The sequence below is a fragment of the Takifugu rubripes genome, chromosome 9 (assembly GCF_901000725.2).
Source record: "Takifugu rubripes chromosome 9, fTakRub1.2, whole genome shotgun sequence".
Classification (NCBI taxonomy): Eukaryota; Metazoa; Chordata; class Actinopteri; order Tetraodontiformes; family Tetraodontidae; genus Takifugu; species Takifugu rubripes.
In genome coordinates, this window is record NC_042293.1 from 7,931,696 (window position 1) to 8,051,094 (window position 119,399).

The 119,399-nt window shown below is 45.7% G+C and overlaps 6 protein-coding genes across 12 annotated transcripts; 4 read left to right on the forward strand and 2 right to left on the reverse strand.

The window, feature by feature from the left end:
- Positions 1–10,914: 10,914 nt before the first annotated feature.
- Positions 10,915–17,441, forward strand: ehf (ets homologous factor). Of its 4 annotated transcripts, XM_011607284.2 has the most exons (10): positions 10,915–11,150; positions 11,350–11,508; positions 12,644–12,775; positions 13,097–13,354; positions 14,291–14,335; positions 14,431–14,475; positions 14,576–14,632; positions 14,715–14,759; positions 14,854–15,049; positions 16,900–17,441. In XM_011607284.2, the coding sequence occupies exons 3-10, from the start codon at positions 12,700–12,702 to the stop codon at positions 16,997–16,999; spliced, it is 822 nt and encodes a 273-aa protein (XP_011605586.2). In that variant the 5' UTR covers positions 10,915–11,150; positions 11,350–11,508; positions 12,644–12,699; the 3' UTR covers positions 17,000–17,441. The 4 variants fall into 4 exon arrangements, with proteins under 4 accessions (XP_011605586.2, XP_003967459.3, XP_011605587.1 ...); XM_003967410.3 differs by lacking the exon at positions 11,350–11,508 and having other exon boundaries at positions 10,916–11,150; XM_029842331.1 differs by lacking the exons at positions 10,915–11,150; positions 11,350–11,508 and adding an exon at positions 11,541–12,101.
- Positions 17,442–20,299: 2,858 nt separating this feature from the next.
- On the forward strand, positions 20,300–36,681 carry pdhx (pyruvate dehydrogenase complex component X). Its single transcript, XM_011607283.2, has 11 exons — positions 20,300–20,478; positions 23,848–23,931; positions 25,568–25,668; positions 27,753–27,961; positions 29,336–29,434; positions 32,100–32,256; positions 32,393–32,540; positions 33,294–33,352; positions 33,478–33,636; positions 35,200–35,264; positions 35,935–36,681. Exons 1-11 carry the CDS (start codon positions 20,343–20,345, stop codon positions 36,188–36,190), a joined length of 1,473 nt encoding a protein of 490 aa, XP_011605585.2. The 5' UTR covers positions 20,300–20,342; the 3' UTR covers positions 36,191–36,681.
- Positions 36,682–41,742: 5,061 nt separating this feature from the next.
- Positions 41,743–50,499, forward strand: cd44b (CD44 molecule (IN blood group) b). Of its 2 annotated transcripts, none has more exons than XM_003967408.3 (9): positions 41,743–41,891; positions 42,010–42,196; positions 47,046–47,211; positions 47,472–47,614; positions 47,707–47,763; positions 47,882–48,148; positions 48,557–48,637; positions 48,728–48,806; positions 48,968–50,499. In XM_003967408.3, the coding sequence occupies exons 2-9, from the start codon at positions 42,130–42,132 to the stop codon at positions 49,179–49,181; spliced, it is 1,074 nt and encodes a 357-aa protein (XP_003967457.2). In that variant the 5' UTR covers positions 41,743–41,891; positions 42,010–42,129; the 3' UTR covers positions 49,182–50,499. The 2 variants fall into 2 exon arrangements, with proteins under 2 accessions (XP_003967457.2, XP_029697206.1); XM_029841346.1 differs by having other exon boundaries at positions 41,772–41,891; positions 42,015–42,196.
- Positions 50,500–52,738: 2,239 nt separating this feature from the next.
- Positions 52,739–74,026, reverse strand: slc1a2b (solute carrier family 1 member 2b). Of its 3 annotated transcripts, none has more exons than XM_029841345.1 (11): positions 62,458–62,703; positions 60,382–60,521; positions 58,825–58,977; positions 58,335–58,585; positions 57,878–58,022; positions 57,204–57,330; positions 56,791–57,024; positions 56,508–56,702; positions 55,941–56,075; positions 55,512–55,700; positions 52,739–54,115 (listed from the first exon to the last, which is right to left on the reverse strand). In XM_029841345.1, exons 1-11 carry the CDS (start codon positions 62,493–62,495, stop codon positions 54,112–54,114), a joined length of 1,611 nt encoding a protein of 536 aa, XP_029697205.1. In that variant the 5' UTR covers positions 62,496–62,703; the 3' UTR covers positions 52,739–54,111. The 3 variants fall into 3 exon arrangements, with proteins under 3 accessions (XP_029697205.1, XP_029697202.1, XP_029697204.1); XM_029841342.1 differs by having other exon boundaries at positions 52,757–54,115; positions 55,439–55,700; positions 62,458–62,705; XM_029841344.1 differs by lacking the exon at positions 62,458–62,703 and adding an exon at positions 73,832–74,026 and having other exon boundaries at positions 54,044–54,115; positions 55,439–55,700.
- A 3,480-nt stretch (positions 74,027–77,506) lies between these two features.
- On the reverse strand, positions 77,507–92,894 carry pamr1b (peptidase domain containing associated with muscle regeneration 1b). Its single transcript, XM_029841984.1, has 14 exons — positions 92,625–92,894; positions 88,043–88,219; positions 87,504–87,629; positions 86,929–87,043; positions 84,319–84,536; positions 83,698–83,805; positions 81,799–81,969; positions 81,537–81,728; positions 80,524–81,369; positions 80,269–80,445; positions 80,043–80,109; positions 79,732–79,961; positions 78,565–78,923; positions 77,507–78,493 (listed from the first exon to the last, which is right to left on the reverse strand). The coding sequence occupies exons 1-14, from the start codon at positions 92,782–92,784 to the stop codon at positions 77,924–77,926; spliced, it is 3,516 nt and encodes a 1,171-aa protein (XP_029697844.1). The 5' UTR covers positions 92,785–92,894; the 3' UTR covers positions 77,507–77,923.
- Positions 92,895–103,921: 11,027 nt separating this feature from the next.
- Positions 103,922–106,184, forward strand: fjx1 (four-jointed box kinase 1). The gene has a single exon (XM_003967367.3). The coding sequence runs from the start codon at positions 104,310–104,312 to the stop codon at positions 105,591–105,593; it is 1,284 nt and encodes a 427-aa protein (XP_003967416.1). The 5' UTR covers positions 103,922–104,309; the 3' UTR covers positions 105,594–106,184.
- Positions 106,185–119,399: the final 13,215 nt, after the last annotated feature.

Consider the following 119,399-nt stretch of genomic DNA (forward strand, 5'->3'; position numbering starts at 1 on the left):
AAATTACAGCATTTTTCTGTATCACTTGAGGTGAGCATTTCCCATAAATATACCCTGGTTCCTCTCAGGATCGGGCCACTGCTTATCGGCCCGAGCTCAAAAATATGAGTAAAAACACAACTAGGCAGTTAGAAATGATGAGGACTCGCCCAGTCCACCGCAGGGAGATGGTGGAAATCAATACAACAAGTGCATACGGTGCGAATTAGAGGGAAGAGGAATGAAAGCAGGTTTGGTGGCGGTGAAAAGAATCCTAAAATAAGAATATCTCCAAGGTACACAAGCAAGCAATTTCTTTCAAACTTCAGAGGATTAAAGCGGAGAACTGTCAAGCTTTTTTTTTTTTTTTAACCAATGAACACATTAATTTTGCATTTACCTGAACCAAAATCAATGGAAAATGTAGAGAAAGGAGCTGTGCAGAGAGTCTAGTTCATTCCTATCTGATACCTTCATTGATTTATTGAAATGACTTTATTTTTACACAGGAAATAAATGACATATCAATGATAGTGGGCAAGCTTGGATGGCAAATGTCGGATCAGCCTCTGGTAAATCCACTCTGACAGCTCCAAAGTCTTCCTCAGCACAGTCGGCGCGTTAGACCAGGGTCTGGGGTTCTAGCACTGATTCTGTGTGGGGACTTTTATGTTCTCCCCCAGGTAGATTTTTCTTAAACAGTTTCATTTAAAACCTCATTATCAGAAAAGAAAACATGTGCATACATTACAGCCTGTGAAGTTAAAGATGATGCTGGCCGGCCGTCCACCACTCCTCAGGGATGACTTAAATGCAACGGTGAATTTCACACTGAATTGCACCCTAAATACTTTGGCTGCTGTTATAGTAACTATTTTTGGATATCTTAACTAACATGGGAATGTCAAATGAAGGCAGTGACTGCTCAGTGAGAAACAAAACACGTATATTGCATCGTCTCTGCTTTCCCTCTGCGTTTTCTCGGGCAGTCAGCAGATTTGGGATGAATTAAATGGGGATTTGTGGGTGTGTTAAAAGGGAATAATTTAATTCAGCTTAATCATCTCTTCACTAGATTTTAAAAGATCAGAGGACATTTAATGTAGCACCAGTTTAAATCTGTGGGATGGGAGTGTTTCCTTTTCAGGGGCAAAACTCGCCAAATCAAAGCAATGAGCTGAGGACAAACATAAAGGAAATGTCCCCGTCACCCGTTCTCAGCTCATCCAGGTTGAAAACATACATCTGTGGCCTGGAGAGGAAGTTTAGTGGATCTGATTATCTGAAAGAATGCCATTAAGCATGGAATCCTTCCCTCATCCAGGCTTGCTACACGCTCTCCGTGCTGCACAGCCTGGGAGTCACAGAGAGGTAAACATGCCTCCCTGCCACACAGCTCAGCCAGACGCAACAAATGGATGCAGGATGTGCTAAATACCAGACAGCCTCTGTCCTCTGTCACATGTTTAGTTTTCTTTCATTTTCATCGACAGACAGAGGAGGCGAACACCTCTATATTTAACCGATTTTTCCCACCCCCCCCACCTTCCCTCCCAAAAAATGCACATGAACTGGTTGATCATGGATGGAAAAACACGCGTCACCGCCTTTTAGGTTCAGGCCTGCTGATGCAACCAAAACACTGGCTTGTTGCATGCATGCATGCATGCAGCCTCTGGGTCGGGTTGTACCCAGCAGTAACAGCTTGTCCAAATGTCACAGGAACATGTAGTGTGTGATGAGACATTCATCAACGCCCCCATGACCCTGGTGTTATTTGGTACACAACTGCTGGGCTGTTCTTATAGGAGCCCATCAGTGAGTAAATATGTGGCTTTCCCAGGGAAGGAACCATAATCCCTGTGTTTGGCGCTCAAGAGCCCTGATTACTTTCCTTGCGGTGCGGATTTGCTGTAAGAACGCTGGTTCTGAGTCGTCCCCCTGGAGACAGGTGAGGGACGTCAGCACGTGCGGCGCCTGTCGCCATCCCTTTCGCCCGTCATCGGTGATGGGATCGGGGATAATGCCTCACGCGGGGACGCTTCGAAGGAAGATGGTCGTTACCCAGATATGGCGGCGGAGCAGCGGAGTCAGCCGTCCACGGGACGGTTAACAACAGGCGTAAGGGACACAAGCTTCGGGTGCTGCGGCGCATCATTTCCGCGCCCTCTCGCCTTCAGCGTGGCTATTACGCGCTGCGGAGAACAAAGAGCTGAATGGAGGAATAACCACATTAGTCACTTCTCCTCACAAGACACACAACCCATAGCTCATTAAATCCCAATGTCATCACTTTTACAACATTTGTGTCTTCCATAAATCAGCAGGAGCGCTCTGTCTAGCAGCTAGGAGTCTATACAGGAGTGTTGGAAGGCGAGTGAAGGGCCGGAGGAGAAGAAAAGCGCACATCAATAAGACACATATGGTTCTTGACCGTTCTTCCTCCGAGGAAAGGCTTTAGTCCGACTCTCCTCAGGAAAGAGAAGAGGCATCATTATTTTCTAGACTGTTAAACTGTGGAAATTGGCGGGAGAGGAGAGAGGGAGGGGCCGCCGCTCCATGGTTATGACCAGGAACCCTCTGATTAGGGCCGACACAATCATTCAGTGGTGTGTCATCTCCAATGTGGAGACACATTTGACTTGATTCACTTCAGCGTTCATTCCCATTGTCGAGTCTTTTTAAATGCCCATAAATCACTTAAATAAGGTGTTTTGATGTTGTACTGGACAAAAAAAAAAAAAAAAACTGTATGTCGGAGGCATTGCTGTGACATTAATGCAGATTAAATGCTTCAACTCTTAATTTTATACAGGCTCCCATTATTTCTCACCTCACCCTTCTTCTTCTCCTCCCTCCCTTCCTCTGATGTCCGGTGGCACGCAGCGGGCGGCGTGCTGCTTCTGCTGATCAAAAGTTGAGCCACAAGCACGGCAGTGCCACTTATGCTCAGGTTTATAGTCTTGGTTTTATTATACACCTCCCCATAAGGCGGCCTTAGGAGACGACGGCACCCTAGACACCTATTGGAAGTGCTTGGTTAGCTGCAGATGAGAGCGCCCGGGCCAGTGGCAGGTTGTCATCTGCAGGCCTTGTTGCTGTTTATGGGCTGTTAGAGTGTTTGAACCGCGGGGTCAGTCCTGCTGCGGAGGCACCGTAATATGCGGCAGACCACAAAGTGAACAAAAATAAAATCCTAATGAACCTTTTAAGCCCTCTCGTCCGTCCAGGGGCTGGAGACACCGCGTGCGGGGAGATAATGCAAAGGGACAGGGGGAGAAGTGCTCAGCCGGCAGGGAACCGATGAGCGCGGGGCTGCCATTGCTTTGTAAATCTAGCTGACGATTCTCTGAGGTGACAGATGCTGAAGAGGTGATGTTGCACTGATACACGCACCACAGCGTTGTTTTCCTGAGCTGGATTGTGTGGGTGAGTGCTTTGAATTCAGCAGTAATCGTAGCTGTTAGTCCAAAGCCTTCAATGTGCGCATAGCTTGCAATGGAACACGGATGACAAAGGCATGAATAGACTTTTCTGCTCAAGCCTCAGTTCAGGGAATAGCTGAGTGACGCCTGCTCGTTTATTTCCCAGCTGCCACCGCTGCACCCTGGACGTCAGCTGTCCATCTAGCGGCTCTTTCCATCTCAGCACAGATGGACCCGCACTAATAAAAACCAAACAGATAACCTTTTATTCGAGAATTTCGGTCTAGATCAGGTGTTAAACTGAAATCTTTAAACCGAATGGAATTTTCGGATTGAACTGCCACCATCCGGACAACAAAGGGGAACATATATGGTATTGATTAAAGCTGAATCCGTCCGTGTTGCCACCTCCATTCCTTTTCATCGTATTAGAGAATTATTTCATCACCCTTGTGACACAGGAGTGCATCAGCTGCACCTCAGTTCCACCCCCGCCACCATTATGCCCCATCCACCTTCATCCCGTCGCCCCTATCACAGAACACGCGGACAGCGCTTCAGCCGAAGACGCTGGAGAGGAGCGGCAGGCTGAGGAGGAAGGTAATTTCTGCTGTTTCACCTCAGCGCTTTCCTCATTCCACTGTTATTAGCTCCAATAATGTATCTCAGACTTTTCAGCTGCTGAGGAGGATGGTGGCTGAAAGGAGACGTGCAGGAGGCACAAGAAGGTTGAGAATTTGCCCCCCCCCCCCCTGCACAGCTCTTCGCACCATTAATCTTTCTCTCCACTGTGTTGGCTTGAGAGGTTATGTTGACTTAATTGCATTTAAGGAAATCATCTTTAGTGTGCATACCATTAACGGATATGTCAAACTTTGCTAATTCACATTAGTTCCATTTCTATGGTGATAGAAAGCTTTTTTCCTTTTTTTGCATCAGAAGAAATTATTTTAAGAAAGGTTACAACCTATTATAACGTTCTTCCAGGTGCTTAAATCTCAGCTCCTGGCGTTAATAAACACGAGCTGCAGTTCATTAAATTGCTTGATTTTGGTTCATAAAAATGCGCAGGGTAACCTTGAAGGAGATTGGCCACACATTCCTCTCATTTAGAACATTACGAGCTAATTCCACCCTCTGTTGTGCCTTTCACACTGTTAATGACTTTGTAAAACTACAAGAATGAATAAACAGACACAGCTTTCTGAAATGTTACAAGCCGGTGCATCAGCATGCTTACGCCAGTGAAACCCATGATTCTTTCCACTCTATTATCCCCCGCATCATCTTCCTTAGTTGTTCAGATCAGTATATCAGATTTTGCTTGACTGTTTTTTTAGGTCAATTTTTCCAAATGCGATTTTGAGTCACACATGTCATATTTGTGTCATTCTCAACACAAAAAAAACAAGCCGTTGTGTCAAAATTGGTGACTGTGACATGCAGCCGTAATCTTTTTGCCTCCTAAAATCAGAAATCCGTCTATTGTTTTCCAATTCCGACAGTGTCTCCCTCCTCCTAATGAGCACCGTATCGAGTTGCATCTAGACCTCATCCATTGCTTAGGTTTTTTTTTACAGCAGAGATCTGCATTGGGACTCAATAGGGTGCTTGTTAAAACAAGATAATGCTTCTGCGCTGTTCTCAAAACATACATGGCTATACCTGCATCATCACCACGGCAACCATGTAAATTGGTCGGCTATAGAATTGATAGTGAGGACCGTCGAGCTTCTATTCACCGACGTTTCACTGATGAAGAAGACAATGGGAAGTGCAAATGCTCTGATTTGGGTTGTTGTCTGATTTGGGAAAGATGAAGTGAATTGCCCATGAGCTGCTTCACATGTGATTTAAGCCATTTCCCATTACAAAGTCCACGTCTGTTCAGCTATACACAATGATCTCCTCGCTGGAGCGCGGAAGAAGAAGGCTCTCGGCAAAGACTTCACATGGCACCAGCTGTGCCGGCACAGGTTTCAGATTCAGGGTGCAGATCGCCACGTCACCCCAGAACCTGGAGCGCACCTGCTGCAAAGGAAGGACTATTTTCAGGGAGGCAGGCATCACCTGTTGCCATCTGCTATGCTAACTCCTGCTGTCTCCTCCCCCAGTCTTCATTTTCCTGTCTTCAGTGTTGTAGCATGCCTAATCCTCATCATTAGAGCAATCACATTTCCAGGTATCAAAACACACTAACGCCAAACCTTTTTGCTTTGGAAATGGAGTTATGCGCATCTGCCTTTTCTCAAGCTTTTTCTGGACTAATCTAATTTTTCATTATTAGCGCGTGTAGCGATGCGTGCCGTCTCCTGCCCTCTGTGGAGACAGAAGAAAAGTGGGAGTGAGGTTGTGTGCTGTGTTGTGGGTTTTAAAAACCCTAACACACACTTTCACAGTGGCCACATGACTTGATTCCATTAGCCACGGCACAAAGCTATGAGCAGCTCTTTTTTGGCATGGACACAATGATCTTATATTCAAGCTGTTCCATTTTCTGTCCAACCAGATCAAAATAAGCGCCTGCTTCTTTGCTAGCTCAGTCCTGGCAGTTGTAGCGTACACAAACATGAGCAGACAATTCAAACTCTGCCGTCCCTTCAATGGCTCCAATCAGTCTGTGTTTGAAAATAGAATCTTGTATTATGGATATAGAAAAGTGTCTTGGGAACTTAAATTTAGATTTATATGTACATCTCCACATCCATCTTTTTTAGGTACCCAGGAAAAATTTCCAGGTTGGATTACCTGGGTGACCCCTGAGGCATTGAGACTCCAGACTGACAGAGCTGGTTTGGTGGAGGAGACTGTTGCCATACTGATGTGGGGGCAGGGAGAGGAGGCAGGGTCGCGGTGTTTGGTGAAACTGGGCTTGGATGACATTATTTTGCTAAACATAGCTTTGATTTCAGTATTAAAACACTGGGAGAAAACTGTCAATAATAATTAGCGAGGTGAAATCTGCACGGGCGTCTTGAGCCTTTTAATGTATGGAATGCTCATCCTGAAGCAACAAAGGGACTGATGTAAATGTGCCTGGTCCATTATGGGCGTACAAAAGAATTCAACAGTCTCTCAGCAAAGGCAGACCATGTGGAAATAAAGTACATGCAACATGCATAATGTCTGCAGGATACTCAGCGGCCATCAAGTGCCGTCTCTTTTTCTCTGCTATGAAAAAAAAAGGGAAAAAAAGCGTGCGACATGTTCATTAAGCAGCAGGGATCCCATTACTGCACTCAACAGCCCCTGTCACAATGCTCACACATAGTTGCTTGAACATGCAGCCTCGGGACTGGTAGGCTAATTGTCACTCTCTCCTCATGTAGTCATGGAGTTCTTTTATTCCAGTTTCTTGAATCAGTCAGCTTTCTACTTGTTTGTTCTCAACAGGTGGCACACGTGTTGTGTGTCATTTTTAGGGTTCCAGCTAAAAGCTTGCAAACTACTTTTACAAGTTCCCCATCAAGGACCTAATAAGACACAGACATATACAAACATACAGCGTTTTCGGAGACAACACTAAGCTGTGATTACAGTACAGGTGATACACACTCAAGAATGGCCACTTGTTGCTATGTATTTCTACAAAACATGCTTATAGTAAAACTTAACAATGACATTTAATACATATGTGTATATACTATACTACTACCATTTAGGATTTAAGTAGTAAAGCCTCAAAATATAGAAAAATCTATATAATCTATTGGGATTTGACCCAAACTATTCCTGGGATTTTTGACGCACAGATTGATTAAGATTGGATATTATTGACGTCTTTGAGACCACTTCACCTGTGGCATTTCAAGAAATATTCAAGAACTCCTGCAGTTTTCTATTCTCTCCTCCTAGAGTAGATAGAGTAGTTGTCTCTTCCTCATACACTGGAACATTACCTTAAATGATGAACATCTGGTTTCCTGGGAAAGTCATGCTACTTGAATTTTTTTCCTTTTTTTTAACTTTATGTTCAGCTGCTGTTGAGCTGTAGGTTTTTATGCACTGATTCTTTTTTCTCATTTTTTACAATTGTAATTCATCATTTGGATGGGGTTTGTGGAGTTTCTGGTGCTTTTCGCTGCACGAAACGCTGGTAAAACACTGAGAGCCAGCTCTGTAAAACCAGTATTGTGGTGTTAACTTCAACCTAAATAGCATGCCCCAACAGTGGCAAGGCATGTATATAAGATCCCAGCAGCTCTAAGCTTCAGACATATTTAGAACAGCGATGTACATCCATCAAAGAGTGGATCCGCTCATAAATTATTGTCGACGTGGCCACTGCGTGCTTGACATTCATGCTGGAGGTTGCAGCTTCACTCTGTGTTACACCAGTTTGCTTTAATAAGCCATTCAGGTGATGTATTGTACCTGCCACAGTTGGAACACAGAAAAAACTATTTGCGCGTAAAGGAACTGGTATGGATTGTCAAAACAAAGTAGAGCTGTTCTCTTTGGACTCTGAAGGGTCTTTGGACACACCTCCTCTCTTCTGCTTCTCGTCCCTCTCGTGCCACTATGATATTTCCCCCAGGAGTGTGGAGAAAGTGCGTGCAGGTTATTGTAACCTATATGAGTGGCACCATCCATAAGGATTGTCGTCGGGCGAGATCCGTGTTTCATCACTTTCCCATTATCAGTCGGTGCCTGCAACGGTTCAGCGCTCAGCAGACTGTGGGGCAACAGCGCCCCCTAAAGCCAGGAGAGGGATTTGCACTGTCAGCCGTGGAAGTGGAAAGAGTGTCTGCAACATCTACAACAAGTTTTTTGACCTTTCTGCGCCTTTCTGAGCCGAACCGAGCATTTATTTTAGGAAAAGACAAGATGTGCATTCAGGCTGTGAAACTGACGAGGAAAAGAAGAAAGAGGTTTGTGAGTAGTTCTTTTTCTACTCTTTTGCATCTCTAATTCCCATTACTGTAATTACATAGCCGCTTGTCCTCTGAAGAGGAAGAAATATAAAATTTCGAATGAGGCAGCAAGATTGCCATTTGTAGCAGTAATTGACAGTAATAGAATGATGCGTTTTACCCCCACCCCTCCCCCCCACCCCCGGATCATATGCCTATCAAAATGTGAAGTATTAAAGAAGACACGGACGGGTGTGATAAGCAGCTAATGAAAGAGGGGAGCCAAGCGGGACAGTAATAGACATTCTCCCTCTAATAAGTTCCTGCTCATTAGAGCGGGCAACCCCCCCCACACATGCACCTCACCCATCCTGTCTGTTTCACAGGACTGACAGCTATGACAGCCTCTCCTGTCAAATGGGAACTTTTGACCTCAATAAAGGTATTAATGTTTCACAGAAATATTAAGCAGGTTCTAAACCTCTTTTGTGAAGGGGGGGATGAGGGGTTGGGTCAGTAGCATTCTGTTACGGGAGGATGACATGAGCCTTTACTCATCTATTTAAAAATAAATGACACATTCTGTAATGGCAGCATTTTGACGACATCCTCTTGTGTCTGGGAGGATGTCTTCGCTGTCTCTTGTGATGACGGAAGACTGATTCACAGACTGGAGTTTGTGTGACAGACTTTGATCTCCCCCTCTCTGTCTCTCCCGTTTGCTCGCACCCCCCCACCCCCCAGTGGACTTTTGCATAGGCCGACCCAGATCCACCCTGGAAAAGCGGAACGAAGATCCATGAAATGAGATGCCGAAAGCTGCTCTCCCCACGACACACAGAGAAAATGTGGCAGACAAAGAACAGGAAAAGAATCGGGCCGAACCATTCGGCGTAATGAGAATTGTTTGACTTTACTTCACTGCTGATGGGCATATTAATCTTCCGGCAACACAGTGTGGTCACGCGTTCCCGCCAAATTCGGCTTAGGTCCCAAATTACACCCCAGGGGCCCTTTACCCTTTAAAGATGGAGAGGAGTGTGTTGAGGAAAGGTGCAGAAGAAAATAGCACCTGTGTTAAAAATAGGCTGCCGATGGGATGCAGGGAGGGCCTGAGGCAACACATCTCTAATCCACAGTGGAGAGGAGGGGGTCAGGGAGACAAGGAATGGCAGGTTTTATCATCAGGGCTGTACGTCGATCTGCCCTGTATGGAGAGATGTTAGGAACTGTCAGGAATAGTGGCGCTAACAAAGAATTACCTTTGAGGATGAGCAGAAAATAAAAAGACACACACAAACTAGTACTTCCATCTGTGAAAGGACTTTCATAAGCATCGGACATTCCCCAGCCCCTTATCCTAAACATAGCCCCATCTCGACCCTAAATCTCACTTAAACCCAATTCTAACTTTCAACCTTAAAAGCCAAGTATTATCCCTTCAACAACCAAATTTTCCAAACTTCCTCAATGTCCTCACTTGGAAAGTAAATTTCCTACTTTGGTCCCAACTATGTACAAAAACAGGAACACCCCCCCCACACACACACACACACACACACACACACACATGAATGCAACCACAGCACTGTAACAGTTAACTGGAGTTTGAAGACAATAAGTCACTACTTAATCTTATTTGTTCAGCTCTGCCTCTCGTCTCTCTCCGCGGAAACCTCTGAACCACTTTGAGAGAAACCTGACATACTTTCTGACAGTCATCTGCCTCCCTCAGCTATTATACAGTTCAGCCCTGCTCAGTCTCCGCAGTTATCAGCGTGATGCTGTTAGTGCCTCTGGTCTCCTGAGGTATTTCAGTGGCACAAGGCTACAGATCAGATAAAGCTCTCGGATCGATAATGTTACATTATGCCCGAGACTTAATTGGCATCAAGCAAAAATAGACTATAACTCCCTGTATTTGCCATTTGGGACTTGTAAAAACAGAGAATTGCTAAAACTGCTTTGAATACATTTACTCCTTCCTTTATATTGCTTTAATCAGTGCGGTGTTGTTTGGTTCTGATTTTGATGGGCATGTTCTGTTCAGACACACTGTGTTCTGTGAATGTCACAGAATCCACGATACCTGACAGGAAAATAACTCGGCATCTACAGGACCGTCAAAGAAGTCACAAATCATAAAGTCGCTCTTGATTCCCTTATGTTCTGTTGTGCTATGCTCACTGGGATTTGTGGGATGCATAACGAAATGCCAGTCGCCTGTCGCTCTCGAGTCCCCCCCACGAGCCGGCATTTGAAGAGCCAATCAAAGTTAAGGAGGATTGTGACAGGACGTGGTCGTTCGTGGAACCCACGTATCTGGGGCTGATTTAAGCTTGGCCTAAATTGTGATCAGAAGTGCTCCAATTTTCTCCGATTCCCAAAAAGACAACTAAAGCGAGCTTCTCTGATGTGTCTGACCTCAGATCATTGCTCGTCTCGATGAACTACAGAAAATTACGTAATCTCACAGCACGTTTGATCCCTCATTTGTGTCTCTTCACCACTGCATGTTTCTGTGCTTGAGCTGGCAAGTGTGTGTGTATGTGTGTGTGTGCGTAAAGAGAAAGAGAGAGGGAAGAGTGCCAAAGGGGAATCCAAAAGTTGTGTTTGGTAGTGTGGGTGTGTATTATGCAAATGCATACCTAGTATAACTCTGGTAGGCGATCGCAGCAGGTTCAGGAAGTTGGCAGGATAAAATAGTCCCTGGGAGACAAGAGAACCTATTGTGCATGTGGGTTTGCTGTAGTTGCCGGTTTTCTTTTTTATGGGGAGGGCTGTTAGGTGACAGATTTTGGATAAAGGGACTCATCTCGCAATAGAGAAAAGAGTGCTGGGATGATCTTTGCTGGTTCAATCTGCTCTGATTGGACACCCTTCTCCTGACCTGGTAGGTGCCATACTGGTCACGAGCACCCAAACTCAAGTAAACTCAGTCGGACTCAATTATATCGTAGTTTAGCTTCTCGAGTTTCGAGCATTGTTTTAGCTTGTTGAAAATATCAAAGTATTTTATGATATTTCCTGAAAATTACACAACGGCATTGATGAATATAATGATAACGTGTTTATGACTGTAACATGCCCAGGCAGCAAGGGTGTCCTGTGTCAGAGAGTCAGTGAACACCAGGGGTTGGAATGTGTTCTTCTAGTTTCGGTTAACTCATGTGGGAGACGCTAAGGTGTATAAAAGCCATTAATCTACCAAGAAGAGTCAAGCCTAACTATTAGCTACGGGACATGCAATTGTAAGTGTCTGGTTTTCTTCTTGCACAACTATTTGCAGTATTGTGAATTGAAAACCTGCTTGGGAGCAAGTGTAGTAGAAACATCTGTCCCAAAATCTCATTCAGGGCTTCCAGGTGGTAAATGGGCCATTCTGCCGATCTTGAAGTAGATAAGACAGCCTGCCTCCATGTAGCAGACATGTTTGCATGGCAGCATGGTATTCGCTGTTTAAGTAAGCATGGGTCTGATCTCATACTTGTTTATAACTCACCACAAAGGTGTTGCTAGAATATCTTCTAATGAACAAGTGAAGTTATGAGTTAGTAGGTTGGTAGAAACACCCCATGAAAACGTTTTCTTTTCTTCTATTTTTAAATTACTGGATTTAATAGCAAAATGCTTTATTTTATATTCAGACAAAAAGTGCACTGTGAAAACGGTATCGGCTAGTACAAATATAGCGTTTCTGCGTGGTTGACTTGAGAGGAGCTGCTGAAATTCTAAACATTTACATTTACATGGGAGGCAAATTTCCCTACGTCTGAACTCTGTGTTCATTTCCACCTCGAGCACAAGCTGGAATTATGGAGCATGAGAGGAAGTGACCTCTGAAGTAAGTGACTGTAGCTATGAAAATCATTTGGGGCGATAACATCATGAAACATCACAGAAATTCAAACAACGGCCAAACGTACACGTCTGCTGCTCAGAATAAAGCTCCAGCTACTTCAACAAATCTGATCACTCAAAGGGCAAATGGATTAAATGGAAATTTAACAGCACACGGAATGTAAAAAAGCCTGACCCATGTACAGCCCATAATCACTGCACGATCTCTTTGTGCTCCTGAGGTTTGCGACACTAAGGTGTAAGAAAAAAAACCTAAATTTGGTAGTTTAGAATACAAAAGGGAAACAAATCAACTCTTTTTCACTAAATGTTATACATCTGTGCATGTTCTTGACTGTTCAATGATCCAGCTTGTCCCAAATTTTATGACCACAGAAATGCCTTTATTAGGAGTAATAACATAGCGATATGAATTATTTTCTATCATAATGTTATGTTAATAGTACAGAGTAGCAATGCAAGTTGTTTTATATGTTGTGTGGAACCACTCACGTTCATTTTGGCCTTTTTAAATCATCCATGCAGCTCATCGTGCCTCTCTTGGCCCTGGGCCATGGTATAGCAGAGAATAAAGCCACAGTATGAGCGTAACTCCATTCAGCACCCTGGACAACCCACTGACTGCTGCTTGGGGACCCCCCAATACATACTCCGATGGTGAGCCGACCTTTTCTATGCCACCCTGACATCAGGGGCTTTTTTTTCTGGGGGGAAAAAAAAATCTGTTGATTTATTTGACTCATAGCTCATAGGCCTCAGGAAATTCAGGAAAATCTTTTTTTTTGGATTGATTTTTTTTCTTAGTTAATAACCACAACCACAGTGAATGGCTTTTAAACTCCTGATTGAAAGAGAGCTCCGAGGCTCTCAAAGTCAATTTATGTGGAGGAATTATTTGACAAATAGCTTGACAGAGGCAATTTATATGGCTGCATATTTATGGTTTAAACAAATGTTCTCACGCACAATGTTGCACAGGTCCAATGGTGATGTCCGGATATTCCAGCCACCTGTGGTCTTGTGAATCCCAGCCACAGTTCTGGACAAAATTCCAGGTGTGGGATTGGGTGCAGCAGGTTCTGGACATGCACCAGATCGACACCTCCAGCTTTCCCTTCCAAAGCTTTGACATGGACGGCCATCAGCTCTGCAACCTGAGTCACCAGGACTTTGTCCGTGCTGCCGGCAGCGTGGGGTCCATCCTCTTCCAGAGTCTCACCGAGCTCAAGTGGGGCGGTGGGTTTTAATTTCTGCTCACGGGGGGGTATTTATTCCAAATAAAAGATATACTAAAAGGTTCGACTTTGTTGTTGCTGAAGTGTTGAAAGGACTCGCTGATCTGTGGAGGAGCAGAGGGAGATGATGGATATGTTATTTGAATTTGCTTGAGTGGTTCTCTTGACAATGCCCAGAGGAGGAACAAAGCTGTGAATCAAGCTGCAGAAGGGCTAAAACACTTGAAATTAGTTTGAGAGTTGAAGCATACGGGGTTTAGAAGACCATGGCTACACCTTATCAGCTTCCAGCTAAGGCTGTTAAACAGCTCCAGCATGCCGAAAAAATAAAATGCTTTAAATTCTTGTGCAGCACGATTCTGAAGCAATAGTGGCACGGGTTCACTGCCTTTAACCTCTGTTCCACACTAATTGTGTAAATCCAACTAGAGCACAATGCTGTTGTTGTTCATAAGCAGTTCTGCTGAGACAAACGATCAGCTTCACGCCGCATGCTCCCCCTAACTGCGATACATGGGTTTACAATACGCGGCAATTACGACAAAACCGAAGGAGGTAAAACTGTCAGAGCTGTTTGTGACAGTGGGGATGGGCTCTGTGATTACATTTCCACAGTTTGAATGCTATTCCAGCATGCCAACATCAACAAAAACAAGGCGCCATCCTGTTTCCCAATGCTGTAAAACCTCATCTGCGTGTGCCATAAAGCAACGCGAAAAGAGTCCCTGCGTGGTCTGTAGCAAATCTCCGCCGGCATTAGAGTGTTAAAAAAGATTCTTGAACCCAGAGAGAAGGTTGAGAGAGTCAGGATCTGGTTAGGTAACTTTTGGGTTTTTACACTTGAAAGCGAAACGCTACAAGCGGCGAATATTAAAATATGCTGAAATATTCTCTGAATCGTACTGATATTCAAAGCTCTTTTCTCATTTACGCGCAGGGCAGTACCATGTGGAAGTAGGACAACTGGAGGTCAAATCAGAATGTAAGAGGAAGGGAACTTTTCTTGGCAGTTGGTGGAATAATCTGCATGTCCCGTTGAAATCTGCCCCTACTTATCTTCATTTCTTTGCCTTCTAGTGGACTTCACTTGTCCTTTCCCCGATGTCAGCTATCCACTTGGAGGTACCGAAAAAGCTGCGTAATCAAATGCTTTATTTCCGCGAGTGTTTTGTTTGGTCATGGATCACATTTTAATCAATTAAATGCTAATGTTTTATTTTAGAAATCTTTGATCCCTTAATTAATCCGATTGGACCGTCTCCAACCACGCCCAGTGCCGGTGAGGAATCAACAATTCATTTTGTTTCTTGATGTAAATATGTATATTTTACAAGTGTAGCTAATTACTTTGTCTCGTTTAGATGAAAAAAGGCCCACACGTCATTCTGTTCAGGTCAAAAAACAAAGTAAGTAGTGTTAAAAAAAAAACTGTTTTAATATTGTGATCCCTGTTCAGATTTCCATATACCATCTTGTAAATCCTCCCTCTCCCTGCTGCAGATCAAAGGGGGACCCACTTGTGGGAATTCATTAGAGACATTCTGCTGAATCCAGAGCGAAATCCGGGGCTGATCAAGTGGGAGGATCGGACAGAGGGGGTTTTCCGCTTCCTCAAATCCGAAGCGGTGGCACAGCTATGGGGCAAGAAGAAGAATAACAGCAGCATGACGTACGAGAAACTCAGCCGGGCCATGAGGTACAGACTTGCCAGTCCCACCATCAACACAGGATGGATTTGTTGTCTTTATTTCAGTGGAGACGCTCTTAAAGGTGTCGTTGATGTAAACACTTCACATTTTATTCAGTAGAGACTTCAGCCATTAAAGGCTATTATGTCCAATTTTACTGCTCCATGCTGACGTCTCAATGTGAAACAAATGTACAGAAAGTTTCTATAGGAGTGCCTGGTAATTGCCAGCTATGTCTCCCAAGAGGCTGGAGCAGATAAACCTAGTTTTGTTGGTGGTCAGATGAAGAAGCTGCGGTTAGAATCTGAAATACACCAGAAGAAGCACAACTAAAGGAGAAGAGATAGTTTGAGGTTAAAATGGTGCATTATGGTCAATGATATTCTTAATCTACAGAAAAAGCATGTCCTTTTGGGTAATTAACTGGATCAGAATCCCAAAGCCCTACACATTAGCCCCACACAGAAAGGTGTTCAAAAGGAACTTTTTTTTTCTTTTACCTAGGATTTTAAAATATTCCATTGAAAGTACCCAAAAACAAAACTGTTCAAATGTCCCCTTAAAGAGCACCTAGTGAAAGGTAGGACTTTTCAGGTTCCTGGATTTTTTTGAGGGTTTTCAAGAACTTTCAGACGCTGTTGTAATGCAAACGCCACAGATTACCATGACTTGTTTTTTACACAGGTAAATAAAGTCCTGGGAATAAAAGCGTTGGTGGAAAAGGGGTTTACAACTGGCAGGGCTTAAGGGTCAATCACACGTTCTCTCATCCAGGATTTGTAGTGAGTCCTGACGTTGCCCTTCCTTTATCCTGAGATGAAGCAACTCCAGGAGTTCATCTTTTAGCTGCGCCCACACTAGGGTCTGCTGGCAGGTAAACAAGGAAGCGTGAGAAGGTGCTACATTCTCTCGGATGTCCTCGTGGCCATAAAACTGTAATAACAAAGACTTTCATGCTAGATTGTTGCTAATCCACCTCCAGATACTTCCCCACAACATCACAGAGAGTAACACGCTGAAACCAAACCGGCTGATCTCACCTTTCATGTTAATCAACTGAGGCGACCTGCTCCTCAGACGCTCCTCAGACGCTCCGCTCTCAAAGAGCTAATCTAATGAGCTTAATTTCATTGTCAAGGGAGCCTGTGGAAACCACGCGACGCGCCTGCGGTTGTTTTTTTTTTGTTTTTTTTCGTTTTGCTGCTCTAACTCCGGAGGATTTGCAGCATGATGGCAGCACCAGACGGATCTGCCTCCGCTGACAGCAACAACAAAAGCAGAGGGATGTCAAAACTCTTTGACAAAGTTTTATTCCTTGCCATCACTTTCGAACCCAGCCGATTAGATAAATGTGTTTTGAAGATGCCAAAGGAGAGATTCAAGTCCTGCTATATTCATTTTGCCTTCATTGTAATTTTAAATTTGATAGATCTCTCAGCACTCCACTGCCTTCGGGGACTGTGTTTTTTGTTGGTTTTTTTCAATGTTGAGTTTTGACAGTTGAGAAAACGGCTCCTGGCCAGACAAACTGGTTATTCAATAGCGCCCACATTTTGCGTGTGCATGCCTTGCTTGTGTCATGGGCTGCAGGCACTGATGCAGAATAAAAAGAGGAAAATCACCACATCTGATATTCCAAAACAGAAGTATGGTCAAGGCTAGTTTGGGCTTATCGAATGAACAAATGATTTGGCCGCCTTGTGCAAGTTATAGAATTAGCAGCCAGGCCTTGATCAAACCAGATTTGGTGTGGATTCAATCAGAAGTGTGTGATTGTGCTGAAACCCAATAACTGGGTCTTGGGTGAGGTCACAAAGTGAGGTCACGAGGTCACATTCCAGTCTTCCTTCTATTCCAGATATTACTACAAGCGAGAAATCCTGGAGCGAGTAGATGGACGCAGACTCGTTTACAAGTTTGGACGCAATGCAAGAGGATGGAGGGAGTCCGAGAAGTGACAGTTTTGAAGAGTTCATCCTTTTATTGTTGACGATTTAGTATGCGTTTGATATTTTTTACCACTGTGATGTTTTTGTGGTGTCTCAGGAACCATTTATTTGAATGTTATTTCTTTTTTCCTTTAAATTCTCCATTTTGCTGTGACACTGCCCCTAGACGTTTTGTTAAAATGGTGTTTATTATTGCAGTCTGAGAGTCTGGAAAAAAAATAATGTTTTTTTGCTTAAGATTCAAATGAAGAACCTTTAAAGATGGTCAAGTGCTAATGTGAACCGCTTTTAATCAAATGCTTTTGAAGTTGGTGAACGTGTCAGGGACATTCTAAAGAATTATACATGTATTCAGTGTGTGTTGAGTGTGTGTTATTTATACTGTGAAAGAATGGAATGGTGATCGATTGCTGCAGGAAAGAAAATGAAAATAAAACGTTCTATGCTGAAACCCAGGATTCCACTGCTATTTGTAACAACATAATGATGTTATTCTTGGGTTCGTGGTTCCTTACTGAATTTTCACTGGCTTTGGTTTTGGAAAGCAGTCGCTTTTTTATTTAGTTATTTCTTTTATCCTGGCGCGATGTAATGTCACTCTCTGAAGCGTTTGCCAGTGCGCGCCATAGTTGCCACACTGGTACCTGCAGGCAGCAGATAGAACCTGGAGATGGCCAGCGAGATAAAAGCTGTGTCAGTAAAGGGATCCTTTCTGTGACCTATTCAAATAAGCAAATCCACACTCGCTCTTTCCTTTATCTGCCTTTTGGAGCGTTTCTTTGAATATCCGAGCTTTGATTGAGGCGTTATGCCCTTCTCATCATTGACTGCCGACTTTAAAAATGTTCTCCCACCGTACGTTTTCCGGCCCGTCCCCGCAATGACGCCGGAGGAAATGGCATCTTAAAGCGCTCCATCAAGAACAATCTGCAGGAGCCGATTTGATGGTATTTGTGAATGATTAGCAGCGTTTCTTCCTGGTGGCAGGAAACCATTTCGCTGCACTTGTGCATTTCATTTCAGATGATGTAGCCAACAGTGACAGCCGCTGATTGGACTGGGATAATAGCATCTGATTGCAATGCATTAAAGAGTAAAGAAAGGAGGCGGTGCAATTAAACTTCAACAGCCATCAGGTTCTATTGTTTCGTTGAGGTGACGTGGCGCTGTAGTGTTCATATGGAGTAATCAATGTTTACTCCAAAGCAGCACTTGTTGTGACCCTTTTAATTTGTCAAATTCAGATGAGTTTGATGTTGACCTCTTTGAGATCTAAAAAAGGCTACCCTGACCTCTCGGGTGTATCTCAACAGCGCTAATATGCTATATTAGTATAGCAATGCATCACAGTCTGCTCTGCCACCGCCAGGACAGTCGTTACCCCTGTCACTGTCTCCAAAGCCATTAGCCCAATCTCACACAGCTGTTCCCCAGTTATACCCCCCAGCATTACACACACTCTCTGCCACATTATTAGTTCCCTCATGTCTGACTTTCCAGCACTCATTTTCAGATGTTTTTCCTGTTATCTGACTCAAATGCACCTTCCCAGCCCTGGTAATGTAACTCTCCTTCTGGCTGGCTATATCTCAGTCTGCTACCTGCTTCGCTCCTGTCTGCCTGATTCCCCTTACTTGGGACTGTTTATCCTTTTGTGTATGACGCAAAGATTATGTTCTTGCATTACTTTATATGTGAACTGTTTTGCTGCCACCTGTGTGCCGCCAAACTGTCTAACGTCCATCCTGCTGTCCAACAGCTTCTCCTCTGTTTGTGTGCTGCTGCCGGGTCCAATTTCAACCCTTTACCAGATCCTACAAGAATCCCAAATAAATGATGACATTTAATATTGCATAGAAAAGATGAATTGATGACTGTAGTTATCCCAAATACAGAACAATATGGCCAAATGTTTACGAATCCTGTGCTATCATGAGGACAGTTACGCAAATATTTTATCTGCAACACAAATAGATGCACCCTTATTTTCCTAACAGACCACTGGCCTGTACACGCATATCAAGGCTTTACACACCCTTGGCGTGTGAGGATCCACAGCAGGATTCAAAAACAAGTGTTTTAATGAGATCACTGTGTGTGACGCAAAAAGTGACTTGTGATGGATTTCTGACGATCACTTGCACAAGTGTATTGTTCTCACTAATTTTGGAAAGCACCATTAAACCAGCATAACGAGTGTTTGGCAAGACTGTCAGGCACCTGCATGTGCCAGTGATGGCATACAAGGAAACATGTGCCCAAACCAGTTGTAATTAGATGATACAGAAAGCAAGAAACACGAAGGTGTAACTGAAATATCGCATCAATAAGCTTAACTTTGTGGCTAATGGAAGGCAGAGGTTGGGCTGGAATTACGAAAGCACCTGGTCACACAATAGTTACTTTTGTTCTGCAAAAACAAAAGGGGATGTCAGTCCACACAAGTGTCTTTATCTCCTGGTATCAGAAAGCGTTTCTCACATTTAAATAAGCCCCGCATGAGCTGTTTCTTTATTTGCATAGAGTGCAAAAATACATTCAGATACTGAAGGAAGAAGGGAGGAAATGATCGGCCACACAGCCAGCTGGGATTTTGTTCATGTGTGCCGGCTCAGTGGGTTCATTGTGTAAAACGTCATCTTATCAGGCCATCCTATCTTAGGCTCTTACAGTCAAATGGTCCTGGCAGCATTTCAACCATGACTGTGAGTTGGACCAGTAAGAACCACAGCAAGTTCATTCTTTTTTTTTTCCCACTGACTGGTCATAAAACATGTGAATGCATGAATCCCATGAATGGACATAATTGTAGAGTCCTGATTCCTGTGTAATCTCTTGTGTAATCGATTAACTGTAATTTGGGACTGAGATATAGAACAAAAGGCATGATTTGTTGAGATTTTCGGTGTAACTTTAACCAAAGAAATATCAAAGCAATTGTGTGTTTGCTTTGGTATATTTAAAGCATGAAAACCTCAGTTACACATTCTTATGAAGAGTACAAATATCCCGAATGCGCTTAATTACATTTAAAAAGAAAAAGATACATTAAAAAGTTCGAATTTATCAGAACAGTTTATTCTGCATTCCCAACGACAGGGGGCAGTATCTCTCATATCAGTCATTTTTGGAAGAGAAGAATAATGACGTAAAAAGAGCTTACTCTTTGAAAGCCTGAACGTTAATCATAGATACGTTAAAATAAAATACAATACATTACGATACAATAGATTTTAAAAATCAATTGTCGTGGAACAACACTTTGACTCCGATTCGTGTGTTTAATTAGTTCTACTTTAATCTTGTAGTCAGGCATCTGTTTTGACGACACCGACCGACCCAGGACGAAAACATGGCTGCCTCCTTGCGTCTCGGTCGTCAAGGGGTTTTATTTGGCTTCAAACTATCTAAATTCAATAAATGTTTATGGTCCACATACCCCTGGAAAGAACACGCTCGATTTCTTTTCCAGTCACCATGGTCTCTCGGTGAGTGCTGTCAATTCTTTATTAGGACGTGTTTTTTGCCCTTGGTATGCTGACACCCGATCAGTAACGCCTTGTTTTTATTTAGGAAACATTTTCCATGTATTCCAACACGATTGGCAGCTCACTAGCTAGAGGTAGTGTTGCTGAATATATGGGGTCGTTTGCATGGTTTCAGAACTTCTTATTTAGTTTGTAAATTATCTGTTTGGGCGGTCTGTTATTTTAAAATACGAGTGCAACCTGGAGAAAAATCTCCCAGAGAAGACATTTGCCATTTCATGATTTTAAATACATTGTGCCATCAAGTCTATGTATGTACTCGAGTAAGAACTAATCAAACAGCAAACAGTCATGTGATATTAGCAAGGTGTTAATGTTAGCGTCAACAGTTGCTCTGGGGTCAATGACAATAGCCATTTTACCATGCTGCTGCACACAATTATACATCTCGAATTCATCTGGAGGTAGAAGATTCAGTTGGTACCATTCTAATCCAAAGAGATCCTGTCCAGTTTGGCCAGTTTGTTGTAAAGATGCAGGGATCTGTAGGTCACTGACACAATGATTTATTGACATAAAATTATTTTGGTAGTTGAATCATAGCAGCTGGACTGTTTGAGTTCCATGAAGATGTATCACCTCCCTTCCAAGAGGCTTCATCAGTTCTGACATTTGGGGAGTTCCAGATACTTATACTCTTCAGGAGCCATTAACACATTTGGAGTTTGGTCCTTCATCAAATCTTCTAGAAAACCCAGAGGAGAAAGAGAAGAATCAACCATAAGCAGAACAACATTGTCTGGCCATATGTTGCAGAGCTTTCTGAGAAGCTCAGGAGGATTCTCAATAAACACATCATCACATGCACTTCAAGCCTTCCAACATCCTGAGGCAGAAGCTCGTCCACCTAAAGGACAAACCACAGAGACACAGACAGAGTAACATAGCGTATGCAGTCCAGTGCAGCGAGGAATGCCCAGACCTGTACATTGGGGATACAAAACAGCTGCTTCACAAGCACATGGCCCAACATAGAAGAGCCAACTTCTCAGGCCAGGACTCAGCAGTTCACCTGCATCTGAAGGACAAAGGACACTCGTTTGAGGACAGTGATGTACCGGTTTAGGCCTGGGAAGATAGATGGTTCGAGTGAAGAGTGAAAGAAGCCATCTATGTCAAACTGGAAAGATCATCATTAAACAGAGTTGGGGGTCCGAGACAGTATTGAAAAACTTTCCCGGGAGGAGAAGAGGCCATTCACACGTGACCACTAACGAACCCCATTGTGTCAGGGGAAGTTTCAATGACCAGCATAATGAGGGTGGAGCAACCCACAACCAGGTGACTGAAGCTCCAAATGTGTTAATAGTCCTTAAGAGTATCTGGAACTCTTTTTCAGTCTGAACTGATGAAGCGACTTGGATGAGAGATGAAATGTCTTCATGGAACTCAAACAGTCCAGTTGCCATGATTCAACTACGAGGATTACCATGACCTGGATGACAGACCCTTCAAATAGACATAAAATTATCATCAGCAGCAGAACAACAAAGGGGGAAAATTACATTTCTGGTCTTAAAATATACTCCCATGAATTGTAATTTATGATGAGCATATATACAGTGCTGCAAGGTCCAAGGAAAGCTGTTAGATTTTGTAAATTATGCGTTGTGCGCTTGCGGTAGGTGATCATTTATTGTATTTCTTCAAGTGGCTAACATGATGGTCTCAGCTGTCACTCTATCAGTGACTTACCTGTGCAGTACCAGCAGACAGAAACGAATTGCGGAAGATGACAATGACAATCAGCCTCCAATCTTGACACATGCCACGGCTGCAGGGGCAATCATGTTAAGCAAATGTTGCGATATTTCAATAGCCCAGCGAGAAGTAAAATCAAGATTTGCATGGTTGGAGAATATCTTGACATATTTCCTCCTTTTCACCACTTCACAGCATCACTAAGGTCAGTATACATAAAGCTTTGAGCACTTGTGTATATTGCCTCAATTTCTTTTTTAAATCTGATGTCATACCACAAATTAAATACCTTTTTAAAATTTTGATTTTTATTTATTTTCAAATACTCACCCCAAACTCGAAATCACTGTATAATCAACCCTGACTAAATGATGCAGAAGAATACTTGAGTTTATATGTTAATTGCTGTTAAATCTGTATTGAGTTCAAGTTTAGATATATGGCACATTTAAAAACAACCTTCATCGACCAAAGTTCTCAACAGCAAGGCATGGTGATAACTTGTATTACAAGTTAATGAATAAAAGTTTGCCTTAAGCAAACTTTCAGTTGTGCCAGCAGTTCTTTTTCAAATCTATTCAAGAGATTAGGAGCAGCAATTGGAAACCAATTCTATTTTTTTATCGACCAGAATCTGAACAGAAGCATGAAGGGGTGAACGTTCTGATAAATAAGGATTCTTCAATCAATGTCGGGCCTTAAATTGAGTCTATAATTGACTGAAAGTCAGTGAAGCGGAATGATGCCCTCATATTTAGTAGACTGATATGTGTTGGACGAAATTCAAGAATTTCAATATCCTGCTATCCTCTATTCCTTATACACGCATTGCCTTGTAATATTGCGATACATCCAGCAGATGGCAGCAGCACCCACGATGCCCCACAGAATCAGGACCGCGTGTGAATGTGCAGACATCTAAAGTGGCTGGTGGATTACAAGTGGTCAAAATGGTAGTGCTGAGAAGATCAATAAATACCTAATATTGAAATATATATGTAGATGTTTTTAGGGATGGATAGTTCTACATGGTCCAACAGATTTAGGTGTTCATCAGCGAGATGGGCTGTGGAAAGAAACTGTTCTTGTCATATATAGTCTCTTGTAGCGGCTTCCAGAGGGAAGCATTGAAAACCAGGTGGTGTCAAGGGTGCGACCGGTCAGCAGTGATGTTTGCTGCAGGTTTCCTGGCTCTGGAGAATTGTAGGTTCTGTTTGGTGGCTGAGACACACCCGACAAACAGAGGCAGAACTCTGTCCGGGATTCATTAAATGCCTCCGTTGAGATAGAATAAACCATGTTTATCCTTATCTGATGCCATGATTGTAAGAGAAAATGTAATTTTTTTTTATTATTATTTGTCCATCAATATTAAATACTTGTATTTCAAGCATAATTTGGAAACTGGCATCTAAGTTCAAACTAGTGTTTTCTCTAGTGTTGTTCTATCTGTTTGTTGTTTTTTTGGCACTTTTTTCTGTTTCTATGCTCAGTGATTACTTGTTTGGAATAGCATTCTAACCAGACTCATGTTTGCCAAATCCTATCAATGTTCTAATCCCAACTCAAATTTTGTCATGTAAATTCTATTCTGTTTCTATCCTGTAGGTGTCGCTCCAGTCAAAATCCAAATGCCTGCTCTGTCCCCCACAATGGAGGAAGGAAACATAGTAAAATGGCTTAAGAAGGAAGGTAAGAGAACCCAATGTTGTCTCTCTTCATTAGACTGTTGAACTGGAACTCTTGTAATCATTCTGCTACATCTACTATGAGGTCATTACTTTATTTTTAGATGAGTGAACATATGAACACGATTTACATTAGCCAATTTTAAAACAGAGCGCTCATTGTATCTATTTTCCCCACAACATGGCCCAAGGGGCGTGCAGCCATTTACTGCATAACGTCACTTTTCTTTGAGGGCCCCTGCATTGGAGCACCTGAGGGCCTCTGGTGGCTAATTGGCTCCCGGAAACACAGCCGTCACCATTCATCAATGCTTAGCAACTCTGCTCAGCCAGCCGCCTCAGCCACACGTTCATTTATCAGGCAGCAGCACGCTGAAATCTGATTGGCCGCCTCGCCGTGTTGCCATGTGCTTGTGTGACTCGGGGTGTGATATGTACATATGTGCAGATACCAGGGAGATAAATTCTCTGTGACACGAAAAGCACATCTGGGTGCTACTTTATTCTTCATGGGAGCTTGCTGCTAAAGCATTTCACTTTTGCAGTGGAATCTTGCATCTTTTTTACCACAATCAAATAGTATAAAATGAGATTTCCAAATTAGGTCAAATTAGGTTCCTCAAAGGAAGTGAAGCACTCTCTGCCTAAGTGTTAATGGATCTATTTTTATGGATGTATGTGACGTCGGTCCCTGCATCTATGTTGTTATTTTTGCCGCCTGTCCGGCGGCGCAGAGGTGAAAAGGCTCGAGGTCGCCTGTTTAATCTTTAATATTGCACATCACACGTAACCCCGGGGGTCACAGCATGTTAAAGCCTCATACAAATCCAATCTTGCCTCCACTGCTGCTCGTTCTCAGGGGCTTTCAACATCAATACCTCTGCACTTTCAACCTTCCCCTCACCCATTCTCATCTTTCCTTAAACCCACCCTATTCTCTTTTTTTCCCTTCCTGCACAAACAGATTTTACTTTACTTTTTACTGCAACGTCACAACTGCCTCAGTTTTTTCTATTTGTGAATTTGTGTTTTTATTTGAAGTGTTCTTGTATTTGCTGTAAAAGGTCCTCCCTACCTCTATGATGGAGGCATGAACTTCAGAGGAACCTTTCCCCTTTACCTTCTTCTTCTTTGCGTCTAAAGACAAGAAGGCATGGCCCAAAGATCACAAAATCATTCATCCTCTACTAAATACGGCTGAAAAAGTTTAAGATTTGAATCCTACAGTAGTGTATTTTTTCTTGTTAATACTACAAAGTAACCTGTGGTTTCAGAAACTAAAAGCGGACGTACAGAGATGTTCAGACCAGCAACCACTAATATCCTTCCTCTTTCTTTGCTAAGCAGATGTTAATATATTCCAGCCTTCTCATGTAGTAGATCAGTAGGAACCTCCTGGGCTTCTAAGGATGCAAAAACCTTCCCTTCTGTCACAGACAGTGCATTTGTGTAACTCACATCTCTGAAACAATAATTACAGTCGTCATTAGATGTGCTGGTTATAGTTTCTTGCACATACATGTTGTTTCTTCATGAAAATTCTTCATTTTTATTGCTGCAAATGGACTGTTGATGCAGGAATTGTAAATCCATTTAGACATATATGCCATGTTCTTAAATGGGTCCCAAATTCTTTCCAGGAGAGGCAGTTGCAGCGGGCGATGCCCTGTGCGAGATCGAGACTGACAAGGCTGTTGTTACCATGGAATCTAACGACGATGGCGTCATGGCAAAGATATTGGTGAGTAGGAGCGCGCACGTCTGCGCAAGGAAAAGTCCAACTTCTGTCTGTTCTTTGCCAGCTCGGCGCTGATGGTCTTCAGTGAGCAAGCTTTCACTTATGTCTACAGCCCAGGGACTGAGTACTCGGTCGGCTGTCGTCCATTAGTGTCCCACAAGATTCCTTCCCTTTCTCTCATTAACTGATGAATGCATTAAATACGTTCTTTTCTTCTCTTACTGCAGAACCTAAGGTATTAGGACGCAGTATTTGGTGGGTTAGCAGAAGCCATTATTTCTTCGCATGGAAGCTTGAATTGATCTATTTCATTTTCTAAACTAAGGGGTGAATGTGAGGATTTTGCCCTTTTTTTGTCAGCTCATAATGCAGCATCTTCTTTTTGAGACATGCTTGATAAAGCAATAACTTGTATTACATCATGTGTTTGTGCAACAGCACCACAAGTAAACAATAAGGCAATGCTGATCTCAATTGCACATGCAGATTTGGAACATTAGTGATGAAAATCCATCTCTTTCCCACAAACAAAAAGCAGAAATGGTTGAACGAATCTGTTGAATATCAGATTGAACGTTTGTTATACAGCTCTGCCTTGCTTCCATTTTTCCACATTCCCTTACTCCATCCTTGTCTTTATTACTGCGGGGCTGATGCAGTTTCCATAGCAACTGGCCAGGAATTGGGGGTAGGGGCTGAAGATGGCAGAGAAAGAGAAAGATTGTCTGCATTCTATAAGCCCCCCTCAGTCCTCCCTCCCTCCTTCCTTCTGTTTGTGTTACACAGAGTGTGTGTACAGTTAATGGAAAACAGCAGCTAGTGGCAATATTTTAGAGATTTTTCTGCTTCTCTAATAGGGCATCAGGGGCATGGCATTCACTGTAGGGTTCATGGTCCCTACTCCTGTAATTGTGGCTCTCCAGGTTGCCCAGCGGGTTTCTAATTTAGAGGTTACCATAATTGCCCGCCTGTGGCCGAATGCCTGGACAGGCTGCAGTTAGACAGGAGGCTGCCTCTGGATCACAGGATTATTTATAGGGGTCAAGTTCTCTTATAGCCCTCATCCAGAGGGGTGAGGAAATGGAGAGCTGGACGTTGGGGGAGGTAGCAGCACCAGCACCATGAACCCAGCTTACTGGGGTGTCGTCATATTCATACTACCGTACATTGTCCTGTCCTCACCGCAGGGCTGCTGTTTATAAATGGATGGGATCAGTCATAGACCAGAGAACGCAGTAAACATTTGTACGTGCATAATCCAGAAGCGCGGAGCCCCCCTGGGTTCAGATGGAGGTATGTTGGGATGAATGATGTCCAGATTTAAACTGCGCTGGAAGGCCATGGGGTCGCCATGGAGTCGCTGAGTGATATATAGATTTCTGTGCAATAACTGTTAAAAAGATGTATGAACTGGTCAATAATTGAATGAATACACACGACATGTTCTGCCACACTAACTGCTCAGTTTCCTGTTTGCCGTTTCACTTTCTGCTCTTTCACGTCCTGCACCAAGGGATCGATTTAGCGGTTGTTAATAGATGTGCGGCTACAGCCTGTAGCACAGCCATTGTAAGTTGATTTAGCTCCTGCCTCCAATCCTTTGTTAACTGTTGACTCTTAAGAGATCCTAAAGTGGCACCTTCTCAGATCTTTGTGTCTGTTTACTCTGGAGATGCTGTGGGCGGAAAAACTCGGGGGCGTATTTTTATTAAGCCGCTCTAAATTAGTATTAAAACATTCGAACATGTGTAATCATCTATATGCTTCCCATGGGTTGAATTGAGTGTAACAGCATGATTACCATTGGATGGCAGTGTTGCACCCACCCACTCCCAACATTTCAGTCTTTGTACGCATGTTTATGATGATGTCTTGGGTAGACAGCAAATGTGATTCACGGATTCACAGCTGCCTTTCTGGTGTGACTGCTAATGTGGTGAAAATGAGGGGAGTCTTGGGCTTACTGGTGCATTCAGTGTGTCAAGGAGTACCCACAACTCAGCCTGTGTTACTGTTTTCTGTAATTAGAGTCACTCTTCCTACAGTCTGCACTGTCATCATTAAATATTTCAACCCATTTTCGGCAGATGGAGGAGGGCAGTCGCAGCGTGCGCCTGGGCACCCTCATCGCCCTGATGGTGGAAGAAGGGCAGGACTGGAAGCAGGTCGAGATCCCGCCTCCTGAGGTAGTGGCCCCGCCTCCTGAGGCTGTGGCCCCGCCTCCTGCACCTGCCGCCCCTGCCCCGGTCACGCCTCCTGCTGCAGCCCCTCCACCGAGACCAGCCACATCAGGACCGTGAGTGTTTCTGCTCCTCCTTTCTGCACTTCAGATAATCTCTTAACAGATTAAATCCCTGGATTTACCGTAACCTCTAGGGCGGTACAGGACTGGCCACCGGCCCCTGTTTACAAAGTATTGTCACATGATTTGGTACCGTCTGTTTATGGATATTGGTCTTCTCTCTGATATAGGGTCTTTTTTTTATTCTCTCAGTCTACCTCCTTTTGTCTATTTTCATGTTTTCCACCAATAGGCCATGACATTAGTTAGCGATGAAGGTATTTAGCTCGTGACCTGTTAGCTGTGGAACCTTTGATCTCCCTCTTCACCCAGCCAGTTATTATCATTAGTTATTATAATCAATGGCACAATAAGAACTGCATGTACTGAATTTGCGATTTGTGCTGCTCCAGCCATCAAAAATAAAGTATTGTGAGGAGGGGAGACTGTGGAGTCCCCCATCCCAGATGCTGATGCGGTCATTTTTTCTGATGATCGCAGCTTCACTCGTCATTATAGTTTGAACAAATCAGTTTCTCAGTCAGTCAGTCTCCAAACACACATCTGTGTTTCACTCTCTGCTCATATAGTGAGGCGTTTGTTGCCTTATCAGCACAGATTTAAAGCTAACCAGTCACGGCTGCTGCATGTGATCGTTTCTCATTTAATCATCAGTCTCAGTTAAGTTGAGTCAGTTAAGGACTTATTTAATATTTTATCTCTTCAATATTTTCATGCTTGAAAAGAATTTACATAGAAATGGGCATCTCCAATAGTTTATGTAATATTAAGAATGCAAATCCTGTGACTCATTTGGTAGATCGGTCGAGAGATCGGTCGATAAAAAGATCACAAGATGTCGGCAACGAGTTGAACGATTGAAAACATTCAATTCTTTAACCTTGTAATGAAATTTAGTTACGTAATTGATTACAAAAGCTCTTTTACAATAACACTACTTATTTCAAGTGTTTTCTTTTTTTTTTGCCAGCGCCTAACTCGCTCACCGAGACCATTTTCTTTCTTCCACTTCAGAAATGTGTGAGACTCCACCGGCTTCTGTTTACACAGTAAATACTCTTGAGGCTGAGAGAAGCGCTGCCTCAGAACGAACAGGGCTTCTTTGTTATGCCAACATTTTATGCTGAGTCCGTCCATATATTTAGTCTTCAACCTGTGCTACAGTTTGAAAGCATGGAAGGCGGAACTGGACGTCCTGTCCAGCAGGCACCATTGTTAATTAAACCCGCCAGACTCTATGAGCCTTACACCGTGACCATTTGTGTCGATAACCCAAAGATGGATCTCTATTTCAATTTTATTTCTAACATTCTTATTAAAGTTTTAATGGCATCTAAGTTCAAACTAACTTCCCACTTCCTTGTCCAGGTTACGTCTAAGTCCAGCTGCAAGACATATACTGGAAACTCACGGTTTAGACCCCAAGCTGGCCACGCCCACTGGACCGAGAGGGCTCATCACCAAGGAGTGAGTGGGGGGTCATTGGGGTACAACTTCATATCACTCAAAACCTGAATACAAGTCTTACCACTGACTCAAATCCGTACAGAGTGTTCTTTTCCAACATAATTCATTGACCGGGAAGACAGGTGTAGGGAAGTCAGCTCTAAACAAATTATAAAAGTCAGGCTACAGGCGTATATGGAGAGGCAACCAGAGGCTAGGGAGATAAATGGGAGCATTGTGTTCTTATACTGTATTATAAGTTGTTTTGTTTAGATGGAAAACCTCCTTCGTTTGATAGACACGTATCAAACATGGCTGCAGTTTAACTGGGTGATAAATGAAACTTGAAAATAGGGGCTTTAATCCCGAGTGGAGGCTTTTTACTTTATTTTCTTTCATGGGAAATGATGTCTTGGGATGGTCTTGGAGGACGGGTCGTCTTGGTGCAACAGATCAGAGACCAGCACAGGTCGCAGCCGCCGCGTAGGCAGCGTGTGGCGGTTATGCTTTCCAGCTCTTTATTTCCGTTTTTGTGGTGAATTCACACTGCAAAAAGCTGCAATCTTTCTCAACCTCACACCCCCCACACACTTGCATATGCAGCTGTAATGGCCACCTGCTGTCAGAAGAGACACCAGTGAATGTCCTCGTTACCCACCTAACACTCTACTGGGGAATCTCATTAAGCAACTTCTGTAACTATAGCAACTCAGTCTCCAGGACCAAGTGGTGACCATAGAAACCCAAGCTGCATTTTTCACAGAGAAGAAAGGGAACTTCCTCATTGTGGCTTGTGGAAAAAGGGATCCGACTGCTACCTTTCAGCAAGGGGTTACTAATCTGAACCAGTGGTGCCTGTAGACCAACATCTTGAGAAGCAGCGCGTTTATGCACTCTGGACTTTTGAATTGAGGACAAAACTCCATTTCTTTCCGAGCTCTTTAGATGAGACTGAAACCTGCACACTCTGTATACAGCCCCCTTCCTTCGTTCCTGCCGGGGCCCCTCTGCAGTGCTCATTAACAACAGGCCTTGTAATGAAGAGGTGACATCATAGCAAGTTATGTAATCCCTGGGCAACATTAATTGGTTAAGAGGAAATCATGTTTTGCCCTTTTTATGCATTTCGATTTCAGGATTCTTATTCTTCATTTCATTCTACTCATTATATCATTTTGAATAAGTACTTTTGTTTGTACTTTGTTGTTGAAAGTTAATTATGATTGGACCTCCTCTTCAGGATATACAGGGTGACACTGGACAGTTGATCAGTCAGCAAATCTTGGGTTGTAGTTTGTTGTTTGGGCTTGTTTATTGTTGTTTCTCCTCCACTGTACCTTCTCCTAGGTGGCAGTAGAAGCTCATCCGTCCATGTTGGTGTTCGGGGATGTTTTTGTGGGACCTACCCTGCTTTTTAAAATTCTGATCACTCTCTCCGGCTTCTTTCAGAAGCTCCTTTGCTTTGGTTGTCAGAAGTATATAAAGAGTCGGCCTGAGTAAAACACCATCTAGCCACAAAAGCTGGTTCTGACATCACGGCCACCGTGAGGTTACATTATCTAATGGGTAATGAGAGTTGGGATTTTTTTGGTTTGTTTTTGACCAGCTAGAATGTTTTCGTTGCATGGTTTTAACAGATGTCCCGTTATGTTTTTATGTGATAGATCAACCTTGTGCTGTTTTTTTTTTGCCTGGTTATTTGAGGGAATTTCCAAATAGCCTCAGACCTCCCATAAATAAACTCTTGTATCAGTGACAGACAAGGAGGAGCTTTTGTATTCCAGAAAATACCAAGATGACGCTCACAGAGAGCCAAGAATGGAATGGCTGTAGGGCCCGGGCTGCTCTGGAATATGTAGCGTGGCAGCTGGTCTAGACAAAAGACGTGATATGGGTGGGTAGGTGGGTATCAGAGCACTGAACTGGAACTAGAGCTTGGAGCAGGCGCACCTGATACCTGCCCCGCCTGCAGCCTCTCTGCTAACATCAAAATGATCTGTCTCTGCCAGAGAATGAACCATCCTATTTCTCTTGGAGAAGGAAGATGAAGCAGTAGAGAGGTTTTAATAGCACCGGTCAGAATAATATATGACCCTGATTGGGTCGCGACACGGATAACTCTCATGACGGTAACATGCGGCTACAGGGGTGCAGCAAATAAAAGCAAGATGCCCGACTGATACTGGTGCTCCACCCCTCCCAGCTGGGAGCGCTGCGGTGAATAAAACATTGTTGTGTGCCTTTCGAGAAAGAGCCGAGTTATTCCCCCGTAAAATATTAGATCGCCATTTTAAAAAGGGAACAAAACCATGATTAACAAGCGGATTATTAATTACAATTAATAATTTAGCTGAGAGCTGGGATCAATCACTGTGGAAAACGGTGACAGTGACAATCTTTCAAGACCACCCGCATTAAAAATGAACCACCCAGCGCAGCTCAAGACGGTTTGATTCGATTTGGGTGTATTGAATTGCCTTCTTCACAGCCGCCATTCATTCTAAAAGATGCATCAAAGTGTGGAAGATGCAGCTGTTGAAGATGTTTAAAAGAAAAACAATTCTGTAGAAGTGAATGATTAATTCCATTTAATCTCACAGCTAACCCAGCTACCGGTTAGCCTTGTCCCCCTCAGGGGAAGCAAGAACATTAATACTGAAACCAGCTTTTCTTGTGTTTTAAACAGAGATGCACTCAACCTCTTGAAGACATCTCCTGTCCCCAAAACTACCCCAGCCCCGCCTCCCCCGAGCCCACTTCAGCCAAAGGCGGCTGCCCCCCCAGCCCCCGGCAGCAGACCCAACATCCCTCCTCTGTCTACACCAGGCAAACCAGGAGCACCAGTGAGCATCTCTGACCCCTCACCTCACGATTTGTCTGTTTTCTGGGACTCTCAAACTTTATCTCGATCTTTTGGGGCCGAGTCCTGACGTGAAAGTCTTGATTTGTTGAGTGACTCGATGTCCGTGGCTTCCTCAGGGCACTTTCACAGAAATCCCAGCTTCCAACATCCGCCGCGTGATCGCTCAACGGCTGACGCAGTCGAAGACCACCATCCCCCATGCTTACGCCTCCGTGGACTGTGACATGGCGGCCGTCATGAGCCTGCGTAAAACCTTGGCCAAAGGTAAAAAACACTCACGTGCAGGCGAAAGATGCTTCTGTGAATGTGTAACTGTGACGTCTGGAAGGAGACGATGTCCATGAAGACGTGGGTCTCGGGGTTCTCACATGACTGTTGTATGAGAAAGAGGACGGTCACGCTAAGTTTCTAAACAGTCGTGTACGTCACGCTCAGTCAACCCGCTACACCGACTCCAAAGCTGATCCATCTGTAAGGAAATAAACCAAATCAGTCACTGTCAACCTCCAATTTAGTAAACCAGCAACACAAAAGAGAGCGTAGATGAGAAGAAAATCCAAATATGCTCCGTTCAGCGCGTTTAAATAAGAGGACTTCATCAGTGACTTATTTTTAAACGTTTCGCTCATCGCGCTGTCACGTCGTTGGCTCTGTTTAGCTTAACTCGCCGAGCTTCCAAACAAACGGTAAATCCCTTCAGTCCCGTCTCTGTGATGGAGGAAACGGAGCGGCCATTCCTGACCCATTAGAGAGGTGGTGTGTGTACCGAGGGATTCTCTCTCCCCGGTTGTTTTTGCGGACCCTCATTGTTCAGGGGCGGAATGATTTCACAGTTAGGTCATGAATAATCCCGATCGCTGCGTTCATAACGGTCTGGTACTGCATTAATGGACGCTAGGAAACGCTGGCAGCAGCGGCCGACAGCACTGAATCATCCAGATCCTGATCAGATGGATCCAGATCAGTAGGTCTGATGTATGTTTTCAGAAATCACTTGTTCCTTCTTTCTCTTTTCAGAAGAAATCAAAGTGTCGGTCAATGATTTCATTATCAAGGCAGCTGCTGTCACACTTAAAGTAAGTGCAGTTCACAATCGGTTTTGATGATTTTTTCAAAATTTTTGAATGATTCAGTTGTATCGGTTTCTATATGAGATCAATGTGGCACTTTTCCTTCTTTGTTTGCTACAATCTGAAACCAGGAAATGCCCGAAGTGAATGTAACCTGGTCGGACAACGGCCCCCGTCCTCTGGATTCAATCCATATTGCGATCGCAGTGGCGACAGACAAGGGCCTCATCACACCCATCATCAAAGACGCTGCCAACAAGGGGGTCCAGGAGATCTCGGCCAACGCCAAGGTACCGTAAAATAATAAATGACTCTCGTTAGCAGCAGCTCGAGGTGACTCTGAGTCAACCACCTGAAAAAAACGGCTGCTGTTGCTATGCACATGCTAGGTAATGTTACCCCTCTGTGACTTCCTTAGTAACAGTCATATGGGTCGTTATGAGGACACGGTCGGGAAATTCCACTACGGCTTTGGGTTTTTATTGTATGAAATGATCGCATTATTTCAATGTAATGGGTTTTTTTTCAGTGATTTGGCCTGTGGTGTGCTGCTTGAGGTGACTTATTAGTCTCTTATTATATTATAGGTTCTCTTATTAGTCATATTTCTCTGGGATAGAAAATACATGTTGAAATTTCAGTGCGGCTGAGTTGTACAAGAGACAAGATAAACATAAAGCTGGTGTAAAATGTGGCTTGTTGTAATCAGCTCACTGAGAACAGACATTTTCAGGTCAGATACTCGGGTCTGAAGATAACTAACGATAGCCGCGGCAAGCTGAACCTGGGTGTTTCAGGTCTCAGCTGTCACCGGCCGCAGATGGTGATCAAAGCCGCAGTGATCGGATGTTCCTCCCACTCGCGGTCTGCAGCTGCGCGCAGGCAGTTATGAGCAGTCCTTCTCTGGTTAAATATATAGCGACGACTCCATACATGCCAGGCATACAGATACGCTGGACACGCAGGATCAGTAGCTCACGCCGTGATACGCAACATGTGGCGCAGCACGTCATCAACATTTGTGCCATCGGAGAACGGCCGATCGTCACTGAATACATCCGGAGCTTGTCCCAACCCTGTAAACGTCACTTGATGGTTATTACCCAGCAGAACTTTGTGCTGGTTCACATTTAATCCCGATGCATACGCTAATTACAGACACTCTGAACATTGGAAATGTTCTGTCCCACCCAGCGCTCCTCAGAAGCTCCAGGAGCCCTGGGTTACATCTGCAGCTGCATTGCTGGTCTCAAATTAACATGCATGTGGTTGCACACCGGTTGCTACTGGCTGTTGTGTTTATGGAGTCCGAAATCACAGAGCTCGTGTATCCTGGGATCACGAATGCGCTCTCAAATAATCCTGTTAGTCACTCTGCACTTTGTCTGATTGCTTCAGCATTTGCTGCATTTGCATTTAAATACAGCTGAAGAATAAAAACCCTCCAGTGAGGTCAGTTTATCATCACAGGTCTTTTTTACAGGGTGGTCTCTGCTGCGTCGTACGCTGTAAATAAACATATGGTTGTAGTTATATCAGCGTCACCGCTGTTGATGTCGGAAAAGCAGATTTAGGGAATGACGGGTGCATTTTTCACGCTCGAGACTCAGGACATACTTGGATCTGTAAGAGAGACGCTGTGTTCTGCTTGAGTTTATCACATGGTGATAGAAGATTCACAGATTGCCCCCATCTTCCCAAATCCCTGCTTCATTCATCCACGGAACAGTAAAGTGTGTACGTTTGGTGTCAGAAAAATGAATAAGTGTAAAGAAAATGAAAAGAAGGATATGACGTCTCGCTTTTTTTAATGTTAAGCCTGAGAATTTCTCTGAATCGCTGTGGTTTGACAGGCACTGGCCCAGAAGGCTCGAGATGGCAAGCTCCTACCTGAGGAGTATCAGGGAGGCTCATTCAGGTAACCACGAAACACGCAGACGCAACACAAGTCCCATTTTAAAAACATGGTCTGTGAGCAGCAGTGAATCCATTTTTGAACACGTATTTAATATTTTAGCGCTTCAACAGTAAAATGGGATAAATTAGCAGCTTTCTGGCAGATCAAAAACACCCCATGCCAGTCTGAATCGGTCGGGCTGGTCTAGGCTGGGAGCGCCTTAGAATTAATGATGTCATTTGGACACAAATGAGGTTTCTGTGCCAGGCAAGAGTGATCATTTCCAGTAGAGATGCAGCTCTCCTGAGAATGGATTTTACGTCCTCTCATCCTCTATTCATTTGATCCCCCTGCACGCAGATTCTCATTAAGGTAAACTGCAAAGTGTCCTCAGGTCAGACCAGTTTCCCATAAACAACAATAATGGAGCTGCTGCTGTACTGAGATTTGCTTTACTGAGTTATAATATTTGATGCTAATTAGCCAATTATATTTATACAGTTAAAAGAGCCAGCTTGTTATTCAACTCCCTCTTAGCGGTAATGTGCTGTGTTGTCACAAAGGAGGCGGTTTGAGAAGCATCGTTGCGTCGGCTTAGTTAATTTTATGTATTTTTCCCCAGCTGAGCTTGGATAATGATGTTTAATGCCTTCTTTCCTCTCCCACTCACTCCCCGCGGTCCCGGCTGCAGCATATCTAACCTGGGGATGTTCGGCATCAGCGGCTTCAGCGCCGTCATCAACCCTCCTCAGTCGTGCATCCTGGCCGTGGGGACCTCCAGGTCGGAGCTGCGGCTGCACGAGGACGACCAGACCCTGCGCACCCAGCAGCTGATGACCGTCACGCTGTCCAGCGACGGGCGCCTGGTCGACGACGAACTGGCCTCGCGGTTCCTGGATAAGTTCCGCGCCAACCTGGAGCAACCGCAGCGAATGATCCTGGTCTGAAAAAAAACTCTAGAACTAAAGCTGCGCTCGGTTTCTGGCTTCCAGGAAATCATCCAGGATTTCTGATAGATGATGGGATGTGAAAACCGGGCCCACGAGGACTCTGTTGTCTGTACTGATTTCTTGCTCTGGGCTAAATCCAACACGCTGTCTCGCTTCTGGGCTGCGGGAGGAGTGGTTGAACTGGTCCCAGTTCGTCTGTGTTTGAATTCTGTAAAAACAGCCTATTTTTTTCAGACGAGTATATTTATTCCCGCACTTTTGTTTCTTTTCCACTTCCCGTTGTTACAAAGGCCCCAGAGCTCGACTACAAACCTGTGATATTACCCGTTAACTTATTTAAGACTCGCCCGTCTAAAGAGTTTTCTTCTAAATCGCCGTTTGAAAGAAGGGAAAAAACCATCTAGTCCTAATTTTTCTGTCACGCCAGACAACGGCGTCATCAACCTTGAAAATCTTTAAACCTCATTAAAGCTTCTCTCTCCACCGTGCGCACGTGCATTTGTGTGTTTCTGTTTAATTAGGATCTACAGAGGTTCTATAATAATAATTGCATAGAAGCCAATTAAGATAATTTGCCAGGGTGAGCATACAGGTCATTCTCTGCTGCCAGATGTTTATCTTCGCCGTGAGCGCCGCGAACAGCTGTTTTCATACGCGTCCGCGCCGTTTGAGCAGAGTTTCTCCCAGATATGGGAGGCGTTGGCAGCGTAGATGAAGAGCAATTAAATGACTGATTTCACTGTTCGACAATAATCTGCAGCCACTGAGGACAGTTTGGTTGTTGTGATGTAACACCTGAACATGAAGGCGGACCTTTAGCACACTCCAGCCGCCTGTAACGCGTCTAATGATCATCTAAGAGGTTGTTCCCGGTTGCCAGGGTAACTCAATACATTGGGGGTGTGGATGTGGTCAAGACAACTTGCTGAAGTTCAAAGCAGCAGAATGGGGAAGAAAGAGAAGTTAAGGGAATCTGGACGTGGCCCGTTTGTCGGTGCCTGATGAGTAGCAGGGATTTTCACACACGCGACCATCTCTGGGGTTTACAGAGAAGGGTCCAAGAACAAACTGCGCTTCAGTGCCATGGACCCAAAATGCCTCGATGTGAGAGGTCGCGTGGGCTCACCAAAGAGTAGGAAGAAGATTGGGGCGACGTCAGCTGGTCTGAGGCGTCTCCGTAGCGACTGTATGATGCCGTCACGTCAATATGGAGCGAAACTCTCAGGAATGTTTCCATCACCTCGTTAAAAGTGGGCCACGACCCATTAAGGCAGGTCTGAAGGCGAAATGGGGTCCCACCTTTTACTGGGAAGGTGTCCCCAATAGTGGCTGGTGAGTGTCAATATCACGATTTGTTGGGTTTATTTGTTCCATGGACTTAAAAACAGTAATAAATCATGTCACACACATACGTGCATGTATGAAATTGAGTTTGGGAAAGAAGAAGAACGTCTTCTTCAAATGCAGGAAAGTAAAAATAAAAAGCTGCAGCTCCTGGTTTCCTGTCAGCTGTGACCTTTGCGACCTTGTAGTGAGGAGCAGCACTAGTTTGGCAGGTGATGCTCTGATTTTTGGCTGGTAAAAATCTGGCAAAAGCAAACTGAATTCCTCTTTGATTTATCAAGAATCCAAATATAGTTGCCGGTGATCCGAGCGCTCCCTTTTCAAATATCAGCTGAGCCACTCTGACATTTCTCCGGCTTTCCAGTGGCAGCCTGATATTTGCTCCCACGACTGGCCTGGATGAACGCGCAGACAGACTCACTCTGATGGAGGTCTGGAGCGCGGGGGGCTTAGAGATGGAGACGGAGCTCTGGAGGGTGCTAAGGTCAGACACATGGGCGCACAGCGTGGCGCAGAATGATGGAGGCAGTTACCATAGTGACCAAAGTGTGGTATTTTGGGTGCCCTTGAGAGGCGGCATGTGACTGAGGGAAGGGCAGAACTGGTCTGAAGGACAGCGTTTCATACCTCTTCCCCGCGCCAATCTTCCCCCAACAGAGAGAAGCAGTTCTTTATTTTCCAGAATCGGATTGAAATCATACGTCCAAATCAAGTGGATGCTGCCAAACGCTCTTTAGAGAGATGGGGAGCCATGTCGTTCTCCGCCCCAGGCTTCTCCGTGTGGTCGTTCCCATCGACATTATCTCACGCTCAAGTTCGCTCGGTCATTGTTGCCAGGATTTCCCCCAGTCTCCAGCTTTCCCCTCAGCCTCGGCACTTCACCATTCGCCTCAGGTCCCGTCTTCTGCGTCCACACCTTTAATTGCTTCCTGTTCCGGTTTGACAGGAAGTGGACCGAAGTGAGCGGCCAGTGGCGCCCGGGCTCACTCCACCTGTGCCGTTGCCTGCCGCTCCTCACTCCGCTGCAGACCTCAGGGAATGACGCAGGCGTCAGGCATTCCTGGCGACCAGACCGAACCCATGTGACAGACGCTGTGCAAACACGCCCACTCTGCTCACCCAGCACCAAACACAAGCTTTGTTGTCACTGCACAAAGCTCCCATGAGGCCTGGGCGAGCGGAGACGGGGGTGCTCCGCGTCGGCCTCCCTCCTCGTCCCGCCACATCTGTGCAAACACTCAGCTGCAGACCGTAGAGTTGTTTTAGCCCGTTCATCCTGGACCGACTGTATATGGAAATGTTACGGTCGTTCCCAGTCACATTCCAGCGATTGCTCTGGTCACAGGGAAGTAAAAGCACATTGGACAGGAATGCCGACAATCTGCCGTTCGTCAGCGACCACAAGGACTCCCAGCCGCAAGGACGTCTGACAGGCGTCTACATAGGCACTCTTTGTTCTTGGAGCTTTTTCTTCCTGTTTTATTTTAACCCGTGTCGTCACCACAAGATATTGACCTGGGGAATCAGTTATGCAAAGTTAACTTGCTGTTGCTATTGGTTACGTTGGTGTTCCCTGTATTATATTGGCGTCAAATGTTGACTTGGATCTTGTTCACTCATCAACAACAGAAAGTGTTGTCTTAAGGAGGGGGCCGTATTTAAAGTCTGGGTCAGTGTTTCACCAGATAAAACTGGTTCAGGTCTCTGCAGAGGAAGCAGATGGAAAAGTAATAAATGATTTGGATTCCAACAACAGGGAGAAGAAGATTTATGTCAAATAAAAAGTGTTCACAGGGAAGATGGAGCAAAATATGTGCTGTCAAAGAAATTCTGCAATTCTTGAGCAACATGCACGCCCACGTGCGCGATTAGAATCAAGCCTGATTCTGCTGTGTTTGCCTCAGATGAACCAACATGAGTTGGTTTGGATTCGACATTTAAATATAAAATGAAACCTCTGCCCGGAGGTTGCACTCTCAGACACTCACTATTTCTGTTTTTCCTTTTCCTCCAAAGATCACCCCTCTGTTCGCCGTGACCATTCGTTTGATTGTTCCCTTTGTTTGGGTTTTTGGGGATTTTTTATTTAGCATTGTTGCTAATTTAGCTCATTATTTTCCTTTTCCCTTTCCTGTTCTGCCTTTTGTTCAGTCCTATGCGAGTATTTTTAGTGTTTGATTGTTTTGGCGTTTCAGACTGAACAACGGATCCAATGTCTGCCGATGGAAACGATCCAACAGACGTCTCCAATTGAACAATTGAAGCCTCATATTAGATCTCTTGACTGTGAAGACCCACAGTGAAAGCATTTCTTGATCTTATCTCAGATTTGCTATTTGGTAGACTAATATAAGCTTTCAAAACTCTCTGAGAATTAACTCATATGCTGACGATCTTCCTTTTTTTTAATCAAAAACAGCAAAATAACGAAAGAGAGATGTACTTTATTCCTGAAAATCTTCTGTGTGTCACCTCAGATGGAATTCCTGATGCTAAATAGCATGTTAACCTCCTTAAAAGTGCATTTTTATAAAATATATGCCAGCAGATGTTACATATGATGTCTGCCAACATTAGCACTCATAGCTCATTAGCACTCAGGATGCACATCCTGTGCATTCAAATGTGGCAGTCAGCTTAAATACTCACAGGAAGAGAAGAAAATAAAGCTCTCTCTCTAGATACCAACTGTGTGGTCACAATCTAAACATAGTTCAGGGGTTGGACTAACTGTTTGGCCAGAGGACGCTGGCAAAAGTCAATTTGTTTATTTAATGATATCTTGCACTTCTCACAAATTGCACAAAAAAGCCTTGTTTCTCCTGGCATGAAAAAGGCAGTGTAGCTCTGGAAATGCAGTTATTAAAACTTCGTGCCTGTTTTGGTTTTCAGCTTTGTTGATGTGGTGAGTTACACAGAGGTTACCCTGACAACAGTCTCTTGAGACAGCTTTTTTTTAAAAAAGTATTTATTTAAAGCTTGGTCGCGTCTTCTGCTCATGCCCTCCACGTGTTAAATATTTGCAAGCAATCTGCAGAAAACTGCCGTTGTCTTTTTGGCCGGAAACATCCGCGATGCTTTGCACCACGCCTGACGCGTGACCAGCTCTGCACCCGCCCAACATCCCAAAGACAAACCCCACCCCAGCATGCTCAGCCCCAGGCTGCCAAAAGACCCAGCACCATTGTCACAGGCCCAGGCGGAAGCTTCGGTCCTCAAGCTGTGAGACTCAGCCTCTCAAAGCTTATCATACGTCTGTCCTGGTTCCCGTCTCGTCCCGGCTTGTAGGCTGAACGAGCTCCAGCGTGGAGTTTAATGAGCCCGTGGAAAAAGAAAACGCTCCTTCTGTGACTGCAGATTTACTGCTCCCGCTGAGTAATTACACATTCACTGCTGGGCTGGAAAGGACGTCACAAACCAGTCATGCAGTCGGTCTTGTCACAGATTGACTTTATTTGGGATTTTGCACGGTAAACAGCATCCTGTTGCCGGGGAGATTCCAGAAACCCGAGATGACCTCGTTCCTCATCTGGCAAAGTGAAATATTAAACCAGAGGCAAGAACGGACACGAGTTTCTCTGACACAAGTGGAAAGTTTGGAGGCTGTTGAATGGATTTGGCAGCGAACAGTGAGTGGTAAAACACTGGTGTAACTGGGACAGATTCTCCACCGTCCATCTTTGACCACGTTGCTGCCTCCTCTGCTCTGAACTAGCACACGTTGGGCATTTGCAATTCCAACTTTTGCTAACAATCCCAGTCTGGGTCCAGATGTTGATTTTGCGTAGGTGTCAGTCCAAACAAAGACCATCTGAGCACAGCTTATTTGATTCATTGTCTGGGATCTCTGGAAAGATGAAAATGAAATACATCTGTGGATGTTACCAGGATCCCACTGAGACACACAGCGAACGGGAAAGAAAGAGACGGCAAAATGGGATGAATTGGAAACCTGGAGGAGGGGGGGGGAGAATAAAAGACCAGATGGGCTCTCAAAAAGTGTTGCCGTCAGGAACGTGAAAGGGGGAAGGAGGGAGGGGAAGGGGGGATGCGGGGAAGGAGGAATGGGAGGCAGCCAAACAGCAGGAAATAGGACCGTCGTATCGGTTGCAAAAGTGTGGCGGCAGGAAGTGGGAAGAGAAAGAGCAAGAGAGGCGAGACGACAGTCAGTTGATGTGGGGTGGGTGGGGGAGGTGGGGCAAGTGTGGGAGAGGCGGGAGGGCGTGTCCTCGCCCCGCTCTTCCTCCTCTGTGTCTGTGGCACATGAGCCTCTGCCTCTTTTCGGCGAGCAGAAAAAAGTTGTGGTAAAGTCTGAGTCAGCTCCAGCCGCCTGACATCGACTCCCTCCTCACAGGCAGGTTTCCTCTTCTCCTCTCTCCCCCTCTCTCTCTCCCACTCTCTCTCTCTCTCTCTGTCTCTGTCTCTCCCTCCGTGTCCTCACTACTCTCTCGCCCATTCATTCTCTCTCTTAGCACAGACAGACAGACAGACGGACAGGCAGACAGACCGCCACGCTCTTGGCAGGTTGACGACAGGAGAGCCCTCACACACCTTGACTCCCAGCCTTCGCCCAGCCGTCAGCAGGACCCAGGATGTGGACGCTTCTCCTGGGGGTCACCTTTGGATTACTGGCCTCCTCCAGGTCAGAGCAGCTGAAAGGTGAGGGGGGCTGTGGCTTCGCCCAGCACACGTTTTTTTCTCCATCGTCTCCATTATAAATGACTGTCTGGCTTCTTTGTTGCCGGTTTGATGGTCAGACTGGTAGTTTGTTGTTTGCCCCCCCTCCCCCTACCTTCCTCCTGTTGAGCCTCACTAAGATTTTCTGTAAAGGCAGAATAGTGAAAAAGAGAGGAGGCGGTTCGCTGCCGGCACCGCCGCGTGCGTGGCTGGAGTGGATGCCGGCGTGAGCGCGACACCGGCACAGACTGGCTTACGTCTGGCGGTCTGAAGCTGCTGACAGACACAAAGGAGACGAGCACGCTCGCTCAGCCACACGCACCTTCACGGATGTAAGCCTCTTTTTTATGGGGGCTTTGCTCCTTTCCTCAGGTAGCAAGGCGGTTTCCACGGGTTACCGGAGAGTCCACGAGCCCCTCTCCAAGCTCCGTGTTTTATTCTCTGACACAAAGGACGTTAAGCACACGCTCGTGCCCCCCGCCGACCCCACGCCGTCTCCTTCTCCTCTCTTTGTCTCTCACGCGTGGTTTCGTTGCTCAGGGTGACAGAGATTCTGGGCTCTGGCTGAAGTCAGCGCCGCTCGTTTGTGTCAAAGGTTTCAACTTTTTCACTGCTCTCCGGTCTGGGTGTAATTGTGGCTGAAGCTTTGAACTTCTGAACTTGTGGTGATCTTTCTCCAGAAGAGCACAGCTCAACCCCTGATGTGTCTGCCCCCACCCAATAATTCTGATGAGTGCTGATATTTCGAATGATTCATTGGATCGTGGGCCTATCTGATACTCTATAATGTTCCGTTTCTGGGTTTCGGTCGCACCCTGATCTCTCTGTTCCCTTATATGCAATCGTGTTCTATTTTCTGAGGCTCCTAAAGGTCTGCCTACGTCAGTAAAGGAGGGACCATGATTTTGATTTTTGCCTCTTTGCTTCTGTTCCTCGAACCACTCTGAGCTCTTTACTTCCCCTTAACATTGCCCATGTTTGTCCTTTCGGTCTAACAGCTTCTCCTCAGCGCAACCTTGACAACGGGGGCCTGTGTTTGTGCCATTTCCTGGTGCCTGACACCCACACGTGTTCCTTCACTGCCAGAGCACCTTTCTCACAAATCACCCATCCTGAAGCCGAAGGCTTCGTACATATTCGTCATCTCCTTCTTTTTTCTGCCGATTTTATGCTCCAAGACACAAAAATGTCCACGTTGTAAAGAGAAGAACAGGCTCATTGTCATGCCACAATTTCTAAAAAGGGGAAATGTAGTTTCAAGTAGCTTTAGCCTTGAGCAAGAAGCCTGGTTAGACAAGTTATCAGTGTTGTCTTCAACAGACGACATTTAAAATTTAGAAAGGACGTCAAAGATAACAGGCAGATCCAAGTAACTGTTCCAAAAGAAAAATTGTTTTATCCATTTTATCTAGACGACACAAGTTCCTACAAGAAAGTCAACCAGTCAGAAGACATTTCCAGAAAATACTTGTTCTGTTCCAACTTGGATGGGTTGATGGGCGGATGTCAAAGGTCAAGAGATTCATTCAACACGTGATTTTTTTTTTTTTGTGTCAGTGAGTTTTCTGAACAAGGACTCAGCTTCGGACCCGAAATGAACAAAAAGGTGTCGAAAGAAACAGTGAAGAGAAAAACAGGTGGTGAGAGTCCTTGGTGTGACCTCCAGTCTAGATTGTGTGTGTGTGTGTGTGTGTGTACGACACAAACATATTTTTACTGACTCTCACGTTTCACCTGTCACTCCGGCCCGCCGGACCCAGGCGCAGTTACGCACTGACCCTGCTGACTGAGCAGCTTCGTTTGAGTGTGATCGTGCAGAGCGGCACGGCGAGATGCTGGTCACAACATCTCCCCAAACCAGCTGACGAACTGTGACCAAAGAGACGCTGGGCCGCTCACAGAGGCTCCTCTGTTCACACATCGGCTCTGCACATGTGATGCCTTCACATCCTCTTTAAGAAGAATGTTAAGACAGGAAGTCCAGAAGCCCTATCGCTCCTTCCAGGACATGACGTCAACACTTTCTGACCATTTGCGACTGAGCTGTGACGGAGTTGTTGTGTTTGTTGCGCTTTCCGGTCCGTCATTTGCCTTTCGAGTGTGCGCACCTGCGCGCTGTGTGGCGCCAACATGGCGCACAGACGACAAACAGGGATGAAGGGGTGAAAACAAGGGAGAAGGGGATTCATACGGTATTGAGAGGGAAACTCTGTGGTTTGTCATGGAGCAGCTAGAAAGGGTTTTCGAGACATTGTGTTTGAAGCCCCGTCCCTCTCAGCCTCTGTACACACAGCTTTCATCCGTTTCCTTGGTTTCAGCTCCGTTAGGTGAGTGTTTAGACAATCAGAACCCTGGGACAGTGTGCTACTCCACTGTGTAAAAACAGGCCAAACTGTCCGCTCTGCATACTGATTAACGCCCTCAATTCAGCCCCCCCCCAACCCCGTTCTGCTCGCAGATGGTGAGTTCCGATCCCCCTGGGAGGTCGCGCGGGGCCTCCTGGCTTTCAGATGCAGTGTGGCGGCCTGAGCTGAGACGCTAACAGGTGTTTGTGCTGCGTTCTGGTTGGTGTGCTTGACAGTGAAGCAAAGAAGTTGTATTGGCAACCCAGCAGTTTCAGCAGTTTCAAGTGGCCGTCTTGCTGCAGAAAGCCCAGCTTTCTGGCGGGCTGCTGCCACGGCAGCTGTGAGGAGGGGGGCGGGGGGGTTAGCCAATCCAGTCTCTGTATATAAGGTTCATAGATACCAGTAGTTCAAACTCAGTCATTTCTAGGCTGCTGGTGAAAAATGAGATTATAACCTTTTAATTCTGAATGTTTGATCTCTTTTTTTCCACTTTTTTTTAATATTAAGAATATCTTTTGATACCAGTTGTGGGGCCAAGACACCATTAAGTGAAATATCCCCTCCGTCAACGGACACGTCGCGTTTCTTCATATGTGCCCTTTTCCTTCCCCCGAATCGTCACCGTATCTGCGCATCTTTGAGGTTTCAGTGATGTCATCATCACCAGCGCTTCCATCCTGTTCACCGCACTTTCACATTTTGTGCAACCGTCACCATGGAAACACACTAAAGCAAACACCAAACACCAAACAAATCGAGTATGTGTGTGTGTGTGTGTGTGTGTGTGCGTGCGTGCTTCCTCTGTGCTGGCAGAGTTTCATACTGAACATGTGTTTGCAAAGAAACGTCCCATTCTTGCTTTCACCACTTTTTTGGCACAAGTCGTCATGTGTCTCCAACTATTCTGATGATGGATTTCACATGACGGACATTTCATGCTTCCCCGAGGAGGTTGCTCTGGGTGAGGGCGGCTCCCAAAGATCACAGGGGGGGGCTTTTTGCACTGTTGGGGAGTGACCTCCACAGGCAAACATGCATGTGGGTCAGGGCTCTCTTGTCTTTCCATTTTCCCGAATTCTCCGCCTTCGCTTTAGCAAATGCTAAATGCGGCGTCCTGCTTGTGCAGGACGGATTTGACTGGATTCCCGTTCACTGATCAGAAGATATTGATTTCCCTCTGACACCACGTAGCTTTTGGGGATTAACGGCCAAATCCTGTAAAGTCTCAGGATCCTCTTGTCTCTTCGCGGTTGAATGTTTTTCTGAATACAACAGTGAAACTTTGGGTCCTCTGCTCACGCCGAGCGCATAAAGAACCAGATGAACACGGCAAAGTTAGCCGAACCTCTCTGCTTCTGTCAGCTCAAGTGTGATTAAGCACGGGGAAACTTTTCGTTCCATTATTCATTCAGCAGGTCAGAGTAATGGCGGTTTACGACGCAGACGGCCTCAGACAAAGCCAACAGCTAACTATGAGAAGGAAAAACACAGTCCCATGATTCATCTGTGCTCCCCTGCCAGATGTATGAACCAGTTAGTCCATGACTCAAGACTTAGTTAGTCTATTATTACTGCTGTGGATGCGTTAGCATACAGATTCACAAGGTTTTAGGGTCCAAGTGAAGCTTCCAAATGGCTGAAGTGATGCAGTGAGGAAGGATGTGGTCTGGATTATTATGGCTGGAGTTGAAACAATAAGAGTTCCTTCCAGATGCCTTCAGCTTTGCCTCATCGTTCCACCAAATGCCAAAAACAAAGAGAGAAAAATGGTTTGGTTACAGCAACTTTCTAAATGCAGCACGTAATGACACCCAAAACCGCCTTTCCCCCTCTCCCTCCCTCTGTGTGTGCTTATGTGTGTCTTTCTCTCTTCCCTCTTCCCTCTGCTTCTCCATCTCTCTCTGTCCCTCTATTTCTGTCTTCTCTCTGTCTCTATCTGTCTCTCCCTCGCTGTCCATCTGCCATTCGCTTCATCCCTCTGTGTGTCTCTCTTTCTCTCTCTCTGTCCTGTGTGCATCCCTGTCTCTGCCCCGTCTCTCTCTCTGTCCCCCTGTCTCTCTCTGTCCCCCTGTCTCTCTCTGTCCCTCTGTCTCACTCTGCCCCCTTGTCTCTCTCTGTCCCCCTGTCTCTCTCTGTCCCCCTGTCTCTCTCTGCCCCCCTGTTTCACTCTGCCCCCCTTTCTCTCTCTGTCCCCCTGTCTCTCTCTGTCCCCGTCTCTCTCTGCCCCCCTGTTTCACTCTGTCTCTCTCTGCCCCCTGTCTCTCTCTGTCCCCCTGTTTCACTCTGCCCTCCTGTCTCTCTCTGTCCCCCTGTTTCACTCTGTCTCTCTCTGCCCCCCTGTCTCTCTCTGTCCCCCTGTTTCACTCTGCCCTCCTGTCTCTCTCTGTCCCCCTGTTTCACTCTGTCCCCCTGTCTCTCTCTGTCCCCCTGTTTCACTCTGTCCCCCTGTCTCTCTGTCCCCTGTCTCTCTCTCTCTGTCTCTGCAGTGAATGCCCGCAGCTGCAGCTATGCCAGGGTGTTTCTGGTGGAGGGGGAGAGCCGTCATTCCCTCAACTTTGACATGGCCCAGACGGTGTGCGAGCAGCTGAACGCCACCTTGGCGAGTGCAGAACAAGCCGAGGAGGCCTTCACCGCCGACATGGAGACATGCAGGTAAACCTCCAGGCTGTCATGTTGAAAAGCTTTGTTCTGTTCCACCTATAGAGAGATTGCCTATAGAGGATACATGCAAGGGTCTGTCAACACATGCGTTGTGGCGAGTATGACTCATGAGGGAACCATCAAAAAGAGGAACTGCTTTTTCGGTCTGAGAACAGATTCACTTCTGCCCGGTTCAGGAAGAAAATTCTCAAAGAAAAAAAAACAGCCGACTCTCACTGCTGTACAATCTCAGAACCTCTCTGTCCTCGCAGGTATGGCTGGATCAACAACATTAGCATCGCCATCCTCAGACACACCCCCCACCAAAACTGTGCCAAGAACATGACCGGCTTCATCATCCTGTCCCACGTGAAGGCCGAGGAAAAGTTCGACGCGCTTTGCTACGACGAGAATGGTAACGGTGCCCTGGCGAGATGAGAAAAGTCCGATAAAAATGGTTTTGCTTGTAAATAACACCCACCTTCTCTCTGCTCCCCCCAATGCTAGTTGGGCCTGAGAAGAATTGTGCTGAAGCTTTTCAAAACGCATCCTTAGAGCCATCAGGTCAGTATAACTCACGCTGGTTTATGGCGAATAGACGGAAGAAAACATCGAACAATTATTCTGGACTGTAATTCATCGCTCATTCATGGTTGTCACTGGTATCTTTGCAAATATCCAGATCAGGACAGTGATGACGAGCTGACACCGACGCTGTCGGCCACGTCTCCTCCGACGGACCCAGACGCCACCAATGACAACATCACCCAGCGCGTCCCGCTCATTGACTTTGATCAGTCCCCCGGTTCAGGGATGCTGCCCTTTCCTGAGGAGGCGGAGGCGGATCCGACGCCCCCTGTTGGAGACCCAGTCGAAGTACAGCCCACAGCAAAGAATGACTCCCAAAGCGAGCCCCCGGCGCCTAAAGGAAGCGATGTGACTCCTGAACGTAAGAAAAACACCCGGAGGGGCTTCTGCTGACAGGATAATAAATATCTGGATCATAAAAAATAGCTTCTTATTCAACAGGAACACACTCTCAAAACCTGGAGGCCTTTAAGATTTCTGGTGTCCATTAAAAATGAGGATTTACTTCTAAATTGCACTGATACAGTGTCAAATGACAATTTGCCAAGTGCACACGCAACAGGTTTTGGGAGGATTGGAGTAACTTTACACACAGATGACGCCCTCTTGTGTTGGCCTCGGTTATTTTTGTCTCTGAGTCCCCTCAATTTGGGCCTCTTCAACAAAATAACACAAGGGAAATGCAAAACTCAATGAACAGGCGACAAAGTTAACGATTAGACACGATTTTACCAGTGGAATCTAAGGGTTTTCTGCTTCCCCTCTGCAGCTCCCATACCACGAGACCCTAAAGGCAATGTCCAGGGTCCGGATGGGCCTGAGCCCAAAAAACAAGAGGACAGCAGCACGAGTAAGCCACTAAACTAATAGTCCAATCTCGCTGGGACGCTACTGTCCTATCTGGATGATCAATGTTGTTTTTCTGCTTTTCTCCCTACAGACTGGCTGGTGATCACTCTTACCATTCTAGCCGTTCTCGCTATTCTCCTTGTGTGTGTTGCTGTTGCAAAAAGAAAAAGGTGTGGCCCCCTTTCAAAGCCCCGACACCCCCTCAGAACAGCATGTATAATGATTTAGATTAGAAGATATCTCCTGGCTGACGGTAGCCTGTAGTCAGTCCATCTTTCGCATAAACCTGAAGGAAAGGTGAAAATAATCCAATCTGCTGTTGCTCTTTCAGGTGGTGCGGCAAAAGTCAGACCCTGATGATCACGTCAAAGGATGGTGGCGAGGGGAACGGAGCCACGGCGTTGGCATCCAGTTCCCAGGCCCAGGAGAGGGAACAGGAAATGGTGACACTCATGAACAAGGAGAAGATCCAGGAGAACGGCAACACGGAGGAGTTCACTGTCATCAAGCTGGAGGAGACGGCAGACAAAGACCAGCTAGCATGAGGGAAGACGCAATGGTGGGCGGGAAGGCGTGGGTGAGGAGCGCAGGGGCAGAGTGAGACGGTTAGGAGATTGTATGGGTGGGGGTGGGGCTCTGAAGACAAGGAGGTTAATATATATATAAAACTGCTTTGGTAGCCAGCACTGAATGGACACTGAGTGTGGCACTGAGTGTGTTTGACTGAGGTCCAGGGTCTCCTTTCTGCCCGTGTAGGGCGCCCTGTCAGGCGACCGGACGCATAGTGGCGTTACGCACGTACCATGCTAATGTATCATGTGAATATGTCCTGTGCCAGTTCTTTGCATGCTATAGCTCTGTGGAGGCGAGGGCCGCAGAAATGTGCTGGGTTTTAAATCACAAGCTCCTTTAGCCCTAAATGAAAAATAATCAATCAGTAGCGAGAAGTGGCTCGTTTTACCAGAGGGGAGGACTTACCCCCCCTCTATTCCAATGGGTTTTTTTTGTTTTGTTTTGTTCTTTTTGGCTTACATGCTAGCCTTGTGTATATTTCAGACATTTCACCTGTGGTGTGCAAACTTAATTTATGCAGCATTCATTGTTTTGTTTCTTTTTGTTCCTGGGTTTTCTGTATATAAAGTATGTGTCTATGGAAACGCCTTAGTGTTAGCTAAGTGCTTCGGTGGTGCTAGTGGTAGAAAGAGATATCCCGTTTTCAATAAAGGAATATTATTGGGTTTGGGCTTTTCTTTTTTTTTAGCTATTTGATTAAAGCCGAATCTTTGAAGTACACCACTGGATTTTGCAGTAGTCAGAGTAGAATGGATCTTATTGTGTAAATCGAGTTATTATATTGTGTCCAAAACTACATGACGGATGAATTATTGTAGGTGGTTAATTAGTTCTAGACTTGAAAATGTGGTTTATCCTGCTGAAGATAAGCAGGAGTTTTAATGCTAAATTAGGTTACATATGTCATATTAGGAGGGGGGAAAACACATGGTCCTGTGAAAAAATTGCTTAAGGGGGAGGGTGCTGATGAATGGAACTTTTTAGCCTCTGTCCCCGTGTCCCTGTTCTTCTATATTCATTCATGTTAACAAAGAAAAGATGTTTTTCTACTGAGCTAAATGCATAATTCCGTGTGATAGCTAGACGTCTTTAATGTAGCATTGAAATCTGCACATCAATTACAGGCCAACTTTTGTCTCTGACTGCTCCCCCCCCCCATCCGCCACTTTGCTTCCATAATTTCTTTTCAGTGTTACGTGTGTAGGCCGGTTCTTTCACGGCAGATGAACCCAACGCATCACTGACAAGATTTGTACGACACAAACGACAATAAATGTGTACAGAATTTGCCTTTGATGTGCTCATTATTTTGCACGTGGGAGGAAAATGGATTTATAAAGAATTCCCATTCGACGTGAAAAAGAAGCGGTTGCCATGGCGCCAAGGATGTGGTGAAAGAATGTGTCAACACAAGAAGAGAAGGCGGAGAGGCAGAGACTTCAGTTTTTTTTAATAGTGCCAATTGACATGAATCATTTGGTCCTCTGACAAATGACAATAATTATTTAGCGTTGGGGAGTCAATGAACACGATGGAGGAGAGAAGTAGGCGAAAGCTTGGCAAAGTCTGGCTGTATACCTGAATATCCTCTATTTTTTGCAGTTTTGTTCCTCAAATGAGAAGAGCTTTTAAAAAATGATGGCTGTACAAATACGTCCCAACTTAGCAACAGCTTCTGTACGAGTAACAAAACAATCAGTATGAGACCATATTTAGTTATGAATCAACATTTATTAGTTATATTTGTATATGTACACCAAAGGTAAAACACTTACTGATATGTAGAAACAGCAACTTTATGCATACCATAGACCCCGGAAAGAATTCTTGTCCTTTTTTTCTTCTTTTTTTTAGTTTGATAGTATCTCTCCCACACGTACGCTCTGCCTTCACATCAGAATCACAACAGCTTTACAAAGAGGGAAGGTGCCGAAAAGTAAAAGTCGGAGTGACCCTCTGCTCCACCATCTACTGGGATCTCCCAATCAGTCGCATCCGTTTTATTGGTTTGGCTCAGTGCGTGTCTGTGCGCGTTGTTTCTTGGTAGCCAACATAAAGGCAAGTTTGTATTAAGGTAGTTTGCTGGGCAGGAGGTCGGCGCCCGAAGGTTTGAAGTGGCGTCATGTAAAACAGATGTAGATGCACCGCGTGCACGGAGAGGCCTGAGACTAACGCCAGAGCTGTCTGGTGACGAGACAAAATGGCGGCCAGCGGGTCACCTGAGGGGATCCGCCCTTGTGCTCCAGCTGTCTCACGTTGTCCTTCCCCCTAAGATGAACCCTGTGCTCGCTCTGCACCCCCCACCCCCCACAGGCCACACCTGACCTTTGCACTCACCTTGTTATTCACCTTGTCATCCTGCCTGCTCAAGTCACTCCCTTCCCTCTCTTTCCCTCCCTCCCTTCACTCACTCCCTTCCTCTCTCGTCGTCATGCTAACGGCCATGTTACCGGAAAATAATTTTGCATCGCCACTGAACAGAACAATTATATATTTATGTATGTACAATTAAAATGAATGCACACTTCTTATATCTTCATGGAACGAACATTCAGTTTACATTAGATTGAACAAAAAAAAGAAGAGAGATTTATATGTTGGTGTGTGACAGGTCAGTAGAACAACTAGTTACAACTATTAGAGAATAAAAAAAAAACAAGCAGACACATTTTCCTCTATACGTTTTTTTTTCTTCCTCTAACCTTATTTTGCTCAGCACATAGATGATATCGTTCTAGCGAATTACATTTAAAATGTCACAGCAATGAAATCTACACTTCTAACGACCCAAAGCGCCCCCCCCCACCCCACCCTTCCCTCCCCTCCCCCCTCCCAACCCAAATAAAAGAGCAAATGAAAAACAAAACAGAAAAAAACTCTGTTACCTACAATATATACACAAAGTGCAAGGAGGCACTTCATAATATCATGCTTTTTTTTTCAAAGATAGTGGTGCAAAGAAAAAAAAAATATATATCGTATTCATGCTTCTACAACTGTGTTTGAAGAAAATAGTGGTCCCACACTGTGGTTTGCATCTCTGCTCTGAGATCTCTTTCATTATGTGTGTGTTTTTAATGTTTATTACTTCACAGGTTGAGGAGACAGACGAGGCCGGTTAGTGTGTCAGTGCTGCGACACTACTCTAACGTGTGGCGGCCTCTGAGCTTTAAGAGTGCATGATTGGCCTGTGAGGTGGAAGGTGGAGGTGGGCGAGTCTACGTGCGAACTCCGTGTCGATGCTTCGGTGTGTGTAGCAGGAAGTAAAGGGCAGTGCTGTGGCTGAACGAGGTTATTTTCACAGTTTTCTTGCCATTAGCCTGACGTTTTCCTTTTGTTGTGCGCATGGCCGCAGGTGTCTTGCTTTCTAAGACAGAAATATAGATGCGTTCTGGCTCAATTTTCCGATCATGTCCCAACTGCAGCATTGAGGGTTTATGTGAACAGTCTTGAGCTCTGGAGGCTAAAATGTCTGTCTGACATGGCTGATCTGTGTGTGCTGGTTGTGCATCTGTCTTTATCTCTGTGGCAACATCCGCCAGGAGTGTTGTCAGTTTCTGTGCTCTTCTCCCCCCCCCCCCTGTCTGTGCTCAATTGATAAATTAGTAAACAGCTCTTTTTTTTTAATAAGCAAATTTAGCTGCTTTGCAGATAATATAATTTTCACTTGAAACAGTTGTGCTCAGGGTTTTCTTTCCGTGTTGAAGACTAAACATTCAAGGCTGAATGTGGTTCCCTTTCTGTGCATTAAAAAGTTGTGAAGGATCATTCAGATCGGGCCGCTGATTCAAAGGGATCCTGGCTGGTGTTTTGGTTCCGTTTGTGCTCCGGTACTCAGTTTGTGCTCAAGCCTTTTTTGTGCTTTATTTGATTACATCTTGCTTGTTTTTTCCATATTTGGGCACCAAATAGGGCTGGCCGAATAGGATTTTTCACATTTAGGGCAGCGGTTCTGCTTTTGAGGCCTTTTGATCGACATCAGTGAGGAAGCCGGCGAGCACGCGCTGCGTCAGAAGGCAGCTCAAAGTCTTCTTGATTGATTTCTTGATTGATTTTCTGCCTGTTTGGTCCCTTTCATTGCCTTGGTCATGTTCCTAACCTGATTCTCTCCCTCCTGCTCTTTCTCTGTCACATGCACACATGCATACGCGCAAGTATCTCTTAGCAGGCGACACAAATGAAAAGTCCCTTTCTTTTGAATATAAAAGAAGAATAAAGGTGGCGAGGACAGAGGAGGGCTTCCACAACGACCGTGCTTTACCTTCCGCCGCTTTGCTGCGCGGTCAGAGGGCAACGTTGGACAAATGTGATCAGGGTTCTGATGCGTACTTGCAGACTGACAGGAAACAGACAGCACAGTACTTACAGCGACTCAAAGGCTCCCATTTAAATTCTGGTGCCGTAACAACGGAGCACTTGGGTTTACGTGTGCATGAAATGTGAGCGACGCCGCCGCTCGCGTCACAAGAGTCAAGAGATATATTGCTGTGAGTATCTGGTGAACTTTCCTCCCTCCCTTCCCCGAGCCTCGGAGTATGTTGTGCAAGTACATGCTATTAAAGAATATTGTGCTCTAACAGGTAAAGGTAAACCTCCGTTATCATTTCACAGTTAGGTGAATTAGTATCATCTCATATCAGTCAGACAACTGCAAAAAAATAAAAATAAAATAATAATAGAGGCAATAAAAATTAAAAGGGACTAATTAAAAAACTAAACTACATAAAAAAACAATTAGTAGTTCTGTTCATGTGACTTTTTTTTCTCATTCACTCTCTTATCATGAGATAGGAAAGCTGGTAGAGCCCAGGTGCAGGGGATCTCTGTGCCGCCATTATTCGCGTTTCCACGGCTCCTCCTCAACAAGCGTGCACTCTGCGGCAGAGCCGGTGGTGCCTGAGGTTACCTGCAAGCAGTTACACAGTTGGTCCATGCCTCGGAGACAATCAGGAAACCACTTAAGGCATTCTGGGGTTTTTTGGCATTCAAAAAAAAAGGGGGGGGGGGGGTAATCAAAGCAGTTAAGCAACATGCGAAAAAAAATGTGTGGAAACACAAAAACATCAGAACGGGAACGTGCATGACAACACTGAAAACCGTATTTCTTGCGTTTATTAATTTGCGTACATTAATGAACAAGCTCCAGATGCTACAGGCACACACACACACACACAACAGGATAAATGCTTTGTTATCGCACTAAAACTACAGTGACAGCTCTACAGAGCAAGTAGAAAAAAGAAGCCAAAATATTTAATTGTGAGCTTTATTATTTTCGGAGCGACAAGCCACAAAACAACAGAAGAGCATTAGCCGCAGTGGAAAGAGCAAAAACTTTGTGTCGTTTTTAAGTTTAAATATCCGAAATGCGCTGCTAATTTAACCTTCTACCGGAGGTGCGATTTGCCAGCGTTGCTAGGCAACATTTATCATCCCTCAATAGATGAATGGGCTCATTAGGAGACCTTTTTCCTGCCCGTGCCAATGTGCACACGCATGCCTGAGTGCCAGGGAACATGCTCTGCCAACTCCTCTTAATATTATTTTAAATATATATACATTTAACATTTACAGAGCTATAGATTCATTTACAGCGTTTGATTTCACAAATACACCAAGTAAATGAATAAAGTGATGAGTCATGGCAGCCATGTCAGAGATAGACGGAGCCCTAATTAGCAGTGACACTTCCTGTCCTGCCTGCAGTCGATGCTAAAGGTTGGACGTTTCATTAGAGGGCAGCAACCTTTTCAATCACGGGGCTGCACATTTCCCTTTCACAAGAATAAAGCAAGAAAAAATGGCTTTGCCGAAAAAAAAACTTACATACTGACATCTGATGAACCAAAATGGAATGAACCAAAATGGAAGTTTTAATGCACCACAGGGCTGCTAAATAATTCCTGGCTCACGCTGAGGTTTATCTGGCTTTGGCGTCTGAGTCGGCTCCAATCCCCAACAGGTATGCAGCTATCAGATGAAGCTAACCACAAAGCACTGATCTTTAACGTGTTTTGTCCTTTCAGAAAGTGCACTTTAAATGTGTAACCGACACAAAGCTGCTCTTCCACATGGCTAAAATACACACATGCGTTTCAGTTCTAAAAAAAAAATCGTTATCGTTTAGATGCAAAGAACAGATCATGCGTTAAAGAAGCATGTGCAGGGTGAGCATGCAGCAGAAGAGGGGTTACATAGAAGTCTCTATGTCCGTGAGCGTTAATGGTACCTTGCATTCATCTACTACGACAGAATTGTTAGCAGCAGTGGTGGAGGTTGTGGCGGAGGCGGTTACGACGCACTGGTTGGAATTGTTCTCGTGGTGGTTCTTCATGTCGTCATAGTAAGACTGGGTCTTCGTCATCATTTCGATGTCGTCCGATTTGGCTGCTTGCGCATCCAGCTCCTCCAGCTCCGCCTTGGACAAGTGGTACACGATGCCCGCACCGTAGGAGTCACCCACCACGTTGACAGAAGTCCTGAATCGATCCCTAATCAGCGAGAGAGGGCATAATAAAGGTTGAAATTCTATTGATTGAATATGGTAATAGTGTATCTTTGGTTGTGGTTTGGATGATGGATCCACCTATGGTTACAAAATGGTGAAACTGGAAACCATTTATCAGGCTACAACCCTCGAAAATTGGACCTACCATACCCTTCAATGAGAGCGAACCTCCTCTGGAGCTTTAAGAGCGTTTCCACCACATTTCTGTCTTGTTTAAACTTACAGCAGCCAGTCAACAGCGACCAGCAGGCTGATGTCTTGGGTTGGAAGCCCCACAGCAGTCAGGATCAAGAGCATCGTCACCAGGCCAGCACTGGGGATACTGGCTGCTCCGACACTGGCCAGGGTGGCGGTCATACTGGATAAAAACACAGTGACAAACCACTCAATCACATTCACAGCCGTCCCAACCACATCCTCCACAACCATCTGACCACTGATTGAATATAATGAGGAGGTTCTTGTATGAGGAAGGTGCTTGTATGAGGAAGAGTGGCTGAAGAGCTCTAGAGTCTCTCCAGTGAAAAAGAATAGAGGGGAGAGAATGTGAGGGATGGGATGGATGAGAGGGTTAAGTTGAGGGTCAGCTCGTCCATTTAAACTCTCTTGCCCGAATGTTACGACAGACGTTTTTATTCAAATAAAAGAGCTTCACATTAATGTGGGTATTTCCCATAAATCCGCTGGGTTAAAAGGCCACAGGCATAAATCAAAAGACACAAGGAAACAGAAGAAGCTTGGACTAAATGGACTTCCTGGTTGGGGGTTCAAATAAGAAGTGTATCCTAACCTGACGGTTACAATCTGACCAGCATCAAGTGCGATGCCGTTCATCTGGGCGATGAAGATGGCGGCGACGGCCTCGTACAGAGCTGTTCCGTCCATGTTGATGGTGGCACCGACCGGGAGCACGAAACGGGTGACCCTCTTGTCGATACCCAGGTTCTCCTCCAGGCAACGGAAAGTGACGGGAAGGGTACCGGCGCTGAAGGGCGGAGAGAAGAGGACAAGCTGGGGTCACGTTGTGCACGAAATGTGTCAACCACGGCTTACTGTCCAATCGTTTGAGTGACCTGGAGGCCGTGCCCAGGGCGGTGATCCAGGCCTGGAAGATGCCGAGGAAGAAGGAGAAGGGGTTTTTCCTGACAATAACGAAGTAGATGCTGGGCAGGAAGATGGCTCCATGGATGATGAGCCCGATGATCACGGTCACCATATACATGCCCAGCTGCCTGGCTACCACCTCCAGGTCCTTAATGGAGATGATCTTACCACAGATGAGACAGGCGATACCAAATGGAGAGTACCTGTTCAGGCGCAAAAGCTGCAGTCATTTCTTTACATTCAGCTCAGCGGGGCACAATCTCTGCTCACTGTAAGCGTTTAAAGTGGCATGGCTGAAGAAATAACTCCCGGGAGTTATTTCGGCTCAAAGAAATCGATGAGGTTCAGAATGAGTCAATGAGATTTCCCAAGTGATACTGACCACATGATCATGATGACTAGTTTCATCACAATCTCATTGAGGATGTTGAAGAACTCAATCATGAGCCTGGCCTTTTCACCCATCTTCCCCATGCAGATGCCAAATGCAATAAAGAACCCAATCAGACCTGTGGCAGAAAATCAAAAGCGTATCACACTTTGGATCGCGCTACAGCCCAGCGAGATCGCCACATCTCGATGAGAGCCTTTACATTTACAGTCAAACATCTGGTCTTGCATCTGGTCTTGCCACATGTTGAAAATCCTGTAAATGTAATACTGTCAGCAAATATCCTGTTTGGAGCCATGCAAGTTTAGGCCAGCAGATGAAAATGCCAGTCCATTCTCACTAAAATACACTAGTAATTATAGCAGATGAAATCCATGAAATATGACTTTCATGGTCCCCAGGGGATGAATTTGAATGATTTTTTGCCCCCTTTTTGTCACCAACAGCTCTGGCTTTCATTTAATCTTCCACATTCTAATATTTCTGCAACACTAATGGTATTCCACATAGTATCAGCTGAGCTCTCCGTTGGATGCTAATGCCACTTAACAGTACATGCTGATTTTTAGTATTTAGCTCAAAAGAACAGCTGTATGCCTTCATGATGCATCAACCATGGTGGCAGCATTGATGTTAGGCTTCACTTCTCACGAGCTGTTACATACCCAGAACATTCATGCCACTTTTAAACTGCAGGGACTTTTTAATGATGTATTGAGGCTCCTTGGTAATGTTAGCCACCAGGCCCTCCATCGCAGTGGTGTTGACATCCTCAACGACCACCTCTACCTTCTTTGTGACTGTCTGGATCTGAGTTAAGAGAAAAACAGAGACTATTTATCCCAGTAATATGTTCCTTAGCAACTGTTCGTTTTTTATTTAAATATGGTTTCTTAATCAAAATTAAATTGCAATTTTAAGCTATTACAAGTTAGCTTGTTGTGTATAATGTATAAAGTAAGTTAAAATTGGATCATGTATGTACACAGTCTAACCAGTAGGGGTGCTGCTGTAGCTAGCCAGGACAAAATAAATATTTGGTTCAATATGTGTGGTTGTATTTGTTGCAAAATTATTTAGCTATGCAAACTTCAATTTGCATATTACTGCAGCCTCCCATACCTGCTGGAAACAAGCCTGCACCAGGTTCTCCGGGAACAGGTTTCTTATCAAGTCAAAGAAGGCGTCCAAGCTGGAGACATCATCATTTTTCTCGCCCTCGCCGAGGTTTTCTTTCAGTTTGGGGTTTCCGGGGTGGATGACTAACACCAGGATGACCCCCAAGATAGCAGCAATGATGGTGGTGGACATGTAATAGATCATAGCTCTGGTGCCCAGACGACCGCTGGATTTGGCATCCAAACCAGCCAGACCTGTGATGATATGGTATTCAATTGGCAATTACTTGGATTTATCCAGTGGAAATAAGACTCACAGGCCAGAAAACCTGGACAAAAGCTAAAATCAAGGGATTACAAAATGATGTCTTGTCATCTGCTTAATTCACATGTTAAATAGAATCCTGTCATGGATTTTACATTCAGGATGGCAGCATGACGAGGTCATGACGAGGTCAGTGATGTAGCTGGACACAATACACCAGTGTGAGCACCTGTGATTAAACTGGAGATGATGAGTGGCAGGATCAACATCTTCAGCATCCTCATCAGGATGTCTCCGGGAAAAGCAATCACCATGACAATATCAGGATGGATCGGAGAGGCGACGCGGAGCAACATCCCAGCTACAGCTCCCAAGATCACTCCTAAAGATGGGAATGGGCACAAATGAGCAAAAGGGGTTAAATTAAAAGGACGTCTGGGGTGAATGCAAAAAATATAGAATATTAAAGCAAACAATGCCATCCATTTTCTCATAGATAGTTAGGCTCATGGGGTGCTGGAGCAAATCCCAGCTGAACTCTGTTCTAAGACATAAAAATGAGATGTGATTTTCTGGTTAAAGACTTCTAAGAACTCAACAGTGCCACATAAATCCCATTTTTGCGAATTGCTAACAGGCATTTTACTTGAAGATGAGAAACCTACTACGAGAGAGTAACGCTGCAGGGAGGATTTAGAACAGATCTTTGAAACAGCAGGGAATAGATAAAATGTCAGGCTGTCTCGCGGTGCTGTAATCCGTGCAAACCTGGAGTGTTTTCAAGGATTTTTCACTTGGGGACAATCAAAATTAGACGTGCCAGTGTTCAACATAAGGCCTAAATATTCCATCTAAAAGTGGTCACCTTCAATCCCCCAATCCCTTCTTTAGTTTTACTTACCCTCCAACCCATATTTGCTATCCAGAAGCCTAAGAAAGATCATACCCTTCCTCTTAAAAGACAGGTGACCTTTGGCAGCTCAGATGTTTCCATCAGATCTGTTTTTGGTCCCTTCCTCCCTCCCTCTGACTGAACTTCCTCTGTGGTTGAAGATTGTGCAAACCAAGATGGCATTTAATAACACAGACCAATTAAAAAGCTTCCAGCTTATTGAGTGTTTAAAGCAAGCTGTCCTCGGTGCCTCAAACTCTCCTTCACCCTGGCAGCGTCCTGTGGATTCTGCCAGACAGAGGACCGTTGTTGGTCCTTGCCTTCCCCTGCCTTCTCCTTGGCCCATGTGCAAGCTCCCATTCAGGCTCTTATCTGCCGAGTGACAGATGATCAATGAAATGGCCAATGAGCTGGCCAACATGACTCTGCCAAGTGGGGGGAGATGTGCACGTGACTCATGTTCCCATCGAGACAGACACGCACACGGCAGATACATGTGAAATGAATTAATGCATCTTTATCTGCTTGACTGGTTTTAAAAAGGTTTGAAGGGACCATGAAGCTGCCAGACACAGCTGACATTAAAAGGCAATGCAATTCAGATCCAGGGTCAGATTTAATAAGGCTTCACTATCATGATGCCGTTGTCTCGTCCCTGTGGTGCAATTAGCTGCTGCTATAATGATGACGTCGTTTAATAAAGCAGCCGAGGCTGCGTGATGGCGCCGAGATCTTTAGATAGCGGCAGGTGGTGCAGAACTGTGGAAGGTCATGACGCATTTAAATCATACTTCCTGGTAGAACCGAACAATCACTGGTGGCATCCAGCACTCATATAATATAGCCAGAATCAGCTTTTCACTTTAATAAAGAGCTTGTGATGAGTTCTCTTACCCAAGACAGTGAGCGTGAGCAGAAGGTTTTTGAACAACTTGGACCAGATTTTGGCACATTTGGACTGAGGCCTGGCCTCGATGGGCTCCAGGTGGCTCTCGTGCATCCTCACCTCAACTTGTTTAGGCATACTGTTGGCACTGGGGGGAGAGAAAAGAGGAGAGAGGTGAATGCAGAAGCTGATGAAAAGCTCAGAAAATGCAGATTGCATCTCTGTACTGTGAATACTCTGAACATTGAAAAGCCTAAAAATGCAAATATGAAGCGAGGGAATGTCTGAAAGAGATAGTATCATTCAAGCAATAAAGGCTGTTACCAAGCTGTCACTCCAACAGTTCAGCAAAAGCCTCTGCCAGATGGAAGCGAGTTTAAAATGACACTTCAGACTTTTTTCTGGCTTGACAGGAATTTATAGAATATAAACTTGACTGGAGGAGCTGCCTAAGATTTTACACAACCATCGTGAATAATGCGTGATTGCCTACAGAATAATGATGCATTTATCAGAGGATCCATACAGTTAGTTGACTTTGCAATGCTCCAATGCAAGAATCCGCTCCGTCAAACATCATTATTTGAGTGTAAAAGGCGGTGAAATTAAAAAAAGAAATTCCAATGTGTGTATTAACTGCCAAGAAGTGTCGTAACCATTGTGAATCATTATGCATGCACCAATATGCTTCCTTTCTCTGTCACTCTCCGTCTCTCTCTCTCAATTATGATTGTTGGACACTAAAATTAGAGACACTCAAAATCTCAAATACAATTGTGGGAAGAGAGGACCTCAGACATGCAGCCTAATTAATTGAAGAAGTGATTTTCCATTACAGACAACACAGCTGTTTCCTGGGGCCCTGTCAGGGCCAGAATCAGGCTGTCATTGAGAATAAGAAGTACTTGAGTCGGAGTAAAGAGGTGCCTCTGTTCAGCTTGATTGTCCTTGCGAAAATAAAACCATCCCTGCTTGGGTTTTCTTGACACCACACCAAAGACAATTGTGGTGAATAAGGACAGAACAAGTGAAAATAATCTGAGCTTTCACCTCACCCCTCAGGGGTTAAAACTCACAAATCTTGATCTTGAGAACTTTTTTCAGAACTACACAAACCGTGATGCCAGAAAACTGTACACATATTAATCATGTGGGCTGTTAGATGTGTGTGTGTGTGTCCCCTCCTATATTTCCACATGAGCACACACACATAGAGACCCACACATTTGCGTACACCCCCCATTTTGGTATTGCTGGGGCCGTAGGTAGCTTCCGGTCAAGGACACATGAACACCCTTCCGCCCTTTCTTATCAAATAAAGTGGATAATGCAGAGAATACCCACTTCCGTAAGAGTGAATGAATAATACTCTAGGCATGATTCCGTGGAAAATTTGTCAACGCTGTGTAATCTCATTCGGTAAAAGCGACGAGTCCCGCTAATTCAATTTTCACTCCTTTCTCTCACTTTCATTATTTTTAGCACCGAGGGGCTGGGGGAGCGGAAGCAGATGTCGGCCATCACCGGCATCGGAAATTAGAGTTTGAGGCATACGGGGAAGTGTGCAGGTATGATGAATGACTTCGGAAACTATGGTGAAAAGCAGTTAATTGTGATTTTAAAGTAATGGGAAACAGGAAAATTTTCAAGCTGTGTTTTTGTCTAGTATATGAAGAAATTCTCTCTAATGGAAAAAAAATTGCATTAAATAGCAATGATAAAAATCTGTGACTGCATATGACAACAAACCTAAGATAATAATGTGGAAATTGCAATCTGCAGAGCCAGAACAGCCTCCAAACAAGCAGTCACACACTCTGCAGCCTCTGCTGAGGTCATATTATGAACCATTTCATCTTGGCTGATGATCGTGAAGCCATGAAGAAAGAAGGAATGCTTCATTAAAACATTTGACAGCTTTGCCAAATTACCAATTATTCAAAAGACGTGTAATATTTCATCTATGATGCACTTTTATACTTTTGAATGAACGTTTAATGAAAGTATTAGTAGTAAATGTATAACCAAAAGCAAATATATAGAAGAAACACTTGCTGCTCAGGACTGTTGACAACTGTACTCACTTCATTTCTGTTGACGGCGAGGGAAGTGCAATATACATTGACCGCTGTCAAACTTTCAGCCTTTGGTATTTAAGAGCAATTAGCAGAAGTTTTACAGAGGATCCTTAGTGCTCCATCCACTAATATTACCGGGCGTCTACAGATAGGTTCCCAGGTACAGCCAAGAGCTGGAAAACACTCCTCTCAGCTGTCCACCAACTCTTCCGAAGCATCCAGAGCAGACGGAGCCCAGATCACACTCACAGTCCACACAACCTGAATTGCCCCATCTTGATGTCAGCATACCCCCTTCAGCCCCCACCCCCTGACTCCACCACCACCAACCACAATCAGCTTCCCAGCAGGAATCGCACACACGATGTAGATGCATTTCGAATAAAACCTGGAAATACACAGATAATTCAAACAGAAGAGGGAGGAGTCAGTTATCTGAGCTTAACTGTCAAATCCCTCATGGACCCTTTATTCCCTGGGTGCTCTAATCCCTGCAGAGAGCATGCTCCTAGACTCATCCAACTAGGATGTTATAGTGAGGCAAAGGCCGGGATGAGACGATGACCGCTAATGGCACGGTGTAGACAGCGGCGCTTTGTACTGCGCAACAGCTAAGTGATCATCGTACGATAGAAACAGAAGATTTGATAGTCATAATGTTGCAGGGGCGACCTAGGGGGTATTAGGTTCATCCTGGCGGAGCTCAGAGGAGAGGTTAATGTTTAATGCTGCTCTCTGATCATACTGAGCAACACATTTCTTTGGTATGTGATGTAAATTTTTCTCTATAAATAATTTTAACACCATTTGTGGGTCTGCCTTGAAAGATGATGTTGACCGCATTTAAATTTATGGCTCTATGATATTAGCATAAAACTCCAAAGAAGCGAACTCTGAAGGGAAAAATGACGTGACATGATTTATTAGAGGACGAAGTCACACTGATTTCGCCCCAGTATCCCAGCAGCATGGGACTTCACATTGCACTGGGCAGTATCACATTATTCTAATTAGGGAAATGTGTTGGAAAGCTATTTCCTCTTCAGACAAATGACCAAGCGCACAACAAAAGCCGGAGGAATCCCATCTCTGTTGGCAAAGGTTGTGTCATGAGAAATCACTCATCCTAAATCCCTCGACATGTCATCTACATCAAATAGGCTCTCAGGGAAGCGAGCAGTTTCAGGATGGGAGTTGGAGAGCAGAGAAGAAGGGGTTACTGCAGGGGAGTGTGAGGGACACTAGGAGAGAAGGGGGTATGGGGGTCACACCAGCACTTTTCAGGCAGAAGAGGGGCCTTTGAAGGGGTAGGCAGAGGCAACCATCCCTGCTCTTGGCTGATACCATGTGAAGCTCTCCGCTTCCTCTCTTTTTCTTCAGAGGGGCTTTGTTTCACATGCAAACAGTGGCAGTGGCCCCAACTTGCCTGGCCAAGCGCTGCATCCAAACTGGCAGAGCCGAGAAAGGAAAAAGAAGGGGGGGGGTAGAATAGGCTAGGGTAGAAGGGTAGAACTGGGGGGAGTGTGTATGTCCAGAATGCCCGTTCTTTCAGGCCACTGATGTCATGCCTGTGCCCACCGTGGGAGAGCTGTGGAGGGACCAAGGCACCCCCTTTTTTTTCTTTCCCCCTACACAGTCTCTTTTTCCAGGATGAATGAATCTTTCAGAAGCTGCTTCCCATTGTGTCCCATAATCGACTGCGATTATCCCAATTTTATGCTGCCTTCCTAGTGCGAGGAGGTTCCCTGAGTGTCGGCATTGAGGACTGCTGCGATGCAGTAAAGACCATGAGGGGTTGTCGTAGCAACACACTGTGGCCTTGGGAGAAAGGGATGAAGAGAGAAAGAGGAAGCTCAAACACACTCGCAGCATACAAACACCTAAACCCCCTCTCATAGCAAACAAGATGGAGCAGAGCACTTTGAAAAATTAGCGAAGGAAAGGACACAAGACAGTTTACTCAACCAATACTGCTCACTTCCTAGACAGCCTCCTCATACAGCATTCAGAGTACATTTAATAAGAGACTTTTTGGACCCATTGTGTCGATATGCAATCTCAGCTCATGTAGTATTGAATGCCGTTAGTCCGAATTCTCAGACTCCGATCGCCGCCATCTATCCATCTGATGAACACATGATGAAGATCTAAATGAAAGTGAAAGTTTCCCACTGAGCTGCAGTGGGGCCCGATGCCCGTTCTCATGACTGGATCATCACAATATAGTGTGAGGTAAAGACAACTGGAGCTGGGCCAAGCTCCGGATATATCAGTCCCCTCTGGGCCTCACAGCCACTTGCCATGCAGTGGGAAGAAATGGACTCACACATACTGGCTGCCTAGGAGCTGAAACCACCACCGCCACCTTATAATTCGACAAACACTCTAAGCTGTGCTGTGCATAGGAAGTGGGAAATAAATTCCAATGCCTGAAGAAAGGCAACCCTTGTCACTCTACACCTCTAAATTATCTATCCTTAGCTGGTTGTCCACACATCAGTGCGTGTTCTGAATGCATTCAGCCATGGTGAGACACAGCGATGTGTGGACTATCATACAAATCTGTACTACACAGACACACACACACACACATACACAAAACTGGTAGAACAAGAGGAAACTCCAGGAGTGCAGATCAATAAAAAAACAATGTGTTTTTATTAGAAGGGGTACCGCAACTGAAGGTTTCCCATGGACCTCACTGTGAAATTTAGCACTGCGCAAGAGACACATACAAGCGCTGGAAACACACAAATGTAACCCGATTAAGGTTCTTAACTATCTTTGACTGTCTAGAAAGTTGAAAAATATGCAGTTTGGTAAATGTGTGTGACTGTTCCGAAAGTGTGAACCTTTTGTCTGTGATGCATCACCATCCCGGCAGGTGCTGATGGAGCCATACTGTACGTGCATGTGCATCAGCATTCTGGAAGATTTCCCTTTGTTTGGCACAACTCTTTGTGTCCGTAATGAGGTGGTCATTAGAGGGACGATCTGGGATTCCTGAAGCTAGTGCTGCAGTCTGCAAAGGTCTCTCAGATGTGACCAATCCCTCTATAATTACGCACTAACAACCTATTATGTCATAGAGTGCCTTTTGCAGAAAATTAATCCCATTCATCTGGATGTTTTTTGGATTAATAGCATTAAATCCAAACCCCTTTTTTCCCAGTCAGATATAATTCACATATAATTAAACATTGGTTGGAATGTCTTGTTCCCTGCTATAAATATGGCCTGGATGACTGAGAATCTACATAGACTTCCCTGCTGCCTCTTCTCTTCTCTTTTTGGAAGTTTACACCTCCAAAGAAGCACATCTGGGATATTTCATGCCTCTGGTTCTGGAACCATCTGTCAGCAATGCTATAGTGATGGTTTCTGGCATGTCTTGCAAAGCCCCAATCCCTGTCCACTATCCCTGTCTCCATCTTTTCCTCAAAGCTGCACAAATGAAAGATCAGCACGGGAGAGATATTAATCCAGTTCCTGCAAACCCCCTTCAATCAGATAGTGGATCACATGGGCTTTTTGCTCATTGCTCTTGTCGTTCTTCCAGTAGCCTCTCCTGCCTTCGACACATGAAGCGAGAGCACAGTCGTTAGTAAAGATGTGTTAAACCTAGTGGGCTGTATAGCAGAACGCCACTTTTGACAGCGTCTGTCCGATCCCCATAGGAGCTCATTAAAATCTGCCAGCAAGACAGGACCACCCATCCCCCACCACAAGCGCCAATATGGTATACCCACTGCATTGCTGAGGGGGGTGACAGAGACATAGGCAAAAAAGATAGAGGGAATGATGAGGATGGACTACATGAATACCATATAAAGGTATGTGGGTAACAATGTATGGGGGGAGGGTAAAAGAAATAAAAAGAAGGTGTGGCTGAGGTGAGGATGGCGGCTAAAGGAATGTAATGGCAAACAGATGAGGAGATAAATGGAGAAGGAGAGGTACAGTGTGATGAAGGAGCGCCACGTATACAGTATGCAAGTGTTGCATCCTGGCATATATGTCTGTGGATAAATTCACGGCTGACATCTGTGTCGGACAGCTGGCTGGCTAAAATGGGATTAGTGCACAAATCATGTTTCATACATCACTAGACTCACCTGCCACACAGTTAAAAATATATGGAAATCGGTTGTCTCTTTTGTCTCACCACATTTGAATTAAAACAAACAAGCACAACCACACATACACACAAACGCAAACGCACACCTCAGTTGGTCCAGTCCTGTGGTATGGGGGGAGTTACAGACTTACTCAGGATTTGCCAATAAGAGGACTAAGGAGAAGAATAGATGTTCTCTCACTAATTAAACACTGGAGTCTGTAGGGACTGAGCATAGCCTGCAGCAACGGTCGAGTTCTGCTCCGCTCACACCACCTCACGGTGTTGACAAAAAAGGCATTCCTACACACGCACATACACACGCACACAATTGCTTCACACCACTGTGAATTTTAAGAATGTGTAATAACACGACTCATGGAAACCATTTACATATTTAAACTTAAATAGGAGTTTTTTTTTAAAAATCCTTAATGCTGCAGAGTTCAGATGTTAGTTTTTAGTGTCTTTTTTCTCTTCGCTTTTATCTCCTTGAACTTGAACCATTGTCTACTCTCCAATTACTGAACTGGACATTGGAGCCAGCATTTGTCAGATTATGTGGAGGGATGACAGATCTTTGCCCTCCCCCACACACAAATTTACACGCACAAACTTTATTCGCATTGATTTACTCTTGGATTGTACGCTTAGATTCTCAATCTCTTTCATATCAATAGTGGCGGTGAAACAGCTTCCAATAACGGATAACCAATGGCAGTTTGACGCCTGAAATAATGTGTTTTCTGAATGTTTTTAAGCACTTGGAAGTGGTGACACAAAATTGCCGTAAAACATTCAATGAGTTGCGCTTGTGTGAAACATTTCAGCAGTCAGAAGAATGCCGAAAGTTACGTAACTGTCATGTCACAGAAACAATAACGGAATTCACTCACAAATTCTTGTAACTACAACCGTGAAGTTCCGGATGCTTTGACCTTTGACTCTCAGAATACAATGAGGTCACATTTGGTTTGACATTATGTTGGATCTCTGCCTTAAACCTGGTAAATGTGCACACTTTTGCTTCATAACTAAGGAGACTGTGTCTTTTGTCATGTCTAGACAGTAAAAATCTTCATAGAACTCTTCTCACAGAGCACAGACATAGCGCCTCATCTGCAACGCAACGTCGCAAACTGTGTGTATTTCTCCGTGCTTCAGACTCTGCCAGGCTGCTTTCCATTCAGGACCACGTCAGTGGTACTGTTCTTTCAGAACCACATCTCCACGCACTGACTGTGACTTGTTTTCCCAAATCCATCAGAAGCTGTGTCAGTGAGAGCTAGAAAAACGTGCTACTGCTTGCCGCTACTACGCGCGAGATGCCACAGAGGAGTGCCTGCTCGCCTGCTGCTGCTGCTTCTCGCTCAGCTCAGTGTTTTTCATTCCACCTCATTACTTGCCGCATACTTTGTCAAACTATGTAAATATTTCTTCAGTCACATGCCACCATGGAATGCCACAGAGAGCCCATTTGGCTTTTTCCACTGCTTAATTATGACAGTCCGCCTAAAGTCCCGATCAGTCATTGTCTGACTCCCTAGGCAAAAAAAACAACATTTCTGGCACATTTCTACCGTTTGATCGCAGCCAAATCCCTCGACGGCAGGCGTCGTGGGATGTAAAGAGGATGATAAACCTCCTTCAGTCACATTTCAAGGCATAGAACACAAATTCCTCCAAAATCCCGGATCACTCTAATCCTTGTACAATGAACGCTTGGGAATCCCGTTGATGTCAGGATCTGTCTGAACAGAACAAGGTTCAGAGTCCAAATACTGCAGTTAATTTAATATAACAAAATACTGACTTTTATTTCATTTGACACTTTACATGATGCAAGGCCTGGTCATTCACAATACCAGCTGAAACTCCTTAGAAAAAGACAACGGACAGACAGACAGACAGACAGACAGATAGACAGATAGACAGATAGATAGATAGATAGATAGATAGATAGATAGATAGATAGATAGATAGATAGATAGATAGATAGACAGACAGTTCCTAATTAACCAGCGAATGATGTTCTGGGCCAAAAGCCCCAAACAAAACTCTCTCTGTGTTCAGTAGCCATTCAGGCAAGCTGCTCTTGGAACACGCCACCCCTACTAGAATAATGGGGCACTTTACAGGCCTCCAAGTTAGTTCACAGATTCTGGAGCTGGGAAACCGCTAGCACAGGGTTCATAGAGAGGAGGGGCATGTAATTGTTTCCTTGGATTTTTTTTTTTGTTTTTGTAACCCCCCTCCACTTCTCTGTGACTCTCTCTTCTGCTCTCTCTCCTTTTATATGTGGAAAAAAATGGGACTGACAAACATGCAATGAAGGGGATTGTTGTGTGTTCCTGGACAAGTGGGTGAGATAAACAGATCCAGACTGTGGGGTCTAGCGACTGTGCTCTTCCGGATGGGAGGACCATTGGGGTACAACACACACTCGTGGGGGAGTGTGCGATGGTAGGAGGGTAGGGGGCTAAAAAGTCCCAAGGGTGAGAGAGCAAAAAAAGGTCCATTCCGGAAGAAGCGCAAGGTTGACATGGGTGTTACAGTTCCTCCTCTGAGAGAAGACATTGTGCTTGGTGGTGAGGTTTTAATGCATGTCCTGTTTTACCTCCCTAAAACATCTGAAACTCTCCGCGATTAAGCACACAAGTGGCAGCTCCGCTCGGCGCTCCCACAGCACAGGCTATTTACATACTGAAGAGGGACATTAATGCGGGCCGAACCCCCGGAGCTGAACAAAGACGCTCACAAACCTGCCTCAGAGGCCCATTACGCACTTAATTGAGGATTTGTGGAATAGTAAAGAGGGTGCAAAAAGAGGAGGAAGGCGGGTGGTAAGAGAGGGGGGGTAGTGGCTTTCATTCAATTTCAGTGTATTGGAATTTTTAGCTGTTATTACTTCAGGGTTTTGATCTTTTGTCTGTCAACAAACACATTTAAGTTTGCCAGTGGGATTATGGAGATACAGGGATCTGAAATTGTATACAGTCCAGTAACTAAAGTCTAGCACTGGTTCTGGGGTCCCCTTTATGTGCCTGAAGAAAATTACCAATTCACAATTCAACTTTATATCACAATAGAATCCACTTCACAGCCTTGCTAACAACACCAGGTTTAAGCATATAAACGATGTGTAACTACATCTTTTTCACCATATGGAAACTGGTGGCATCGTAAAATCCTTTGTTTTCCAGTCGACCGCTTCCTCTTTACTCCCCCTGATCCTCCCATTATCCTCATTATGAAACTGTTATGAAAGCTTTCCTGAGGATAAAAGCAGCCCAAGAAGTCTGTAGCGGGCAAAGCCGGGGAGAAATCAAGCCAAGGCTACCCAAACTTCAAGTAAATTTGCATAAAATTGCCTCACATTTACATAGAATTTATCCGCGAAACAAGGAGTAAACCATCATTTAACCATCATTCTTGTTGACAATTGTTTAACTCTTCAATTTGTTTTGAACAAATCCGGTAATGTGCTTTAATTATGATTCCTTTGTCGCATCACAATGGACCGACTGTTCTCCGTGGCATGGTGTTTGGTGCCAAGACCAAAAACAAAACGGGACTCCCCCTGTCCACTCAGGCTTCCAGTCACCAATCCCTCATGGGGCAGTTTTTCTGACTCCTCCTGCTGGCCTGAATTCCAGCATAGCGGGTACCGATGGGACAGAGAGGGAGAGAGGGGCAGAGTAATGGTGAAGGGGTTGGGAGGGGGGGGGTTCACTACACCGCAGTAAACAGTAGCTCATTTCGTTCTGGGGCCTCTCTAGTGTCTTTAATAAGCACAACTTTAGGGTGTGAACCATAGATTGAACTGGTAAACTGCTCAAACTGTGACAAAAAAATCTTTATGGTGCCTGAAATCTGACCAATTGCAAACCGGAACAACAACTCACAACATGGACATGAGTAGCTTCTAATAGTTGCTTATTTTCAGTTTCACATTGACTGTGTTACCAAAAGATTCCCTCCCTTCGTTCTCCTAAAAGTGCACGCACACAGATTTGCAATATTTTGTAAGACCATGGCTGGTCTGACCTGAAAATCCTTAGGTAATCTCAAAGCGGTCATGGAGCTGCGAGGAGTGTCGAGGCAGCTCTTTGATATATGTATGGATAAAGTTGTTGCAACCTGTCAAAGTGTTATCCATTCTTTACCCAGTAACAATTGCTGCACCGTGCCTGAACCACAGCCAGATCCATCATTTCTCCACCGGCAGCAGACCTGCAAGCGAATGCCTCACTTTCTGTTCCTGTGGAGTCACGAAGGGAAGTCATAAAGGGAGCCGAGCTCTTTGTTCCGACGGCCCATGGGAAAATGGGAATTTACAGCAAAGCAATTACAAAAAAATGAAACGGTAGATGTATTAGTCAATGAAAGGGAGAGGACGAGAGGTAGGCGGGAATGTTTGTGTCAGGATATATGTGTTTGAGGGGAAGTCCCGGAAAGACCTTACGCCGGGAGAGAACTGGAACATATGAAAGTAATTAAGAAGGAATGTAAAGAAGAGGGCATCTCAAAGAAGTGACACGGGAGTATGGGAAAGAGAGAAAAAAAGGACAGCAGCGGAAGAGCAAGAGGCTGGTAAAAGGAGGAGCTGGAGGGCACTTTGGCAGCTTTGGAGTATTCCCAGGAGGATTACCAGAGCTGTAGATGCCACTAACTGCCAGCAAGAAGCTTCTTCATTGGAGGTACATGGCAGGAACACAGGTACACCTCGTGGACACATGAGGGCTTTTAGCCAACTGTACCCTCCATTCCTTTCTACCCTACCCTGATTAGAAATCCTTCTGAAGGTTATTTTGGGGCAGAGTCCGCAATATAGAGAAACGAGTATAAAGGAGGAAGAAAAAGTCAGAGTTCCTTGTGTCAGCACGCCCTACCCTTCGACTCTTTATTCAGTGAGAGAGTTATCGCTGATCTCTAGCTGTTCCTAATCTTTTTCTATATCTGACTTTATCCAACACTTTTGGCAACATTTTTTTTCCCATTTCTTTGGTAGAACCTGAAATGAATCATTGTTCTTGGGTGGCAACATATTTTTCCTGAGCATTCAGCGCTGAAATGAGTGCACATTCTAAAGGTGCGTGAAGTGCCCACTGCCACCGTACCTAACATCACCAACAGAAGCCGGATTTCCTTTCTCACGTCAGTTTGGCTTCACTTGTTTCCTCAGCGCACAAGAGTGCTTTAATCAGTGGCCCGAATTCAATTCCCACAGAAAAGCAAGTGTCAATAAAGATGCTATCAGGTCATCAGAGTCTGGAAGTTTTTAAAAACCACTATGCTGTTACCTCCTTCCTTTCCTTATTATTCACCGCTCAGTTCCCCACAGCTACCGCCTTTTGTGTGTGTGTTTGTGCGTGTGTGCCAAATTGCTGCTGGTGTGACCAGCTAGTCTTTGTCTAGGTGCTCTGAGCGATGTGCTCCTTCATTAGAGGCACGTCTCAGACAGATGGTTATGTTAACTGGGAAAAATTATTGTTTGGACTCGTTTCTTTTCCAGCAGGAGCTGGCCAATGCCTCGGGGATTTGTTTGAGCTCTGCTGTACGTGCAAGATGCGTAATTTGTTGGACGAGTTGGGCGGAGAGGGTTGGACGCTTCAAAATAACAACTGCAATAAAAAAAACTATCTTACACTGTTACACCTTTAGGACCGTGTAACGCTTCTGTTATTTGGTCGAGTCTTTTCAGTGATCTCGATATTTCTAAATTTATTATCTGCATGAGAGTAAAGGGGAAAAGGTGTTCATTTCCCAGATGGCATGTCTTAAACACACAAGAATTTTTTTTCGTCTGTCACCCAATCGCAAGTAAAATGAGTCAAAGGAGGTTTTCCCTTTTTCTTTTCACGTACAAAGAATAAACGCGCTTGTGCTTAAATGCCAAATGGTAATGGACCAAACGGGTTGCTGTCAATCATCTCCATTTACAGTTTCTGCATTCACAGCCCATTAAGTTCTTCGACAAACATGGGGGTGAATGGAATTGAGGGCATGAAATTATAAATGACTCATTGGGCCTCGTCGCATGTGTCGGCTCGCTGGGTACCATGTGCAATAATGCAGCAAATGACTGAAGAGCAGCCTCCGGGAAAAGGAAAACACGTCAACAAACGCGCCTCTGTGCAGAGTCTCCCTGCCATCAAATGAAAGGCCTCCTCAGACCCAGAGCACCAGGGTTCAGCCAGTTCCTGTCACAGGCACCAGTGGAACAATAACCCACCATTAAAACCTCAAAAAGACACAGCCCACCTGGCTCCCACCTCTCATGACTGTGAGGGAGGGGATCAAAACACTCCTGTTGTCATGTGACAAGTCAGGTGCGATGCCAAAGGCGATCGGGAGATTCGGTTTCCATGGCGACATTGATGGTGCTCCTGGAAAACCACCTTATCAGTGCGTGTGAGCCCAGAAGCGTTCTAACATGAACGCGGCGGAGGACCGCAATGATTGGCTCAAAAGGTGGGTGGCGTTAGTGAAGCAATTGGAGCGGCTCCGCTGCTTCTCCAAGCTGATGCTTTTCATTTGGCCGACACAAAACCAATACACAAGAGCTTTCCACTGTACATCATCAAAATCACCGCTGTGCAATTAGGAGTGGCGTCACAATTCAATTAAAATCGACTGCTATGGTCTCTTAACGACGCAAATTATGGCCAAAAATCATTTTAATTTCATTCCTTCGCATCGATTGAAGCCCAATTCAACACAGGGCAGCCCAAGATTAGGAAAAAGAAAAGTTTTTAGCCGAGGCTTCTGCCGCAGAAGGTGGCTGGTGGCTTTTGATGGCTCCTTTTGATGCCCCTCCGCGTAAATGTTCACTCAGATCACTCGTCGACAGCACACTGGTGCGACTTCTATTGGAATCCATTCGCGCTCGAGCCGTGACAGAAAGCATCGTGAGCGACAGAGGGAGCTCCTTTGTTCACACATTAAATATCAGGTGAGGAGCGCGGTGGTTGTTGGTGACGCCGTGCGCTCCGGGACCTTCAGCGACCGCTGTCACCTGGCTCCATATGCAATTGCGCGCAGTGCAATTCATAAAAACACAATTAGAACATCCACAAGCTGCTTTCTGTTGGAATGGAAATGGAGTGGAGTGCTTGCAGATGTCTTTCAATCAAAGTAATAAAACTTGCAAATGAGAGTGACACTGGAAATTATTTAAGCGGGTCACAGTGCTAGGCGAACAACAACAACAACAATAATAATAATAATAATAATAATAATAATAATGGACTTCCCACTCACCTTTTTTAACAACCAGGGGGAGAAAAGTTTTTGGTTTTGTCCCTTTGCGGGGTTTTGCCGCATCCGCTTCAGAGAGGCTCCAGGACAGACGCTCCACAGACCAAACGGGGGATTTTCTGCCAGTAAAATCCGTGGTGCTCCGCAGCTCCGCGATTCCAGTGAATGAGCTCTGCCTCACCTCGCTCCTCGGCGCTTTACTCCCCCACCAACCCCGCCCGTTTCCCCCCGTCTTTGTCTTGTGCATGGGAATGCCAACTCCTCGTTGGTCGACGGTGGGCTATAGCTCCTAGCGCACTCACAATTCACCCTGCACGTCTCCTCTCGCCCACCCGGATCTGAGCTGCTGAGAATCTTCATCCTGTAAAGACGAATCTTCAACATTTGGCGCAAAGAAGCCTCAACCTTTGTAATTCCATCATTACCGACCCTCCTTGCTGATCAGTTTCTGTGCTTCATATGTTTTTTATTAAGCTCCAGAGAACTAATAAAAGGGGCCAAGTAAAACACATGATTTGTATTTAATACATTTTATTTAATGTGGTGGAAATGCTGCATGCCTCAATATGCAGCTGATGGTCAGAATCATGGAGGGAAATGTTTGACACACTGCCGCCATAGTTTAATCCACTAAAAGTTGCCTTTTAATCCACTAAAAGTTGCCTTCTAAAAGTTAATTCTAATACTATTACCTGTGTATTTAAAGGGTTGTTTTCACTAAAATCACTGCAGGGGTTCTCTGCAGTGACTTTAGTGAAGCTGTGAAAATCTTTACTGACCATGCAGGACACTAGAAAAACAGGTCTATCAGCAAAGCACACAAAGAAAAAAAACCAACTCTGCAGTATAGCCTGTCAAAAATTCTACAAATTGTCAAACCTGGCGGGAACAACACAAAACCCATTTCCTTTGATGTGGGGCGACAGAGCAAGATAACAAGCCACCAGGACAGCATGCCTGAGAGGTCCACACTATGTTGATAACATTTATTCATGCATAAGCTACAAAACCAGCTGATTAATTATTCGGATTATCCTTCAGAGGGGGATCGAACCCCAGGTCTATCCTGGGTAAAGTGTACCTTACATCAGTTAACCAACGAGAAAAGGTGTGCCATTGTGGGTCCAAAGGTGGTTGAAAGGTCGCTGAAATATGGTAGCTGTGAGTCACTCAAGGCAAAACTGGAGAGCAACAAAAAGAATAATGCGGAAGTTCAGATGATCAGAAATGTGGCGAATGGAGAAAATACCAACAACTGAGCCTGAAATTTTAAAAAAAATGAGTAAAAAAAAAAATGTTCAAAAGAGGCAATCATTAGATTCCAAAGATAATAAAAAGCAAACTACCTCTGAAGATTCAGCATATGACAGGAGGATCTCAGATACCACCATAAATTGTTGCATAATACGCACCACCGCTGTGCCACTCCCAAAGAAAAGTGTCAATGTGAAACTGATTATTTTAAAATCCCGCAGGCAATGACAAATGAACCCAAATGGAGTGCAGGGTTCATTCCAATCTAAAATCTAACAGGGCTTTGAAAATAAATAAGGGCAGGAAAATCAAAGATGTGCACATATAAGCTAAATGTCCCACCGTCGCCGGGGTGAGTCCTGCAGAAAACATGAAGCAGGCCGGAGAATGCAAAGGCTTTTAGCTTGTCTGGTTCCGACATGTTTGTCATGCAATGCAACATCGGAGTGTGCGTAAAGACCTGCATGTTGCAGCGGGCTAGAGGCACGTGTGCTTTCACATAATTCCCTGATTCCTTGTCTCCTAAACATTGGTGATACCATCTCTTCCTTTAGCACCACTGGTATGGCCGCTGTTGCAGTCGTGATAGGTTTCAACGCCACTCCCGGCACTGTTTAGGTTCACGTCAACTCTTCATCAATTCAGCCCAAGGGCTTCGTGTTGAGACAGATGATTGGTTTCCAGTCTGTTATCATGAGCAACGCGCGACCATCATGGTTGGAGTAATGTTCTGCACAGTTTAGGTTTATCCTGGGAATCGTGGCCAGATGACACAGTTCTATGCTGAAAGCATCCATTGTGTCTTTTTGTATACCCAGCATGTTTAGACAATTATCTTGAGTAAGTTATCTTGCATAGGTTAGCTGTTGAAACATGTCTGGTATGCAGAAACAAACTGCCTCTGTGTCTGGAACAATTAAGGTAAAAAGTAAACTTATGGCACGGTTCCGCTTGAACAGCACAGCTAACCACAAATGATCGTTTTTCTAGTAGAATCTGTAATTTCTGTTTAATTTTAATTTAATTTAAATTTTAATTTCCGTTTAACAGACCTAAACTATCACTGCACTGAGAATGAATGAAAATGCAGGAAGTTGTGCCAGTGTCGGAGCAGGATCGTGTCCCCGCAGCTGCTTTTGGATCCAGAATGACTCAGAAAGGGTTCTGTTCTCCACACTGGGAATGGGGAAAGAGCGGCGTAAAGGGGGGAACTGGAGCCCAACCTAAAGATTTTTGCGTAAGTCTCATGTGGAGTGTTTCGGCCCTCTGCATCGGCGTCAGCGGCACGGTTCTCATGACAGTGTCTGATCGTCGGCATTATTCCGATCCTCTCGCTCGTGGGTTCGTCTCAGTTCCCAGGATGGTCGGACCAGTTAAGCGTTGCCACCGTCTCAATGGGAGATGCCCTGCGAGCAAACCGGGGGCCTGTGAACAGACCGTCTCCCAGCCTGAGTGGACACGACTTTCCTCTGGGAATCTCAGGGCTGCACAAGGTGGCTGTGATGAAAGTGTCGTGCACGTGATTTTGGGCATTGTAGACCCTAAAGCTGACCGGAATTACAATCTGCGGTGAATGAGGCTTTAAACAGAACAAGCCAAATACCCAGAATGCACTTTATCCTACATACCACTGACAATTATTTCAGTATCACAAATGTTTTTACTCCATATTAGGCTTGTTTTAATTAAACTGGATTTGTTCATCCTGCACAGAATATTTTTAACGATAACATTCCTATCAAAGCTGTGTTGTTACACATAAGTTACATATGGGCCTTAGTGTAGCATTCCTTATTTAAAAATAAGCAAATATGACAGTTTTACTGCTTCATAGAAATTTGCATTCTATTATGTTTTATATATATATATATATATATATATATATATATATATATATCAAAGACATGGTCAGGACTGATTAAATGTAATAACGGATGTGTTATTGAAACTCTGAAACTGATAAATGTGATTTAAGAGACCTTTGGTAATGAAAAACAAGATTTTTAAAGTGATCTTTTATATCCAGGAGACACCACCATCCTGGTGGCTTTACTTCCTGTCCTTCTCACGCACGCACAGCTTTCCAACAGCTTTCCCATCTATCGAAAAAGAGCAAATGGGGAATAATGATCGGCCCCTGTAGGAAGTGGGGCTGCTGTTCTCCTGCCTGTATGTATGAGTCTAAGGAGAGGACGGTCAGAAAGGAAGCGATTGATTTAATCGGACCAGAGGAGACCAATTGATCTGTGAACAACACAGTGTGTTTATGGAGGTGAGCATGTTGCCACTCTGACCTGGATTTATTTGCGTCAGGGCGCAACAGCCATCATATCCTTCATGCGGCAAATTAAGAGATTTCCTTTCACGTTGTTAGAAATTTCAATATATCGACAGTAGCTCTGTGATGAATAATACACAAGGGCAAGCATTAGCATGTTTTCTTTAATCAACAAGGCACAATGACTCATAATTTCCTGCATTAATAAATTATGTACAACTCTTTCCTCAAATAATTTGATAGAATCATTCATATTACAATATATATATATATATACATTCTAATGGGTACAATACAAACCATCATCAGCCAGAGGCTTGAAATGGCTTCTTGGTCGTTTTCAAGTCTTAAACCTGACAATTACGGACCTGAGCGCTGGTGGAAGCAAAAAAAAAAGTAGAGTTTTGCACGTCTGATGTGTTAGCGCCCTCTTCGGTTAGAGCACCATCTTTCCCAGTGTTTCCAGTGCCACTGCCATGAGGAGAAGCATGCCCTTGTGCACACCATCAAGACGAAGGATGAAGCGGTTAGCGTGTAAAAAGCGCTGAAAGGTCGGGGATGTTTTATTTCATAATGCTTTCTACCCAGTCCTTGAAGTTGGCTACGTGTGTGTAGACGGTGTAAAGGTCGGGATCACACTCGCCTTGATCGTAGCCAAAGCTCACTAGGCCCAGGAGCCTCCACCGACCTTTGTCCTCGCCCTTTACCTGTGAGGGTCCGTGGTAGCTGCTGGTGCTGCTGTCAGCGAGGGGAGGGAGGACGAGGATCCCCCCGGTGTCAGAGGGACAGATGTTTGACCCATAGTCAGGCTTTTGGCTGCCGCACAGCATATTGTCTGTAACGCTGACCGCTACGCCGTTGCGAGCGTACTGCTGCTCGCAGGGGACAACGTGGGCGAGGTGAACCAGCCCGACCCTCGCCTTCTCCTCGGGACCTAAACTGGAGTCAGGTAAAGGAGACCAGCCCATCACAAGCCCTTGTCCCGAGGATGTCTCCGGATCCTCCTGACTGTCTGAGAGACAGAGGGGCACGACCTTCTCCCCGACCTTCGCCTTATCGAGCAGCGTGATCACGGCCACATCAGAGTCGAGGATATGGGGGTCGTAGTTTTCATGAACAGCAATAGAATCCACCTAAAAGGAGCCAGAGAGGAGCTTAGCATGGAAGTGATTTAGAGGGAACGATGAGAGTGCTCGGAGCTCACCCTCAGGTGTTGAGGACCTTTATCTTCCCTCTGGTCGTCACGAAAGTGCTTCCCCACCACCACCTTCAGCTTGGCTGCATCTAAAGGATACACCTTTCCCAGCGATGTCACGCAGTGGGCCGCCACAACCACGCTTCTCCGGTTCACGAGCGCCCCGCTGCAGACCAGTTGCCAATCAGACGCCTGGTCCGGCGTGCCAGCTCCTGCTCCACCATCCCTCTTCACTGATCCAGTCTGGTCGTCTCCATCCGTCACCTTCATCGGCGCTCTGTTGTTAGAGCGACGGTAAATGGCGGCCAGCCAAGGCCAGTGAGAATCTGCCGGCCTCTCGGGGTCAAAGGTCGGGTGCTTCCCACAGACTAGCAGAGAAAAGGTGAGGGGATGAAAGGATGTAGAGGGCAGAGCAAAACGGGAGAAGATAAAAGGATGGTGGGACAAAACAATTTAACAGTAACAGTTTGTGGTGTCCTTCATGCTGGTTTTAACATGTCGGCAGTCTAATTGTTAAATCCTAACAAAAGTTGCATAATTTCCACGACTTCTAAGGAAAAGGTGTCTGTGCTGATGATTATACTCTAATCACTGCCCTTTTTTGGCTATCAAACATGTCAAAGTTACGGAATTAATTCTGTTGAAATTTGTCAGACGCGACAGTAATGAAGTTTCACTTAAGAGAGGAAGTTGGTTACTTCTGTTTTCTCTCCCAGGTCATCAACTTTCACCCCCCGTGAGGATATTCTGCAGTGACAACATACATGCTGATTGGGTGTGGCTTAAATGCAAGTGCAGGAAAACAGATTCTTCTGCTTTTAGAGTCAGTAAATCTTTCAACATGTATTATCAACTAGCAACATCTATTACAGGCTCTGCAGATAATTTTCTGCTAATGGATTTTAATTTAATGCTGTTGGTAATAAATGCTGCTTGGTTTAAGCTGATTTTAATTTAAGCTGTTTTGAAAGATATGTAAAACATCACTTGAATGTCTTGACTAAAAAATGTCAGCAATTAGCTGCTTGTGTATGAAAAATCATTTTGATGAGACTTTTATATCTTGTGGGAATGATTAAAAGCTCTGGGACAGCAATGGGTGGGATTAATGTCGCTTGACTGGTTTAACTTCTGCGGGAAATCTCCAAGAATTGAGCGGTCCTCTGCTGCCCTCACCTGGCGAACAGGACACATGACGCCCGCTCCATTTGCCAGTCTTCAAGCAGGTCCGACGTGAGCTGCCAAAGTGCTGGTAATACTGAGAGGCGCATTCATACTCGATGTGAGTGTAAAGCTGGTGGAAACCCTGAGGCAGCGGAGAAAGAATCGGAGGTCCTTTAGTGGGGCTGTCAGACTGCAGGTTTCGACTGTGCCCAGAGGAGTACAGCCTATGCACAGGTGTCTTTCTACAAGAGAAGAAACACAGCTGTGTTAAATAATTCTTTGTATTTAAAATGACACATTCCCTCAAGAAACGAAATATATACCTGGATGGTGCCAGTGGTGGTAGAACCCTTTGCCTCACAAGTTCTGACACTTTAGGCTCCCGACAGGCTGCAAACACACAGGATCACATGTCATGTTACTAACTGGCTCTTTTGAATCTCTTATTTATATTATAATGCAAAATTAATGGCCAGATAACATGATAAGAAGCCATTAAAAGCCCAGTAATATGTGGTGTTGTGCATTGCTAATAAACGACGGCGGTACCTCGGACACAGAGGGGCTGTCTGCCGCTCCAGGTGCCGTCTGACTGGCAGCTGCGACGGGCATCGCCGCTGAGAGCGTATGAGTGGTTACAGAAGAACTCCACCGTCTCCGGCTCCACCCCGGGCATCACCCGGTGGTAACCGTGGTAGAGGCGGGGCAGTGGAGGGCAGCCTGTCTCTGTGGGGGAGAAAAAGACAGAGGCTGAAGTTGGGTGGAGTCAACAGTCATTTGGAATTTCCCCCTCAAGTCTCTGACCTCTGAAGCTCAGGTTGGCTTCCTCCTCTCTTTCTGTGCCCTTCCTCTCCTTCTCCAGCTCCCCCCTTCTCTCCTCAGCTGGGTCCTTCTCTGTCTTGCCCTCTTTCTTTGGTGGCGTGCTCCCGCCCTCCTCGCCCCCCGCTCTGTACATCGTGTACTGCGTGACGTTGACCCGAGCTCTCCTCCCATCCGGAGAGCCGATGCTGTTGTTCGATTTCTGTCGCTCCTTCGCCTCAAACCTAACGGTGCTGTTCTCTGTTACTTCCATGTTAAACACCTCCACTGTGTTTTCCACCTCGCCCCCGGCCGCCCTCAACTTGGTGTCGTTGGGGCCGACTTTATCTGGATCTCTCTTTCCATTCACTTGCAGCTCTTTCCTCTCCTTCTCCTGCTGCCCTTTGTCTTTTGTCATGGATTTTCCCGTTGTATCTGTCTTATCTGATCCAAAGCTCGTGTCTCTGCTGCCCTGTGTGTTCTCAGGTGTCTTTCCCAGCTCGGGTTCTTGACGTTCCACTGTATTGAGGCTGTTATCTGGCTCTTTACTGCCCACTCTGTCTTCGCTGCCTAAAGTGCCTTTCTCTGTCCCACGATTTCTCTCTTCTTGCTCTCCTTCATGCCTGCCCTCAGACTCAGTTTTCTCTGGAAGAGTCCCAGTATATTTATCTTCTCCGCTGGCTGCTGTTGAGTTTTTGTGCCCTGAGATTGTATCTCCCCCTCCAGGACGTTCTCCCTCCCCAGCTTGACCTTCCTCTGTGGTTTGGCCGGTGTCCTGGTTGCTGAATGTGTCTACTTGTGCCCCCGTTGCATTCCCTTTGTCTTTTTCCGCTTCGGTGAGTGTGTTATTCACTGCGGATGACAAAGAATCATCATTACCGCGCTGTCGATCAACCGCTCGCCAAAGTGTCAAGGTCGTCCTGATGAGTTGATACAGGCACCTTTAAAGCCAAGTGAGCAGATCATCCCATGCTGTATTTGCACTGACTCATTCAAATATTGCCCAAATCATGTCCGACCTTTGGTGCAAACAGGAGGATTCCCGCTCCAGGTGTTGTTGGGAAGGCAGGTTCTCTGGGAGCTGCCGCTCAGTTCATAGGGCTGGTAGCAGTGGTACTGCAGGGCGATCAGGACGTCGTTGGGCCCATACACCAGGAAGTGGTCCCCCTGCGCCGGCTTCGGGGGTAAAACACACGCTCTTTCAACCGGTGCTGGAAAGGGAAGAGAACACTGGGTTTGGAGGTGTCAAATCAAACAGGCATTCAACAGCCGGAATCTCACCACAGTCTGGGGCCGGAGCGCTCCAGGTGCCGTCGCTCAGGCAGACGGCGGAGCGGAAGCCCCGCAACTGGAAGCCAGGATTACAACGAAACGTGACGCGCGCCCCGGAGTGATGGAACACACCCTCTGTGGATCCGTGCACAGGCACTGGAGGCCTGAGGCATCCCACCACTGAGCAGAGACGCAGAAAACAGAAGGCGTTTCTGTTTGGCGAACCAATGTTAACGCGCTTTAAATGCAGCTCAGTCGATGCAGGTTTGGCAGGAAGTCCGCGAACGCGGCTCACGGCCTTTGGGATCGGAGACGTCGCATGGAGGCTGATTAATGAAAGCACAAGGAATTATGGGAGGATCACAGCCGGGCTTTGACACATGGCTACTAAACGGGAAATAAATGAAATGCAATGAAATCGTTGCGGTGAAACTTTCCACCGGAATAAAAGTGGGTTTTATGAAGACTCGGTAATGAAGAGAGGAGGTGAAATTCCGAGGCTCTCGCTGAAAAGCTACTGGATTATAAAAGTGTATAAAAGCTGCGAGTGTGCAGAAGAAAGCCTCACGTCCATCCTGCAGCTTCTGTGCTGCTCACAGCCGGTGGATCCCCCCTGTAAGCTAAATGGGTTTTAGCCTCACAGCAACTCTAGGGCCTCAAAAACACTGTTGCGTGGCTAAAGGTGGAAAACAAACAGCTGTTTTTCCAGGCATGTTGAAGCAGGAAGCTGGTCTTTGTTGCATTTCAATCGAATCACCTTCACACATGGGAACAGTGTGTGTAGACGCAGGGAGAGACTGGAAACACAGATCAGGCCCAGAGGATTCTTTTGATGTGGTAATATTGGGAGTAGCTATCAGGCTGACTTCTCACTTTTGCAGGTGGATTTCAGGTTGTGAGTCTTACCAACGGAATGTTTTTTGTTTTAAATTGTAATTTGCCTTCTGCTCGTGTTTTCGCTGCGTCATTGTGTATTTGCTGTTGCCAGGACTCCCGCGGGGAAAAAAAAGTTTCTAATCCCGACAGGGTTCTTCTGGTTAAATAAAGGGTTTGCAGTAATTACAGCAAACGTCAGTGTGGCTGACACACAGTTCAGTCACAAGTGGAGATTGTTTTGAACGTTACTCCAACTTTTGTCTCCACCAAATTGAAGCGAGTAGAACGGAATTCAGAGACACACTTGTGTTTTGTGTGTGTGTGTGTGTGTGTGTGCGTGTGTGTCCGCACCCTCCTGTGGAAACACTGACCTGTGATATAGCCAGAGAATTGTTCCACTTTCGGGTTTTATTGAAGCGAGCTTGGCTCTTAAAGTCACACCTCAACAAAAAAAAAAAAAAAAAAAGTGATTTGGCTTCAGGAAGTCTGAGTCTTGAGGGAAATGTATCAGATATATGATGACAGAAACACAAGACCCTACGTGCCGACCACAGAGATCTGCAAATGTGCGGCTGCAAAACAACAGATTCCAGGTGATGCGGAGGGGGAGGAGGGGGGGGAAGGGGGGGCTTTAAATCGCACAGCAGCGTTGTGTGCCATTTCTATCGCCATGCTTCATTTTCATTGCATGTCCAAGTCTTCTGGATGAGCTCACGCGTCTGTCGTTAGCCGGTCTAGACAAACTGACTCACCGAAAAACAAGCTGCGTGGAAGCTGAAAGGCAGCTGGCCTTAGCCTCTTCCAAACCACACTCATCACCCGCGTGACTCTAAAGCCAGGTCCTTTTGTGCTACATCAACCGCACAGTAATCCTGCAAGGGAGGGGCTCGTTGTGACTAGATGTTGTTGGTTTCTGAACAAAATGACTCACCCAGAGAGCAACTGGTGTGCAGCTGCCTAAAAAAGACTTTTCAAACCCCCGCAAATAAGAAATAATCAGCATTTACCTGTTGCTGCTGTCATCAAACTCACCGTGCTCACAGTTTCTGCCCGTGTAGCCCCCCAGACAGGCACAGCGGTAACTGTGAGAGCTGTCCAGGATGCAGGTCCCATCGTGCTGGCAAGGAGACGAGCTGCAAGCTGTAGACATGGAAGAATTCGACATCAGGGTCCGAACAGATGCCAAATGCATGATTTGAGCAGAATAAAGAGAATAAACTCGCAGAATGAGCTCTGGCTCGCCACTCTTGGCTACATCAAAAGCTCCACATTCAAAGCTGAAATGTCCGCTTTCCATATCTGAATGTGGCATTTGTGCATTAAAAAAATGAATAGATCTGGCTGAGCCGTTGAATAGATCTAGCGGAGCCGCTGATAGCTGGGTGTGTGTGCACGCATGCAGGAATAAGCGTTTTTCCGTACTTTCCTCATCGGGCCATTAGCAGAAATGTGAAGGTGCTGTTCATGCACCATTAAGAGTTTTGCTTTACACTCTGGATCTTTTGGTCTTCCCCTGAGTTTCTTTGTCTACTGAGGATTTATCAGGGCCTATCAAGGTCACACTTGTGTCAGCGTTCTGGGGCCGAAGCCATAATTCTAATATGTGTTCTGGCATGTTCATGTTAATGCTAAAGTCACTCGTGTTGGACGTGCCTGAGATCTCCTGGAAGGTGGCAAAGAATCCGTCAAAGTTCTTGTACCCATCAGACACGAACAGGACATGCAGGCTGGAGCCGGAGCTGTGAACCGGAGGAGGTCGGCTGTTCCCGCAGAAACGGCCGATCACTCGAGAGTTGACGCTGTCGCCGTCTCGGACCTCCACGTAGTCGTAATGACACGAGTGGTGGGATTCCAAGCTGAGCATCATGAACCTGTTATCAACAAAATCAAGTGAACAGCAATAAATGGCAAAGGGAACCAGGGCTCTCTTTTATTTATTGATTGATTTATTCAAAATTTATTCAAAAACATTGTGTTTGGCAGCTCTAAGTGGAATTGACCTGCTGACCTCATTGCCCTAGATTACTTGTGAAGGTAGAGGAGTTCAGTCCAAGACCGTGAAACGGTCCATGTAATTAATAAAGTCTTGCTCCAGGTCTTTGGGAGCCAGATGTGCCTTAACTTTTGCCAGTGCAGCCACAGCTGCTTCATGAAAAAAGCTCCCCCGCGCCACAGAGTCATCAGCGGTGAACATCTGAGCCATGCAGAGTTCATATTCATTAGTAAATGAGCGTCGCTCACAGCTGCAATTCAAATTTAAGCCATAAATAATCATTCAAACAATGTAGTTGACAGAGAGAATGCTGCTTCTGCGGAAATGATTTGAGTTGATTCAACCTCGACTGTTTCAACATCAACAAAGCCAGAGCCAGAGAGCCAGAGCCAACAATGTGGCCCTCTTGTCCTCCCCTGTTCTCAGGCTGTCGTCTTCCTCCCGTCTCCCGTCTCCCGTCTCCCACATCCACACACCTGCAGCTCATTCAGGGCCCATCTTCTCCACCTCCCATCAGCTTTAAAAGGCCGGTTCCTCCACCCTCTCCTCGCCACGTTGCCGTAAACCTACATGTGCCAACGTTCGGATCCTTGACTCTCTTGGTTTTCAGACCTTTTGTCTCTCTTCTTGTGTGTCCTCTCCGCCCACACTCCACCAACTCAGACCCAGAACTGTGTGCAACAGATCTTTAACTCGTGTTTGTGTTTACTGCATCGTAGCTGTGTTAGAATCACTACCATGACAGGTTCTAATGAAAAATGGAAGTCCCCCTACCAAAAAAATCTCATGATTTAAGTATAAAGTTGGCATTTATCGCCATCACCACGCCTAAATGTTGCTAACGCTGACATGAGGGGAAAGGATCAGGTGATCAGGGCTGCAGCATCGATCCAGATGCACCGTCCACAGTCCAGTTAGTTTCTTGAGCTTTGGATGTGGCTGATCTTGGTTATTATTAAGCCTCATTGGCTCAATTCAATGTCAATTTGTCTGTAACTTTGAGCATGGATTAGGGTGCTCCATGGGCAGTTCCTCCGTTGGAGGCTTCAGCAGCACATTTAGAAAAAGATGCAGGGTCGGAGGTCATGGCGACTCTGACATGAGATTTAGTGGCCTAATGTCAGAAGGAGAGTCAGAGAGATGAGAGGGAATGTAACAGAGCTCCTGACACGTACAGACATGCACAGTACAGTAACATTACTGAGGAGAACCTTTGTCTGTACACCCAATAATAACACAGTGTTTTAGTTCAGACCATCAGCTCATATAGTTGCTGACCTAACTAAGCACAACTGCTGAGTTTAAACTCGGATTATGATGAATATTTCCCAGTGGAGCTATATAACACTCACTCTGGGCCCAGTGTGTTTATGGAACCGCCGCAATGATAAACAGCATTCCCCATTCTCAGCCTAATTGGCCGCAGCGGCTTGATAAATGACAGATATCCAACTGCTCCCAAACTGGCTTGATATGGTTTAATGAGCAGCTTTAGGGCATTTGGAGCAGTCTCGTTGGGACAGTGAAAGGACGCCCTGCTGCTTTAGCAGAGGCACAAAAGACCCTCTGATCCTCGTCTGTGGCATTTTTATCAGATTTAATCGCAATGGTTTTACATCAATATGGACACGAAGTTCTGCGGAGACACATGCACGCTTTCAAATCCTCTCATCGCTCCCTTTGTGACTCACCTGTGGGTTACAGTAGCTTAAAGTAATGTGAAATAGAGGAATAATAAATAGTACGTAAATCTCCCATCACTCACAGCCAGAAACTGTCATTTTCCATTTGTCCATGTGTAATCTGGAGTGTAGCAGCTCATATCACCATAAGATTTCTTAAATTTTATGCCGCAAAGGACAAACGGTGCCAATAGAAAGTGTTTGTCAGCTGTCAGTGTTTAAAGACAAACCAGACATGCTGCACGTAATAGTAATAGCTGCTTTATAAAGAGGGTGTGCTTCCAGACTTGGCTGAAGAGCTGCCACCCATCCGTGACAGAGAGCACATCTTGCAGGACTGTGGTCTCCGTGGAAACGGAATGGAAACTGCAGCAGGTCCGCTAATAACTATTTCAGATGTATGAGGGAGAACCCAAAATAGATTCCTCAAATGATGTCATCATTTTCTCTCCAGCACATCGGATTCAGAGTATCTCAGGCACCTGTTGCCTCCGTTTAGACCTATTTTTTCTGTCACATGAATGATAAATAAAGTGTAAAGCTGAGTGTGTCCGCTGGTCTGCAGCTGGGTCACACCCACGGTCTTACCTGAGCTCCACTGCGAAGGGACGGTCCACCTGTATGGTCCACTCACATCGAGCGTTGTTGGGGTAACTCTCCAGCACCAAGTGGCCCTGCTTTTTGTGGATCACTCCGCCACACTCTGGAACACACACACACATTAGGTTTTAGCAGAATCGCGACCTTTGACACATTACTTACCACACTTTACCAAGCTAAGCAACCAGGACTCAGCTAAATTCATACGAAGCATCATTATTTAATTTCTGACTACAAATAAAATGAATTCCAATAACTTCTCAAGCAGATACAGAGAAGGATGTGTCTTCAACAGCGATTCCCCACTGCTGCTTCTAATTAAATGTATAGTTGTTGCCCCCCAGCATATGATTTATGGTACCCAAACGATATCTATTAAATGTATAAAATTTAATGAGATGAGCCGTGCTGGCTTTCTGTTGACGTTGAGCTTTTTATGGAAGCTCTCCTGAGCTTATGGCTTACGTCCAAGTTTTTCCAGGCATCCGCAAAGAGCCCTAATGGACATTCGCTGAATTAAAGCAACTATTTCAAACATGCTCAGCGTGTGGGGAGAAACTCACTCATGCAGTCGCCACCGGACCAGCCAGGCCGACACTCTGAGCAGTATTTACCACTGATGAAGAAGTCGTCCCTGGGCCCCCACGTGCCATTGTTGCATCGCTTGCAGTTCTCAAATATGCTGCAGCCTGATGGAGGAGAGCGGAAAGCAGAGTACAGTGAGGCTGGAGGCCACCATCACCTGAGGTTGAACCTCCACCGCTGATGTTGTGACGTCTGAGCGCAGCTCTGCGTCCTTCACGTGGGCGTTTATGACTCCCCACATCGCAGTTGCTTTTCCCAGTAAAAGTTTTTTTGTGTCAAAACCTGTTTTCATGCTGTGAAGACAACATGACACACGTGTGAGTGTGTCTGTGAGCGTGACAATAAAAGCAGCTCGTTGGTGCAGAGAGCAGCATGTGATTATGTTGTCAGGTATGTTTACAGGCACACACGTGCGCACCTGTGCCAGTGTCACACATCAATCAGCGTTGGAGGGGGAGGATTCTCCTCAGGAGAGGGTTTTTGTCGAACCCACATGGAACGCTTGCCGGCGCCTCACCTGGATGGATGATGCAGGGGTCGCACTCGTTGATGGCGTTGCGGCAGCAGGGGACGGCGTAGCCCACCGGCGTCCCCTGCAGGGGACATTTACAGCGGATGACGTCGTACTCGCAGCAGCCTCTGCACATGACGTTCCACTCGGGGCCCGGGCAGTGGCCGTACAGGTACCTGTAGTCTAGACGCCACAAGCGCAACAGCGTCAGGAGACCCTCCGGCCGAGAAGAAACGTTTGTCTACTTGATCTTAATTTGAAGTGAAGAGGAAAAATGAGTCAAACTTGGGAAACTATGACAAAGTGGGAGCAGATGTGGGTTCGGTTAGCTGGACTCTCAAGACTTCTGGGGTTTGTCAAAGCTGCTGGTGAACGGTGAACTTCATCCAGCTCTGTTTTATTTATCATAAATCACTCATTTAGGGTCATTAATAAATTACATTTCAACTGCTAACAGCTGCTTTGAAGATGCGTTACCTGCGAATGAACTTTTGACTTAAGTAAGGAACCTTTAAGCCACGCGGCCTGAGATTATATAACGCTAAATTGAATCATGCAAATGGAAATTCTTCGGAGGCAGATGTGGACGGAGAGACAATGACTTGCGGCACTTAAACTGATGATGTGGCAGCTAACTCAGGCTGCTGCTGCTGCTGTTCATTCCTGACTGAACTGCATCAGCTCCGCCCTTCAGCTACAAGATTTCTCGGAAAAGAACGTTCAGTGCAAAGCCGGGTCAAGAGCAGCGTTTGGCCTTGGCTGCAGCCCGGAGTGATTCGGCTCTCTTCGGCTCCTCAGCACTCAGCTTTGTGTATTCACCTGCTTCTCCTTCTACAGTTGATCCAGAACCAACGTCCTGGTGAGCTCGGTCTGCCTCAAAACACGCCGACAGTTTTGAAGGTCGTATTTGTGGTTTTCCCTTGTCCAAACGCGCAAACCACAAATATCAATGTAACCTCGTGATGAGTGCCTGCAGGCACTGCGATAAAAGAACGTTTTCAGTTCAAAAGCAGCAACTGCATTTCATTCAATTCCATTTATTTAATTTATCCAGGGACAATGTGCAAAAACTGCCAAAAGAGGAGTGGATGGAAGACGAACACACAAGCAAATGTGTGTACTTTATTTTTGTGCACGGCCTGCGCAACAGTGGAGCCGTTGGTGACTGTCTGATGGTGAATGGCTGCTGTCATTTGAGGCTGTACCGGCCTCAAATGCACACGTGGTCACGGGCTGCCGAAGAGCGGCCAACACGGTTTCCACATGGTCGGGACAACTTCCTCCCGTTCTTGCTGAGTTTTGCAAAGAAGATCTAACTGAGAGACTATGAAATCTGATTTATGGGGCAAAAACATGAAGGGGGTCAAACGACTTTTTACGAGCCGGCCTGGAAATGTAATTACGCAGGTCACGGCTGTACGTCCTCTCCGTGGTCAGATAAATGACATCCTGTGGCTGCATCCATCCTCCAGAGCGCGGATGGGAAGATTAGGGCTTCATTTATTTACCCGAGCGCGGAAGCTTACCGATCTCACCTGAGGACAATCAGTGGAAGAGCAGGTTGGACAGGATTAGCGTCCAGATTTACACAGTCTGCGTCCTTGAGGTAAATAAACACAACCAGTGGTGTTTACAGCAGACCGTGTTGACCTCCAGTCTTATCAGGGAAACGGGACCGTGTTCCCTTAACTGTTCTCCGTTAATAACTGCTGATTTACAGCTAGTGAACATTGTTGTTTACACACTTTGGTTTTACTGATCTGGGCGATAAAGTTGGCTGTCTTGTAAAAATACATCCGGGTCAACACCTGCAGGTAGCTCACAGAGCGGACACTAGCAGTTTCATATGCGTTTTTATAGACTTTTAAACAGGTGTAGACACTCACGTGTAGGCGAATGACTGTTTTAGTAGGATTGCAGGATTCCACGTGCACATTGGAGGATTAAAGGCAAAATCTATACAGTGATTATTAGAGGCATTAAAAATCAGCTTGGACATGTGAGATAAGGATAACACAGTTTGACATCACCAGTGCGGCTCTGGTTATTCTTATGTGGCAGATTTGTTTCATTCCATTCCAGGATCCTCATGAACTGAAATGAAGGAAAATAGTGCTGTGTGCATCACAACAGACACCTCTTCAGCTGCTGGAGACCTTGGCTTGTATGTTTTTCCACCAGTCAGGAGCTCCGCAGTCCCAGTATGGCTCGGTTGGAGCTCTTTGATCGCGTTACTAACGTGGTTCCATCATGACTCACTGTTTTGCTGTAATCTGAAGGGGAAGAAACCTCTGGGAAGACCACCAAAGGGATGTAAATACGCAACCTTGACAACATTTTTGAGGTTGTTTTGCTTAAATGAGCAACTATTGAATCCCTGACAGCCCAAACATCGACGGTTGCCCAGGTGCTGACCTCAGATGTGACTCATAGAGCTTCATCAGCTGACAGGCTGTTTCACTTGGCTCCGTTAAACACAAGGTGAACGTCTGCCCTTTCTCTCTGCGTTTCTCTATCAGCATCCTGTTTGACCTCAACTGAGGGGGGTCTACAGGGTCCCAGACGATGGGGCCTTCAGCGATTTACAGCCGCCCCACTTCATTTTTTCTATTCTTTTCTTTCTGTGCTCAAGATTTGGAGGTAACATCATTATAATTAAAGGACTGTAAACTGTGATTTGAGTTTCACTGTGATTTTGAGTTTCTGTGACTCTGACACTTGTGTCCTGGAGTTAGGAGAACAGAGAAGTGGTTATATTTAGGATGTGTATGGTGTGGTGGACTTCCACTGTCTTTGATTGTGAAAATCTGTAGGACAGAGGTGGGGTTGAGACTGGACACGCTGCAGTCAGTTTATTAGCAATAACTAATACTCATTAGCACCTCTGCTAGTTTAGCTTAAATGTTAACCAGAAACTAATTGAACCATGGATACGGGAGTTTATGAGCCAAACTGAATCATTTCACTGTCTGTATCGCAGGACATAGGATTTACTCCCAAATGTTATTGTCCAGTTTACTTAAACTATAGCAAACTTTATTCAAAAAATGGATTTCCTGTACAGTTTTTAGTACAGTTTGCTCACTGCTTGGCACCAGTTTCCTGCTGTCTTACTGACATGAAAACCTAAGCCAGAGCAAGTCTTCCTTAGAGACAATGACAGGCTGAAATAAAAATACACTTCATCCCCTGCTGAATAAATACTTTCCTCCTGACAAAATCCTGCTTGTTTCTTGCTGATGGATTATGGAAAAAAAGAGCTGTTTTACAGCAGCTGTGAGAGTGTATGTGTGCATGTATGTGTGCATGGATCATTCCTTTAGCCCGCTGCCCACAGCAGCTGTCTGGTATTTTAAGGATTTTTTTTCTTTTTTCTTTTTTGCTGTCACGGAACAAAAAAAAAAAAAAACTCCCAGGAGGGCTCTGCGGGTGATGCACGTCTGAGTCCAGTTTCATCCGAAAGCTCCGTCCGTGGTCGTAGATCGATTCGAGCACACTTCCGCCTGCGAGGAAAACCGCAAACCCAGCAGGCATCCACTGGCGCTATGGCGCGCACGCACACACACATACATATGCCGGCTTGTAGCCCGCTCAGGAATCTGAGATGTGCGCATTTGTTTTCAGCATTGAACTCGTAAACTTGGAACACGCTCCGATGTGACTCCAGACATCCGTGGTGAGCTGTGTTTTTCCTTCAAACTGCACAAGAATTTAGTGTATTTCAGCGCCTTCCGTGCACTCTTGTTCTTTGTTTCTCACAGCCCACAAGCAAGTGACCTTTTGCAGCGTCCCAGAGGACCCTCAAGTTCAGTAAACTAGAGGGAAAGCACGTTAAAAAACAGAAGGGATGCTTCGGTGTGGGCACTAAAGTCTACAAAAAGCAGACTATCCAGTCTGAAATGCCTCCCATCAGCCACCAATGCATCCTCTCCAAAGCATCTATGCCTTGACTCTATAGGCGCCGTCGCTCTCAGTTGACAACATGTGGGTGAATTTGCCAGATCAGACAGTTTCTCTCTGTCCTATCCTACTCTGCACCACCACGTTAGAAAAAAAGTGCAAATTCACTCCTTGGTAACTATGGCAAGGGGAAACCAGAGGGCGGCGGTTTGATTGGGAGCCTTGGAGACGGCGTGCGGTACACACATAACAACAGTGAGCACAGTTGCATCAAACATGAGTCATCTTTAAGCAGAAATCTGAGTGGTCACATGGAGCAAACAAACAAACACCCTTGCCCTATTTGGCCTCCCGCGAGGAAAACCACATCCGTTGCTCACTTGGAAACGAGGAAAAAAAAAGGTCTTTTTTGGATCACTGATGAGGGGAGGGCAGCGTGAGGGCTCCATTACGGGTCAAAAACAAACCATGACAGGCTGCTCCTGACAATTTCAAAACAACCTTGCGCAACTTTGTCAGTGACAGAGGCGGACTTTTACATCACTGTCTCATGCCAGGTCTTTTACAGGCTTTGTTGAAGCTTTTGTTCAGCGCTTCGAGAATAGAAAGGAAGCGGGGATGAAGTGAGCGCTGACTCGGGCTTTTCGAGAACAAAGAGATCAACACAAATCAGAGACCTCCATCTTACCGTACGGCCAGGATGTCCCATGGGGCACAGCGACGAGGATGAGGAGGCAGATAATGAGGAGCCGGTTCTTCTTTCCTGAGGAGAAGATGTGGGCTGAGGGAATCATGTGGGTGTCCTGGAGGGTTCTCCCCAGCTGCAGTCCCCTTCCCGTAGGCAGCATGCTGCAGTCTGGAACTCTGTTTACTTTCTGATCTCAGCTGACATCACCTTCTCTCGGCCCTTCAGTCCTTCCCTCCCCCTCCCTCCATTTCTCTCTCTCTCTCTTTCTCTCTCTTCCTGTCTCACTTTCTTTCTTCCACTTCTCTTTGGCTTCAGGTTACATCCCAGCCTATGTTAAGGACTTTAACTTGCAGCCCGCTCCCAGACGTTCCACCAACTCTGCGGCGGACATCCCTGCCGGTGAATGATTGCTGGGCCGAAGGTTCAATGTTTTAGTCATTATACTGCCAAACACACACATACATACACACACGCACACAAACACACAGCTGTTTTTGTGAGGTCTTTAATTTGAGAGTCCGTTCCCTTTCCACTAACCCAACCCAAACCTTAAGCCCACCTTCATTTCACTCCTTACCTTTAAACTCCAACACATACATTTTAATGACAAATCAGGGACCCCGGAAATGCTGAGGTTGCACAGAGTCGAATGAGGACATTGCATCGTCTTCCATTTCCTTTGACCGGCCCAGTCAGAACCATAATGCGTGTTTGCCACACTACCATCTCCCAGGAGGAGCCCTGATCCGGACCGGGTCGAGGTTTCCACCAGAAAAGGTCCCAAATTGCTTTATAGGAGAAGCAGATGCATATAGTTGGTGGGGTGGGGGGAGTGGGGGTTTAGGGGAGCTGCTGTTGTACCCGACACCTTTCCAAGGCCACGTGTAGAATGCTGGCATCATGCCTGTGGGCGATAAATACCTGCGTCATTCGTTCTTGTTGCATATCACAGCTCAGGAAACCGTCTTGACCAAAGGCAAGTCGCCTTTGGCAACTGTGGACCTCGCCTTGTCTGGTTTTTGTCACAACTGTCCCACTGGGGCATGGACGTGAAGGACAGGAACCTGGAAACAATCTTCTCACTGAGCACATTTCCTTTAAGTTTCAACAATCATTGAGAATGTGAGGATGAGTTTAAAATGAGTAGTGAAATTATGAACATGTTTCTCATATGCAGTATATACAGAAAGGGAGGAAGTTTGTTGTGGGTAAAATCCTATGGGTTCTGAGGTTTATTTCCACTGTGTTCATTCAAGTAATTTGTTGTTTTATGCTCACTTGGAACAAAAGCTAACAATGAACACACATGAAACAACTGAAAACAGAATATCCTTAGATGTATATCGAAGCAGCAGGCTGTACATTACACATGGAGCAGTCGAGGAGGGTTCCAGTCACCCACTAACCTTGCCCCCCCCCCCAAAAAAAAAATCTTTTGATAAATTTGCTCTAAAATTTAGCATAAAGAGGCCTGAGAAATGGATCATCAAATGACAGAGGTGGAAAGGAAAATACCGCCCGTCTGGCTGCTCTGTCCGTGTGCCTTTCACCACCTTTCTGCTGTTTGTCCGGATGCTTCGCGGTTTATTATGAGAAACCCGAGGCTGCAGGATAGTGCGGACGCTCGTTCAGGAGTTTCCACAGCTGCAGCCTCTCGGAAGACGACAGGTTTTCTTACTGTGTTACGCTGGAAGCAAATAGAGCATCAGCTGTTAGTGAGAAAACACTGAAAAGAAGAGAGATGTAAATCTGATTGAAACCCTCCATTATTTTACAGAGGTCTGGGAAAAGAGTGACTTAAAACACAATCAGCTGGGGATCATTCTCATTCATTTGAGTTGCTAATTGGTTCCATGGAAGTGAGGATTTGGCAGAATCCAACAGCAAACAGGTGGGAGCTCTGCTGGTTTTTGACTGTAAATGGCATCAACAGTGCAGGATGGAAGTGGTTACCAAATGTGGGCTTCCTTTTCATGCAGCCTGGAATCTTAAATTTAAAAAAATGACGCAGGATGTTAAGCAACATTGAATGTGGAGGGAAGGAAGAAAGAAAGGCTGAAGCTGGTGGATGGATGGTTAAATAAAGATGAGAAAAAGGATTTTTTTTTCCTTCTCTGCCACAGTCATGAGCCCAAAAGTTAGTTTGCACTGAACCTTCATTTCCAAGCACACAAAGGCAGTTGTGTGTTTTCATAAGGGCCACTATAAATGACCTGTCATTATACTTAATGGATTCCTCCGTTGACTCCTCGTTGGCTACAGACGGTTTTCCAGAGGATGTTTGTCAAAGCAAACTCAGTCCTAACATGTCTGAGTTGCTCATTTTCAATGACGTCACCTTGTATGTGAGGTGCCAAAGGTCACTCGGGGTCAAACGAAAGAAAGATCCTGAATGGGGGCAGCCGTGCACGTTTTAATACGAGAGAATTCAATCAAGCACCACATTCATCCAAGTTTCCATGGTTACGGAGCGGACACAAACACAGTCGCCTTTTTTTCCCCCGCCGTCTCACCGTGTGGAAACCGCGGCTGCTTTACAGGTAAGACGAACGCCCGCAGCTGCGTTTTATCAGAGCCAGCGGCGACGGTTGCCAGGAGCCCAGCGCCACGGCGGGCTGCAATTCAGCAACTTAATGGGGCAGGATAACCTCAGAGTGTTCCCCCAAATAGGCTCTCATTTACAGTATGAGCTGCGCTGGAGAGAGCAGGCCACTCAGACGGGGTTTATGAACTCTTTCAAGTCGCCTTGTTTGTGCATAATTGTCTGTTTTACAGAGGAGAGGAGCCATGGCTGACACGCTTACGTCACCTTTCTATTGTTATATGTGCAGTTGAAGATTGGGGGGGGGGGGGGGGCAAAATAGGAATGTTTAGTGTTAATATGATGTCAGATAACAGAGGGAAAAGGTAGGAAAGAGGATATTTAAAGTGTATTTGGGTATTTTCCGGCTCTCCTCTCCTGAATGGCCCTTCTTTAACTTAACCATCTATCTCATTCTGATATTTCATCCTTGGACATGCTTGATTAAACTGAATCAGAACTTACATTTCTCCTTATTACTGCTGTCACTGACCAACCAAGCACATAAAATGCATATTATATTCTAGTACAACAGCCAAAATGCTTCATATCCCATAAGTTCGGTGTACATCACATTTTCCTGTATGAAAGCACAATCACCCCCAAAGGGCGCCCATGGTTTGAATTACTTTCCTCTCTCAGCTGGGTCCAAGGCATTTATACATTCCATTTTTTTTCCTTTGAAGCTCTATATGTGTCCTCATCAGCCTCCACCCGACAAAGCTATGCAGCGGCATGTGCCCTGGCTGGAACTAACAAACACCTCGGATTTCACATCCAATTACATCCCGATAATCCCCCGGCAAATCAGTCCATCTGCAGGAGATTGCAAAAGCAGGGAACCACATTAAAGTGGAGATGATTAAGGCGTGGAAAGGCCTTCGGAAACTGCTGCTGATACCCAAACATGCATGTATCCCAGGGTGACTGTGCCACATCGCACATACATTATCCTGCAGGCAGAAACAGCTCCAGCACCTGCAGGAACGGTTTGCACGGTCGAGTCAGCTGCAGTGCGAAACTGCTGACATCCTGTAAATGGCGACTTTGAAGCAAAATGTGGGGTTTTCCATGAAGACACATGACACACTGTTCAGGATTTTGCATTTGTTTATTTATCATGCATGATAACCAACTGGAAAAGAAAGCCTGTAGAAATACTTAATGACCTAGAGCCGCGCATGTTCCTGGGATGGTTGGGGGGCTAGCTAAGAAGTAGCTCCTTTGTAAGCTGGTAGGTATTCTGGATGTTTTGCAGCTGACAACAATGCTCTCCCTAAAACTGGAGGCGGACTCGTCTCCAAGGTTGTTTTCTCTGTCAGCACTTCATCAAACAGGGTCAGATGAGGACGAAGCCACAAAACCTTAAAAATCGAATAGTCTGGAAAAGGCCTGGATGGAAGAATACGGAGTTTTGGGGTTTGTTTTTTTAATGATGATGACCAAACTTACTTGGAAGAGAGAGAAGAAAAAAAACTGTCAATCTTGTAATGGAAAGATCAGAAGGGCACGGGAGGGGGAAGTACGATGTGCTGGTGGAATGAGGAGACTTTCCATCTGTTCCCAGCTCCAGCAGAGCCTCGGTGTTGTGCTGGGTAGATCCTTCTGCTGAGTGGAGAACGGCCTTTTCCTCTTTGTGTGTTTATCATGCGGCAGCCCTCGTTGCGACACTAAGTTTGTGTATTTGCCCGTCATTAATTTGTTTTGCTGCGCCATGGCAACTGAGCTTCTGTTCGAGTCCTCTTTTATGTGTCGACGCATTCAGTGGAAGTCCAAGGCTGTGCCACCCCCATGGAAATGAGGTGATTGGTGAAGAAGAAGAAAAAAAAAAGGTGGGGGTAATAAAAAAAATTGATGTAATTGAGGTCAGAGCGAGACGACAGAACTGGAACCACAGAGTTGCTTTCAAGTGGAAAACGGGTCCTCAGAGCTCATTAACAGAAAGGCGACATTTTACAGCACTTAAGCTGCAGCCTTCATCTGCTGCTTTCACAGTTTCTCCTCTCTGAGCCCACACGCTCGCTATTTCTGTCCAACCTGAGTCAGGGTTCCATCCGTCCCAGCATGTCCTCGATGACACCAACGCTACAGTTGTGGGGGGTAGTCCACACTTTGATCAGATCTTGATGTGAGGTGTGAACACTGACGCCTTGATGATGCCTGATCCGGGGTATTTATAGTCATGTTTATTTTAGATTGAGTTATGTGGGGGGGGGGGTTGGCCGTCCACTTCCATTAAAACAACAGATTGTATTGATTTAGAGTTCTCTGTGCATGTGCACTACACACATTTCACATTACACACATACATCGGTAATCACCTTTGACCAGATCATGAGTAGTTTTGATATGATTTACACTTTATCTAAGAATAAATCACAATTAATTCATTAGAATATTTTACCAAAAAATGTTTGTTTCTTTTTTTCAAACATTATGGGCAATGGTGTGTTTGAGGACATAAACCCATTAATGCACCAAAACCCCACATCAGCACCCTTTCTCTCCATTCTTCACATGAATGCATTTTATTTTATACTGTTCTCTGAGCAACCTGAAATGCTCTGATTTTTGGTGGGCGATGAATTAAAACTTTAGCTGTTATATGTTCTGCATTTTTTTATGTATTATCAGTGACGTACACATAGTGACCTCTAGTGGTCAATCTTGGTAGTATATAAACATACAAGGAAAAAGGTTATTACTTACTGACTTATTGATTGTTCATAAAATGTCTATATACGATCAATATTTTTATCTATTTTAGGTTTCAACATCCTGACTGAGAAAAGTAGATAAATGTTAAAAAAAGAAATGAGTCACGTCTGGGAGAGAGAAGCTTTGTGTTTTGTATCAGGGGTAAGTTTTGAAGTCAAAGACTCTTAGATGTCATAAACAAGAGAAAGATCAAGAGTCTCTGTGTAAGCGCGTGACAGCAACAGCAAGTGAGCAATCAAAACACCCCAAGATGAAACCAAGAAAGAGTGAAATGACTTTGAAAGTCATAATACATCCTGAAAAATTAAAAGTCACCGCCGCTGTCAAGGTCACTGCCTCAACGCTTGTAAAATGTTGTTTCACCGCCTCATCGCCGCATTTCATCAGCATCTTGCTTCTCTCTTTCCTTCTGAACTTGCCACAGAGCAAGTCACTGCGTCTACGTGGCTGTTCCAGCTGATTAGAATATCAAAGATGTGATCAGATCAGAAACAGAGCTTAAAAAGAAACCACATTCCTCAGAAATCAGCTGACGCACTTGCCAGAAATGGTGCCCCGATCTCCAGGCCCTCATACATCCTCCTGATATCCGAGGATGTGTTTTTGTCACTGATAAATACGCCCTTACGCGTTTCGTCATGCATTACTCATGCTGCTCCTGCCTGCAGACAGCCAGAGAGAGCAGGCACCACAGGGTGCAGTGATGGCTGCGCTGGTGACATATGCTTCCCCATCAGCGCGTCCACCCTTACAGCATGTGGGAACATATGATTTAGCTATGAGACCTTTATAAGGATGACTGTTTCAGATGTCACCAGCGTCCCCTTCCCCAGATGCGAAGTCTGATTTAGGACCTGGGGGGTGGTGCTGGGAAGATGAAAAGAGGCCTTTTTATTTATCATCTGTTCTAAACGCTCTTCTCCCTCTAGAGGGAGCCAGAGGCTACGAATAATTCAAAAATATCCATCAGGGCGACAGGAGATGAATGGAAAGAGCCTCTAAGGATGATGGAGACGTTGGTGATCCGTCAGTGGCCATTATTTATTTTCTCTCTCTGTGGGGAAGTGCAGAAAAAAGATCATCACACCTCAGGAAATCACTTTTCAGAATTTCCCATGAAGGGCACGCCATCATTCCCACTCGCCCATCTGTTATGGAACCTATCGATTTACCATTTGGGTGGGCAAGTGGAATTCTAATGTCCAAAGTGAGGACCTCAGTGGGACATAAATGTTTGGTACAATGCACTGGACAGGAACTGGGGGCTATAACTAATCACGACAATCTGGGTTTACCATAGTTTTTATCCCCACAGCTGGGTGAGGCCTGATTTGATCAATTGTTCTCCCCCTTCTTTTAACAGTAACGAGCCATCACCACTGTGTTAAATTATTCAACTGGGTCTGCTTTGTTGCTAATAGCAGTGATCATTCTTGCTTAAACGGCATAATTTATGTGCTGACAGCCGGCAGTGATACAAACCTACCCTGCGGGACACAAACACATCAGTGGTGAGCGGCTACATGCCACATTAAAGATCCCGGGCAGAATTTAAGCATTTAAGTTAAATATACTTCACATCGAGGCCCATGGAAAAGCCTGGTTTCACGAGGCTGCATCTCTAAAGCTAATTTCCAGTGAAATAAAGTCAATACCAAATGAGGAGAGCACCGGTCATTCCCTCTGTGGTTTCGAATCTTTTTAAAATACTGACTTTACTCCGAAAGAGCAGCTTTATGCTGCAAAGAGTTGATGGATCACATCTGTTTCAGAATTGAGACATGAAAGGATTTGCAAAATCGTTCTTTGAGTTCAACAAGACTCTGCTAGCCTAAAAAGCCTCCGTGTTAATTAGGAGGCGGGGGGAGCTTTATTATATTTGCAGTCATTTCCTGGAATTCTTTTCCATGCATCTTGTTTGTTTACCCTTACCCCAGGGGGGAAGCTGTTAAAAGTGTTGGTTAGGAAAAGGTTAGCATGGCAGGGGGTCGTTTCTTAGTCCTGCTCTGTGGCCTGCAGCTCCGGATTCCCCCAACACTGTTGTTATTATTAGAGTACAACGGGGAGGAAGGAATTTCAGGATGAAACAAACAAAAACAGATCTTCTGAAGGTGAAACCGCTGTGAATACAAGAAATGGGGTTTGCCTGACACGCAAATGGAATAACGGCTGCAGCCTGAGCCGCCGTTTGCCGAAATGCTTCATTTTACTCTCTGACTATTGTCCAGCGTGCCTCTGAGCAGCACTTTGGAATGCCAGAACGAAATGAAAGCATAAGAAAAAAAGAGCAGCCTGCTACTCTTCCCCGTCAGCTGACAGCTGCCTACACAGTGGTGTGTCCCATATGGCAAACGGGCAATGTGATGGCTGCACACACTGATATTTATGTGGAGATGATTCAGCCTTGAGCCACATGGATGTGCACAGTTCCATGTATGTATCTGAAATGCATAATATTGAGTGGCTGTCTGCCAGACACTGCTGCATATTTTAACCAGATAAACTTTGAGTCATTAGTGTTGACTAAAGTGATGCTCATATGAGCTGGTCACTCAGCGGCGAGGTGATTTATCCAGCTGTTAAACCTCTATTTTAATATCAATAGACCAGCAGCAACCCCCCGCCCCCCATATAGAGGCTGCTAGACCACATGATACACATTAAAGGCGTATTAAGGAATAACTGGAATGTCATGATTTTTAAAAAAATACTATTAATAATAAGATGTTAATGACATCGACCTCCAGCCAGAAACCACTGAGTCTCTTTGAAGCAATTTGCTGGTTTGCTGAAGGAAACGGAATAAAAGTTCAATCACAGTATATCACAGGGGAGTTGTGCATGGAAGGTCAAGGGGTGTAATCCCGGAGATTAAACACTGTTTCTTTAATGGTGTGAATCTGCTCCATACACCCACAACTTCCCCCCTGAACAGCTCTGAATTTCAATGACCACCCACCGTCTGGCTGTTCAAAACTCCACACAAACCAGACGGAGATGAGCAGAACGCATCAATCAGCTGGGCCTCCTGCTTCTCCTCCGCTCCCGGGGCCCGTAATCCAGTTCCCAATATCCACGCTCGATAGCAAACTGCAGCTGACCAGTCAGAGCTAAACAATCTGGTTAATAAAGCCAGTTTGGTGGCTGTAGACGGAAAATTGGGAGCCTCCTCGTGTGGCAGTGGTTCTGGATGATCCGGCAGAGGCTGCTGGGTTTTAAAAACCGCGTCACAGAGGGAGCAGACGGATGCACTGACCGACCTCTAATATTTAACCCGGGCAACATCTGCCGGCCGACTCGACCCGAGGACGCGCCACAGTGTCCGAGAGGTCAGATGGGTGCGGTTGCGTTCGCGTCTGTTCCGGAAAAAAACTGAGATAAGAGCTGATGGGATCGCTTCCTTTCAAAAGAAGCATCAAAACTGTCTCTGGACTGTTTATCGTAGCGGTACAGCCCTCAAAGCTAACACCGCCAAATCTGAGCGCCGTGAACCGAGGCGCGCACGCTGGGGTTCTTGACAGATGGTCGCATCTCAGTTCCTGGATGCAAGGCTGCTATTGAGAGTCCCACTGGCATGCGTACATGTCACAAAATGGGGTGGGGGCAAAAACAAATGGGAACATTTTGTCTCCTGCTTGATTTTCCTTGCAGAATATCCACCTATTTTCCAAAGGACACAAAGAGGAAGAACAGCAGAGCTCCACAGGATGGAAGATTTCTGATTTCCAGCTCATGAGTAAAAACTGGGCCCTGCGAACTAATCAGAGCTCCCAACACTAATGGAAGTCCTGCACATTCATTATTCAGTCCCGGAAGCAGGGAGCGCCGAGGGACCTGTGAGTGATTGCTCCGAGAGAACCAACCTCAGACGGTGGAGAGGTGACAGAAGCCTGCTGCCCCCCCCCCCCCCCCCACCCCCACCCCCGGCCTTTCCTCGTCTCTGCCCTCGCCCGACGCTGCGCCGGAGAACACAGCTGTGCCTGCGACCGGAGACTCGCGAGGACAGGGTGACAGACGCTGTCCACGATGGATGACCACGGGGAGAGGCTGTTCCCCGCTGTGGGACGGCCCTCCAGGGATTCATGAAGGAGGAATGTGGCAGTGGGGGGATGGGTGGGCGGGGGGGGGGAGCTTGTCTGACCTGCAGATAACAAATGGCAAGAACCAGATCGGGCTGATATGAGAACATGCCCACACTTGCGCTCGGGGGAAGGCGACTCCAGGAGCCGGGGCCCACAAACACAGATAGTATTCCAGCAATGCACTTAAGCCGTTTTCATTTCCTGTGTCTAGACTGTTCAAGTGTTGTGGTTACTCATCTTTAAAGGGAAATCGGGCTGGGGGGAGCAGCCGAGGTGACGCGGCGCTCCTAAACCTCAGGAGCGAGGAGAGATCACGTGTAGATCATCTCAAATCCTTGGAGTCGTACTTTAGAAGGGGATAAGCCTGTTCCTCTCCTACTTTCCTTTGCAGCAGATGGACTTGTTTTATTAAAAAAAAAAAAAAAAAAAACTTTATAGGACTTTTGTCAGCCATGTTGGGACAACACACAGCCATGCATGAACGGTGCCGCTCCGCTTGTGCACAACATCCCCCATCCATTGTCTGTCCGCATTACAGCGTCAGCTGTGAAGGGAACAGAACAGATCACCCTCTGATGGCACGTGAAAGGCACAGTGAAGGCACAGTGAAGGCTACGCAAGCAATATGCTGACATCAGAATATCTGACCTCTCTGGCGATGAGAAGACGTTGCGCGTCTGATGCTGTGTGCATATCAGAGGATATTCCTGTGTGTTGTTCCTCCGCGTCCTGCAGCGATAAGAGTCGCAGAGCTCCGGGCATTTCAATCATACATCAGTGGATCTCTAGTTTACAGGGCGTAATTGAGTATTCTTGTCTGTGGCTGTCTTTTGAACTCCAGCAATTTAGCATGCCAGCGCGTTGCTATAAAAATGGCCCAATTAATTTGATTAGGAAATGGAGAGAGCGAGAAAAGCGGAGCTGAATGGAGAGACGAATGTGGGAGAATGCTAATGAGGCGTGATTTAATGAGGGAGATGTGTATGAATGAGTTTGTGAGCGTGCTTGTTACATTTGGTTTAACAAACGCGTTGGACAAGGATGAAACAGGCAGCTGACTCCTGGTGCCCCGGGTGTTCATGGGAAAACGATCAAATGTTTAACATCCGCGGCTCAAATTGGGTTCTCCGGCAACACAAAGCACGAGACTTTGTAGCTTCTTATGGAAAGAAAGAATTGTATTATGGTTTATGAGCCTATTATCTGTCATAATGGAGGGCGGTTGAAAGATGTGTGCTAATCCCCTTAACTTGCATAGTTTTAAGAACTAGCATTGCTTTTTGGACCATTTAATTATAAATGATTGAGTTCTGGATGACTATTAATATTATAGTGGTTCAGTTTAGACAACAACATGAATTCAAACCCAAAATCAGGTGCTTTAAAATGTGTTATTTAAGTTAAAACAGAACTTCTGCTGTCCCGGTCATTGCACAGTCACATGTCGGTTGTTTTACAGCTCAAACCCACTTGAGTAAATAAAATTATGCAGGTAATTCTCAATGTGATGGCCTCTAAAATTAGTAGCTGCCATCCATGAATAAAAAGAACCTTTTTTCCTCCTCTTCAGCTCCATGGATATCAGCTGACTACATTAACATTCCATTACTGGTAGGGAAACAGATGCCTCGGAGTGATGATGTAATGTCGACGTGAGCCACGTCAGAGTGGTGTAAAGTTCAAACTTCGTGGTGATCATCAGCGACAAACTGCTGATGGGCGCGTGTTTTGCGCATTTGCGCATCACTGTTTCCCATTGACTGATTCGTCCCGGGGATTATTAGCAGAGAACTTCTGCCCCGGGTATCGACTGTCATAATGTGGTTTTCGTCCGCGTGTGCGTCGCGCAGCCCCTCCACAACGCCGCACGCGGAACGCGGCGCGGTGCACTTGCGCCGCTCTCCGTTCCTCTCCTCAGTCCTCCTTCCCAGATCCGCCCACCATCTCGGGACCGGAGTCACGTGTCTCACCGCCGAGCGCGTCTCTGCGAGCTGACAGCGCCACAACTCAGCGAGCGCCCGGCGGTGCGGAGCGGCGTAAAGGCTCAGGAACGGGCTCCGAGGACGTCCACTAGCTGGTACCCCGAAATGCCGCTTGTGTTCCCCGTGGGGCATGGATACGACAAGGCGAGCGAGCAGGACGGGGGATGAGGTTGACGCTGTTTCAGAGACCTGCTCGCCTGGGGATCTCTGTGGTCTGCGCGGCTCGAAGGGTGTACGGAACACCGGGATCCGGCTCAGCGGAGGAGAAATATTTTAGTCAGACCTGCAAGGGCTCTAAAAAAGAAAGAAGGCTGGTGTCGCCATGAGGGTTTTTTCTGCAAACTTGCTCGCCGTTCTCTTCCTGTGCGCCCTGGCAAGTGTGTTTTATGTGTGGAGCGCGCTGGAGAGCCGTTTGGAGCGACACAAACGGAGATTTGCGGCGCAGACCGAAGGGTTTTTTCACCCGGGTCTTTCTATGGACCTCTCCTCCAAAACTTTCCGGGCTTTGCTGGCCGTCCCGCTTGCACAAAAAGCGCGTTTGGGGAGCAGACCCGACGCCCGTAACCTCACCGGTCAAGTTGCCTCTGTGAGAAGTGGAGATTACCATGTGAATGAGGATAACAAGAGGTCAGCGAGTCGGGAGGGCCCCGTCAAGTTAGGCTCCCCGGTGGAGGGTGGAATATTTTGGAGTGAATGGCTGGAGGAGCTCTTTTCTGCGGGTTTCGCGGAAGAATATTCCCGGGAATGGCAGGAGAGAGTCAGGACGTACCGGATAGTGAAGCTGGAGCCAGGCTGCGGCAGGATATCCAATCAGCTCGCCACTTTTGCGGATGGAACCAAAGCGTGTGTGCGTTACGGGATAAACGTGGATCAGGTGCAAGGAGAGGTGCTGACGTATTATCTCGCCAGATTGCTGGGCATTACCAACCTGCCTCCTCTTGTGCTGTCTCAGCTGAGCCCCGAAAGCGAACAATGGGCGGCCGTGAGGACGCGCACGGACGCGCTACAGTGGAGCGACCGGGCCGTGGTCTCTCTCACCAAGTGGGTCGCCAACCTGAGCGGGGTGGTCACACCCGGGCCGCTGAGGCAGGAGAGCAGCGGGCTGCACCCGCGGCTCCAGGAGCTCGACAACAAGACGACGGCGGAGCTGCTGGAGCTGATGCAGTGGACCGACCTGATCCTGTTCGATTACCTGACCGCAAACTTCGACCGGCTCGTCAGTAACCTGTTCAGCCGGCAGTGGGATTCACGCGTCATGGAGAGGGACACCAACAACCTTCTGAAAACGCCCGACGGGGACATTGTATTCATAGACAACGAGGCCGGGCTTGTGCACGGTTATCGGGTGCTGGACATGTGGGAGAAGTATCATAGCGCCGTCCTGAGCTCCGTGTGCGTATTCAGGAGAAGGACCGCGCAACGCGTGGCGGAGCTGCACAGGCGCGGAGACTCCAGGAAAGTGCTGCTGGAGCTCTACAGAGACAGCGAGCCTTTGTCCTCGCAACTGGGATTCCTGTCCGACGAGCACGCTGGCATCCTCCAGGACAGGATAGGCAGATTACACAAACACATCGCGCACTGCAAAGGCACGTACGGCCAGCTGTGAGCGCTTCAGCGGGCGCAGGTGGCGGATTTGCTTCCTCACGCGGTTTGACAAACTCGCCAAAACGCTGCGGCGGCGCACCTGTGCCGCGCTGATGCGCGCCTCACATTTGAATATCCAGCTGAACTACCTCCTGTGAACAGAACGCGTCAGCTTCTTTATAAATAGCTAATTCAACACATGTTTATTAGCTCTCCGAGACTTCCACCGACTCGCAGAGAGAAAAGACAAACGCCAGTTGATCCATTTGATTCCCCTCCATCCCGTGGCCACTAAATAGGATTAATTGTGCAGATTAGACCATATTTGTGACTATAGAATCTTATAACGCACCGCATCGCATTTTGGATTCTTGCCTTGTGTCGTAAGCCTTAAGATAAGTTGAATCTTGAATCTCTTCTTTTTATTGGGGGGGGGGGGGGCACTTTTGCACAGTTCGCGCACGTCTGTTTTGATTGTATATTTGACCTATAAGTTGTACGTGTTGTAATTACTTTGTAAATACTGAATATAATGCTTAACTATAATTTATCAGCCAGTGTAACATTCCAGTTTTTTCCTCCTTTTTTGATAAATACACAGTTATTTAACTGAGTTCTGTGTGTTTTTTTGTATACAGTTTTTCGCTGCAGACTCCTTTTCAGAGTGTATCAAATGTCCCCAGCTTCCGTACGGTGATCCCATTGTGTGTGGAATATCTCACACTGGCACATTCTTCCCTGCAGGAGCATTTCTGCCAGCCAGACATGCTACAACAGGAATCTCTAATCCCCTTTATAATCCGCCCCCTCCCACAAAAAAAAAAAAGCAAAAACAACAGAAAACTGATGAGCTGAAGGAGAGACGACATCATCTCAAGCCAAAGAAAAAAAAGGGATTTGCTGTTTGCAGGAGTATCCGAAGTTCATCCGTTGAGGCATCTTCCAAATGAATTGGCTTTCCAGGCTGTGAAAGCGAGAAGGACAGGCAGTTTTGTGCAGGTATTTGCAGATTACAGCTGCATTTCTGGGGATTTAAACACACAACAACCGATGTCGCTCTGTAAAACTGATTTTGAAGGCGGGTTGGCACTTGTGTTTGTAGCAGAGTTCAGGGAGCCACTCTTGGGTCAAGCGGTTCATTCCATGAAAAGTAAAACCATGGCACCGTGGACAGAAATAATGGAGTTTGCTCGTAGATGAAAGTTTCAACTCACTCAGAGGTTAATTTTTCACCCTCTAAGGTATCGGAGAAAAAACACAGATGGTGCCGCCTGGTGATTTTCCTGCATACGCTGTCCCACATAAGGCTTCCATTTACTTCATTTGGAAGCATCTTCTCCGTATTAGTTCCAGGCTGCTCCCAGCTCTGTGCCCGAGCACATCAGAGGGAAAGTGAATTATCAATCCTTTGAGGGTTTAATTCCTTCCAGTCTTTTGCCGCTCGGCACCTCATCTGGTTTCTGTTGCATTTTAACGGTGATCCGCGGGGGCACGACGCCGCAGTTTTGTGGATTTCCACCCAGCGGGTTAAGTTTATCGTGTTCAGATAGTCGCCCGCATTTCATTTCACGGCTTACAGCACGTGCGTCAGCATGGGTGATTTATGCCTCTCCCTTCGAGGTCACTACATAAGCAGCGGAGCGGCGACGGGGGGTTTAAGCAGGTGTAACTGAAGGCTTTTCCGGGCTAACAACCTGCTGTGGCTCTAATAGGGACTTGGGATCAATATTTGCACTGACTGTTGCACAGAGGAAAGGAGGTCATGTTTTTGTGCAGGATGTGGGGCTAGCATGTGTATATGTGTGGTACACGCTTGAGGCTACACTGCTAATGCTAAACGCTCCAGAGAGATTTACGATGGGCTGCAGACACCAGGGATTAACCAAGTGCTACAGTAAGGCCTGCTGCTCTCACATTCACAGCCTTCCTTTTCTTCTTTTGTATTATACTTTCCTGCCGCACATCTGTCTCCACCGCTAATGTCCGCACCAGCTTCATTTGTTAGCTAAATGAGGAGTGAAAGCTTTGTTTTCCTGATCAGCCTTTGCAAATTTAATTGCACCAAAAAGAATTTTTTTTCCCCCTCTGGCAGTGACAAACCTAACTGTAATCAGACTAACGGAAGAATCCAAAGAGTGTGCTGAATCTCCGCTTAAAGCGTTAACATATGGCCTTCCTCGCTCCCACCGCCTGGCTTTTTTCAGATCACCACATAAATTCCTTCCAACCCGCCTCATTTTCTCTTCAGAGGCAACAAAATCCACATAACTTTCTGTCTAATGAGGGCAACCTGTTGGAAGCCCACAGCACAGGCAAGGTTCTGCCCCGCGCCCTGCCAGCGCCGGGTGGTTCCATCCAGATGTGCTTTTTTCTGTTCGGTCGGCTGGTCGGATTCAGCCAGACGCGCAGCTGGAGGCCCGCAGCAGGTCTGAGCAGAGACCCGAGATAGGCTCAAACTGGTCCGCTTTGTGTGGATTGCAAACATTCCAGAGGAGCCGAGAGACGATCGTCTCCATGGACACCAACGCGGCGCAGAAGGAGTCCCAGCTGTGTACATAAACCTTTGTCAGTGTCAGACGGAATCCAGCTTCGGGATTTAAACGAACCAAAAAAAGATAATTTTTTAAAAAAAATCGCATGATTTTAAAGGAATGTTCAGGGGGGAATAAAAGGCATTTTGGGAAATACCTCAGGCTTCAGGCAACAGCCCACCCTGGTCCCAACAACCACATTCTGTTCTTATTTGTGAAATCCCACATGAATCAAAGTTAGAACTGGCATGTGGTTTGAAAGGTTTACGGGCTGGGTTAATACTTGGCCGGGAACACGGCCTTCCTGAAGGCTGAAGCGAGGCGATGACAAGTCTGCAAGAAAGCACAGCTCTGGTCCAGCGCCTGTCTAACTGGGCTATCGGCTGAAACAAGTATGTAAGTGTGAATAATCCCTCTGGACATTTAAAGTAAAACTGGGTTTTCTCCCAGATATCAGGTGACCAAAAGACCGGGCCTGTTCTTCGCTTGGCTCAGACGCGTGAATGGATGGACAGAATAAGCGGCATTCCTTCCTGGCGACCCAGTGGAGGGGACTTCCTGTGCATGCCTGAATGATTTCATTATGAAGCACAGCATATACTGGTGGCAGAGTTACTTAGTCACAGCTGAGTGGATAGCAGCCCTGAGGAGCAAACTGGGTGGCCTGGAGGGCCTTTGGCAGAGGGTGGGATGGATGACAGGGGAGCTGGCACAAAGTCTGGCTTTGTTTAAAACTGGAGAAGAAGCATGAGGTCGGGGAACCTTTAAGGATTATCCGACAAGACCAAGTAGAACCTAATGGCTAACCGATGAAGGGAGGAAAATGGCTTACGGTACCGTGGCCTCTTTTCTTGCTTGTGATCCACAGAGATGGTAGATCGGAGCCCAGGATATTGCCCTGACAGCTCATTTCCTCTATCCTGCATGAGTCATGTGGGTTCCATCACTACTCTTCGAGTTTGCAAGAATAGCCACATGATTCTGGTCTGAATCACTCTATTTTCTCTTAAGGGAAAAATGAACACGGTCATTCCATCATTCTTATGACGCCAGGAGGGGCCGGTTCTTCATGAGCGTCGGCTCTGAATGGCCCCCGCGCGGAGATGGCATTTTCAGAGAGACCCCCCAGTCCTAATATCTTGTGGTTTGTTTTATTGTGCGAGAACAAACCAGTCACACTCTAGCCGTGAGTGGAGATGAAAGGGTGGAGTTGGGATTACAACTGTTAGGGACCACCTGCAGCTCATTTTATAAAATAAGCTGAAGTTATAGGGATGCTTTTATATTTATTTATCACATATATTCATCACTGAGAGCATTATATAAGGAAATCTAAAAAAAAACCTGAGATCAAATCTGGGGAAAAAACCTGAGATCAGCCCGAGAGAATCTGGACTGAAATCCCAAAGGTCATGAAAGCCTGCTATCATCCTCGATAGCCATGAAGGGATGTGTGTATGTTTTAGTGCCGCAGGTGGACAGAGGAAGAGCACATCCAGGAGGACGGTTCCATTTCCATGGGTGCACAGATGTCAGTGCTCCCTTCCTGGTCTCCAGGTGGTTTTTTTTGCTTTTTACGTCGCAGCTGGGACACCATCCCTAATCTAACGTCACATATGTACGTTTTAGATTCCAGACACGTTCCTTCACCTGTTCTGGCGACGCAGGAGTGCGCGTAACCATAGAGAGAGCGTGTGAGGAACTATCACAGGACACATGACACTATTAATGTTCCACATGGATTTACTTTAAAAGTCAGATCAGCACTGAAGAATGACGAACTGGAGTGATCGCGGCGATGAGCGCCAGATCTAAAAAGACCCTGAAAACCAGAGTCTTCGTCGTTTTGGTGTTTTCTGAATGACTTGGAATCATAAGGTTGGAAGCAGATACATCTAATGTAACCTTTGAATTCACTCTGATGAGAGATTTTCCACTGGCAAAACATTTTATCTTTTTTTTTTCATTCCTGACTGTTAGAAGGAGCATCAGACTACAGTTTGAGAGCCTGGGAAACAGGTGGTGTTTAGCCTCAATTTGGACCCGCCTCTACTTTCACCTAATACGATTTGTGTCATGTGTCACAGCAGGCATTAAAAAAATAAATCCTGATTATCTTCAGTGCTTAATTTCATCCTGTTTGTTATGCTGCATCCCTCGAGCTCCAGGATGACAGATTGCAACATATCGTGCCCGGTGTGATTTGATTTCACGCACTGTTTTTGCATTTCTGGACACCAGATCTGACATTTATAGGCAGATGATGGGTGATGATTGGGCCCCTATGGCCCGATGACGCATGTACAAGATTGTCTCGCTACTATTGTGCATTAAAGTTTATTCGAGCATTATTTGTTTTGCAACTTCAAATCTATTCATGCGCACCTTTTGGATATTCCTTTGATCGACGGCTCACTGCACCCCCCAAAGACCCCTCAAGTCCGTGTTGTTTTGCTCATTTGCATGTAGATTCATCTCTATGTAGATGTAGATTATTTTATGGAAATGACTTTGTTTTTTGGGGGGGGTTTTTGCTGGCAGAAGTTTTTTTTTCACTGCATTCACACAGAAGTGGATGGTTAAGGCACCCAGCCTTGCATTAGATGAAGTGATGATCTAATACACCACAGTAGTCGTGTTATTAAGCTTCTATATCAGCTGCCATTAGAGCGTCACCCTCTTTCATACATAACTGTGTCATAGGGGCGTTGTCCTCTCTGCACCTGAAGGGCAGAGAGGATCAATATGAAAAGGGCAAGAGGCTGTGCAATAATTGATGACAAAATACCTCCAACCTGCTGAGGCAGCAGATTCTTTGCTGCTAGCTGACCGTTTGCTCCATGAGCGTTAGCATTGGCGGGAGGCTGCACCAGAGCTTCACCTGTCCAGCTGGTCTGGATTCACAGTTCTCATTGGCCGCCCTAGTTTTTTTTCCCCGCTATCATTTCCATTTACCTCGATGCCGCCCATTTGCCTTGCTCAATAATTTAATATGGTTAGAATAAAAGGATCAGGGCTAACCATGAGGAAAAGGCGTGACACATAATCAGTAGAACCAAAAGGTCAGCGGGAGGATGGATTGAGGAGGGCGACACTGAAGGAAAAGGGCGATGAAGCCGGATGTAAGAGGCCCGCCAGTCGATTTGGGCTTCATCCAGGTGATCTGTCGGGCTTCTCCTTTCAGCGGGGGGGGAGGGAAGAGCTCAGTGGAGACAAACATGAAGCAGGCAGAGCTGACTCTGCAGGATCACTGTCATTCGATGAAGATCGGGCCTTAATAAAGGTGAGGCAGCCCTGCTAACGATAGGAGACAGTCATGTCATTTCCTATTTAGTTATTCAATAAAGCTCATGCATTTTAATGGTTCATTTCACAAACATTGTGGCAATAGTTCAAGAAGCGTACATCGACAACCCCTTCTGTCCTTTGCAGTAATGCCAGCGACCTTGAGTCTGAGGGGGGCCAGATGGAGTTGAATGTTTATATTTACAAAGAAAAGGTGCATTTTGATCAGCAATGTATTCACTCTTATCTGCAATATTCTGTCTGAAGTTCATTTGTTGTCTCTCCCGGTTGCTTGTGTTGCCAGGGTAACAGGGGTTTGCTTTTATTTTTTCTTTACAAAAAAGATTTGAAGGCTGCATACAGCTTGAAAATAAACTCTAAAAAGTAAAGACATTTTTGACTACAAACTTAGCCACCGAATAAGACTTGTTCATCTGCAGCATGTTCATCGTCACTGTGGAGACGTTGCTTCGTTCTCCACGGACGCCGCAGGAAAACACGCTTGACTGCAATTAGCTGCTTGAGGGAGCAGCTAAAGGCCGAACAGGAATCTTTTAAAAGCAGACCTGAGTGTCTTTTACGATCCGTTTGAAATGATACGTTGGCTTCTCGTGCAGACATTCCGTGGTTTTCACACCTGCGCTCTGACTCTTCTCAAATAACACTTCTGCTTCCCAGAGCAGCAGCCGCAGGCAATTACACCCCAACACAAGTGCAGGGTGAGGTTCTGTCTTTAGCACTCAAGGACAGCCCTTATACTCCCCAAGTCGAGTCAAAACAATGCAGAGCAGCGCGCCACTTCCTTCCCTCCGAAGGGGGACTTCAATCAGCAAATTGCTGTTTTCAACCTCTGTACTGGAAACCAGGCACTGGTTTTGCAAACAGAACAAAAAGAAGCCATATAATTTTAAGGAAAAAAGATTTATTGCTGCTTTACACATCTTTTATGAGGTCCTTCATTTGCTTTCTCGCTTCTCCACATCTATTAAGTCTGTGCAAATATTTCCATTGTGAGATCCTGTGAAAATTGATTGATCGCCGGTGGGCGGCTAATGAACTGGGCTAGCTACAAAGACATCTTCCACAAAATCAATTGAAATTGAAAGAGGAATTAAATCTTTCGAGCGTCCCCCGATCACTAGCAATACAGTATTTTCAGCTACGGGGACGGCTTCCTTTTTTTTCTTCTCTCAAACGTAACCTCTTTGCTTTTCAGCGCTGCTTCGATTTTTGAACCACTTCATTTATTCTGTTTCAATTATCCCCCAGAAGCGGGAAGAGGCAGGTTTTATTGGTTAAATGGGAGTTTCAAATAAATCACAGCCATCAGGTACTTTGTATGGCTCATTTTTAATGGCAAAATTAATGTCCCCCCATCAGGTAACGGGACAGTGTGGCGATTAGCTGCGAGATGCACAGACACATTGAGCAGTCGAGGGCAAAAAGAGTGCAGGAGGGTGATTTATTCAGGCTCAGGTCGACGTTTATATTCTACCTGCTTTGTCCATCATGTGTCAAGACAACCGAACGCAACAGTCGTGTCACGGCTCCTTCGCTGACCCTTCCGCACACTACGAAGGACACCGGAATGATCCATCCATCAATTTCCTTGAGAAATCTGTTGATAAAATGTCAGGATGAGCTCATGTGTGCATCCTTTTTGGGGTGACTGAACCATAAAAGGCGAGGCTGTTTTCAGGAAATCAAAACAGGCGGTTTGGATGCAGCAGAGGACTCTGGGAAATTGATGTCATTAACCTTCTTCCTCAACAGGAGAAAAACCATCACTGAAGTCACCTGTCGGCACATGTGGGTTCACTGAAAATGGTGTCCCTCCAGAGGCAAAAACTGCAAAAAGAATTGAACTGATTAGTTCTATCGGGTCATGTGATGCACTTCTGTAGTTTCCATTTCAGCTAGCAGGGCTTTAAATGGAAGCTTAGCTGCTCTGCCTCCTCCAGGCCGAATCTATCGGCATCCATTTTCATGACTGTCAATTCCAATATGGGCCACCACGATGTGAGCAAATAAGTGAGTGTGTAAATGGGACTTTGAAAAAGGCCATTTTTCATTGTATGCTAACAATTTCACAACTGATCGATGGCACTCAGGAAATAATGCAAAAATAAATCAGTGGTAAGAGCAGCAGCTTGACGTTCAGCACAACTATGTGCACGGCGCTAAGCAGGAAAGCCAAGGACGTGTGGGACACAGGTTCAAACACGCCCCCGTGTTTGACAGGACACACAGGATGGGGTTTGCTGAGCGTGAGCATGCATGCTGAAAGCACGTTAGTGAAGGCGTAGTCAGGCCAGGTCGCGACCTCAGTCGTGCTCTGTGTTAAAAAGACACCGTTCTTTGCTTCATCCCCCAAATTTCCCTCTGAACTGCAGTAATGTTCATCACGAGGGCTCATAAAGACAAAAAGGCGTCTGTTGGCGCCGGCGCCGCCAGCGGGCACCGTATCCTACGCCTATTTCACGATTCGTAAGCGTGTTATTCACACCCGAGATAGTTGCAGCTAAACTAATCAATCAGAGCAGAAGCCTGTCAGCACGCCGGCCTTCATAGGTATGAGGGTGTTTGACCTACGCTGACGGCCCTCCCCCCCCCCCCCCCCCCCCACCTTCATCCCCTCCCAGGTGTTCTCATAACTCACAGGGGCCTCAAATCCCACTCGGGCATTCCTGGACTTCAGAGGCACATCGGCAGACGAAAGCCCGGATTTATGGCTCACTGACGGACCGGGGGGGGGGGGTGGACTATTCTTCAAAGAGGAGGACGAGGTTGTTGTTCTCTCCTCCACTCGCTCGTGTATAATAATGGGGCTCTCGCCTCCGACAGCTGGACAGCCCACTCATGGGTTTACACTCACAGGCACAGTTTGGGAAATTTTAGCTCGCACTGCAACACTGTTATTGTTTTAGAATCCAAATGATCATTTTTTATCAGGAGGTGACCTTGGCAAGAGAAATGTCGCTTTTTACACAAATTCCTAAATAGCAGCAGCCCCTGCGATTAGATTTCCCGTGACTTATTGGAAGCTGGGCGGCTGCACATCTGTCCACGGATGAATGTGCCGCGGGTTTTTTGGGGGGGGTTCTGTTGCTTAGGCAGTTATATCGCAGGATCCCCCGCATGAAATTGATGGATGTGTTTAATGGCGTGAGTCTCAGGCAGATGTGTAATGAACCCTGCTTTGTTTCTGTAACATTTGATGATGGATCGCGATGGAAGGCCATTTAACAGGCAGCCGCATCTCCCTTTTAACAATACACAGCTCCGTGGCACACCCAAAAAACAAAGCCTGGAAGGAAAGCTGGGCGACGAGGGTCCCTGGTCTTTGCTCCCCCTGCATCCCAGACCAGCATCACCAAAGCTGAAATGAAACGAAGCCCAGATCTGTTCGTCCTTTAATCCCCTCGTCTCCTCATCCGCTTTCTGCTGCCATCAGTGTCTCTCAGACAGGATGGACAGCTGATTTTATGGCTGTTACAGCCAATAACCACGGCGGACTGACAGGCTTCGCCGCTCCCACTGCTCAATCAGTCCACTTTGGCCACTCTCCCTTTTCTCAGGCTCTTCTCTGGCTGCAATAAGAACTAAACCTGCATCTTCTGTCTTCCATCAGAAGCAGAGGCAAGAAGTACGTCAGGCGGTAAAACATTTTAATAGCAGAGATTACAAAAAAATGACTCTCCCTGGAGAGAGCACGGCTAACCTGCCTCGTTGCAGGAGAGTTACATGCATGCATTCCGGACTTCTGCTGGCCCTGAAGTGACACTGAGGGTATAAATAGAGCAGAGCCACAGATCACTCTGCCAGGCAGAATATGGCATCTGCTGTGCTGGGAGTGCAAAGTGTTTGAGAGCCTTTAAAGCTCTCTCCACCCCCCTTTCCCCTTCTCGCTCTCATCTTTCTGCCTCCTCTGTACTTTCCTCTGCAGCTCCCTCTTTCCCCTCACCTTCCCCTTTTTCCTGCTCTTTCTTCCCCCTCCCTCTCGTCCGCACCTTTCTTGGCAGCTGCTGCCACACGTCCGGGCATTCTGGAGCCGCATTTTTAGTTTCAGCTATCGGTTTTCTAAACATGCTGAGATATCGGAGAGGGCGTGAAAACAAACAGCAGGGAATAAGAACAGGATATTAGGAGTTCATGGCGGGCTTTTCTCTTTTTTTAATGATAGTTTACACATTCTTCTGTCCTAATGTTTCTCATGTAAAATCAATTTAATCTCTGGAAACATCAGATAAAAGGGAGAATATTGTCTCTTATAGGTTCTTTCCCACCGAAAGCGGATTATCAAATTCTTTAGACACAGACATTAATTTCCCTGCCTGCTTCCAGTAGAACTATTAGAGAGAGTTCTGTCTCCTCCACCTCACAGGACGACAATGTGGACGACAAGAGAATATTACACACAGAGCCCAGTCTATTGACACTTTACACCCACGTTCTCCCCTTCACACACACACACACACACACACACACATGCACACATGCACACACACTGTACAGACATTCAGAGAGAGAATGAATTACACTGGGTTCATTCAGCTATGGATTTTTCTGTTTATTTCCCAGAAGCGTCCCACTTAATCTCATAATCTGCTTTCGCCGTGCCTAGTCTTTTATCCCACAAAGACACACAGGTGTGCATGCACAGACACACACGCACATCCACGCCCACACACAAAGGAATGTCAGTCACATTAATAAGCAGCTTAACTATCATTAGATTTGCATTTTTAAACAATTTGTGTATTCTTTCTGCTGCTCTCCTCCGTTTTTTCCATCATCATCCCTCGTGCACTTTCTTCCCCTCTTTGTCATCAGCATGTGCCTTTAACATCTGCGTGCTGATTCAGCACAACGTCCTCTCCCTCCCTCGGGCACTCCTGCAATCTTCAGACTTGATATTCGACACCCAGAGGGGGGATGAGTGTGTGTCTGTGTGTGTGTGTGTGTGGTGGGGGGGGGGGCATCAGGAAGATGAAGAACTGTCCAACCGTCATTCAGAGAGTCGCTGTCTTTTCATCTCTTTGTTTGCTTCGCAGCCGAAGTGAAGGAGGAATTCGATCTCCATCTTTTCATCCACTTCTTTCTCTCCGTCCCCACACTCGCCCTGTTCCCCCAAAACTATTACCTGTTTCTATTTTCCCCTTCAACCTGCACTTCCTCTTCCTCATCACCTCTGCATCTCGTTCTTTCTCCCCACTCCCTGAACAACATCAGAGCTGTGCAAAAATACTTGATTTTGTTTGCCCGGCCGCGGAGGTATATCTGAATTGACAACATGCGAATCCTTTTCACCTTTAAACCTGTAATTACTCCAGGGAATATCATCAAACTCTCTCTCTCTCTCACCCTCCGACCCCACCCCCCCACCCCCAACATTTGACTGGCAGTTTTGACATTACCTCAGCGTCAACAGCAGCGGACACAGATGGAGATGAATAGAAGCTCCACGTGAAAAGAAAATGATGTGTTTGGGGTAAGGGAAGCTCTCGGTTGTCAGGTTCCAGTGGCCAATGTGTTCCCCGTGTAATTTCCAAGCCCCAGCGTGTGGAAACTCTTAAATGTGATCGGCGCACTCAGAACTGGTTTGGCAGTCAAACACAGTCTGCCTTGTCTAGAGGGAGCGGGCTAAATTTGAGCATTCAAAGGTGTCCCTTTCTTTTTCTTCCACTCTGTGCTTGAAGACTTCACAGCCTCTGAACACACACATCTTTGGATTTCTGTCTTTGTAGGAACTTTTATTGACATAATACATCACCCAGCTACCCATCCCATCTAAGCCTAACCTAAACCAAGTTCTGACCTCAGCCTTAAAACCGTGTCTTAACCCTCAAACACCCTTTCAAGTTGTGGTTGACAGGCCAAATTGGCCCATACTTCAGAAAAATGTCCTCACCTTGCAAGTAGAATAATTGTTTTAGTACTCAATATGTTGAAAATACAAGGCCATACACACACACACACACACACACACACTCACACACACACACACATACACACACATCTCTGAGCTGTTCCTCTTTCAGTTCTTTGTAAGCTGAGTGCTGGACAGTCGTCCTGAGCTTTGGATGGTTCAGTTGCTCTCGCCACAGCTATTCATGCTGAGAATTTTCCAGTGCTAGGGCGCCATACGTCAGGGGCACAGAGGAACATTGTGACCCGGCGCCCATGTCCAGGGGCCTGGCGAAAGGGGGGGCCACAGAGAACAACACTGAATGCCATTGTTATGTGGCACCCACAGTGTCCGAGGGTATGATCTCATGTCAGAAACCGGTCCAGCTGTACGCCTTTGAGAGGGAGCGCCATTGATCCAACGCGCTGTCCATGTTTGAGTTGACTTGCATGCGAGGGCTGTTTATCCATTTATTACGTGCTGCTTTCCACACTCACTTCCTCCGTATTAACATTCCAGATGCCTGGGACCTGATGAACATGTTGATGATGTCCTCGACTGCCCCCGAGACAAACGTGCACCCTCGCTTGCTGTGACATCATGTATACACTTGTGACTGGTGGCAGAGAAAAACGAGTGTTTGATGAGGAGCACAAAGCTAAAATGACCCGAGACGCTTAACAAGGTGATTCTATTCATCAGCTTTGGATTGATAAACTAGGTCACACTACCACAAGAAAGGACCGGAGTTACACAGGGGCATTATTATTAAATTATTTTCCTCTGCAGTAGCCATTAAGTTTGGCCTGCGTTAATGTGAATCCCCAAAGAACTAGTGACAGCGTAAGATAAGGACTGTGGTTTCCTCATTCCCATAAAAAAGAATGAAAAAAAGACCCTGTGTGTTCCCTCAAAACACTGCGGGGCCAAGGGGGTAATTTCCAAGATAATAAATGACATAAACTCGGCTGACCTTCTTTAATGAACAACATGGGGTAGGAGGTGGTGCTAACGCAGTGCTGCTTCGGCTCCCAAACAGCCAGCTGTTGTACTCTATCACACGGAAATACTTGAAAATGTCAGACTCATCAAATTTAATGAAGGTCGACTAAAAGGAGACGCACTAACATCTTGCAGATGCAGTATGATACCACTTACTGATCAAGTTAGCTCAATTTTGTCTCTCCCCTCTGAATAGAAGTCACCTTTAAAACATACATCACCTGTCGGTAACTGTTACTGTCATATTTGTCACATCGAGAACTTTCCTGCTTTACTGTACATTTCTCATTAAAGCCCATTAAATGTGGTCTGATCCTCACGGCCCGTCATCAAATCCTCTGTTTGGGAAAGAAATCAAACCAATTGTCACTTCCTGAGATAAAACTGGACAGAGAAAAAGATCCCATCTCACTAAAATAACTCACTAATTACTTAATAACTTATAAAAGAGCTTCCACAAGCCGGAATATGCAGGGAAAATTTACCAACACCTCTTTAGCCATGTTGGATGATTCAGAACATCGTTAGAATCATCTCCTGACACACTGACTTTGCTGTTCCAAGCAAAAGGTGGACCGTGAACTTTCACTGGAAGCCGGCGGCTGCACATCAACGACCTTGGAATGGCCGTGCAAGACAGTTACTGTGGTTACAGTGTGTAGGAGGCTGATAAGGGAAGCATATGGATCAGACGGGTGCAGACCAGGATGGAATCCTACACACGGTTCATCGGCTTTATGTGTTCTGTTGCACTTGGTGTCTCGGATAGCAGGCTTTAGCTCTGCCGAGCGTGTTTGCATGCTCAAACTAGCACAGAGCTTCTTACTGCAGTGAAGCTGGGACAGGACACGGTGCAAGAAGACTTTTTAAAGTTAAAAATAATCTTAAGAAAAGGGGATTTTAAAAAGGAATAACTGTCGAACAGTGCGTTCTCTGTTTATCACAGTATCTTTAATAGATTAAAAAAAACATATCTTATCACTCATATCTTATCATTAAGTCCACTGGCTTTTTAAAACTAAGATGGAGAGTGGATTTAGTAAACAGATGGGAGGCATTATTGATTAAATGACTAATTGATTGAATCTGCAGCAACTAAGCT

Coding starts and splice junctions, on each gene's coding strand:
- ehf (XM_011607284.2), top strand. CDS start 12,700: ATGAGCGTAACTCCATTCAGCACCCTGGACAACCCACTGACTGCTGCT. Junction 12,776..13,096: donor CCCCAATACATACTCCGATG/GTGAGCCGACCT, acceptor AATGTTGCACAG/GTCCAATGGTGATGTCCGGA. Junction 14,633..14,714: donor TCCAACCACGCCCAGTGCCG/GTGAGGAATCAA, acceptor TGTCTCGTTTAG/ATGAAAAAAGGCCCACACGT.
- pdhx (XM_011607283.2), top strand. CDS start 20,343: ATGGCTGCCTCCTTGCGTCTCGGTCGTCAAGGGGTTTTATTTGGCTTC. Junction 29,435..32,099: donor AGAGGGCTCATCACCAAGGA/GTGAGTGGGGGG, acceptor TGTTTTAAACAG/AGATGCACTCAACCTCTTGA. Junction 32,541..33,293: donor GCGTAAAACCTTGGCCAAAG/GTAAAAAACACT, acceptor TTCTCTTTTCAG/AAGAAATCAAAGTGTCGGTC.
- cd44b (XM_003967408.3), top strand. CDS start 42,130: ATGTGGACGCTTCTCCTGGGGGTCACCTTTGGATTACTGGCCTCCTCC. Junction 47,615..47,706: donor GCTTTGCTACGACGAGAATG/GTAACGGTGCCC, acceptor CCCCAATGCTAG/TTGGGCCTGAGAAGAATTGT. Junction 48,638..48,727: donor ACAAGAGGACAGCAGCACGA/GTAAGCCACTAA, acceptor TTCTCCCTACAG/ACTGGCTGGTGATCACTCTT.
- slc1a2b (XM_029841342.1), bottom strand. CDS start 62,495: ATGTATATTGCACTTCCCTCGCCGTCAACAGAAATGAA. Junction 58,586..58,824: donor CATCTCCAGTTTAATCACAG/GTGCTCACACTG, acceptor ATATCATCACAG/GTCTGGCTGGTTTGGATGCC. Junction 56,703..56,790: donor GCCCTGGGCACGGCCTCCAG/GTCACTCAAACG, acceptor TCCGCCCTTCAG/CGCCGGTACCCTTCCCGTCA.
- pamr1b (XM_029841984.1), bottom strand. CDS start 92,784: ATGCTGCCTACGGGAAGGGGACTGCAGCTGGGGAGAACCCTCCAGGAC. Junction 88,220..92,624: donor TGGGACATCCTGGCCGTACG/GTAAGATGGAGG, acceptor TGTGGCGTCTAG/ACTACAGGTACCTGTACGGC. Junction 81,370..81,536: donor TCCTCCTGTTTGCACCAAAG/GTCGGACATGAT, acceptor TGTCATCCGCAG/TGAATAACACACTCACCGAA.
- fjx1 (XM_003967367.3), top strand. CDS start 104,310: ATGAGGGTTTTTTCTGCAAACTTGCTCGCCGTTCTCTTCCTGTGCGCC.